This window comes from Dryobates pubescens, chromosome 2 (genome assembly GCF_014839835.1).
Source record: "Dryobates pubescens isolate bDryPub1 chromosome 2, bDryPub1.pri, whole genome shotgun sequence".
NCBI classification, from domain to species: Eukaryota; Metazoa; Chordata; class Aves; order Piciformes; family Picidae; genus Dryobates; species Dryobates pubescens.
Genome location: NC_071613.1, coordinates 35,755,440 through 35,899,618, shown reverse-complemented (window position 1 = coordinate 35,899,618; position 144,179 = coordinate 35,755,440). Strand labels below are relative to the sequence as shown.

Sequence of the window (144,179 nt, the reverse complement as noted above, 5' to 3'; positions counted from 1 at the left end):
ACTCAAGATACATGATGGATTAACACAATCTTCTTTTCACCTCATAAATGCGATTATCAGCCTCTAGAACACGCCATGCCCTACAAATACTTATTTGCATCTTCAGTGATACCACATTTTCCTTTACGAGGATACATTTGAAAGCAATTGCTTACGATGCAGCATTCTCAAGGCCTCAATCAGCAAAATAACATGCTTGACTAGAGCAGAAGCCTGAGCAATACTGTGGAAATCAGACACACACACATACAAAAAAAACCAAACCAAAAACAACAACCAACCAAAACCAACCAACCAAAAGAGACTACCTCAAATAGGATTATATTTTTCTGAAAACAATACTCTAGATATTATTGCATGGGATACAACACAAAAAAATGCTTTGTCACCAACCCAAATACTTGGTTAATAGATGTATATTCAGCCTCCAGACTGTCCTTTCCGAGCAGTGCATCTCTTTTCAACAGCTTAGATCATTAAAACAAGCTTTGACCAACAGCGTGTTAATGTGCCCATTTACAAGGAAATGCATTCGCTTAAGACCTGGTCTTGCTCTTATTTGATGCTGTTTTAGATTTCAATAAGAGCAAGAGCAGGCTACTAAAATTTTAAGCTTTACAAACGGCTTCATGATTCAAGTGACAAAAAAAGAAAGGGATTCAGCCATTACAAATTGCCTTTAGTAATTCAGCCATGTGGTTTTATCCTTTGAAGCTTGAAAGCTGCACTGTAATAGAGCGGCAAAATTTAAAATAACGGGCATCAATTGTAAAGTGATCCTAAACCAGCTTTAAATCTGAAATCTTATCGTATTTGACTTTTATATAGTGTTAAGAAAAGAACAACAACAAAAAGAAATCTATTTCCTTAAAGTTTTATTTGATGTTTGAAGCATATCTTGGTTTAAAAATTATCAGTAAAATCTGAGAATTTTCAGCAATTTCACACCAATATGAATTTCTTTTACCAGCCTTAGACAATTTATACTATACTATAGTATAATATAGGTAGATCATACTATAATCAGTGGTACAAAACAAACCTTTTCTTAGTTATCCTTTTGGAGCCAAGTGAGACTCTGCCTGAAGGAAACAGCTTTGAATGCTGCTATAGGACTGAAGTCTCAGTTCCAAGAAATTTTGATGCCTAGCTGTACTAGGGTAATTTTACCTTCTGAGTTTCATGTAACTTTGGCTCCTGTGCAATGATCACTGACCGTATTCCTGAAGGCTCTGCCAGTTTTGCATCAGTGGAGATTATACTTGTCTATAATCCCAAAGCCATAGGGTATATACATGGAAGTTTATAAAAACAATGCCAACGACTCCATAGTCTTTCTAATTTACACCAAGTCAAACACATTCAAAAATACACACATTCAAAAATACTATTGTTTAAGAAGGAGTTTAAAGTTTATGAAATTTTGTAAAATGCTTTGCCTTGAGAATTTTTTAAGGGGTGTTATTTGCTATGTATAATTATAGCAATTATGTAACTATTTGCTCTACTTATAGTTTATAAAACTCAAGATATGCACTGCCCAAATCAATACAGAAAGTAGTTTGTGGCATCTTGAAGATTTGCATTACAGTGCATTAGAGGTTTAAAAGTATATGAGTGTAAATTTTATGGAAGTAGCTACTGCAATAGTTTAAATGTTATTCATTAAGGAGCTGACGTTGTGGCAGTAATCATTACAGAAATTACTTGACACATTTAACTGAGTATTTACATTTATAAGGGCTGAATCAAAAAGGGTTGTTTTTATTTTTTAAAAACTATTCATGCTCCCTTTTTCTTTGGCCTCTTTAATGTATAACATTCCAGTACTTTTATGATCCATACTTCGAATCCTGTAGAGCATGCAGGTATTGATAAAGACTGTATTAAAATATCCAGAAGAATCATTAGCAGAGTTTAAAAATGTATGTTGGGGTTGCCAATCCCATCTGACCATGCTGTGATGTGAGTCCCATGACTCAGCAGAGAGCAGCTGTGCATGTTTGTACCATCTTGCAATGGATAAGGAAGGTACATAGCCAAAAAGCATGCAGGCCAGTCAAAATCCATTAAAAAGTGATTATATATATATATACATATATATGTATAACTTGCTTAGGTAACCTGTGTGAAAGTGGTGACACGTTGCTCTACCTGGTTAAAAAGCACCAGAGCTGCATTCTTGATTGCTCCAGCTTGGTTTTACCCCTGTGAGAAGTAAGAATGGTAGGTAGTGAAGTTCAAGACACAGGATTTCTAGTTTTGTCTTTTTGGAATTTCTAATTCAAACATGGCTTTAACACAATTAAAACATACTTATTAAATATTTTATGATCACTTGGCAAAATGGGAAATACATACCATCTGAAATGTTCAACAAACTTTTCTAGCGAACATGTTAGCTTATTTTAGAAAAATAAGAAATGCAGAATCTAGACCTACGAATCTGCACACTGAAATTGTGATTCATAAATAAAATTAGAATGAATTAAATTAATCAGAACACAATTCACAGATTAGGAAAGTGTTCCAGTATTTATGTAGTGCTTAATGCACATTAGTGAAAATTAAAGGGTGTTTTGTTTAACTTTTTAGTCTTCATTTAACTATGTGATTATCTCCTTTGTTTGCAAAAATATATACCTACAGTAAGCCAAATACTTCAAAGAGGTATGTCTTCCCATTCCTCCTTCATTCCTTAATAATGGTGGTAGAACTTACAAATCTTAATGGAAATAAACCTCTTTAATTTCTATTCACATTACATGTGATGAAATATCATCTTGTGTAAATTTCTAGTTTAGATTTACTATGTCATATACTTCTGACTATAATTTCTTTGTAATTGTTTCCAAAGAGTATTGGATTGGTGTCTGGACAGTGGTCCATCAGTGTATTCAGACATATGATTTCATTCATTAGTTACCCATACACAGTTCACAACTTAGAGAATCTGTGGTCAGATTTAGAAGAGGGGAATATAGATTGCTTGATATATATATAAAACAAACAAACAAACAAACAAAAAAACCCAAAACCCACAAACAGAAACCCACCAAAAAATCAACTTCCCCAAAGAAACTGGTGGCTAGAGTTATCATGTACCATGGTATATCTGATAAGAAAAATAGTAAAACTTACAATTTGTTCCTCACTTACCCACAGTTACAATTTCTATAGTAATTATCTGCTCTTGGAATATTTCTTAGGGGCACACAGTCCCTGACTCACTTCCAGCATGATCTGTTATGGCTGACAGACTTTAAATCACCGTTCTCCTCTTAAATGTCAGTGACAGTCAGTAAGATATCAGAAAAAAAATGGTTCATTTTACAGTTCCTGTCCAAATCTAGCTTCACACAGCTCTATTGTTAAATAAAGAGTTACGAAGGGGGATGCCTCCTGAGGGTATTTTAAGTGCCAAATACTGCCACAGTTAAGGCAGGAAAGTTCTGCCCCTATCTCTTACCCCTCTTTTTGCAGACAAGGCCTTCTCCTAGCAGAAATGTTGTCTCAGTGGTATCCCTTGAGAGGCAACATAAAACAAATTATGGTGTCCTGTTAGAGAGATGTAGCTTAAACACCATGTCACTATACTCTTTATCTTCCTCAAGGGACAATCTAAAGCAGCAAGAGATTCAACACTTTCTATGACTTAGTGGGAGAAGATTGGGAATCTTTACAGATTCCTGTCACACGTCAGAACATCTTTTCATATCTTGCCAAACCAGGTGGTAACAACATGACAATATCAGCAACAAAAAGGGCATTTGATCCTTTCACTAAAAATCACCCAGAAGGAATGGAATAAGGAACCCAGAGCAGAAACTGCAATTAATATAGAATTTTCAGGGAATTGGTAAAAAAATTCCTGCCCTATTAGATACTGTTCACAGTATGCACCCTTGCACGGTATGAATAAATGTCAAACAGTTAAAGGCTAAATCGTTGTGTGTGAGCAGAACTTGAGGGAAGAGCTATTCCAGCTTCATGATGGCAGTTAGTATTACTTTCTATGGAAATCTTGAGGCTCCATAGGAGACCCAAACTCATCCTATCCCCATTGAAAAATTATCCAAAAGTTCTTAATAACAAACACCATCCACCATCAATGGTAGATTTCTCACAGTCACCTGAAATTTTTCACTTTCAACTTCCTTTTACAGACTTTTGGATTTGTTTTCTCTTCATGAAGACATACAAATACATCTAAAGTCCATTAAAAAAAAAAATTCCTTTTGATTTGTAGTAAAACTTCAGGTCATCCTTAGAAGAAGAAAACATGATGCCTGAACTAAGCAAAGATCAAAATTAACAGAGGAATTGACTAATGAAAGTCACCTTGAAACTGGTACCACTCGGAAATTCTCAGCACAATAAAGGATTTTATTCCACTTTCTTGAGGTCACTTGGAAATCAGAGAAGTTTCTGTCCTTACACTGCATTTTCTTGCGTCTGCAGCCATTCTGATAGAATATATGGCAGGACACTGTCAACTGAACTTTTCAATCTTTCTTAAAGAAGAAACAATGCAATATATGTACGGGATGATGTTATTTAACTTTTATCACCCCAGTGACATGCCTTATAGTGTCAATCCACAAGCACTGTAATGTAGAGAAAGTAGTAAAGACTGCAAGGGGATCAGGAGCCAGGTGTGGAAGGAAACTTCTTCCCGTCAGCTCTGTTGCTGAGGCTAGCTAACATGTCACATAACCACACATTTAGCATCTGCATAGCTTTTAAGCCTCCCAACTTCCTAATACAATTACAAAATTAAAAACAAACAAACAAACAAAGCCCAACATATTCAGAAAATGTTTAGGCATGTAACTTCATAAAATGGAGCTACTAGTAAGACACTTGTCACTGTATTTATCAAAACTAACCACAAGGAAAGCAGAAAATTTAAAGTAAAATGTCATTTTAAAGTACATATATGAAAAGACTTAGCTAAAGGTTCATTGGAAAAGACAATGTACTTTTATTAGATCATCTTACATGAAGAGTCACTCTAAATTTTTTTGTTTTATAATAGTTGATCTCACGAATTATTTCACTTTACATTTTCATTATCTCTCATATCCTTAAATTGGCATGGGTAAGCATTACTGCTATATCATTCTATACATCTGTGCTGAAAATGTTTGTCTCATGACTGAGCAACTCAGATGACAGAATATGTTGTTCTTAAGCTCACAATTGTTATGCAAAGTAGCATTCTTTGCAGTTGCAAATAAATACACACTCTTCATATTGCTTTATCTTCTTAAGAAAAAAAAAAAAAACCAACCAACAAACAAAACCCTCCATATTGTGTTTAACTGGACCATGGATATCCATTAATGGGATGTGGTACAGTTTGTTATTGCTGAGGAACAACTGCTCTCTACAGCTCTGATAGAGTAATGAACGCAAGGCTTCTTTATAGAAGAGCTTTCTTTGTGGTAAACACACCCTAAAGTATTAATGAGTCATTGGACAACATCATAGCTTCTAATATGAAAATATATTTATCCATTATTCCTGATCCTTTAAACCTCACATTCCTTACATATCTGATGGCACTGAATAGAGTTACATTCTGCTAATGCCTTTATTAGCTCCTCACAATCTAATGATGTTTACTCTAACATACAAAGTTTTCCTTGAATCCTACTGTCACCTGTTCATGATCACTTCTGGTATTTGACCACTTACATGTTGAAGCACATGGATTCTGGTTTTAAAACAAGCTTCTGTCTCTTTGCACAGTAATAACAGCATAAGGCTTTCAAGTAAACTGTTTCCACATTCATCTATGTTACAAGATTATTCTGCTTTCCAGGATAATTTGAGATACTGCTTTACAATGACATTGATTGCTATATTGATCACTTTAATTCAGCCAGCTGTAGTCTCTGAACCCAAGTCTGTACAAATATTACTCACTACATTGTTTCTATAATGCAGGCTACATCACTGATTTATGAAGTTTCAGGGTTCATTTATAGAACTAACTTGAATACATCAAAAATTATTTCTCTCCACTTATATTTGATTGAGTATGCAAAGCTGTGTACTTTTTATCATTCCCTAGCTTTCTACATATTTACTTCATAAATCCTGACTATATTATCAGTACTATAGAAAGAATGCTTTATGAAATGTGTGCTAGTCCTAAAACCTCATAAAAGGAATAATTGTATTTAAAACTATACATCTTCCAAATGATAGTAAACAGTGTATTAAAAAAGTAAACTCTAAGGACCCCCAAGTATACCAATGCATAGGGTAATTTTTTGCTTGTATTATGATTACATAGCATAATAAAATATAAACTATACTTGCATGGGATAAGACAGGTTTTTTAAACAACTCTAAATATGGACTTAAGAAATATGTGGATGCATGACTACAGTTTAATTGTTAAGATATGAAAAATCCTACCTGTTTACTTTCTTCCATATCAGATTCGCTGCTAAATTCTTCTGTGTTTAAATTTTCAAAATCTGATTCTCCAACTGCAATTGGCACTGTCACAGTGAGGCCTGGGTTGTTGATGAATGACATGTAATCATTTTCATCGATCGCGTATTTTTCCACACTGCTGCCTGTGCCTAATCCACTGGTGGTTCCATTCCCGTCTTTAAGATAATTCAGATCTTTGCTTATTTCAACAGCAGTATGATTGGAAATGCAGCTGTCTTTCTTGTTGTGTAGCTCTTCAAGTGCTTTGATTTCCTCCAATTCTTTCTGCTTTCTAACGAAAGCTTTTTGAATGAACTCCTGTATCTTTTTTTTAACATAATCTATTCCCTTCTGAATCCTTGCCACAGCAATCTGGAGATTGTTCATTTCATTATCATCATCGGTAGCAGCAAGGTTGTCTGAACTAAATGAGCTCAGCAGCAAGGCTAGAAATAGGTTCAATACCTAAAAGACGAGAGAATATAGCTGTACAGTCAATACATACATATAAGAAGTGAGTATTTTATGGGATAATGCCAAATAGCACACAGTTTTGAAAAACAACATTCACTAATTTTAAATACTCATATAGCACATTAAATTATAAAAGATGTCCTTAATTATTTTTCTACTTCTGTTTACTCAGAAGATAAAACCAGACAAGATAATGCTTAATATTTCAAACTTTTGACCTTTGTTTGAAGCAACATGGCTGTTTAGACTAAAATAAAAGTTACAAAAAGTCTAGCCGTACATATTCATCAGAGGTTTCAAAGGCATTCTAAATCACTTGAAATCACTTGGAATTCAAGTAGAATGAAATAAATATGATTTGTAAAATTATATGGTTTTATGTTATGCAGATATTTTAGAAACTTATATGACTTAATGCAATAATAACCTACTTAACCTTTCTAACTACTATTTAGGAGATTATAACATAAGACTGTTTTTCTGAACTTGTCTCCTATATTCTATAAAGCTTATCAAAAAAGGATGAAATGAATACTTTAAACCTGAATTTACACTTTAATCTCCTTTATAATACTACTAAATTATTTGGATTTGGATTTTTATTTGGATTTGGATTTTTTTTTCCTTTTTCACTTGGGAAAAAAGGAAAATAAAATAAAATTCTGTTTGCTCTTATGTAGGAATTTGAAATAAAATGGGCTTCTTTCAAGAACAGATAAGTCTTAGCACCATTATTGTCTGAGAACTGTAATTTACTGCCTAAGAATTCAAGCATCATTATTGTTGTTTTAATATAAACTCCTATATAACCTGCAGCTATTTCACTTAAATTTACAAGCAATTAAACATTTCACACTGTCAGTCTCATATACCATCAAGTGTTAAAAGTTATCATGGTATGGCAAAATGGTATAAATGAACTTCTCTATTGTTAAATGGATTAATTCTGCAGATATTAACAATCCCAGAAAAAACTCTGAAGTTAAAGACACTTTGAACAAAGAAGACAATAGGAATCTGAAAAAGAGTTTCTGTGCTGAAGCTAATGGTAAAAAAAAGTGGATCAGGTTACTGATCCTAAATAATTTTAGAGAGCTCTGCACATTTCTGCTGATTTAATGTTAGGATTGCATTGTCACATAAATGACTACAACATTAAATGTTTGAGTTCTATTTTATAAAAAATATATACTAAATTAAGGGAATTTTGACAGGTAATTAAATACAAATTTTAAAGTATATCAGAATGAATTCTGATTGATTTTCAGAATGAAACAGTAGAAGAAACTTATAGTAGAAGTGTAAATGGTGCATTCCTATTATAAGTTCTCATAAATTCAAATTTATCAGTTGAAACTTTGGCATCTTAACATCACAGCTTGAATTAAAAATTTTCTATAAAAGTATAATTTTGAGTTAGAAGCTTTCAAATACAGTTAGGATTGACATCCAATTATTCTGTATTTTGGTTTTGTGTTTTACACTTAACAGGCCAGAAAGTTCAGTACTTAGATTCATGCTGTAATATTTCAAGAGTAGTTAGGAAGATACTTGGATTTAAACAGTACCTCTTAGTTAGCTGCAGCACTCCCATAACAATTTCATTTGACATTTTGATGTATTCCTAACTTCATGGAGCTACAGTGAGAGTTCTTCAGTATATGGAAATGAGTGAAAAGGGGAAGAAGGGAGTCATTGTACACTTTACCCAAAACCTAGCACATTCAGATTTAGTTTCCAATTCTAAACAGCAGGGTAACAAACATTCTCAGTGCCTAGTTGTAAGTTATGTGCATTTTGCATCAGAGTTAATGTTCGAAAATGCTCATCACATACCACTAGATTTCCAATCACCATGACCAGCATGAAAACAATAAGGCACATGGTTTGGCCTGCAACCTCCATGCAGTCCCACATTGTTTCTATCCATTCTCCACACAGCACTCGAAATACAATCAGGAAAGAGTGGAAAAAATCATGCATGTGCCAGCGTGGAAGCACACAGTCACTGGAGATCTTGCAAACACATTCCTTGTAGCTTTTCCCGAACAGCTGCATCCCAACTACAGCAAAAATGAACACAATGATGGCCAGCACCAGGGTCAGATTTCCCAAAGCTCCCACTGAGTTGCCAATAATCTTAATTAGCATATTTAGAGTTGGCCAGGATTTTGCCAACTTGAAAACTCGAAGCTGCAAAACAAAAATGCAAAGGAATAATTAGGGTTACTTATGAAATAGAAGCTAGATCCAGGTTATTTAGCAGAATGTGTCAGTGCCTGTAGATTTATTTGGTCTTCAGGAGGAGCATACTATTATTTTAATGGAAAGTAGGGAGCATGGAGTATTTGCAGCATTCAACATTTCATCTGAGTGATGAACATAAGAAAAAACCCTTAAGCTGTGTTCGTATCATGTTTTATTTTAGTATTTTTAAACATTCACTTGTAGGTGATTGCTGAACAGTTCTTCAAGACATTTCAGAAGTTTGTACTCTTTTCATCACCTTCACTACACCCTCTTTGCTGGATTGGTTCCACATTTCCTACAAGAACATAGCAGGTCTTCCAGTCCTAGTCAGAAGACAATTTTGGAAGCAGCAATCTGATGCTGATCCTGTGATGTCTGTTCAAATCATAAACACTACCTTAAAAATAGTATTCAGTAGCTAAACTATAGTATGTGAAGTTAGGTATCATTGCAGCTACTTCCTGCTCTACATATTAGGATATAACTTGGTTTTCAAGTAATGTGAAAAGAATTAGTGATACAAACTTTTAAATCATTAACTTTGTGTTGCCAGTAAACATACCTATAAGTTAGTTTGTGTACAATACTAGTCACTATTTTAAAAGACATTTGTAGTATAAGATAAATATTATTTCGATTTCAGTATCATCCTAAAGTCAGATTGTTATGACTCATTGTTATATGCAATGGAGTTACCGAATGCTTATTCTCAGTGCCTATTAAATATTGTGAGAGGAAGATCTATTTAGGGGCTTTGTGAGTAACACAAAGTGATATTCACAATATAAAAACTAAAAATGTTATGATTCTTTAGACTGGTGGCAGTATGTATGTTTTTACAGATATTCAGCTTACAGTATGATGAAGATTAAAAAAAATTCTCCAAAGCTCAGTTAGTCTGATGCTGGCAAAGGATATCAGTAGGATCAGATATCAAGAGACAAACTCTCTAAACTTGTACTTATCAAATATGGCTTGCAAATTAGGCATATATGAAAATTGTTATTTAAGTATATAAAATACTGGTAACTATTACAAGACTGGTAACTATTACAGACATCAGTACTTCTCCCCCCCCCCCCCCCCCCCCTTTTTTTTTTTGAGTTGGACAGTTGCATGCAAATATTGAATTATCAAAGTATTTACCAATCTGAACGACCGAAGAACAGATAACCCTTCAACATTTGCAAGACCAAGCTCCATTAAACTAAGGCTAACAATAATACCATCAAAAATATTCCAGCCTTCTTGGAAATAATAGTAAGGGTCCATGGCAATTATCTTTAGTACCATTTCTGCTGTGAATATCCCAGTGAATACCTAAGACAAAAAATGATTAATTAGTTGAGTTGTTATGAGAAGTTTATATACCTGAGTAAATTTTTCTAATCTAGCCTGAGTTTTCATACCTGTTACTTGTATCTGGCACTATAAAAAATGATTCATTGCTCTCTCCAGACAGCATCTAAGTATCTCTAAACATTGAAGACTGATAACTAAAAACTAATTACTAAATCAGTACAGATATAGGAGGTGAGATGTTTGACAAATCTATAAAAAGCTATTCATAAGTTAGCAACTCATCTCTGTTTCATATTTGACTGATCTGTGCTGGACCATTCATCCAGCAGATAATGTGATACGATCCAATGTTTACAATCCTCTTTCTAGACAATAGTCATACTCTCAGTAAAGTAAAAGAAGACTTGATATCAGCTTTTTTCCCTTGCTCACAGTATAAACAGAACTGTTAGAAGAATTCTCTAAGGACAGACTCGCTAAGGTCCGTCTTTTAGGTCAGAGTTGAAGAGTATGAGTGGAATAGACAGGGGAAGTTGTAGGGTTTTGCACTGAGCTTCTTGTAGGATACAAAGATTTAGGCACTGTACTGCTGTTCTTTGTGAGAGCTATTTCCTTTTGGAAAAAAAAGAACTTCATGGGGAAAACGTTCTTTGAAATATCTGAAAGTGACAAAAGTGAAATTGTCAATGCTCTTTAGTGTTTTAAAGTTCAGAATTTTACCCAACACTTTCTCACAATGACTAGTAATCAGTGGTTTGTGCAGCACGAGAAAGGAATTTTGTGCATAATGCAAACCCACTAAACCCATGAATGTTCCGAACAACACTGCAAGGATATCCTAGATATTCCAAAAGTCTACTAAACTACACTAACATACTTTGTCATTGCCTTGTGACAGTTCTTTATCCAGCTTGTTTTCAGTCCTTGCTGAATTTTCACATTATATAATTACACTCATGATTACCTTTTAATTTAAAATTAGGAGCTGGATATAATGCTGTGCAGACATTCACAGCTGTTACATTTTTAAAGGCATATACTTTTTAGAGGCTAGATAGGTAGCAATACACACTATATGATTATATTGATATATGAGAGATGTTACCAAATAGTCAGACAAAAGTAGCAGGTATTGCCATGTGTTAAAGAGAATGCAATAAAGAAGATTATTCTTGACAAAATTGTCATATTTGTCAAAACAGTTGAAAAAAAGAAATGGAAACCATTTCATTCTTCACAAAACAACCCATTCCATCCACAAACTACTTTTTCGTGAGCATAACCAAATATACAAAGGTACATTTTAACAGCAGTAAGCTCAAGTTTTCTTGCAATTATTTAGGAATACTGAATGAATTTAAGTAATATTATGCAAATGAATCATTGCATTTTAGCACTATTACTTCCTTGTCATTAAAATGCTACAGAAAAGGCAGAGTCATATTTATCATATTTCATTTCTCCTCAAGGAGACTGTGATGTCACAAATACAAAGTAAATTAACATACTTCTAATGGAAGTTACAAAATTACAGTTAATAGATTACTACAGTGATGAATAGAGAATTTAATTGAAACCAACAGGAACAGTATTAATTGTGTAGTTATAGTGCTAATTAAGGATACTGGATTGTTACGAAGGTAAAAACATGGCTTTTGCTAGTTTAGAGTAAAAAGCATGAAAATATGAGATGGGAAAAGGCAGAAAACCAGAAAGAAATAATTATAACAATGTGACAGACCAACATTTTAAAATTAAATATTCTGTAATCTGTAATGAATACAAAAGAATATGCCAGCAATTACATTTTAGTCCAGGACAAAGGAAACAATATGTAGGTAGTAAATTCAATTTTAGTTCTATTTAAACAAACAAAAAAAAAGTCACAGAAGGATGTATTACTAGTATATACAAGGAAAGTGTTTAGACTTTAAAACATATTCTGAGAAATCTAATCCTGGTCCATTTAAATATTAGCAGATTTTTCAAAACTAATCTTCTTGAATGATTAGTTCAGAACACTTGGTTGGTTTTGATTTTCAGGACTGCATGTTGTGTGAGTCAGTCGAGACCTCACCTTTGTAAACTATTGCTAATTATGTGAGCTGGCAAATAATGTATGAAGCTCCTGAAATAAGCACTTGCAAAGTTCAGTCCACTGTTTCCTGTGTATCAGAAGCAAGTGGAAAGAAACAGACAAGAACATTTAAGTGTTATGCCCCATTAAGGTATCTGGTCAGAACAGGAATTACATATAACACTCTGGAAAGGCATCACTAATAAACTAACAGATGCAAAGTGCTGTTATTAGAGAATAAACAATAATCTTCGAGTATATTAAGTGTTTTTAGTTACCCAAAGTGGCAAGTACCTACTGCTAACAAGACATAGCCTTTCTTGGTAATGTACCTTCACAGCAGTGTAACTGAAAAAAAAGTCAAATTCTAACATCAGTTTTTCACAGAAGGAAAATATTTTCTGTGATGGAATATCAGCATCACAGTAAAAAATATATAATCTACTTTAGTGTTTTCAAGAAAAAACCCAAGGTAGACCACAAGAAATCTAAAAATCCAAGGAAGACTGCACTTCCACACATAGTTATTTTGTTATAGGAGTCACAAAAGATTCATGAAAGTCAAAGACTACAGCAAAAATCACCTATATATGAAAACTACATATACAGTTTCTAAACTGATTATAAAAAACAGCATGGAATAAATTTAAAACCAATGCAATACATTTATGCATTTCATCTTTTAGAAAAGGACATTAACATTTTACACCAAGTTGTGCATAATAAACTGCTTACCAGATTCCCCACAGAAAGGACACTGCTAAACTGTTCTGTCATTGGGTAATGTTCCATGGCCATAAACAAGGTGTTTAGAACAATGCATATAGTTATAGCAAGATCAACAAATGGATCCATCACAACTAAATTGACGATGTGTTTTACTTTTAGCCATGGACTCCAGCAATCCCAGATCAGGAAAGTGTTTGCAAATCTGTACCAGCATGGTGGGCATTTCTGTCTGGATTCTTCAAGCTCTGGAAAAAAAAAAAAATTACAAAATTACAAAATCACAATTATATCTTCCAGATGTTCTTGTTTCAAATATGTAAAAATATTAAATCATTAAAACAAACAACTCACACTAATGTGGGATTTCTCTCCTATGTTTATCCATCTTAATGTTCATCATCTCATTTATTTAAACTCCTCTACAACAAGTGGACTGTGAAATTTTCTCTAAAGAGTGAATCATCTCAGACATCTATCTAAAGAGAAAACTGTGTTTTTCCCATGACAGGAGGAAGTGTCTCAAAGTTTAGTTTGTGTTAGTTCACTGGCTTACAGCAGATAACTTAATCTTGGATATAGGAAGTTAACAAGACTCCATAGTCAGTGAACTGACATATAGAATTTGTACAAGCTTGATAAAATACAAATTTTTGATGTTAAGAATGTAATATGGTACATATCTTGATTTGAGCTACTAAAAGTACAGTGAACCACTACAATATCCTAAGAGATAAATGACTGAGTGCACATACCTATCATTGCTTATTTGAATTAATATTTTTAATACACAGAATACCTGTTTTCTTATTTTTAAAAATATCATTTGAGTTTGAAAGTGTCTTGCACAGTTGGAGTGTCTATCAGTTGAGAAACAGAACCACCATGTCAACACCAACAGAACAATTCTGCTCTCAGAATCTTTACAAACTACGTTTTCTTCCATCCCACTGTCAATATTGTCATAGTTACAGAATAACAGTAACTTTTACTGAATTAATAATGGAAAAGATGAACCACAAATGTGATGGGATGTTTGAGGACATCCCAGAAGGAAGTTTGATATTTGCTTAAGTGAGAAATACCTAGAATACAAAAATACATAAGAAATAGCCACAACTGTTTTTATAAAACAGCTCACACTTGTGCTGAAGTAGGAAGATGCACTCAGAAAGATACACATTTGTGAGAACAGTTTGTGAATGCTTTTGGGAGAAAATTAAAGATAAAGACCTTATATTTCTGACTACAATTTGTTCAAGACCTGTTTGTTCATCTGAGAGCAAAGGGCTCAACAACTCACCTTAAAAAGTCCATTTCAATTCTGACAAAGTAATCTTATGAACTCTGTAAATTTTCTTAGTAATTTCTTGTCTTTTTATAATATATGTTGTATGACATCCACAGGGTTTGTCTGACTATAACAGCTGTCATACTGCACCAGCAGTCAGCAGATAGATCCTTTAAACTTATAAAATTATTTTAAAGTCATATGCATGAAGTGTGAGTATACTCAGTTTTCATTAAATATGCAAAACCATTCCAACAATGTATTCTTTTGATATAGTAAACATAGCATTTTTTTTTCTTTTTGACAGATGCACCTCAGAAAGTTTAAGAAATGCTTAAGGAAAGTAGTTCATATGCATTGGTATGGGTTGGTTACTGTTGGTTGGGTTCTTCAAAACTTTTTCATTCAAATTTCATATTGTCTATCCTTAGATCATAAATCTAAGTGAAATGACTGTTCTAGCACATCACTGATTTTAACAGAGCAATTCCCACATATCTTAATTGATTTTTCTTGTTGATGTCTTATAGGAAGCAAGTCCTTGCAGTCTTTCTTTGAGGCTCTGGCAATCCCCCAGTTGTGATTATTTTGTCTCAGTCTACACAATAGAGTAATATTTTGGAAGGTGTCATGAAAAATAAATGACTAAGCATTTAGAATGTGTAAATGATCTTAGATATGTTTCAAAGCTTTTTGTATTTGATGTTCAGAGGTTTCACATGTCCAGTTTTACATATACAAAGGCAATTATGTAATTAATTGCTTTGTACAGAGTTAGCAGAAATTCTCCAAACTGCCTGTCAGATAAAATGCATCAAATACCTTCCATTGTATTTGTAAGTATGCTGGCTATACTCATTGCTCTTTGTCTTGCAGCAGAATCTTCCAGCATTTCCATGGAAATCTGATAAGAACTCAGTCGTCTTTTTCTAATTTCTGTTTCTGTAGTGGTGCCCTGTAAAGGAAATACTGAGGAATCAAACCATACTTTTCAACAGCCAATTAATAATATTTAGTGTATAAATATTTCAGTGATAATGAAAATTGTCTTTATACAGAACACTAGACTTACATACTGAAGTTTCCTGTTTCTTTAGGACTTTGTTCTACACTAAGGAACTCAGTGGGAATTTTGTATGCTGCTACAAATAATCAACTGAGGTACACAATACCAGGGCAATGTAGGACCAAAGGTGGTCCTCATTTAAATGACTAAGTGAACAAAATGTTTGCTTAGTTCTTTTTGATAGTGATTATTATTATTCTTTCAAGAAAAAATTATGGAAGTTGAAACCTGCCATCTTAATTTTCAACATCTAGTCATGGTAAATTATTAAAGTGCAAGTACAGAAAGAAGTGAACTTTTAAGAAAGTAACTAATACAAGAAACATGAACATAATTTGAGGAATTAATTATCTCTCTGAAATTATGTACTGCATTCCTAACCTAATAGGTGTGGTTAGAAATACTTATAGGAGAAAAAGATCACATCTTATTTTATATTTCTTCTACCTAATTCTCAACCACTACAATAATCACACAGAATTTGTGATATACTCTTGCAATGAATATGCAGATCCTCTCTATTTTGTATGGTTTCTAACTATCTTCTCAAATAATAATACTCAGCTCTGCTTTGGATGTGCCACACTTGTCACTATTCTGTAGCATGTAGGTACTTTGCTTTTCTTCTGGAGGGCGGCCTAGGGATCTAAACACAGGAATAGGATGAAAAATCTTGGCTTCCGCTCTATCACTGATTCTGTGATTCATGGAAACCACTTACTCTTTTGCTCATTATTCACCCCATCTACCTATGTCGATGAGGTGAAACTATATACAAATTGTCAAATTCAAATTTATGTTTTTTTCTTTCTATGTGCAGATCTCTTGCTGAAGGCAAAGAAAATATAATACTTTACCAAGGCTCAGACGTAGGAGTTTGAGGACTTTTCCCACCTTATGTTCTGTTATTTAGATACTATTGCAAGTTATTTCTCAGAGATTTAAGAAATTATAAGGCATGCAGAGGTGAGCAGGAAGAAAATATTCCATGTCTGAACTGAACTGTAATAATTACCTCTGGTATAAGCTGACCAGTAGGTGAAGTTAGAGTTGAAGGTCCCCCAACCAAGGAAACTACCCCATTGCAATCCACAGTGCTGTGCATCTTCCCATTCATTGGAAGGGCTGGTACCATTCTAGATGACACACTCGCCTGACTAATGTTACTGTTGCGACGTTCTCCATGTCGATTTGGAACAAAGAGAGAATCTCTTCTGCTCTCATTGTCTTCAAGAGTGCTGTGCTCATCATCAGCAAAATCGTTTTCAGATCCTATATCCTTTGCACGACCTCTGAAACTGAAAATGCTTGTTTTGCTGTTGCGTCTTGGTGAGAACAGGGAGCCTCGAATGCTTAATAAAGACTGAAAAAGATTCAAACCAAAACAAACCAGAACTTCAGTTCTAATGCTGGTTTAAGTTCTTGGCTTTTCAGAAAATAACTACAGTGCTGGAGGAAAGATAGAGACATTTTTCCTTCAATAGTATTGGTAAGGCCATTAGGGGAATGTGCTCCTAGGGGACCTGAAGTAGAGGGGGAAATTCTTTTTAAGATAAAGTAGCAGAACCAAGGAAAAGTTATGTAGAACACAGAAATACATTTGGACAATTTTGAACAAAAGAGGTAGGTTCAGTTGGTATGGAATGTTCTGGAGGCAGTTCTCAACATCACTATCAACAGTTTGTAGGTGTTTATCTTTTATTCCCTCTATTAGAGGACAGAGCTAAAAATCTTTTACTTTTCTTCCCTTCTTTGTCCCCTGGATGCTTAGGGATAACTAATAGCACTCACTGACCATTGTGTTCTATTCTTTTTGCCAGAGGCAGAAGTGGTCTTAATTTTGGTATTAAATTCAGTCTAAACTGACGCAAAAAGCTCTCTACCCCCTTCACAATAGGCTCAATAGTGTGAGAACAACGCAAGCAGTACTCTAAAACTAGAAGACAGAGGCAACAGCTTGGGGAATTGCTGGAGATTCAGTGTGAACATGTAGTTCTCTGTAGACTAGTAGCAGTCAGGTGGCTATAGCAGCCTGTCCACCTACCAGGAGGCACCACTGGGCAATCAGGCAGCTCAAAGCAAACATTCATCAGGGACACAGTTACCTAAAGATATCCTCTTACAAATGAGAAAAATAAACCAGTGGTTGTTGGTAATTCATCTTTTAATTACAGTAGAAGCTGGTTAATGGAATGTTCTTCTCCCTTGTTACATATTTTATTAACATCATTCATGAATAAATAAAAAGAGTACTAATTGTGGAAAAAAGCAACCTTGCATTAGCTTTCTTCAGTTCTGCCTTTATACAAATCCTTGTACCCTGGCACATCAAAAACATGTTTTGAGACAGTTCTCAATTTTTCATTTGTTTAGCTGGCAGAAAGTGCTCATACATAATAGCAGTGGTTCTTATCCCAGCATAATTAAAGTTAAAACTACACTATAATATATCAGCCTATGTTAATACTGTGAAAACTGAACACTGAATATATACATGCATCATATATTCATATGTAGCTCTGTATATGCATACTGAGATGTATAGATTCACACACACAATGTGTGTGCTAAACTGGTGGTATTGCCTCTTACAAAGGCTGGCAGGTATTTACCATTATGAGATGTTTGGGGTAATTTTCTCTTACATCTATACCAAATTTTATTAATTTGTGCTGAAATTTTCTATGCTGGCTGTCAGCCTCAGGCTGAGTTACTTGAAGAATATCAGCCAAATGGTTTTGCTAACCCATTTATGTAAACTTGGCTGGGGAAAAAGTGCTGTTTTGCTTATGCTGAAGGATAATTTTATCTAAAAAAATCCTCTAGATGCTATAGAGCATGGCATTGAATTCTGAATTACTACCCCCTTTGTACATTTCTTTGTAAATGCATTTGGCCAACCTACAGTCCTTAAAAATCACACGATCACTGACTACCACTGCTACCCTTGTTTTTCCCCCAGAATGTTTCCATGGCTGCTATGCTTTATTTGTAGTCCAATCTTTTCAAGATGTGTTATCATGCTCTGAGGACAGCTAAATGGATCAGGCCCCTCAGGGATTTGGGAGGAGTACTGCCTGTTCTGTGGGTCCCTGCTGGACTGAGACAAAAGATATAAGCCAAAATGGCTGCAATTCTAACACATGTAGAGGCAGAGATATATGTGCCGACACGCTCCGGTAACGTAAGGTCTGAAAGAAAAGCTTGCACATGGAATATTGTGTGGAATGACAAAACCTCTACAGGGGCTGGCATGTCAGATTATGTACTATATTCTATGGAATATCAGATTATCTATTACATTCTACCTCATTAGTTCATGCTCTGCCACCCTGTTTCACCAGGGAGCTAACTGCATGGCTGACAGAGCAAACCAGCTCTTCCTTTACCAGTTCTGCTGCTGCTAATCTTTCCACTCTTCTGGCAGCTCAGTTTTATTTCACTCACATACTGGCAACCCTTGACCAAAAGCATTTTTGCAACTGCATAAAAAATTACCAAGACACTCTTTAATTGGTAAATTGTCCTCAATAAGATTATTTGCTTGAACAAGTCTCTTTGTATTTTATTTTTTTTTTTGCTTCACTTATCTTCTTCCTACAGAGTAATTAATGACATCTCAAGACTTGCTTTTTCCTCTCTATTGCTCCATGTCCTTCCTTTGGGTTGGAAGGGACCTCAAACAATCATCTAGACCGCCCCCCCTGCCAGACCAGGATCACCTACAGTAGGTCACACAGGAACACATGCAGGCAGGTCTTGAATGTTTCCAGAGAAGGAGACTCCATAGTCTCTCTGGGCAGCCTGTTCCAGTGCTCTGTCACCCTCACAGTGAAAAAGTCTTTCCTTCTGTTCACGTGGAACTTCCTATGCTCCAGCTTGCACCCATTGCCCCTTGTCCTATCGTTAGACATCACTGAGAAGAGCCTGGCTCTGTCCTCCTAGCACTTGCCCTTCATATATTTATAAGCCTTAATGAGGTCACTCCTCAGTGTCCTCCAACCTAAAGAGACCCAGCTCCCTCAGTCTTTCCTCATAAGGAAAATGTCTTCCTTAATCATCTTTGTGGCTCTATGTTAGACTCTTTCAAGCAGTTCCCTGTCCTCCTTGAACTGAGGCGCCCAGAACTGGACACAATATTCCAGATGCAGCCTCACCAGGGCAGATTTTAATTCTATATTCTGAAACAGGAATTCAAATTTTATTTTAATGTCAGCAAAAGTAAATGTCTTGCTTTCCTAAGATTCTTAGGTTTCTGTGAAAGTTTCACAGTTCTTCATGACAGGGTGAAAGCCTTCTGACAGTTCCAAAGTATGAAGAAACACGTGCAAAACATATTTTACTGTGTGTAATAAAGCTATAGAAAGTTTGTTATCTACAACTGCATGTAGACTTGAAATGGACAAAGCTATCCTTAAGTGATTTCTTTGATTTAAGGCAGTAGAGTTTTGAAGTTTGGACTAAATGATTTCCAGAGGTCCTTCCTAAATTATTTTTTTCTATGATTGCAATGAGTCTCCATTTTGAGTAATGAATTTCTAATGAAAAAGAGCAATGTGATTAAATTATTAAAAGTATAAGCCAAAAAAATTCCTATGTAGTTTACTGTGGAGCACTGGAGCTACTTTTTGCATAATCTACCCTTTAAAGAAGCTATTTAAGGAAAGCAATAGAAATGATACTGTGGAATTTCCTATGCAGGGTAATGATGATGTGGTCTGCTAAAGAACCCTCACGTTTAAATAGTTTTGAAATGGATGCAGAACAGAGAGCCTATGGTTGATTAATGCAAATATATGGGTACTAATGAAAGGGTCTTTGATTCCTTCTTCAGTCTACCAGATATATCTTCAGAAATACATTTTCAGAAATGGTTTAAGTTTAAATTATATGTTCTTTTTATCCCTTTCCCAATAGAACAGGTCAAAGCATATCAAAATATAACACTGTTAACAGTACTAGCACTGGTACTCTTCTTCCCTCACTTTTTATGTAACTTACAACATGTAAAGTTGCTGTAATGTTAGTCAAAACGAAATAAGAGTAGATGCACATGATTAAGTAAAGAACAATGCTGTACCTGGTGAGGAGATGTAAACCTTTTTTCATATGTCAGTTGACTTCCTTCAGTGGAGAAGCGGAAGCTTTTCCTTCTGATACTGTCTTCTGACTCAGACTTGGGGAACTTATCAGTATCTCCTCTGTCCTCTGCTTCAGACATTTCTTTCTGTCTTCTTTTCTTCCTCCGATTTCTTCTTTCTTTAGCACTCTTTGAGCTCAACTTTGATGCTTCTGAAGAGCTTTCCAAGAGTTCTCCTAATCCCCCTACACCGCTGAAATCTCTTGATGCAATTGATGCTGCTGCTACTGCTGCTGTTGCCTGTTAGGAAGCAAGGTATTCTTAGCAGGTTAATAATGAAATGTATAAACTTTAATCAGCTGGGTTTATTATCACTGTGGTAATACTCCTGGTTGTACATCCTTCAGTATGCAAATACACACAGACAAATTAAACTGAAGATAAACTGTTGAGTAGTATAGCTCCTCATAGCATAAGCTACTTGAAGCATAAACTGCAACAGAACAACTGCATCACTATTCCTTAAAGACTTACTGCACAAGAAATTGGTCTAAAGTAAGGTAGTCAGAAAAGTATAAAGTATAGATGTGTTTCTGTATCTTCTCTTAAGAAAAGCCCCACATCATGCTCCAATTCAGTGGACTCCTTCTGAGTCCTTACAGAGAAAACTCATCCTTATCATCCAACATAGGAGTTAATATATTATAATCCAAATAGCAGTCTGCAAGTAGTTGAATATAGCCGTTCTTTGCTGTCTTTCAAGCAAGGATAATCTCCTGCCCCTCTTTAACCCTTCTCTGGCAACTGGCGTAGTCTCTAGGCATATCTTCAATCTGTATCTCCCTCTTCTTCCTTCCTCTCTCATTTCCCACTGTAACAGCTCTCAAGGTCTTTGCTATAGATACAAAGGTACATTTATTACCTGTTGCTGCTGCAGAGAGAGACAAGAAAATGTCTGGATGTCTTCTCTGTTGGAATGGGATAGGCAAAGAACCATCCCAAAACTCAGGACCAGTATCTTTAAATACAGGGAGCAGCCTACCTGACTTGATTCATTAGGGAGATCAGTTAATTTAGTCATCAAATAAAGGAAGAATTGAGAATGTGTCCAGAACTCTTCCTAGAAAGAACTGTCTGAAAGATTCCTATGAAATTCTGGAGTGGAAAATATGTTTGGGAAGATGATAGGCTGCTGTGATCTTACAAAAAAGAGTGGTGTGATAAATGGCAAGAAACTAGGGTTATATAAGAAAGATGACTAGTAATTTATTCAGCAAAACATATTATATTCAGTGCCAAATATTTCAGGAATTATGAGACACCTCTCTACAGCAAGTAAGGATAGTTTGAAAGCTAATAGTAAGAATTAATGGCTTTCTGTGCCATAGTATACAACCCAAAATGTTGTCATACTTGTATCAGAATATCACCCTTCAAATGCTCTAACAGAAACAAAGGCAGCAGATGCTAAGTCAACACCCATCTACTTCATAATACCAATACTTAAAGTCAAACAAGTGGAGCAGTACAAAGAACACTGTGATGACTTAGGTTTGTGGATTAATAGATTCACTATCCAGGGAGTGAGGAGATGGGTCCCACACTCATTTCGGTCTCAGCAATCAATTCAGTAGCTCAGTGATCCACCTTGTAATGCATACTTTCTGCTAAAATTTTCACACACAAAAGAGATCTTGACTGTAGCACTGCTTCTCTTACAGTGAATTGAGTGGTCACTTGTTTAAAAAAATAACAACTTTCTAGGGCCTTTTCCCAACCTTCCTTGTAATCTCTGTTTCATCTGGTTCTGTTCCTCTTCCTGACTCTGGATCAGCTTCATCTTTGTCCCAGTTTTCAAACACATGAACATCTATATAAGCTTTTGATATAACATGATTTAATTCTTTAATGATTTGGAAGTGTTAAGGTTCAATGACTAAAACAGAGATATGCTAATTAGACTACACAGGTCATAAATAAAGCTTTCTTTTAAAGCAAAAGAAAGAGAGTTTCACTCTCTTTTAGCATTTTAATAGAATCATTCTAACTCTGTGAAAGTAGTTGTAAAATACCACCAAAATTATAGTTTCATAGAAGGTTATAATTTGCTAGAATTTTATAAATATGTTGTTGAAAATTACTATATGTCAGATGAAAAACAACAGAAATTCAGTCCAGAAATTAGACAGGCGTCTTACTTAGGGAGCTGAATTCCTCCATATATTTTGCTTTCAGATAAGAAAGCAAAGTATCTATTAAAATGTCTTTTTCTTATAAAAATCTTTTAAAATGTCTTTTTCTTATAAAACTTTAAATACTTTTCTTCTCTTTTCAAAGAAAACAAAGATTATTTTAAAAGAATTCTGAATACCTTTGTTATAAATATTGATAGTCTGTTCTAAGGATATATAAAATGACTGACTTCAGTGTGCTTGAATTAGGGATATATTTAAGTACCTCACTGGACAGTCCTACTCTCTACTTTTCTGCATATTGAAGAAGAGCTATTAAGTACAGCAAGCCTGGCAATTCTCACTCAGACAATAAACCAGAAGTAATGTCACTGAACTTTTTTCATGATGTTCATAATATCTGTAACATAAAAGCATCATGAACTATGACTACTTAAATGCAGATTTCTAGGACACTTAAATACTTTACTTTTGGAGCCTTTTGGTAAATTTAGTAGTATTCTTTTCTGAACCATTAGCTTCCATTTTTTGCCACTTGGTAAGTTCCTGATGTTTTTGGCTATTTCCGCTTTCATCACTTATGGGGTAAACAAGGCTCATTTTTCCCCCTGCAATTCATTGCACAAACTATACATGTTCTATTTCATGAAAAATTATTTATTATCCTTACCTTAGGAACAGGGCTGTTAAGAAAGTACAATTTCCATCATTACCTGAGCTTCTTCTTGTTGCTTCTTCAGTTGTTCCAGCATCTGTTGAAATTCTGCCTCTTTCTGTTCTGCTTCTTCCATGGTTGCTTGATTCTGTTCTTCATAGGCCATGGCAACCACAGCCAGGATCAAGTTGATCAGATAGAAAGAGCCCAGAAAAATCACCAGAACAAAAAAAATCATGTATGTCTTCCCAGCAGCACGCAGTGTCTAGGGAATAGAAAGCACATCTGTAGATTATTCCACCACTTATCTTTGTTATTGCAACTGCATTATGCTTTCAGCTCATGTACAAATAAGCTTATTTATACAACTTTTTATGTCACCAAGAGTTTACTTTTTATGTCATAAAAATATCTTACCAGCTGATAGAGGTTTTCCCAGAAGTCCTGAGTCATTAGCCGAAAAAGTGACAAAAAAGCCCAGCTAAAGGTGTCAAAACTTGTGTAACCATAGTTGGGGTTTCTACCAGCTTTCACACATATATATCCCTCTGGACACTGCCTATGTGAAAACCAAACAGGAGGTACTTAGTCTTAATTCTAATTTCTTCCAAAACATAAAATGTTGTTAAGGTCACAGACAGATTAAACAGTACAACTAGCTAAATTCAATTCTACTATTAGGGATCTCCCACATAATGCTGAGGTGTTTTTTTCAGTAAGCTTCTTCTCTGTTGCCAGTTTGGTATCTGACTTCAGCTAATAATTCTTGGCCAATAACTGGGCATATATCTACAGCAGAATTGTCCGATAATGAAAGAGTTTGGCCTAAAGAAAAAGTTTCAGTCTTAATCTATGAAGCCAGTATTGTGATTTCTTAGTATTTTATGTATTCTCTCTCTCAATTCTAAACTTTACTTTCATCCTAATTTCTTCAGTCAGTATATCTCCAAAAGAGACATTACAAGAGTACCATTAACACTGATATAATTTTCCAATCAAACAGGAAGAAAGGCTGTTAATGTGTATTTTCTTTAGCCAGAGAGTAAACTATTTTGATTTAAGCAAGTAAACACCATTTAGCAGCAAAACTCAGCAGGTTCTGTAACACTGCTAAATATGGATTTGCAACTGCTATAGATAAGTTCCATATTATTGCTTTTTCCACAGAACACAAGAGAGATTTTTGAAATGGTCTTACCCTGCATCAGAGCTATTACCACAGAGGAGGGCATCTCTTTGTCCTTCCAAAATGTAGAAATGAGCTGTGAAGAAAACATTAGAAATATATGTGAATAAAGCAAATGAACCTGGAGACACTACTAAATAAAATAAAAACAAATTGTTATAAAATCAAAGTGGCTAGCAGCTGATCACTTTCTAGTTTGTTTAGAAACCCTTTTGGTTATAATACTTTTTATTGTATGTGTTTGATCTCTGTCAGTCAGTGATTACAGGCAGTTCTATATAAGGCAGAAATATAAACCATTCAATGTTCTTGATCACAAAGGGTTACATGTTATAGCCACAAATGTATTAAAAATAGTCATATTAGACATTCTTACTTTCATCCTCAATGTAATCCTTCCAGTTAAATGTGCTCACTGTCATGTTAACAAGTGTACCATTTTCATCCATTGTGCTGTTAAAGTAGGAAATAATGTTTATTTCAAGAGTAGAATTGTCTGGAGGCCACTGCAGGCATTTATTCCTCAAGTTGCCCATGAACAGCTGCAGCCCTATTAGTGCAAATACACTCAGACAAAACACAGTCAGGATCATTACGTCCGAGAGCTTCTTCACAGACTGAATAAGGGCTCCTACAATTGTCTTCAGGCCTGCAAAGAGAATAGATGCATAGTTTATCAAAGAGTATCTTTGCCCTTCCAGCATAATTAAGATGTCATGCAGACACTCAAAAAGAAATAATTTTTTAGTTTTCAAAAAGTGAAGGTTCATGAGCAGCCTCCGAGCTTGTGAAGATGAATGAAAGAAAAAGATTCTTTTTTATGAATATGCAATGTACAAACATTCAAATACATTGAATATATGTTATTCTCAAGCAGAAAATTTTATCAATCATGCTTTCAGTTCTTATTTTTTCTCTGTATTTAATATTCTGCTAATGATTATGACAGAATAAAGGTAGAATGAGATAGAATGGCAAGGAATTTTGAGGAAAAAGTAGCATTTGCATTTGGTAAATTTTCCTGTGCAATACTCTTCTCCTTTTTGGTAGCTTTTTGTGTCATTATGTGTTTTTCTTTAAGGCTAATATCAATTTAAAATGGTAAAATAAATGAAAAAATTCAAAACGAAGAAAGCCATAGCACTAAAGCTTTTTGAATGGAAAAGAGACAACTTCTTGTAATAGAATGCAGAGAACTAAAGCAAAGTAACCCATAGATTTTGTATTTGTGTTTCATGCAAGAAACAAACTCAAAGACTGATTTTGCAAAAGAAAAGAAGCTAATGCTGAAAAGGCAAAGAATCATAATCCAGGCTCATGATTCATGCCTTTATTATTTATTTTTTTTGCCCTTTTTTTTTTTCCTGGCGACACGAGCAGCAAACAGCAAGACTTATGCTCAAAAGAAGTGAATTTGACTTCAATGGAACAGTCAGCCTCAGTGTTTAACCTGGCTCTCACCTGGAATGACTGATATTGTTTTCAAAGCTCGGAGAACTCTGAATGTTCTCAACGCTGAGACATTGCCCAGGTCCACAAACTCTGTCACATATCTGTAATAGGGGAGTTCACACACAAACACAATGACAGCACACAAATAACAGTTGGAGATACGAGGGGCCTAACACCTTACACCAACTACTTCTTACCTGGGATTACAGAAATAGTTTTCAAAGCTCTCAATACTCTGAAAGTTCGAAGAGCTGAAACATTGCCTAGGTTTACAAATTCTGTTACATACCTGTAGGATTAAATCACAGTTATTCAGAATTGAGGCAGAGCTTGTATTAATTATGTGGGTCTTCAAAACCTCTGTGGCAATATTAGCAATCATACTTTAAAATTTACCTGTCTCTTCAGTACACCTCACTTTTATAGTTATTAATTTTTATCATTTTTGCTTAAATTTAAATGAAGTAAAAATCCTTGATTTGTTTGTATTTGAACAACTAATTAAACTAATCAGCTTGTAATAGGATGGTGACATGAAGTCAAGGGTATGGCTTCCATTCTGGTAAGCAGAAATATGTAGGACATGAAATTAGTGTCCCTCAGCAGTAATCATACAAACAGCTGACACCCTGTGCTGGCTTCTGCCATATTTTACTTTGATTTATGAGCACTGAAATGTGTTATAAGGTGTCTAAACTTCACAGATTGCAGAAATTAAAAACTTTTAAATCCGTATATTTATTATAATAATACTAGCCACTAATTTCATGCCCTAAAAACTTTAAAAGTTCTTGAACCACTTACGCCATTAAAATGACACTGAAGTCAAGCCAGTTCCATGGGTCTCGCAGAAAAGTAAAACCTTCTAAGCAGAAGCCCCTTGCAAGAATTTTGATAAGTGATTCAAAGGTATAAATTCCAGTGAAAGTGTACCTGAAAAGCATTAAAGCAGGAATAGTAGATTTTTGCATACTTAATGCTTATAGACAGTGCCATTCTTTATCAAAGATGACTTACAAGAAGAAAAAGTCCATAGAAGTGAAAAGAGAAAACCATTAACTTAACTTTCCCCAGACATTTAAGAATGTAATTGTTTTTCAGTAGGTGACATTTGAACCTGACACATATATGCTCTTCATTTTCAAAAAGGTTGATTAAATCTCAGTTTTTGAGCTTACAAATAATTTCATACTCTAGTATTTACAGACACATTTCAGACTTTAATATTTATATATACACTTTCTGACATTCATAGGGCTGCTACCTTGCTTGCACTCACAAATCAGGTAGATAGGTCTAAGTGTTACAAAAATTGAGTTGGTTTGGTTTGGGTTTTTTTAATGTAGAAATCAGAGAGTTATATGAAAATCCATTCTGAACAATAACCATACTCCTATCTATAATACAGGCTTATTTCATGAATAAGCATTAAATATAAGAAAGCATGCCCAGACTGTTATTCTTGAGGATGTGGAGCTTGATTACAAATTTACCTGGTGGGGGAACAACCTTAATTTAAAAGCATAGAATAGTCAGTTATAACCAGTATAACACAGGGACTTTCTGAGACTTACATGGGCCTTTGCAGACTTCCAGACTAAAAGAAATCTGACTACAGACACTAGTCCTCTCCTTTCAGACTCTCAGAAACCCTAACAGGTATAATCACTGTTGAGCACACTGGGAACAGGTGAATAGAGTGCAGTTTCTAAATATAGCATTCAGAGGGAGGCTCTTTAATACAGTGAAATAAATAAATAGAAACCAATATTGGCTATTGGAGAACAGGAGGGAATGAAAGAAGCCACAAGCAAATAGAGATGGGTTTTTCATGAGCAGTATGACTTCACAGAAAGTAGTATATTTCCTTCAAAGGAAAACGTGCATCTATATTTTGTCAGAGAACAAACATGCATGCATAACCATGAACAAAAAAGCAAATACAGATGCAGTTTTCTTACTTCTGTCTGCTCTTTGTTACTCCTTCATAGGAAAGGCCATTTCCTCAGTAGTTTGAGTTTCTTGTAGTTTGGGCATTGCCTGTGCTTGCTGTAACTTACACTTCAGAGTTCACCACAGTGAGCCAAAATCAATGTCCCACTGTATGAAGATCATGGATACTCAAGCAATATATGGCTGGCCTCACTAACAACACGCAACAACTTTATATGCACATTTGACCTTCTGGAGCTCCTTTTCCAATTTACAGCTCAGAACAAATACCCAAAGAGAAGAGGTTGTGTTTATATATCGCAGTGGAAGTTCAGATATTCCTCAGACATAACTTCAAAGCATTACTGGCATTACTCTCAACCACTTAATTTTATCAGGAGTAAAATAGAAAGATATTTGTGATCTCATGGAATCTGACTCTTCATGACTCTGGAAGAGCCCATTCTGGCATGCAGCTTCCCATAAATGCTTCTTGTTTGGAGTCACACAAAAACAAAGATGTAAAAATAAAGAAGAAAAAAGGTTTAACTTACTCTACATTCTTTGTCCAGTCTGGAGGGTTACTCATGGTCATAAATACACAGTTGGTCAAAATAGTGCACATGATAAGCATGCTGAATAAGGTAGATTATAGTTAAGGCATGTAAGTAAGAAAAGTCTGACAGTTTTATAATACTGAAATAATTAAAAATATTAAGTGTATAGAAGTATGTACAACGGATGTGACATTATAAATAAAATCTGAAAATTAAGGTTTGCACATAATTTTATCTGTTTTGAATGGTATGACATCTGGTGTATCATGGTGCACTTACTGTAAAACAATGCATTACTTTTATAATTATGGAGGTTTGATAATTTCAATGAAACTTAAACACATCCTTAAATCTATAAAAATATGAAACAAATACCCAAATAATTACTCATTGAAGCCAGAGGGATCATTCTAAAAGATCTTAAGGCAGATGCTGGTTCTTTACACTTGAGTTGTTCTTTGGACATGATTGAAATGTATTTGAAAATATTCTCCTTTATTCTGACCTGGATCTTTTATAGGGCACCTACTCCAATGCTGAAAATACAATACAGAAAAAGTATGCCTGAAAAAGCAGTTCTTTACTCACACTCTTTTGTCCTTGCTAAGTGAGTCTAGTTTATGAATACTACTACTGGTCTTGATAAAGCATGACCTTAGATATGTTCAAGTGCAATGGTTTGTTACTAATTTGGCCTTAGCTTCAGGGTTTACTATGGGATCAGGTCTCCTTTTGTATATAAAGGCTAATATTTAAACTCTGATGGCTTTAGGAGGCTCAGTAGAAAATCTCTCAGTAAGAATGAAGATCATGCTGCAATTCACATGTGATATTGCTGCCCTTCTAGAGTGATCATCATATGTTTACTTAGCATACCACACTTACATGGACATAATTTGTACATCCATATGAACAGTATTATTTCAGAAATTAAACAGTTTTAAATGGCAACTCTGAAATCAACATTAAGAAAAAAGGATATGAATGTACCAAAATCTTGATAGCAATTTTTCTGACGGGATTAAAAGGAGTTAAAATATACAAGGCAGATGTGGCGCTGAATCGGAAAATTGCCTTTCCCTTATTCAATACTATGAAAGTCTGAAAAAGAAAAAAAGAAAAACAGAATTAAAATACAGTGCTGAATATGTAACTGTCTTTACCTCTTTCTAAAGGACTTCATTCTCTGCCTGGGAGGTTCAAGTTTCATTCTACTTTCTATGTGTGATAGGAAAATAACTGATTTCCATAAATACAGTGGATTAAGCCTTCCACAGCCATTTCCCCAGTTCCCTAAATTTCTCAGCATGTGGGCTGAATTCTGATGTTATCAAACTTGGTGAAAACTATCGGCACCAATGTCAGTTTATCAATAACAGCAAAATGCAGCTTCATAATTTTCATATATTTCAATGTTATTTCTAATGAAGTCTTTGATCAAAATCAGAGATTCAAATTAATCAAGTACATTATATTTTGTCAGCAAACACAAACAAAAACCAAAATAGCAATCCTAAATGCCAACTTGTATTTGGAACAAATACTTGACAGAATTAAATACACATATATATGGTGACAAGGACAAACACCCGTCACTAAACAAGCTACCACAATATGATTTCAGATATTTAAATGCTACCAATATCAATTATATGTATCTTCTAAAAATGTATCTGTGAAAAAAACAAAATAAATTAGTAAATTGCTATCTGACATAATTCTGAGCAGTCAGAGACAAACACATGCCAGAGTTTGGCATCCTTTCACAAGAAATCTTTTCTTCAAAAAACTCCTGTTTTATTTTTTATCAATATGCTCTTATTCCCCTATATATGAGCACCAGATTTTGGTGGTTACCTTTTAAAATTTGACCTTATAAACCCATGATTCGTGTTCATTTCATTCTGTTCCTGTTGGCAGTCATAGCCTAAGTGTTTTCATTTTTATTCCAAGTGTATTTGTGTGTGAGGTTTACTTGCATCTTTGGTGCAGTTTGAAATTTCTTCAGGACATCACTATTCTTCATTCCTTTTGCTCTTTGTTAATGTTAATGGCTCTGTTTTGTGTCACCATAATAGAGTCTTTGTTATGCCCTCAGCAGAGCAATATAGTATCACTGTTCTCCATGTTGATTTCCATTCTCTGTAAAAACTTGGCTGTGATCAGAAAAATGCTGCCCTCTCCATGGCCATTACTGCCTATCTGGCCTGCCATCTCTGGGAGAGAAAGCAACCTCTCTACAGTGGGAAAGAAAATAGGTAAAGGAGTGTTGCCAGAGCCTGCTGACATCAAGCACAACTTTGAGGACGACAGAGAAAGGAGTTGCATTCGCTGGCATTTCTCTCTGCCCTACAGTCCTTCACCCTAGCTAGAAATGCTAAAAAGATATTGCCTGTGCCAAGGTCACTGCGGCAGCAGAGCCTGAAGGCAGACTACTGTTCATGTATGATTTTCTCTGTGTTGACAAGCTGCTGATTAAGAGTAGTTTCTGCTATAAGCTGGATGAGGGATAACTAATTGTAGTTCATCATTTAAGTTGTCCATTTGTTGTTGGTTGAGCACATTAGGCTGGTATGTAACATAAATACAGATGTCAAAATATGACAAAAATGTTCTTCAGTTTACTACTTAATCTCATAGACTATCAGGTCCATCAGTAACCTGAGTTTTCACACTTCTGTTCCAAAAACACTGACTACTTTTTCTGATCATTGGAGGTTGGAGAATATCCTTCAATACTTTTCAGATTATCTGATACTTCATTTGTAGAAGACTTGTTTAGAAAACTTTATACCTGAAATTCTTTTTGCAACTTTATTCCTATGTTTTCTTGCAGCTAGTCAAGAGAAGGGCTCAGTGCACACAATGATACTGTAAACAGAATCTGCATGGAAACACTGATATAACCAAAACCATGTAAATGAAAATAACCCTGGGCAACACTCCTTCTCTGAGTTTTCATTTAAAAAAATAATAAATTTACAAATTCCATAATAATGTTAATATTTGTGTTATCTACAGCATTGTTTCTTCAACTTTGGCAGCTGTTAGGTTATGTAGTTACATATGGATTCCGCTTTGGTTTTTGTTCCTGTTACTGAAGCTGTCATTTAAAAAATAGTTCTGTGAACCAAAGGCAACCACAAATTTGGCCACAGAAGTGAGAATAGTAGTGGCATGACTGTTTTCCCAATAAACAAAGTAAGTTTCTTTACAGTTTGAGATATTTTCTATCTTCATTTTTTTTATCATTGTTCAACGTTGAGTACTTTATCTCAGTGGCACCCTGGGATGCTTTGAGCTGTCATCAGAGCAACTGTGTCCATTTCCTTCTCTGTTTCAGAGAGATGATAAATAATAATCCCAAGCCCTTGTCCATAAAACACCTTCTGCATGTATAAATTTAGGGTTAATATCCACAGCTTCATCTTCCTTCACTCTCCTTACCCACAACACTTTGCAGGTCTATCAGGAGCTGAGGGAACATCTTGATGCTGCTAAAGGAGCAGAAAAAAAGCAGATGGAGTAGGGAGGAGAATCTACTCTTACTGTCAGCTGCACTTCTTAGTAATCTGACATAAGACATTAGCTGTTCCCAGGCTGGATTATTTCAGATTTTGGAGAAGTTTAACACAATCTAATAACAGCTATGGAGAAATGCTTGTTTGTTCCTTGTCTTTCTCTTATGTCATATAATGGTAGTCTTTTTCCAGATTGCATGCATCATTGCTACAAGACTAAAATCCATATACTCTACTGTAGATATTGCCTTTTAAAAAGGTTAAGGGGTGAATATTTTATTTGAATGAATGTTTTTGTACTAATCTTTCTATATCCAAGTCTTTGGCTTGCATATCATGTGAAAATGAGGACTTTGCATGACTGTGCAAATCAGAAGGGGAAGTACAACTCTTTCAGGAGTTTACTTGGTGATACTGTGATATTTTATTCATGGAGCACAGCTATGTTATTAACGGTCCAATTGTGTTATATCCTCACACATATAATTCAGGCACATCACTTTTCTCTCACAACACGTAACTCTTTGCTGTGCTTTTTCTCTATGAAAAATCTCAAGTAGTCTTCATAACAACAAAATTGTTGTAGTCTTTTTTTTTTTTTCCCCCATTCCTTCCTCAAAACCCAGCTATTCTTTAGTGTCTGCCATAGACTTCTGGTTGACAGTTGGGAAGCAGACATCTCTCTAAGCAGACCTAGCCCAAGCACCTCAAGAAACAGTTTCTATTGTGGTAGTTTGGTAGTTTTATACGACCCAAGACTTACACAGATTCTCTATATGTTACATATATAGAGACAGATATTGTACATACATATAGAGAGATATGTTTATGTATGTTATATAGCCATAACAGAAACAATGAAATACAGTTCTTTATTTCACTAACTTGGATAAATACTACCTAGTTATCTACAACCATCTCCACTGCAAAACCATGCTTGGAACACCTCATTTGTCACATCCAGTCTTACTGCTACACTGAAATCCAGAAAATTCAGTCATGTTCTGAAGTTCAGGCAAGCTCAGGGAAGTTATATCTTCCTTACAGTGAAGTAAATAACAAGTAGAGTCAGTTGAAGTTGAAGGAGTCACAATATAGAATAGCTTAAACCAGTTCTATTAAATTAAAACATGTTTCTGTACATTTACTCTAACCATCATATTTAGTCATTAAACTTTTCTAGTGCAGAAAATTGTACTCTATTTGTGCAAAAGAGTCCTCACTCACTTTTTTATTGATATAATATGGGTCCAAGTCTTCCAAAGGTTCAGACACCATTCCTGGAGGTATGTCACCATAAATAAATGGCAGAGTCTTTCCTGCCTCCAAGTCACTGTTTGGTTTTGGACCATTTTCATCATCATCATCTGTATGTTCTTGCTTGGGCTTTTTAGCTTTTTCTTCTGCAGAACGCTTTTCAATAGCTGCGAGAGAATCTCTAGTAAAGTAGCGGAAGCTTTCAGGTCCTGGTGGTGCCAGCAGTGCCTGTGCCATGTTTTCATCCTGCAAATTTAATTACTTTTAGCCTCTTGCATAAGAATGACCTATAAAAGAAAATTAGATCATTTAGGAAAACTAGATTATTCAACAAACCAACATTTGCTCAGAAACCCTTCCCAGGCCTGAAACTGGAGCAGCATATTTCAAAGCTGAATGAAAGTTAAAAGCAACTGCTCAGAATTTATATGGATAGTTTAAAAATTATTTTTCAGCTTTATCATATTTGTCTAGAGAAAGACAGTACTCCTCCTTAGAATCACTGCTTTGCCTGCATCCTAAGACTCTCAGATCAAAATACTGACACAAGTGTTTTAACAGTGCATCTTCTCTTAACAGCAAGTATAAATACATAGTTTATGAAGCCTTCTTGAAAACTGTAAACCTATTATTTACTAATTAATACATTTTAACTCCCTTTGGGTTTTTTCATTTGGGTTTTTTTCAAGTATCAATAATCCAACTTCATGGACATAAGCACTTCTATTAAATTTATGTATGACTAATGCTGTTTAAATGACAGCAACTGAATTTTGGGAGGAAGACACATAATTCTTACTGACAGTTCACCGTGCTGACAGTTAATGTTAGATACTGAAGAAGGTTAGGCTGCATTTATTGACTGTGAGCTGTGAATCAAAACCACAGACCTTTTAAGTAAAAGGAAACAGGATATACAATCAAGACTATGTGGTAAAAAAAAAAAAAAAAAGCTGCTCCTGATTTTATTGCAAAGCAAATGTTGTAATAGTATTCCAGACTAAAAGTATTCTGAAATGTAAGTCTCTGGTTCCCTATGAATGTCTTTAGTGCCAGTGCTAGCTGCTTTTTTCTGCTCTCTGCACCAAACTCTCCTCTGTACAACAGGTCTCTTTACAAAGCCTTATGACAAATCATCTGCAAACAATATCCTTTTCTCTCTTCCAAGTCCTGCAGCAGGACCAGTTGCTTAAATGGATGCAATGTACACCATAGTGGAGAGGTTTCAACGGCTGGAGGGAAGGAATGGCAGAAGGAAGGGTGACAGAGCACTGGAACAGGGTGCCCAGAGAGGTTGTGGAGTCTCCTTCACTGGAGACATTAAAAAACATCCTGGATGCATTCCTGTATGACCTGTTCTGTGTGATCTTGCTCTGGCAGAGGGGTTGGACTGGATGATCTTTCAAGGTCCCTTCCAACTCCTAACACTGATTCTGTGATTCTGTAATCAGGTTAAGGAGAAGTATCACCAAGTAAGGAATGATAGTCATATTTGATGTCTGCTTTGCAGAATTTTATGACATAGCGCATTAATAGTTTTTACTATGAAAACCATTTTTTAAGAGGGAGTTTCAGTGCCTGAAATGACTTCTAATTGTGTTTCTGTACTTGAAGCCAAATACCCTTCCCTATGCTACCTCATGGATGTGCAACTGAATTCTGTGGCTGCCAGGATTTGAAATAAGATATTGTATTCCTTTGCATTCATTCAATTCTTAAATTTTCTTGCCTGTCTGGAGTAGTTTGTAGAAGTGACACTCATATACAAAGTGTAGTACAGTAATGACCATAGGAAATGATAGATTCTTTTTCAAATAACTCCCCAAAAATAAAATCCCATATGAAGGTAAAGGAGAATGTTAAATAATGCTTGAAAAGTCTACAGTAGAAACCTGAAATGAAATTGCATATTTCTAAACCAGTCCAATGATGTGATGGCTACATCCATACTGGAGTGGGTTCAAAGCATAGCATCAGTGTGCATGACAAGTGCTGAGATCACTGAAACAGTGTAGTCAGTAAGATTATAGCACCAAACATTTAAGTAACACAAGACCAGAACTGAGGTACCTGACCATAATTTCATAAATAAAATATACTATAATGTAGACATGGAGAAAGTTTTTCTCAAGAATACTCTGGAGAACCATGAGTTAATGCAATCTGTAGAATCACAAAGGTCATGGAGGGGCTGGAGGTACCTATGCAGTACAAATCAAAAAATTAATCAAGTCAACCAGAGTCTCCAGCAGGCAACCTTATCACACATTGCCATACTAAAACTTCTGCTACTGATTTTTAGTTTGTACAAGATGGAAGGCTTTGCTGATACCTATTTTTATTAATGTAATACCCAATTATAACGATCCTAAACTCAAAATTGCCTTTTATTTGAGAATTAAAAGCATGCACATTCTCGGGATACAGTCCACAATCCTTTGATTATTGTTTTTTCCCATCCAGGATTAATAAACTAAGATGATGTTTAAGGTTTCCCTTTGGTCTTTCTGAATTGTTGATTCCTCTTTTTACAAGTCTATGTTTCATGTTGTTGACCTAGGTGCCTTTTCTATGAAACTGTGTGTACCTTCCTAGATTCCTAAGTGGATCCATCTTCTTTATATATTTCAGTGCATTTGATTAGGCTGCTTTTCATCGATTAACAGCTAACACTTAAAAATGTTACAACAGAATACATTATCCTCACAAAAATAGGTGCATTTGCATTGCTAGAAGTACACAAATGGACCAATGAATGACTAGGGAAAGTAATATTAGCAGGCTTGGGTTTTCACTGTATTTGTCAGTCATAAAACATGCTTTAAAAAAAGTTTTCTTGATAAGTCAGAAACATTACCTCAGTCCTGCCTCCATGATTGTCTACTGCAGTTATATGTTTCCTGGATGCTGCTATTGCACAAGAAGTTTTTTTCCTATACTAAACATACCCCAAATGTTTTCATTCATATTTCAGACCTTAATAGAAGAACACACAACTATGTATTTGATTACTGTTGCTATGCATGCAGTAGTTTAATAGAACAATGAAACAAGGCACTGAGTCCTGAATGAGCTCTTAGCAATCCTCCAAGTATGTACCACTCATTTGTAAATGACAGCTTCCCTCTTCTGCCTGCACTGGTTTTAAAATTACTTGTTATCTTGTAACTAAACTTCCAGGACATGAATAATACTGAACCAAATTCAGACAATGATTTCTGTGTATCTAATCATTTCAGAATAGCATTCATTAAAACACAATCTTTAAAGAAATAGTCTCAAAAATGCATGTGGTCCAGGCCCCTCAGTACCTGATACTGCTCAGCACAAAGAATTTCAAGTATTGGAAATAAAATTTGAGCCTAGATACCTACATATCAAGGTCTACAATTCATTAGAAAAAATAATCCCCAATTTGGCTTCTGCCAAATAAATCCACTTAGTTGTATTTGAGCACCCCATTCCATAAATCCTTATCCAGTTTTTCTTCAGTCCCTACTGAAGGGACTTCTTTAAATAATAAGACTGAGCAATAAACACTATACATATGCTGTTAATTTCATGCATATTTCAGTTAATCAGATTATGCCCATGGACAACTTCTTAAATTCTACTTCTGAATATAATTATTTTCTTACACAGAAGATGACTCAGAAAGTAAGTGAAATATCTATGCTAACAATGTCAAATTTATTTTTGTATGTCTCTCAAAAAGGCAGTAGAAATGGCCTGCAGGTTTCTGTTTTTATGATATCTCAAATCAGGCAAATGGTAAAAGTGAAAACGTCAGTGTAAGAATGAGGCAGATACTATGATTATTCATATCATTAGGTTATCTTGCAGGTTATTTGCATTCTGCATGAAATTCCACGTATATTCTTCAGCATTTTCAAGGTGGAGGAATATCCAGCCTTGCAGTGTTTCTTATGGAATGTGCTGTTTTGCTTTTAGAGCACTGGCATTAGAATTGTTTTCCTGCTAAATCCTTGAAAAAGCTGACTACTGGGATTTTCATTCCATTCAAACTGAAACACTGGCATACAAACATGCATTTGATTAGGGCTGGAATAAATGCAAGGATAGCAAATGGAATCTGTAAATGACCAACTATCAATTTTCTTATGCTAATCTTTTATTCAAGAGGCTGTAATTTGGGAATAGTATCTTCCTCTGTGCTAAGCACAGCAATGATCTTACAGATGCTAAAACCTGGGTTAAAACCTACTGTAAATCTTTAATGTTAATAAGACTTACATTAGACCTTATAAAAGGTCAGACTGCCATGGTAGGAGAGAGAGAAACAGCAGGGCTAGTGGCACCACTTCAGCATCAGGTAGGGATTATTTTCTGCAGCCTTAGAAGTAACAAGTGTAGCAGTTCTGTGTGGATGTCTTCAGAAAATTAACTCAAACTACCACTGTCCTCAGGAGGTAAGCAGTGTGCAGAGACTGTATGCAGGAAGAGTCTGAACAAATGAGTCATCTTAACTCCCTCCTCCAGTACTTGGGAAGTTGTTTTGCAAAATACAGTGATCGTTTTTCTGCAAGAGAAGACAAGTTTTGTTGAAGTTCCTACACTCTGACCAAATTCTAAATGGAGTAATGCAATTGGGTAATCCTAAAACACAAAAGGATGGGTAAATACTAGTTCATGGTGAAGACCTACACTGAAATATTTTTATTGAAACTTCTCATGCCATTGTGCAGGTGCTGATTTCACAAACAAAAAACTATCCCTTATGTGCTGAAGTGCATTGAAGTAATTCTTCACACTTATAGATGACTCCTTTTTGCATAACAGACATTTGCCTTGTTTCTCCTGGCATGCTCACTCCATTCCTGGAAGTGTGCAAGGCCAGGTAGAATGTAGCATTGAACAACCTGGCCTAGTGAAAGTGTCCCTATCCATGGCAAGGGAGTTAAAAATAGATGATCTTTAAAGTCTCTCCCAACCCAAACTGTTCACTTTTTACAGCTTTAAAAATATTGGAGTAAGAAAAAGACCTCCAAAAAGAAAAAAAAAAAAAAGGCATCCCAAAACATCACTGCTGTAAATCAAAGAGATAAATGCAATGCAGTGCAGAGTTCTTCAGATATCCAAAGAGGTAATGTAGAGATGCAAAAAGAAAGGCCAAGGCCCTCTTGGAACTGAGTCTTGCCAGGGAGGTGAGACAAAAAAATTGTGTGGTTCAGTTGGTAGCACATAAGACCCTTAATGGGAAGGTTGTGAGTTCAAGCCTGCAGTGGGCAGTAGTGTCCTCCCTATTCTAGTCATGAGGCCTGTGGTGACAGGTTGGACTCCATGATCTTTGAAGTCTCTTCCAACCTTAGTGATACTGAAAACAAGAGCTTTTTCAAATTCATCAATGACAAAAGGAAGAGCAGGCAAAAGGTGGGCCCACTACAGAATGACATGGGAGATAGGATAACTGATGATGCAGAGACAGCACAGCTGCTGAATGCCTTCTTTCTCTCAGTCTTTACTCCCAAGACCAGCCCTCAGGAACCTCAGTCTCTGGAAGCAAGTAAGCAGAACTGGAGGGAAGAAGACACTCCACTGGTCAGTCAGGACCATGTTAGAGATCTCTTGTACCAACTGAAGACACACAAATCCATGGGCCCCAATGGAGTGCACCCACAAGTGCTGAGAGAGCTGGCTGATACTGTTGCTGAGCCTCTCTTCATGATTTTTGAAGTGTCATGGAGAACAGAAGAGGTGCCTGATGACTAGAAGAAAGCAAATGTCACTCCAGTCTTCAAAAAAGGCAAGAAGAACAACCCCAGTAACTACAGCCCAGTCAGCCTCACCTCCATCCCTGGAAAAATGATAGAGCAGCTCATCCTGGAGGTCATCTCTAACCACGTGGAAGAAAACAGGGTTATCAGGAGTAGTCAACATGGATTTACCAAGGAAACATCCTGCTTGACTAATCTGATAGCCTTCTATGAAACCATGACCAAATGGGTAGATGAAGGAAGAGCAGTGGATGTCATATACCTTGACATCAGTAAGGCTTTTTATACTGTCTCCCATAACATCTTCATAGAAAAGCTCAGGAAATGTTGCATAAGAGGTTAGTCTGTGAGGTGGATTGAAAACTGGCTCAACAATAGAGTTCAGAGGGCTGTCATTAGTGGCACAGAGTCAACTTCAAGGCCTATGGCCAGTGGTGTTCCCGAGGGATCAGTACTGGGTCCAGTTTTGTTCAATAATATCATTATCAATGACCTGGATGAGGCGATTGAGAGTACCCTCAGAAAGTTCACTGATGATACAAAACTGGAAGAGGGGGTGGCTAACACCGTGTCAGGCTGTGCAGCCATCCAGCAAGATCTGGACAGTCTGAAGAGCTAGGTCAGGCTGGAAAGCTGGGTGCAGGAAAAGTACATGAAATTCAACAAGGACAAGTACAGGGGCCTGCATCTGGGGAGGAATAACAACATGCACCAGTACACCTGATGCTGAAGTGGTGCCACTAGCCCTGCTGTTTCTCTCTCTCCTACCATGGCAGTCTGACCTTTTATAAGGTCTAATGTCTGGCCAACTAAGATAAGAACTAACTCCCTGTGCATAGGCCTCTGTCTGCTGTGCTAACTCCCTTTTCGTCTCTTCTTCTACCTCTTTTGGGGGAGAAGGGAGGTAGGGGGGTGAAGGGGGCACAGGGGGAAGCCCCCTCTGTGGGGGGTCTGGTTTCTGGTTGAGTTTATTTGCTGTATATTCCTGTATATACTGTAAAATACCTGTATTTGTTGTGTTACATATAATCTGTTTCCTTGTAAAATATACTCTCATTTCTCCAACTGGGTTTAGCTGTGGTCTCTTTCTCAGTGGGGGAGGGAAAGCAGAGCCTTTCCTTTCAAACCACCACAGTCTTATTAACATTAAAGATTTACAGCAGGTTTTAATCCAGGTTTTAGCATCTGTAAGATCATCACTGTGCTTAGCACAGAGATTTAGGTAGTGATAACTGGCTGAATATGAATTGGTAGTTCACTTTGGCTGAAACCTAATGGAAGAACAGTAAATACTAATTAATTAATACTAATGTGGTGTTTCAGGGATGCTATCTGCAATTTTATTTAATGTCCAGCAATGCCTTGCAATGTGAGAACATGTTAACTAAATGTTAAGAACTTCAAACTCAGCAAAAGAAAGTACTGTAAGAGTTTGGAAAACTGAGTAGAATAGAATTAAACACTCAAAACTAATTAGCTAGAGGCTGGAAAGCAATCACAGACCTTTATGAAAGATCTAGAAGACACTTCTTGGGAGGGTATCTTTAGATACTGCTTTCTCTCACCAAGATACTGCTATAGATAGTCCCCACTTATTTTGCTGCTCATGCCCATGGCTCTTTAATACTCATCTTTTTTTTCCCTCTCTATCTCACTGCTACATTTGCTTTTTAATGAATTTGTCCAACATATGCTGTACCTAGTAAACTGGAGTAATAAAAAATAGATTGGTTGTATAAAGAATTGAACCTAGATTCCTCAGATATGTACCTTCAAGTTGTAGGACCCTCAAAATAAATAGTTTCATGTATTTATTTATTTATTTATAAATATTGACCAAAACCTCCAGGAATTCTTCAAATGCAGGCCTGCCTTATCACAGGATCACAGAATGTTGGGGGTTGGAAGGGACCTCAAAAGATCACCTAGTCCAACCCCGCTGCCAGAGCAGGATCACCTATACCAGATATATATTTTCTTTAACACCATGAGCTGTCTCCCTGAAGGTGTGAAAGAAGTTCAACTGTGAACACCTGAAGTATTGGAGAAACTTGAAGAAGGCCAAATGAACACTTTTAAATATGCAATTTAAAGTGAAGAAAAGTCCTTTTCTTAGCCCACCAACCTAGTTGGAATACAGTATGCAATTCCTACTTTGCAAATACCATTCATTAAATAATTTTGTTTAAGTTGGGAAAGACCTTTAAGAACATAGTCCAGCCATTATCTAACTCTGCCAAGTCTGGTGATAAACTGTGTCACTTAACACTACATCTATGCACCTTTTAAACACTTTCAGGGATGGTGAGTCAACCACCTCCCTGGGGAGCCTATTCCAGTGTTTGATAGCCCTTTCAGTGAAAAAGTTTCTTCCAGTATCCAATTTAAACCTCCCCTGGTGCAACTCCTCTTCCTGTCACTTGTTAATAGGGAGGAGAGCAACACACACCTCACTACAACCTCCTTTTGGGAAGCTGTAAAGAGCAATAAGGTCTCCCCTCATCAGTACTGAGTACAGGTGTACACTCACTTCCCTGGTCTCACCTGTCACACCATTCCTGATTCAGACCAGGATTACGTTGGCCTTCTTGGCCACCTGGGCACCCTGCTGTTTCATATTCAGACAGCTGTCAATCAACACCACCAGCTCTTTCTCTACTGGGCAGCTTTCCACCTACTCTGCCCCAAGCCTGCAGCATTGCATAGGGTTATTGTGACCCAAGTGGAGGACCCAGCACTTGGCCTTTTTGATTGCCATACAATTTGACTTGGCCCATCAATCCAGTCTATCCAGCTTTCTCTGTAGAGCCTTCCTACCCTCAAGCTGTCTGCCAACTGGGTTTAACTCTATCCACCATCAGTCTTTGGGCCTGTCCATCCAGCCAGTTTTTCAAACAGAGGAACATCCACCCATCCAAGCCATGAGCAGTTTCTTTATGACAACGCTGTGGGAAATAGTGTCAAATGCTTAAAAAAAGTCCAGGTAAACAACATCCATAGCCTTTCCTTCATCCACTGAGTGGGCCACATGGTCACAGAAGGAAATCAGGTTCGTCAAGCACTATGTGCTCTTCATAAACCCATGGTTACTAGGCCTGATCACCTGGTTGCCCTGCACATGCTGTGCAGTGGCACTCAAAATGATCTGCTCCATGACTTTCCCTGGCACTGAGGTCAGGCTGGCACAACTGTAGTTTCCTGGATCCTGCTTTCATCCCTTTCTGTAGGTGGGCATCACATTTGCTAAACTCCAGTCAGCTGGAACCTCACAGATTAGCCAGAACTGCTGAAAAATGTCAGAAAGTGGCTTGGTGAGCACTTCCACCAGCTCCCTCAGTACTTTTGGGTGGTGGTTTGAGCCTTAAATGGGGCTTAAAAGCTCAGATGGGGGCAAGGCTGAGAATCCCCTTCCCCAACAGAGAGAGAGAAGGAAGGGAGGGGAGCAAATCCACCAAGAAATAATTTGGGTTTGGCTTGGAAATAGAGAGGCAAAGAATTTTTTTTAAACAGTATATATATATATATTTATGTAACAAAGGCAGGGTTCACAAGGGTAAGGAACAAGGATGGGTGGGAGAAAGAAAGGAAAAGAAAAAACATTATGAGATACAGAACCAGTCCTTTGGAAAGTATGGAAGCAGCAGGAAAGAGGGCAATGACCACAATTCTCCTCCCTCTTATACCCCTGCTGGACAAGGATGGGGGGGAAGTGGAACAGACCAAGTCAGTTTCCCAGGGAAGGAAAACACACCCACCCCCCACCAGGATGGGCATAGCCCACCACAATGCCATCCAGCCCCATAGACTTACATATATCTAAGTGATACAGCAGGTCACTAACCATCTCTTCTTTCATTATGAGGACTCTTCTGCTCTGCATCCCTATCTTCCAGCTCAAGGGGATGGGTATCCAGTGAACAACTGGGCCTACTGCTAAAGACTAAGGCATAGAAGATATAGAGCTTTTTCCTCATCCTTGACCACTATGTTCCCTCCTGCATCCAACAAAGGACAGAGATTCTCCTTAGTCATTCTTTTGTTGCTAATATAATTGTAGAAGCATTTCCTGTTCTCTTTAATAGCTGTAGCCAAATTAATTACCAGTTGGGCTTTGGCTCTTCTCATTTTCTGCTTGCACAGCCTCACAACTTTGTAGTCCTCTTGAACAATGTCCAGCTATCCTGGACTCACTGGCCCTTCAGGACTGGAATCCAAGGGACTATGTTGACCAGTCTCCAGAACAAGGCAAAATCTACCCATTGGAAGTCCAAGGTGGCAGTTCTGCTGAACCCTCTCTTCTCCGATAACAGAACTCTATCATTTTGTGATCACCATACCCAAGATGGCCTCCAACCATTACATCACCTACACTTCCTTCTCTGTCTCCAGTGCACCTTCCCCAGCTGGCTCTCTCACAAGCTGCATCAGGAAGTTACCCTCCACACACTCCACGGAACTCCAAGACTGCTCCCGCTCTGCTGTATTGTCTTTCAGGCAGACATCAGGGAAGTTGAAGGCCATCTTATGAAGTAAAAAATTATTTCTGGGTGCGAGGAGTAGTTAGTCTTACCTTTATTTTTCTAGAAATTCCCAATCTCAGAATTTAGGCATTGAGTCATTTGGTATTATGAAAATAAAAAGGCTGCACTTCTAGCAGAAAATGGAATTGGTAAGAAAAGTTTCTCCTTAGGAGCTGAAGCTTTATCAAAACTGTAGTTTCTTCAAGAATGAGGTTTCTTCAAGATTCTCTCATTCTTTGCTCCTGTGTCCAGAGCTTCTTAAAATTAATTATGACAGACAAATATAAGCCTACATATTCACATAAACACATTTTTCCAACCTAAAAGCAAAAAGATGTAGGAAAAGTAGGATGGAACACAACCCAACACAGACCAGAAGTACATTTAAGAATACTCTTTAAGTAATATGAGTTTCAAAAAAGCACATCCATGTATTCTTCTACCTGCATGCTTTACTTAAAAGGGGAAAATGGGTCTTGTTGAGATTACCATGTGACTAGTGCAGACTAGCAGACATGGGATAACTGTGCCCAGGCTAACAGGAGAAGGAAGGGAAAGGGAAAGGGAAAGGGAAAGGGAAAGGGAAAGGGAAAGGGAAAGGGAAAGGGAAAGGGAAAGGGAAAGGGAAAGGGAAAGGGAAAGGGAAAGGGAAAGGGAAAGGGAAAGGGAAAGGGAAAGGGAAAGGGAAAGGGATCCCTCTTTTTTAGGTGAGACACTTCTGCCAAGCAACCCTTAATAATGCTTTCCTCCAAAAATAGGGAGGATGAGCAGCCACAGTAGAAACTCTGTAGCTAAAATAATCTATGTAGGCACAGATTAGGTCAAAAAGAATGCAGAAGGTGAGAAAAGAGAATGTGAAGGCTTTGTATTAGACCACTGCTTGTTTTTAAGGATGCAAGAATTCCAAGTGCTCCTAAAGTAAATATATTCCAAAAACTAGCCTAGAATTTACCTACTACTATTGCTATTAATCTAGAATTACATTTTCCCAAAAATGTAATAAGTTGTACCACAATTAGAACTTCTGTTTAATTAATAACATTATATAAAGCAATTCGGGTGATTGCTAATAGCGAACTATGTGAGCATCCTGGTGATTTGGAGCAAGGACTGATTCAGCACATCTTAATGTGGTGAGTCACCACCAGAGGGGCTCCACTGAAGACATCTGAGAGCTGTGTCTCCAGTACTAACCTTAGGGGATCAGGACGTTCATACTGCCACCACTGATACATCCAATGCATATTTTCCACTGAATGCAGCTTGCCTTGCGGGTATGAAGGGGATTTCCCCATCTCTTTGCCTGTTGGGTGCATCTGGATTTTGCCTCTGAAGTAGCACTGTGGCTGAAATCTGATCTCATGGTCAGATACAGTACAAATAATCCCAATGAGTAAGTGCTGTTGCTTGCAAGTTTCAAAATAACATGAAAGAGATACTATAGCTTCCTAATGTCACTACGCATTCATATGGCATTTACTTTGTAAAAAGGGGGTGTAACTTCTATCCAGTTAAAATATTTGACAGTTTGCTAAATGTTAAGGAATTAATCTTTAATATGTGATGAGGAACTTATCTTTAATGTGAAAATTTTTAATAACACTAGGAGTGCAGGTAATATCAATAAATCTGTATTTTGCATGAGGCAGCAAGGCCAAGAACCCTTTTTTTCACATGTAGCCCTATCATCTAGTCTCCATCTCCTTAGTTATTATATCCTATATATGTTCATACTGGCTGTATTGCCAATGGATCAGAGATGTAGGTTTGTATCTACTAATCTACTAGTACTAATCTATGTCATGGTAGTATAGTGGTATTAATGGTATTTACAGCAAAAACTGAAGGAAGGGGGTCAACAGAGGTGTGATCCTTTTCTCTAAAATTTATAATAGGCCTAGCCCATGTCAGAGTAATTTTGTTACAGACTGTCATCTAGTAACTCATCACATACAGCTTTTAGCAATTTTTTTCTGTATAATGCAGATTTTTGCAGTTCATTTGGGGTTTTGGGGGGGACAGTTTGGTTTAGTTGGGTGTTTTATTTTTGCTTTTGTTCTAATCTCTTTTGTTCTCACCCCAAGACTAGATCTTTGCATAGGCAGGTCCAGATTAAAATAATTTTTTTAATCACCCTGATGCAGCTTCAAACAGTAAACCATAGGTAAAATCTCAGACCCAGTCAGAAGTTATTCCTGATGCCCAAACTATGAATATTCTTTCCTGTGGGACTCTTTCCTGAACTCTTATGCCTCTTATGCATCAGTGTTTATTTTAAGACTGCTTAGAATAACCTTCAAATTCTGAGACATGATACTGCTTAAAAAAAAACCAAAACAAAAAAAACCAAGCTTTGTTCTCATTCGCTTAAGCTCCCTTTCAATGTAATGATGAGCCGGAAAGTCACATTGTCCCATGGCAAAATGTGTGATTCCATCTGAAATGTGATTTAGAAAAGAAATAGGATTATTCAAAATTAGATACTCTTATGAAGACCCATGCAAGATAATATGCAGTGATGGCTTCAACTAAGTGAAATCTCACATTAGAGACAAATGCCAATCACTGGAAATTACAGGCAACCACATGGACGTTATAAGTATTAAGTCATTATAAAAATAGTATCTGAGTTTTACGTTAAAAAGAAACAGAGTTGTCCACAAAATTAATTGTAAAGATTCAGAACTATTTGTTGCCAGTTCCCCACAATGTGGATTCAACTAATTCCTAATATCTTTTGTACTCAAATTCAAATTATATGTGCTGACAAGTGAAACACTGGAACATACACCAGTATCCATTCTGGAGGTTAAAGAAATCATGATAAAAAAATTGCAGTTAGCAGTATCTAAATACATCACAGCATTGGTTGTGCTTTGGGAGGGAAAAAAAGAAAAAGAAAAAAAGAAAGAAAGCTCAGTTTGCAAAGTAATACACTTTTCTAAAATTTTCTAGGGGAACTTACAAAAATACACTTGCAACAGAAAATGCATTTTAGGTTCTTATGACCCTAATAAGAAATGACAAACTCAACTCAGAAAATTAACCAAGTCAGTAAGAACCATGGAGCTGGGACATTTACTTTCCTAGTCTTACTAAGCCCCAGAAACTAATTAATAGAAAATATGAAAGAAGACACTTTGTAAAGTGCAAGAGTAATGGATTGTATTTGGACTTTGACAGTTGTCTAGGAAACTGAAAGGAAGAAAAATTGGAACTTCTGACTGAGAGGCTTGTACATGGTTCTAGGGTAAATGTGACTGTTAGTACACAAAGAGGAAAACATGCAGAAAGTCAGCATGAAAACAGAGTGCTTTATATCTGTGGTTTAACACAGCATATGAAAAATGTACATGGGTTTCTTCAAGGCATTCTTTCAGGCATCAGAGAAATGCCTAATAAAACTTAACCTAAGTTTGGAGTGATTTCTGAATGGATTATGAAATTACAACTTTGGTCTAGTCATGACCTGTTTGTAAGGAGCAAAGCCTGTAAGTTCTACCATTTCTTTAAAAGGTGTCCATGTAGTGTTGAAATTTAAGTATATTAATGAAAACCACTAATTACAGGCCTGTAGCTTTAAGTAATATACACTACAGAATGATAGCTTGTGGTTATAGCAGCAACTAGAATTCCCTCTCCTGTTATAACACAAACCAAAGCAAATCGATGTGTAGGAAATACAGGGCAAGTAACTTAAAACTATTGTTAGTAAAAGCCACTCAGGAAGACTCCTTTAACACTCAGGTACATCTTCCTAACACAAGTTGAATTTTTTTTCTATTTCTTTTGGTCAGAACTTCTGTCTTGGGTCAGACTTCTTCATATGAACATTTTTGCTTTAATAGTAGTGACAAGCTTCTTTTCAGACATTTCATCTGAATGACAGTAAACATTAGAATTGCTCTTTATCAGTTCAAACTGACCATGGACTCTTGACCACTTTTGAGATTAACTACTTATCCTGTCACCAACTTTATTCCACTCAGACCTAAAATGACATTATACATTGCCTTTCTTACTATAAGAGCAAGTATATTTTTACCCAACATAAATTTGGAATTCATCAGTGTGTCCTATACTATATAATAATAGAATGGCACATAATAAAGGGATGAATTTTCAGGATATTTTAATCAATGTAGGCAACAATTTGGGACATGTATACCTAAATTCAGGCTACATGGGCTGAGGAAAATTCTGCTTCTGTGCCAGGACTACCACACAGTGAAAGGACATGATTTATGAGAAAATGTGGCAGTGTCTCTCAGAGAATATGGTGGCCAGGCCACATAGTGCCTCTTTTTCCGATGAATAATCAGTTTCCTTTTTCTTCCTTATTATAGTCCATCTGCATTTCTGTAGTGATTTTGAATATGAACTTTTTACTTCTTAGATACCTATATATAATCATACACAATGGCTAAGCAGAGCATGCAGCAGTTTGTGCTAGCCCCAGAATTTACACATATGTAGTTTCCTTTGCATGAAGAACTTCACACTGTTCCTAAAATAAATTATGCTGAAGGACCAGAAACTCTGCTTCCCTGTATATATACATTTAAAACAAACCAAAAAAAAGCCTAATGTCTAATAACCAATGTCTAATTTAAGCATAAAGTATCTATAAATGGACATTGCCTGCTATGTATCTCTATCCCAAAATGTTCCTGTGAAGTGGTTATACTGGGGTATAATAAAGGAGATCACAGAGCCAATAGTATTGATACTTAGCCATTTTTCACATTGGCATCTGTGATAGACTGCCAGATTTACAAGTGGCCCAGAAAACCTTGTAAAGAAATATGAGGATGTGCCTGATGCTGTACAAGTATGGGGACTCATCCAGTTCTGTTCAGTTGATCTATAAATAAGTAGTAACTTCAGCATGTGCATAACATCAGCATATGAACTACAGAGTCAATATATACATCCTCAAAATGTGACCATCTATAAGGCTATGTGACATCCAGCAAACTGACAGATGAAATCAGGAATCGAAAGAAATGGCAGGAAAACCAAGTCCAGGTAGAAAATGGGACCTGTGCACATGGAGGCTCTAAGAGTACACTTGCCTAAGTACAAGTACTCATTAAGGAGATAAATAGCAATAAAAAATTAGACAAATAGTTAATGTGAGCATAAATAACTTTTTCTTCAATGTTTTTACATGTGAAAGAGCCTCATATAAGCTTAAGAACTTCAATTAAATCTTAAACTTTTAGTTTCATTTTTTTACTGTAAAACATATTCCATGAACTGTCTTGGTAGAGTAAGTGAACAGCAGCTTTTTTGTAGGAAGACTTTACCAAGACTAGAGACCACTTTAAAGTTGAGCAACAATTTGAAATTACATTTTTGGGGTGGTTTGGGTGGTGCTTTTGAGTTGAGTTTGGGTTTTGCTTGGTTTGGTGGGTTCTGGTTTGGTTTTTTGTTTTGTTTTTATGATGGAAAGAAATACTTTTGGTATGGATAATGAACAAATGAGAGACCAGATTCTTTTGTGACCTAGAATTCAACTTGCTTACTCCTATTTAGGAATATAGTGGTAGTACGCACACACTATAGTTACTCAAGAGCATATGGTGCTCCTACTCTATATTTATATATTGCAATAATACAGTCTCTGCCTGAGCTACTCTTATCCCTAGTCTCTCTGCTTTTCCAAGGAAAATCAAGCAATAATACTATCACACAAAATACTAGTGATTTCAGCTCATAAAGAAATTTTTGATAAAAGCAGATGAACTGATTGTTAAGATACCAGCTCCAATATCAAGGTCCTATGGGAGGGCAGTCAATACCAAACTTAGAGAGAGATGCCACTGGCAATGTTCTTCAGAGCCTTTAATTAAGAGCATTGGCTATAATGAGTAAGAACAGCTTTCCAATGAAGAGGATGCAGATGGATTCTGTGGTGGTTGACACTTCAATTGATGGGCTCACTGAAGCCACAGCTCAGAGTGCGTACATTTGTTCTACAAGCAGTCTCAGCTAGTGAACATCAATTATAGTATAATATTTTAAACCTTTTATATATTCAAGTGAGGAAAAAAATTTTCCCTGTAAGTGACAGCAGTATGTATTGCTGATTAACAGCTATAAGGTAAAAAAATTGTAGACTTGTGCTGAGTGGCAAATAAACTAATTAGAGTTTAGAAACTTCTGAAAGTTTCTAACTAGAATTTTCTGATAAAAGAGTAAATGTAACTTCCTGAAACTTACATTCAGTACATTTGTCAGAGTTTAACAAATAGCTAATTTTAACAAATAAAGTACCAAATATCAGAAACTTGCATGTCTGTTCCATTAGGTTTAACTCAAGCAGAGTTCAAGATTTTTTTCCATTTGTTACCTTCTGGTGAGAACAGCGTATGGGTAAAAAGGGCCAGGATTTGCACTATAGGTCACAACTTTCTTGCCTTGTATGAAGAACACTCTCAATAGCTGCTGTTCTCTGATCCATCAGATCCATCAAAAGTTGTGGGACTCCAGTAATGTAATTGATACATAGCATACACATAACAAATTATATAGGGCCAAGAACATGAGCAGCAGAAGGAATCTGGTACCATCAGTCAGAAAGTTCCATCATACATCCCACCATCCTTTTTGCTTCTAAAATCCTTAGTCTTCTGAGACCAAATACATTTTTCCCTATGCCTAATCTTCATAAGGTTAACTAAAGATATCTGATTAAGAAAAAGAGGTGAATACACAAAATGTGTCATCAGTCGATAAAGTAAAATCCCCGTACTTTCTAAACTTTCTCTTCCCTTGATCCTTGTCTGCTCTCAGTTATCTGATAATAAAGAGAAATGACCAAACTACCACTCTGACAGAATCTGAGAGGGCACAGGGGAGTTGTTTCATGTTCTCCAGTGAAAATGTAATGTCTCTACCTCTGCTAGCGTCTAGCATTATCTAAGCAGAATTTTACAAAGCTGAGCTTAATTGGCACAGCTAAGAAAATCAGTATGGGCTCTTAACTTCTGCTCATTAGAGGGAAAAATCATAAGCTAACAGCACAAGCATAATTTCTATAAATACCAAGGCCTAATAAACAACATATCTGTTTAACAGGTGCTTTGAAGCTTCAAATCACTGCAGCAGCTCATTCTGATCTTTAACAGTCTTCCCTCCCAAAATGGAGATGTGCAAGAGAGCAAAGATTAAACTGCTAGAACCTCTTCTTCCAAAACTGTTTTCTTGACAAATCAGTTATGAAAGCACAGGCATGACATGTTTGTTTTTTCATGCTTTTAAATCATTGTTATTATTATTTATTTATTTTGAAGTTACACAAGGACACCACATGCACATTGATTTGGCACCATGAAAAATACACGTTAAAAAATTAATTCTTTCATATGGCTGCTTCACCTACAGGCCTCACTTGCTACTTAGAGTACCACCTAAGGCCAAATCCTGCTTTCTTTTTCTTACACAAATTGAGATGGTGATTTGTAAACAGTGGGATCCTTATTCTGCTGCATGTGGTTTTGGCATATTTGTTTTTTTAAATGTATACTGTTTTGCTTTGGAAATAATCTCCACATTAATACTATGATAACATATATAGTTTTAATGGGAGTATATGTCTGAAGAACTACTGAAAAAAGAATCCACATATCAAGGTAATCCTCAATAAATATTTTCCTTCTACCTTTCATACCAGATGGCTTTAGTTGTTACTGATAACAATGAATGAGACAATATGTAAATGGTCAATAACATGAAGAAATATCATAATTCTTGTGCTGATTTCTTCAGACAATGCTATAGGGAGCATATCTTAAGCCAGACAGTAACATTACAGACAAAATGTAAACTATATTGTCAGTATGGATCTCAGGTAAATTGACAGTTACGAACCCATTCTCTCATACACACAGACTCACAGTCATGCAAAAAAATGGCACATAAAGAAAATATTTCCTTATATCTCTTCAAACACTATATGTATATATATTTAAAATAGCAGTAACAAACCACATAGATTTTATGCCTGGATCATCAGAATCTGAGGTACTCAGAATCTTATGAGACCTGCTGTTTCTGAGACGGAATATCAGCAGATTTTTATTCTCAGGAAACAAGGTCACTTCTGTAAAATGCTAGGAATTAATTTAGTATACCTTCATTATAAAATGATCTAATTTTGCAAGTAAGACTACTGCATCACAACATCACATTAAGAGTAAGAGGCCAGATATCAGATTTAACGAGGTTAAAATGAAAAAAAATCACACCATCATCACAAGCAGTCAGTACAAAATGGCTTTGAATTCTCCATTCTGTCTTTGGCTCTACCTTAACAGCAAATCAGAGAGTAGAAACCGATTCCTAAATGGAAAAGAGCATATTGCTAAGATTTATTATGGGTACAATTAAATGTTTTGCCATCTTACCTGATTGAAAGAGAATGACAAATCACTGCAAAGCCCAGCATCCAAAAATGATATGATAATATTTGTCTCCTCCTGAAATAGTCCAGATTTCCATCCACAAAGCTTTACTAATTAATTACAATTTCTGTATTCTCAGTGAAAAAGAAAACACAGAGACCTTTCCAGAATCCTCTCTGATTCTGCCTCCGCTTCCTGTTCTCAGTCTCACTCTATGGTACCCAACATATATCAGAAAACAGCTTATTAGGAGAAGCGGGGCGGGAGGGGGGGGGGACGGTGAAGGGTGGGGGAGTGGAGGGGGAGAAGTGAAAAAAAAATGCAGCACCTAACGTGGCAGCTCCACCTACTGGTAAAGATAATTAATACATGCAAAGCATCAGCTTACGAGGCAATTTTTGTCCCCGTTTATTCTGACCTACACTTCAAACAGCTCTTGTGTAGTAAATTCCTCAAGGCAAGAGGTAGAACAGACCAACAAAGCCACAGTGATTGTTGAATGTCCCTTTTAAAGACTTTTCATAAAAATAATTACACTTAAACCCAGTTGTCTACATACAGTCAGCAGAGAATGTAGCTCTAAATGTGCTGTTTCCTTTAAAAAATGCAGTGGAAGAGAGGAATGTGTAAATGAGACAGCAGAGACACTGACTGCACCCCTAACTGGTGTATGCTGAACTTGCTGATTATCTTGGTTCTGTCTTATTCATTCAATACTAGCACGCATTTTTTGGCATCATGTTAATTTCTTTTATGTGCATAAAATGTACTCTGATTATGTAAAAAGCATAGCTCATATCTTTCCCCTAGCTGAGAGTCCTGGGCATGTGCAGATTTGCATTTGCTTTCTGGCTATCCTGGGAAGAATTATTAGAGCAGTGGCCCCAACATTGCCTGGTCCATGGGCAAGGGTATTGAGTGAATAATGTGCTTCAGGCAACATATTATTTTGTCCTGCTTGTCAGTTTGAAGAGCATTGTGTCTGTGGAAAGAAAAATGTAAAAATGCTGAGCAATGTGAGCAAGTGTGTGCAATATAATGGCTCATAGCCTTGGGTTAGAGATCACTATAGTTCCCAACTAATCAAGCTACCAGTTTTGTTCAGTCATGTGGGATTTAATGAACAAACCTTATTCCGTAAAACAATGGGAAAGGTGTGTAACAGACAATTAACATTTTGCTTTTGGGTAGCTCCTGTATTTTCTTTAAGTAACTCTTCAGTATTGGCGAGAGAGAGCCCCCCTTCTCTGTCCTACTGGTCACGTATCTTTCAGAAGCAAGGACTCCAGGGCAGGCAGCATATATCCAGCCTGATGGCTGCCACTGAATCGCAACTATACAAAGCAGCAGTATTGGTGAGAACTGCTTACAACTGCTGTTTCTTATCTCTAATATCATATAGCTATCCCTATTTAAGTTCTCATACTTAAACCACAGACCTTCAACATTTGTGTCAATATGTGAGTAGTCCTGTTGATTTCAGTTAAGCTTGCGGCATACTTGACAGATGTAAATACCAAATTCCTGAATTTGGCTAGTAACAGCAAACAGAAACACATTTTCAAAGGATGTATGCACTCTGTATGTACAGAATAATCTCAGTGTATTAAGTGAAAGTGATGTAACTACAACTGCATTGCTTTCCTTGTTCATTTCTGTAAAACTAGGGCACATGGGAACACTCCTGGTCACACTGTTCAAGCAAATCCCCCCCTTTCATTTCAAAGAGATTCGGGAGTCTGAACAGCTATCACAGCCTCATCCACTTGATGACTGTTTTGATATTCTTCAGTGGTCTGATTTTTAGGTACATAGGCATCTACATGAGGTACTTTTCCTACTAGTTTCTCTAACTGAGCAGCAGTGTCTTGCCACAATTTGGCAGCCCAGATGGGTTTACCTCTGTGTTGTCAGTTATTCTTCCACTGCTTTAACCAGCCCCAAAAGATGTTTGCCACTATCCACAAATCACTAGCAGTGTCTAACACTGTCTGGATGGCTTTTACTGACTTACTTCACCTTCTCCTTCAGCTGCCTCTGCAATTCATTGTGTAGGACTCCACACAGCAGCCTTCCACCTTTGATGATTTCCTATAAGACATCAAGATCTATCATAAACACAGCGTATTGCTTTTCATTATCTGGTAATTGATTACAGTGGAGCTTCTTCAGCACGTGTCGCAACCTCTCCAGGTGGCTTTCCAAAATTTTTAGCTTCTGGCCAATCCATGATCACTGCTACAATTCCTGAATGACTGGGATTTCCTATTCAAACGCTCTGTGAGTAATGCAACCCTTTTACTCCATGTAGCATTGGTGACCTGATGAGTGGAAGGAGCCTTACCTTTGAACATCCAGTGTAGGATGGGCAGTCACGATCCAGGAGGAGCTGTGCTTCAATACCAATCAATTCCGATGCAGGAATTGTGAAACAAGAAAAGTGAAAAGTAAAATCACTGAAGAGAACTAGTTCAGTTCTAATTCAAATGAGGACAGTGGCCATTTAGAAGACAACAAATAGACTTTGACAAAGTAATTTGTAACAATGCCAGCCTGGCAATTGTTTCAGTTTAGTTATTATTACAACTTTTAATGAATCATCACTGAAAGTTCATTTCAGAAATGAAACTTGAAAAGCCCTGACATTTCTAAATAATCTGTTTGTCTGGGAATACTGCCCCTGATCAGTTATGCTTTCACTAATGAGTGAGTAAGTGCAAAGCTGTTCAGTCACTTTTAACTAAACTGCTGAAACAGAAATTTTGAAGTATCTTAGTTGTAAAGAAAAAAAAAAAGAATTTTGAAGTGTTAGACATGAATTAACCCCAGCCCCTATAGGAATTCTCATATAAAGGCAAACCCTGTACACAGCTCACATGTAACTTTCCAGCAAAGCAATCATCAGCTTGTTTTAGCATTAAATATTTTGTTTGATAAATACCATTATATTTTGGACAATAATTGTCTTAAGCAGTTGTCTGGCACTTTTGTGAACACTATAAATTACACTACTCATAATCTGTCAAATTAACAAGGTACCTTGTCAGATTAATTTAAAGATACCAAAACATAACACATGCTGCAGTATTTAATCCTTTAACTGCCTACCTATATTAGCCGTTGAAAGTGATCTAAATTGCAGTATTTACCTAAGTGCAATGGATCTGACATCAGCTTCAAGGATATCTGATATAAGTGCAATTTTCCATTTATTTTTTTAATTTCTTTTTGTCTCTAGAGTAAAGAATGAAAAAAACCCCTGCTTTTAACTCATTTTGTACCACAGTTACCAAAGCATATTTACAAGCCATGGATTTGCCATAGTGGCTTTACAGATAATAATCTGCACTTTGACTTGAGAATCTCTTTATGTTTGACTCCTGCTTCCAAGTGCTAAGCAAAATTCAGGGAATACACACAAGTGCAGGGAAAGGTTTTCCACTAACACTTGAGAACAACCAGTGGTAGACTTACAAGGGCATTTTCTGCAGCTTCTTTGTATTAAAAAACTTGGAGCTTCAAATATGGAATTTCAAAACTGGGAAAGAAAATACCAAATGTGGCAACAAAGTCAAATGCCATAGAACAGAACTGCAGAACTTCCTGGTGTAAAGGGAGCCTGAGGACACACCTGAGCTCCACTTACTCACTGCATCATCAGTAGTAACATAATAATGTTTGCACAGGATCACTTAAAATTGTAAGGACTTCACAGTAACGTAAACCATTGCTTGATAAAATATCTGAACTGGTCATAGAGCTTACTGACTGAAAAAAAATTATCTGCCTTAAGGTATTAATAATAATATAATAAAGATGTGTGATCAGGAATTTGTACTGTAATGGCTGTAGCTTTCAGTAATAACACAAAATTATTTTAACATTAATGTTACTAAATAAAAGTTGGACCCCTTCTACTCTTGTGGAACCATACAAAGGCAACACCCCAAAGGCCTCAGACAATGCAATCCCAATACCTAAATCATTTCAGTAAAAATTAATTGAAAAGAAGTCTCAAATCATAAATCACCCTGACCAGCTTCCATATGTGCCTAAGTGATTCCAAAATACTTACTCTTAATTGCAACTTTCCACTCATTCAGATGAAATACAATCACAGTTATAAAATTACTGAGATGAACATCTATACAACAATCACATCTTAGAGATTCCCATTATATATACACAAACTTTGTATACATATATATAAAAAGTAGGAATCTTGTACATCTACGTTTTATTCATGAATAAATATGATGATCAAGTGGTCTAACAGTGGCCTGTGCCACAGCTTTCTAAGTTCAAGATAATTAGCAGCAGACGGTAGTAAAATAACTGGTCAATATTTTTCTTATGCCAGAAATCCTTAAACTAGAAGTGGGTCTGGCTGGCTCACTACTTGGTTGCAGAGCTTCATGGCCAACTCCTCTTGGCATAGTTGATTACTTAGTGAAACAACTGGTGAAATGTTGCATTGATTAACTAGAAAGATGTAGCCTTCCCACCATACCTGTACTAGATAATTTTGTCCTCTAGCACATAGCAGGCACTGCATCTGCTGGCGCTACAGAAGAAGTTTGGAATTTTTGGACACTAAGAGCAATATTCCTTCAATAAGACTTTTCATTTTATGTTTATTTCAGTGTAAGAGAGAAGAGTCATAGAAGACAAATACTTTATAAGGAAATACTGTGGTTTTTCTTTTTAAATGACATATAATATACCTTAAGAACTTACAGATATACAGGCCAATAGCTTAAGAGGTTTGTGAAAAGCACTAGGTATTTATGTGAGTAATAAAAGATAGACCGTGACTCAGATAATAAGGATTCAGTATTGAAGGTTTGCAAGCTTCCTATCTGACTTCCAGAACATAATGTATGTTTGTATCTCAGTTCCTCATCTATGGAATGGGGATAATAATTCCTGACTTCACAAGAGGCTATACTGTAAATTCATTTTGATAGCCAGCTGTGCCATAGAGAACAATATTGAAGAAGTATTTTAATATTCCCCATAACAGCCAAAGAGGCCAGCCAGGCATAGGAAGCTATTATTTTAAGCACTGTATATTCACAGGACACAAACCATGTTCAGAAGGATCTATTCTCTCTATATAAGACAAGACAAATAAACAAAGACAAAAATGCAAACAATTAGTTTCCGAGTGAACAAATACAATTTCAGATAGACAGATTTTTAAGAGGTGGACAAATGAATTAAATGATACCTCAGCAACAAGTGTAGTAGTGCTCTCAGAGCCAGTAACAAAATCTAATAATATTCTCCCAGGACACCTATAAACACAGAGATTGCATTCATATGTTTTCATTTCATTTATTGCTACTGAGTCATGTGGTTTAATTGGTCAGATGAAAAGTAATCATCACTTGGAGAGAGGCGAGGCTTTGTTAAGCAAACCTCAAGTTATGATTTATTTATTTGCTAGACTTTTAAAGCTGGAACGCCTAGAAGAATTGCTCAGTTTAATAACATATGCTTGCCAAGTTGATTTTCCATTAGAAAGTTTCTCTGCATTTCACAGTATGCCTAGCACTTATCTGCACTGAAAATAGTACCTTTATAATTAAACCCTGGAAATATACTACACTGAGATGACACACAAAATTTCAAACAATTGACTCTAATACATTAAAGAAAAATAGTTTTGATCTGCTTTTGGACAAGAACAATAAAGATACAGAACATGTTTGGTGCACTGAGTCATGAAGTAAGCATAAGTTAAAGCCTTAGTGATTCTGACCAAAAACATTCTAATGTCTCAGAGAGCAAGGATGGAAGTGATATGTGCTTTCAAAAATTGTTGCATACATTCCTTTCCAAATCTCTCTTCACTTTTGTTTATTAAGTGTGATTTCAGTATTAGCCTCAAGCAGCCCAGAAATGACTGGCTTTGTGTTTGAAAATACTGTGAATGTAATTCAGAACATTCCTTTCTTTGAAAGTAATTATCAAGACTAAATAGTTTTCATTACATAGAAAAATGTTCACAAACCTATTAAATCTGAAAGCTGTCTTTCTGCTTAGATGGAGGCAAGAGATTAGCAGCCTGTGCTAATACACTTAAGATGCAAAGATTTTAGACATGAAAGAATAGAATAGAATAAATCAGGTTGGAAGAGACCTTCGAGATCATCGTGTCCAACCTATCATCCAACACTATCTAATCAACTAACCATGGCACCAAGCACCCCATCAAGTCTCCTCCTAAACACCTCCAGTGATGGCAACTCCACCACCTCCCTGGGCAGCCCATTCCAATGGGCAATCACTCTCTCTATGAAGATTTTCTTCCTAACATACAGCCTAAGCCTCCCCTGGCGGAGCTTGGGACTGTGTCCTCCTGTTCTGGTTCTGATTGCCTGGGAGAAGAGACCAGCCCCCACCTGGCTACAACCTCCCTTCAGGTAGTTGTAGAGAGCAATTAGGTCTCCCCTGAGCCTCCTCTTCTCCAGGATAAACAACCCCAGCTCCCTCAGCCTCTCCTCACAGTACTTGTGCTCCAAACCCCTCACCAGCTTTGTTGCCCTCTTCATGTAGCAAATTTAAAAGATTTGTGATGCTCAGTAGACATCAGGGTAATTTCTATTAAAGTAACTCTGGAACAGGCGGAAGGAGGGGAAGCTTCATATTTAGAATAATTTTAAAGTTTAGATTCACTTAAATGAGTAATTTGCAAAGGTGGGGGTCAGACTTTAAGGGCAAGAGTGATATGTTTTACGAAATCATCAGAGCTAAATAACAAAGGCTGCCTTTTTAATTTATTTTTTTTTTTATTGTGGTTAATTTATGTCTTTTAATAAGATGACACATCAAGGTACCAGAAACCTGTTCACTCTGCAGACCTGCCTTTTGCCTTAACAATTTACAGATCCAGGTCTGGAGTTTGAGAGATTTATGGATAAAAATGGCAAAATAGAATAGTAAGGATTCAGAATATGTGAAAAAGATCTTTCTTTGAGGCATGTAAAAGACAGGCGTAGATAAGCTTCTGTTGGCCAGAATAGCTACAGGCATTTCTCCTTAGGCTTAACATCCCATGTGCTGTGGAAATTGGAGTTTGACCTTTTGCTCCATCTCTTCTGGGTAAATGTTTTTGCATGATTTAATAGAATGGTTATTTTTTATGCAGATGACACTTAGCTATGCTCTGAGAGGGAAAGGGAAATTTCTGGTATAAATGAGATATATCAGAATGGTTGAATAAACAAAAAGACTCTCCTAGCTATCTGAGTGATAAGAAATTAAAAACAAACAAACAAACAAACCAGAACCAATTAATATTTGTTTTAATTCCTATATATAGTTACTATCAATATGACTAATAAAATGATCAATAAACCATATCTGTAGGTCTTGTTGGAGAGTCGTAGTACAGTTGGAATTAGCTCTGAGAGATTTACTGGAATTTGTTCATTCTCACAATGCTCTTCTAAATTTTTCATTGAAAAACTCTGTTTTCTCACATACTAGTAACTGGGCACATGTGTGCCTCTGCCAAATGCGGTTTGTATAATAAAATGTATACTTAGAAAATTCCTGTGAATTTTTAGATGTTTTCTTGCCCTTGACTTATTGTGGCATTTTGTTGCGACATATGGGAGGTATTACCATATCTCAGTGTCATTTCCCCACAGATAAAAGAAATGAGAGAGTGTTAGATTCTGGAAGGATGAAGATTACAGAATGAAATTAAGAATAAAGATATCTTTGAGTTTAGGAAGAGAGCATAGTGTTTATAATGGAGCTGATACATGTGTTTCTTCCCAGTACTCCTTCACCTAAGTGGTTTTTCTACACCTAAATATTATGTATTTGTATAAGTAATAAAGATTCATACAATCTCCAAATCTCTTGTAATACTTTTATCTCAATGCTTTCATGCTTCAGATTTTATTAATTCAAGTGATCACATTTTTTAGATAGCATGGAAATTATTTAGTTTATGTAATAGGTTAAATTAATGCTTGAAATTTTAATGTTATGTCTTCCAATGAAATTATTGCTTTGTGAAATGTACACTCAATAAGTGACTTAAAGTAGGCTTTAGAATATCAGCTTCATCAATTTGAGCCTATAGTATAGCTGTATTCATTCATGACACATTTCCACATTGTGCTGGTTTGGCTTGGACGCAGTTAATTTTCTTCATAGTAGCTTGTACAGGGCTATGTTTTGGATTTGTACTGGAAACAGTGCTGATAACACAGGGGTGTCTTCATTATTGCTGAGCAGTGCTTGCACAGAGGCAAGACCTTTTGTGCTTCTCACACCACTCCATCAGCAAGTAGGGTGCAGGTGCACAGGAAGTTGAGAGGGAACACAACTTGGACAGCTGACTACAACTAACCAAAGGGATATTCCACACCATACACTGTCAGCCTAAGCAATAAAAAGCTGGGGAAAGAAGAAGGAATGGAGGGACATTCTGAGTGATGCTGTTTGTCTTCTCAAATACCCATCAGGTGCAATGGAGGCCTCATTTCCTGAAAATGGCTAAACATCTGCCTGCTGATGGGAAGTGCTGAATAAAATCCTTGTTTTGCTCTGTTTGTGTGCATGGCTTCTGCTTTACCTATTATATTGTCTACATCTCAACCCACACATTTTCTCACTCTTACTCTTCTGATTCTCACCCCCATCCCACTTGGGGGGAGCAAGTGAGTGAGCAGCCAGTGGGGCTGAGTTGCCGGCCGGGGTTAAACCACGCCACATATTTGTACAAAGCATATCCAGAAGTATGTAATGTCACTGCAACTCAGCGTGGGTGGCTGCGGGCATTGGGAAGTGCGAGGGCTTTCCAGAAGGCCAAGGTGCACTTCAGCACCTCGGCCAGCACCCCACCCCCGCCCGCCCCCACCCCTGCCAGTTAAGCACAGATATAGCAGTGAATGCAAATTGGGTTTGCAGTGACATTCTTTTTCAAGGTATAAACATTATTTTTTATATGTAAAATAGTATTTCAGAGCAACAGCTCCTTAAAAGTGGGTCAAATGAGAGTGTATTTTTGGTGACAACTGGATTTTTTAAAACGCTCAGTCCATGCCCACACAATAGGTATTTTGACCTATTATTGCCTATACTTGAACTATATTAGACCAGGATCCCATTGTAGAGATTGGACAAGCACAGAAATGGATCTTTTTTCCTGAAGAACTGACACTCCTAGTGTTTTTAATAACCATGATGAATGGTTTAAGCTGATACAAATGTAAGTTGCTACTGCAAGACAGTCTCTCCAGCAGCTTCCCCATGCTGACATTATGATGAGGTTTTTCTGATGATTTAAATCCTGGGTCCTAATTAAAAATTCCAAGTTTTTTGTCTAGATCTATTCCTAACTAAATCTTGCACTTTTTCCTCCCTGAAACCACGTTTTATTTTGATGACATTTTCCTGCACAGCTAAGAATTGTCAAGACAGCCCTGCATGCAGGTGGCTGTTGTTTGATGTGACAGAGCAGGTGTAATTGATAGAGAACTTAAAAGGAAATAGATATATGCAGACACACCCAGCTATATAGCATTCCAATAGGAGGCATCTTTTAGTAACAAGAGTCCATGGGGATTGTGGGTAGAGGCAATCAGTTTACATTTTAGTCTTTCATAACCAATAGTATCTAGAGTACTGAAGAGCAGTTTCAAGATGCTATAAAATAGAGAAACATAGACTCATAGAATTGTTAGGGTTGGAAGGGACCTCGAGGATCGTCTAGTTCCAACCCTCCTGCCATGGGCAGGGACACCTCACACTACATCAGGTTGCTCAGAACCACATCCAGACTGCCCTTCAAAACCTCCAGGGATGGGGCTTCTACCACCTCCCTGGGCAACCTGTTCCAGCATCTCACCACCCTCATGGTGAAGAACTTCTTCCTAACATCCAATCTGAATCTACCCATTTCTAGTTTTGTTCCATTCCCCTTAGTCCTATCATTACCTGACACCTATAAAGTCCATCCCCAGCTTTCTTATAGGCCCCCTTCAGATACTGGAGGACCACAATAAGGTCTCCTTGGAGCCTTCTTTTCTCCAGACTGAACAGTCCCAACTCTCTCAGTCTGTTCTCAGAGGAGAGGTGCTCCAGCCCTCTGATCATCCTTGTGGCCCTTCTCTGGACATGTTCCAGCACTTCCATATGCTTCTCATAATAGGGGCTCCAGAACTGAATGCAGTACTCCAGGTGAGGTCTCACCAGAGTGAAGCAGAGGGGGAGAATCACCTCCCTCGAACTGCTGGCTATGCTTCTCTTGATGCAGTCCAGGATGTGATTTGCTTTCTGGGCTGCAAGTGCACACTGGTGGCTCATGCTGAGCTTCTCATCCACCAGCACCCCCAAGTCCTTTTCTTCGGGTCTGCTCTCAAGACAGTCACTGCCCAGCCTATATTAGTGCTTGGGATTGCCCTGACCCAGATGCAGGACCTTGCATTTGGTCTTGTTGAACTTCATGTGGTTGACTTCGGCCCACCTCCCCAGCCTGTCAAGGTCCCACTGGATGGCACCCCTTCCAAAAACAAGTTATGAGGATGACTGTAAACACTATTTATTGAGCAATAATGTAATACTCCTGGCTAAATCTAATAATACATTCCTTTTGTTTTGCAAAACTTTTTTTCCCCCTTAGGCTTTTAATAGCGATATAAAGGTGATTTCTGTTTTGCAGAATCAATAATCAAAGCGGGGGAAAGCTGGCACTCTTCTACTGTTTTGCAGTGCTGTGTTCTCAATAAAGGACTACTCCTGTATTTTTAATAATTATGAACCTCGATACATAGTAAAATTAATACATGTGGCACAACCTTGAGTTTTCTGCAATTGTTATTTGTATATATTCAGATATATACAATTTTTTTATATATATAAAAGTTGTGCAGCTTACATCTCAAAACAATTAGAAAAATAATTCGCAAGCGCTTATAATTCTTGACCTACTTACTTGATTTAAAATCAAGGGCTAATAAGTGAGATAAAACTAAAATACGATGTAAAGGTTCCGGCTAAGCTCCCTTCCTTGCCAGTAGGTGGAGCCAGCACGTAATAAGCTGCCTCCTTCATTCCTCCCCCTCCTCTCTTTCCGTCCTCCTCCCCTTTTTTCCCCACAACCAATTTTCTGATCGATGCTGGGAATCAAAGAGTGAATCTTAGAACAGGATGCAGACGAAGAGACTACAGAATACTGCAGAGATTCCTTTGTTGCTTTGATGGGGTGGTTCTTTATTTCTTTCCTTTTTCCTTTCAGTGAAATTAAGAGCTTTCAAGCTTCTTTACCAAGGAACCTGAGCCTGCAGTAGAAGCAGCCTTATTATCTACAAGTGTGTGGATATTTCTTATGCCATGATTTGTAATTCTCTTTTAATCAGGTAAGACAACGTGATATTTAATTAAAATGCTTAGGGAAGAAATTCTAGTTATTTTGTACCAAGATTTTTCTCTTGTGGTGCCACACCTAGTTTTCAATTAATATTAATAGAGCAAGAAGAGAGGAAATAATAGCCATCTTTGCTGCTGCATGGATTGCTCATAGTATTTAATTAGGTCTTAACACAGTAATAGAAAATACTGTTGTTCTTTGCAATTCTCTGGTCCTGTGGGCTTTTTTGAGATTGTGTATTTGTAACCAGAATTACTTCTGAGATTGTATTTTTCATCCTAATTGTGTGATTTGTTGCTGTTGTTTTGAGGTGGTCATCCACAAGTGTTTTCCTATTTTCCTGGAGGTTATACTGGTCTTGTATCCAGAATACAAACTGGAGTGTGTTTTAAAGCATATGAATACATCCCTGAAAATACCCACTTTTAATGCGGAAATGTGCTATTGCTTCTTTATACCATCTTTGGTCAGAGGTTTTCTTTGCTGCCTAGATTCATTATTGTGTTGCTGTGAGGTACTGGAGATTTACAGGATTCTCCTCTCTCATCTTCAAACCCAGCCTCTCCCTGATGGAAGGCAGAATGGAGGACTTGTCTGTGACTAAACATGGTTTTGCACTGCTGCAAATATCATATGAAACATATGTGTTTTATGAATCGTTTCTTTATCTATGAGAATGATTTTTTATTTAAAATCTGCATTCCATATTGCATGAGAATAGGAAAAAATATTCCTCTCATGATTTTTTTAGATGCATGAAACACATTGGGAGAGACAGCAGAATGACTCAGGAGGTGGGAAGCTCATGCAGCACCCCCTGACTCTTCTTTCAAACCTTCTGGTGTTTTTCCTTACCTTCTCTTAATGGCAGCAATAATTCATTTAATCAGGAAAACAAGACAGAAATACATTAACTTGCACAGTAACAAATCAGAGAAAAGGGCTCAGTAGCCAGTATGTGAGAAAAAAAGAATGTGTGATTAGTCTAAATGCATTTTGGTTTCTATTATAAGGCAGTAAGTAGGAAAGTACTTAATCAAAATTTTCACACACCTGTGTAAAGCTAAATGGGTTTTTTAGCAGTGATTAGTGAAGCAACAGAAAATTGCCCATTGGGACTTGAATGCTAGATGCTGCCTTGGCTTTAGATGATTCCTTGGATACATGTGAAATGTTAAGAAGGTTCTCTCGCATTCTTGCTACTTATTCATGTTGCCTGCTTAGTTGTATATTTCTTTTTTTTGGTCAGTGTTTACAATACATACATATATGGGTATGGCTCAGCCATTGTGTCTTGAAGGTGTCTCTACTAGATGGTAAAGGATCACCCATTCTTGAACAGATTTAGAGAAAAAAATGAATGATCGCATCCAAACGATCCGCAATTTCCTCCAGTGACAAATGCATTAAATGATGCGATGCTCTCTTATGTCTGTAGGCCCCTGTTCCAAACAAACAGGCATGCCAATGGGACTTACATTCTTAATATAAGGCAAGTGGATGAGTACCTGGCTCTTGATTTTTAGACTGCACTGATGTTCAAGGAGAGAATAATTTTTTTCAATTACAGAAATTTTGCAGTGTTCTTAAAATGCAGTTAGTAGGCCAGATGAGCATATAACTTCAAAGAAAAGCTAATAGATGTAGTTTAAAAAATACTTTCAAAGTGCATTTAGTTGTTAAAAGCCTTAAGGGAAAATACAAAAGCTAAATTCTCACAGATTTTGAGTATGTTAATTGTGAACATCAGTCTTTGGGAAATCCAAACATTATAAACAGCCATATCATATCAAAACATGACCCAGTTACCTTTTAGTAGCATAAAAGTCAAAGGTTTCAGGAGGAGCTCAAGCAAAAGTTGACCCAAAGCGAATGATGGCCCTCCCTACCTGTTGTGAAACTTAATTTTAGGGGATATTTGAGTCATCTTGTTATTTGCATTCATCTTATTTAACCGTTCATCTGATTGAAGTATGTTCTGTACACACATAAGCATCAGATCTCTGCAGCAGATACCATCAGATCCACTCTGCAGCCAGAGTCCAGCAGCCATTATGCTGTCAGCACTGCTTGCTGAATTTCTTAATTGTAGGCCTGATGAATGGATTTGCTGGGTCACTAACTGCAGCCCTACTCTACCCTCAAGTAGCCCCCAAACTCTCATGCTAACAGGATACTAGAGTTTCATACAGCCTACCTGCTTGAATCATACGAGGCATCACAAAATGCGGCCATAATCCCTTCTTAACTATGCAGATCTTGGCTGGAGCATGGAAGTCACAAATAAGCCTTGTACTGTGTTGCTTCCATTGTTTTAAGGCCATGCACACACAACTCTTCCAGAGGACAGTGTGGATCCTTTGCTGCAACAAAGCCTAGTGCTGTACCCACACAGTGAGCAGGCAGCCTCTTGTCCATTAGAACCTTCCTGTTGGTCTCTCTTTGCCCTCAACTCCAGCTTGCTGAGCAGGCACTGGACCTCCTGAAGGCCTGCTTTCTCAAGGCTTCCTGAAGCTACTGGAAGGAATCCATTTCTTGCACCTCCTCTCCTTTCTTTTGATACCATTCTCAGAAATGCTGGATTAAATGGCATTTCTGCCAATGGTGGCCTGAATGTCCTCTTCTGTTAGTGACTTTGAAATACAAATAATGTACCTCATTTCAAACAGGTGTTAATGAGAGGAGGCTAATGATGCTGTCAATAGCTAAATAACATAAGAATAATAATTGAGAAATCTAAGGAGGAAATTAATAATTCTATAATCACTGCATGTTTGGAAAGATAGGCAGTAAAGAAGGTATGGGAACAAAATACTGAAAGAGGATGATTTAAAGAAACATTGAACAACTAACTGTGCTCAACTGTTATTCAGTTCAAATTCTGTTTGCAAGCCTGCAACTCTCTCTCTTATTTCTGCTCTTGAACCAACTACTGTTCATTTTTCTACCCTTAATGCAAATTTAGCTTAGGCAGCTTTCTCTTTCTGCCTCTATCTGGTTTGGGATCAGTAGAAAGGCTTTGCTTCTGCTCGCAGTTTCAGCATCTGATGCCACAGTAGCTATTGCTATCAGTTGCACTGAAGGGACTGCTAATGCTAGGCAGAAACACAGTCAACGCATGGCAGCTCAAAGTATTTATTGCAAGGTGCTAAGGAGCTTTTTCTGAGCATATTTAGAAATTATTTTAAAGAAGTGTTGAATGGCCAGATTTCAATAAATTTAAACAGATGCAACAAAATCCAAACTTATATTGCCTGAGCAGCCTGCATGACAAAATTTGAAGAGACTGTAGCAAAAATTCTCAAAAAAAAGGTCTGGAAATACATTTCAGTGCTGCAGTATTAAGACCATGCTCATTCAATAATTACAAACATTTTTAATCTTCCTATTAAAAACCTCAGTAACAGAGATTCATTATTCTTGCCTTTTGGTTTTTAAACTTGCAGCTCAGTGAAATACTTTGAAGAATTTCCCAAGATACACAAATATAACTTTTCTATGAAATGGTGAATTTTATGGTGTATACAAGCATTACAGCTGAAAGAAATAAGTATCACGAGGACACACAGATCTGCATTGTGGAGTTAACTTTTCATTCTAACTTTATTGAAGGAAGTATCTCACCATTTGTAGTGTAACTAAAAAAGAAATCGGGATGAGGCCAAAAGTATAAGCAAATTCAGTCTCAACAAATAACCTTTGACAAAGCTGAATGCATTAGAAACTGATTTTCATGATGGAAACTATTAAGCAAATGAACCCATGTCAACTCCATTCATACTATATAGAAAAAAAGTTCATAATTTGAAAAAAAATCAGCACTAACTTATTTTGCATGTCTTTTTATATGCAGTTTCCTTAGGGTTTTGTGTAATTGTGATCACAATTGCTTCTTGATTCTTAGTTTGGCTTTCCTCAAATGTTGGCAGAATCTGAATTTGGCCAGATGAATTGTTCTTGATCTGCTAATTCTAGCCAGTTCTCACTCATCTTTCTGGAGATCCTCACAGGTACTTGCCATTATGCAGAAGAAATGCAGATTTCCTCCATCAAGAGAGGATCATGTTCAATAAGGTAATTGTTCTGTGCAGTACACAGTTACCTTACATGGACAAACTGGCAACATAAAGCATCAGCAGACATGCATTTTAAGATTATGCATGTCCAGGTTTTGAACATACAGCAAGTGGTCTAGCGTGGACCTGTCATATGACACAAGATGCCAGATTTTTATGCCATATGGTGCTGCTTGTCTGGTCCTAAATGGAATTGTAACACACAGGTTTTGAGTACATTTAGAAGATGTCAAATAACCCACTTGAGCCAAAAAAATTGGGTAGTGTTCAACCCTGCAGTAAAAAGCATGACTGCAGTAGGTTTAGCCAGCTCTCAGTGTAGTATTTTTGTTTCACAGTTATGTGCCTTATAGAAGTGTAGAAACTCACCTGATTATTTTTGCTATTCATTTGCTCTGATAGCCTGTCATCCCATCATTTCTCAGTCACGGGTACTGGGCTAACTAGTAAATTAATGGTACAATATTTCCACATTTACTGCTGTCTTTCCTCTGTCAGCAGGGCAGATATTGCTTTACCTATATTGTTATTGTCAATCTTCAACATCAGGCAGAAGCAGTCTTCCTATCTGAATGGGTGTTCATACTTTAAAAAAATTTTTTATACCATCCTCACCATGTCTCACCATCCTCAGTTTAACTGCAAATTCCTCATCAGACCCTACTGTAGTTTTGTTTGATGATAAATGTAAATGACTCACTCTGAAATTAGAAGTCTGACTCAAGTTCTCTAAAGCAATACACTGTGTTCTAGACTCACCCATTTCTCTCAGTAGGATCACAGATATATTAGGAGCCAGATTCCACATATGCATACAAAATGGAGTCAGACGCATACAGAAGAATTTGGGTTTGTCATCTTGAGAATAGTGGCCAATGGATCAAAATCTAGATATGAATGGAGTAAGGTCAGAAAAAATGTCCTTTCCCTGGACACTGTGGTCTAATTTTGCTGTTTAAAAACAAGTTCCGTAAAGCATATGCCAACAAAAAGAATGTTTAGAGCCAAGCGTCTAAACAAACCATGCACTTATAGGGAAACTTTCTATGCAACCACAACTATTACAAAACAAGAGCTGTCCCTGGGGTATTTTATATTTGGCAGCCTATGTCTAAGTATACTTGTTCTGTTTATTAGTAAATATTTTTACCAAGGGGGATGGGGGGAAGAAATAAAAGGGCATTGGAAAATCCTACCCCATGGGCCAAAAGACAATCTTTGTTAGATCATTTTTCCCTGTTGAATGTCTCTGTTGAGGTTATTCTAACTGGGACTGTGGCATGCAAGGTCATATCACAAGAGTATAACATGTATTTGTAGAGTGTGTGAGCTCCATATGTTTTCTCTTTACTGAAAGTCCATAATGAAACCATGGAAACTGAAAGATAAGTACTGATACCAGGCAGAATGAAAAATCTTCCATCTGTAGTTGCATTAACCTGAAAGCAGACATGGGGCAAACACTGCACAATTATTTCCAGATGGAGAATTCACAAACATCCTAGTGGCAAATATATTTGGACAGGTTAGATTTTGCAGTGCAGGGGCAAGTTTCCATTTTGTAGAATGTTAAGTATCTCAAAAGTGCAGATGGTAAATGATGTCCTGTTCTCATTATACTGGAAGATTCTCCTTGTGAAGCAATGAGAACATGCTTTGAAAATACTGGGGTGCAGGAGCAAACTTTTCATTTTAATTTGGCTTCTGGAAAACACTGATAAACCAAATGAAAAGCACCCAATTTTGTCTCTTACCATTGCTACTGAGAATAAATCTTTGAAGTTATCAAGGAAATCAATTTAATTAGGAAGCAATAGACTGTGAGCATTACTAGACCACACTTAGGAGAGTCGCTTTTCAATAGAATTGTATTTTACATCTTGCAAACTGTTTTTGTAGTTTTGTTGGCTAAACATATGCATCAGTCAGAACATTTTCAAGACTTATTGTTTCAAATTACTTTTTTTAACAGTATTTTCAGAGCTAACGTTTAAAGCCTTCACAACACTTGTGACTGTAAAAAGATAGATGCGCATTTGCCAGATGTTTTTATGAATTACATGATCTGAAGCAATGCTTTGCCCTCTAAGCCAAGCTGAAGGCAGGATACTCTTTGCACAGAGAAATGTTTCTCCACCAGTATCCTTCAGGAAAAAAAAAAAAAAAAAAGAAATGTAAGCCTCAGGGTATAAAGATGATGACCTTTAATATTATATAGGACACTTTGGTGCTATTACTCATGCTGATAGCTTGCTCTGTGGAGTGTCAGAGGCTGGGAACTCAGAAGCATTCTCTGTTGCTGGGAAAGGGATTATATAGCTTTTCTCAGTATTGACCTCCCTTCCAAATTGGTTTAAGGATTCACACATTCTCAGAATAATCTGTCCTAAGTGAGAAAGATGATGGATATGATGCATAAGTTGAGTAAGCTGGTATAAATATTGTGAAAATGGGCAAATAGCTCTGAAACTGTACTAAGGAAAGGAAATATCCCTTGCGAATCTAAAGAGCGACTGATGGGGAAAGCAATTGAATATAGGGGGGAAAAGAGAAATCATAGAAGGGAGCACAAATTTAGTTCATATGAGAGAAAAAGGTAGACATAGTAAAGCAAATACTGACATGTGTATCCATGATCCTGTACAGAGATGAGCAGCGTAGTGTGAATAACTCCAGTGAGAAGATGTCCTTGAGTGGTACAGCTCCATGTTGCAGGAACTTGCTTGCAAGAACTCTTTGGGGAGCTCTTGTATTTCCTCTGATCAGAACTTGTGTTGCTAGATCTAACATAGTAGAGAAAGGAAAAACTCTCCTCTGGAGATTTTTAACATCTGCTCCCTTGCTTTATTCAGGTGTATCAACAAATGCAAATTGAATCTATTCAAAGAAAAGTTACAGTTAGGAACTTATTCTAAACTGGAGTAACTGCCAAACTCCACTCAACCAAACTCAGTTCCAAATCACTCAGGTATAATGGGCAGCCATTTTATTTTAGCCTAGGCTTTGACAGATTATCCTGAGCAATCCTTTCCCCTGTTATTATAAACTGCTACTATAATGAACAACCTTCCCTTCCTTTCTGTTTTTTTCAGTGACTGAACTTTATGGCTGTTGGTTCTCTGTGGTTTGTTTCACAAATGTTTCCCTGTCTTATGGAAAGAAGTAAAAAAAGACCCACCCCAAAAAACCCAACAGAGGCAAAAATAGGTTACTTTTGGGCAGATACATGGTGTAACTGTCCAGCTGTCCATTTCTGGCACATTCCCACGTTTAAAAGGAGAAGTAGCACAGAAGTTTTCTTAACTTTACTACCCAGGAAAGATATGTCCAAGTGTAAAATAAGGCACCCATTTTATTGCAATAAAGCTTAGCCGCCAGGTAACTTACTGAGGGATTCTCATTAACTTGGTGTATTCCAGCCAAGGCTCATATTAAATCAGGGCTGTTATAAGCTGTACTGTGCAGAATGTCAGAATAAACACTCATAATGTTCTCTTCTGATCCTGCATGTATAAATCTGTGTTGCTCCCTTAGGCCTTTCAAGTATCCTGATGGAACAGTGGTATTACCTTTCTACTCTTGTTTCACTGCGTACATCTGCCATATGCATTTTGTCCCTCAGGATAACGTGATCCACAAAGATGTTTTTATAGTTTTCAGAATATTCTCAATTAATGTCTTGATATGACAGTTAGGTTATCAGGACACTATAAAAGGCAAAGCAGAACTGGGCCTGGCAAACTGTTTAAGAGGGTTTTTTAATGGTATTTCTATTTAATTATGGGGTAATTAACTACTCAGTTTCCTTTCAGATAAAAATATCTTCTAAATTGAATAGAGAGTTGTTTAATGCTTCCTAATGTTGTATATTTGACTGAGCTTTTCATTAGCCAGAGAAACAAACATGCTGGTCAAGTCACTGGGGAGTAAGGGTCATGTTTGCTTTCTTCCTTGGCATGAGGGGGTAAGCTGTAGCTTTTGAGTTTTCTGTTGGTTCCTGTAAAATGGTCTTGGCTGTGCTCTGCACAAGCCACCAACCACATAATCCATCATGGGTTCTAATTTCATGCTGTTTGGTTTAATTTTTCCTTTTCGGTTGCCAAATTTTGACTATACATCCAGCCTTACATGCCTTGGACTGGTGACATCTTCATCTAATCATTTATTCAGCTGTAGACATGCCTGTAGTATGAAGTTTGGGACAGCTGGCAGGACTATAGTAACTATTAGAACTGTAGTAATATGTATGCTACATGCTACAACATGAATATTCTGTTCTTGCCCTACCTCTCTTAATGTGTATCAATATGCAAACCACATATATTTCATATGTCATTTTCTTTCCAAAACCACATGTGGTTCTGTTTCTCAAAGTCTAAATTGGGAATAATGATAAGAGGTGCAAAATAAGGGGCTGATATTTAGTAAGGAGCTATGGAAGTACAAGGGGGTTCTGGGACAGCTTGGAAATCAGACATGATTTGTAGCACCTGTGAAAAGTGTGATCTGAGTGAATTGTCTGAGTAGGATTTGTCTCTTCTCTATCCCTTTATAGTTAGTGGAAAGAAACAGGCACTTCTAGGGCACAACTTGCCTCATTTTACGTTGGATATCTAAAACAGGTGAGAAGAATTGCCTTTTAAGGGAGTCATTTTTCTCCAGTGAACATGAAAGGAGTCTGGATTGGCTTAGATGCAGATGCCTACAGATACAAATATCTGATGCCAGGAAATACAAATCTTGCTCTTAACAGGCATAGGTGACATTCAGCTCTCCAAGAGAGCATACAAACCTTACACAAAGAATAGGATTTTTTCACAGAATGGTGGGGGTTGAGAGGGGCCTCTGGAGATCATCTATTCCAACCTCCCTTCTAAAGGAGGTCACCCAATGCAGGTTTCTCAGGAACATATCCAGGTGGACTTTGAGTATCTCCAGACAAGGAGGTTCCACGACTACTCTGGGCAGCCTGTTCCAGCGCCCTGTTATCCCCAAAGTAAAGTTTTACTTTGTGCTTAAGTGAAACCTCCTGTGTTACAGTTTGTGCCCATTGCCCCCTGTCCTATTACTGGGCACCACTGAAAACAGTCTGGCCCCATCCTCTTGATCCTCACCCTTCAGATACTTATAAAGATTGAGAAGATCCACTCTTCAGTCTTCTCCAGGCTAGAGCTCCAGGTCCTTCAGCCTCTCCTTTTTGTCCACATAGTTATCCTTTTTTCCCCCCTTCCCATTAGTCACTTTTCCTGGTCCATGTGCAGTACCAATGAATCAATGAAGTCTCCTCCAAAACATATCTCACTGCTTTTAGGAGTTTGTTCATATTGTGTACTACAGCAAATGTTGCATTATAGTATCTATTGACAAATTGACCAAAAGTAAAGCAGATCTTAAATTCTAGCATATGCTATCATTTGAGTCATCCTCCTTTTTTCAGTAATGGGTGTTTTTCGTTAGACTGCTTGTATGCAGTTTTAAGAAAACCATATTGATACTTATGCAAGTCTTTAAGCTTTAGGTGTCTCTCCAGCAAACCTCCAGGGCTACCACAGCTATTTTGCAATACAGAGACTATTTGCAGGAAAATCCCCTCATCTAGGTGCTGAAACATTAACAGAAAAGGCATTATGTCTGGAATTGACACCTTTAAATCTCTGGGATATTCTTCCAAATACAAGCAAACTAATTTTCAAAACATTTTCAACTCTGTGCAAGTATTACAGATATTACTCCAATAGAAAAGTCCAGAATCACGAATGCTGTTCTGCAAAGTATTCTGCAGGAATTTATATTCATGCTTTGAAAATTGGCAGCTATAAAAATAGAGAGACATACATATACATAGCTTTTTATCCTGGAAATAGTTGAATTATTTGAGTGGAATACTCCCTCCAAAAATTATCCCAAGGCAAAACTGGAAAATTTTAGCCCAACTGTTTCAAGTTTGGCATAAGCAAGCAACAGAAAGGAAAGGAAAAAACCAACCAAACAAACCAGAACAGGTCTAGCATCTCACTAATGAACAGTACTGCCAGCCCCATGTGTAATTATCATGAAATGTGACAACCTGTAACTAGTAGATAGCTTGGACCCATCTGTACTCTATCCCTAAGGATATATTAACAACTGCTAACCTATGAACCATCACAATGCTAAAAAAAATATTTAGAAGTAAATATAAGGCCTGGTCTATGACTTAATTTTCAGAATCACTGAAACCACTTTGCTTCTGGCTTATTTGAAGTGGCAGTTCCCTGAAACAAACCAGCTTTTCTTGTGGTAAAGAGAATCTGGCAGAGGCTACGCATGGGGAAGGGAGCTGTGCTTTTTAGCTGTGCTTTTTGCTGTTTCTATCTGCTTTGGAGCCCTGGGCATGTTTCTAGGTGCAACTAGGAACACAAAGGGTAGGACATGAATAGCGCTGATGATGAAACAATTTGTAGCATCCTGCCCTTGGAGACTGATGGGTATCCAGGGAGTTACTGCTTCTTTCAAGCTGCATTAACTCCTGCAGGATCCCCTCAGCAGCTTGCAGCTGCAAGGAGCCTGTCAGCAGCAGTGCAGTTCCCAGGGGAAAATTCTCATGTTATCCGTGGTTATTGTTTCCCCCATGTGGGACGGCCCTCATGCGTTCCATGCCTATTGTGTTTTGCTTTTAGAAATAAGTTCTTGACAGGTACTTTGTGTTTGTTGCTAATAAAACTATCTTTGTAATTGCAGGTCTATTAGAAAATATTCCATTTAGATTCAGATTCTCTGTTTATTTTGCAAAGTTACCAATTAGATATGTACCTCCTGATGTTCTCCTACATCTATCAAACCTAAACTCGGGCTTAGTTGGCATGGGGTGAAGGCATGTACTTTTTCTTTAAAGTGTATCAACAGCCTGAAATAATGACATCTTTTAAAAGAGCAGAGATGATGTAAACACTGTCCAAGCACCCCACTCCCCCTGTCCATTTCTATGGTTCTGCAAGTCACTACTTCCTTTTTTTTTTTTTTTTTTTTTTAAATACCACCAAGCTCCCACCCCCCAAAACACACACACACAAAAACGCACAAAAAACATCCAAACAAAAAACCCCACCCCACACACCGAAAACCAACCCACCAAACACTCCCACATTAAGGGGAACTGTCTGACTGCAGACAGACAGCAAGCAGCTCGATTGCCTATCTGTATCCAATACAAGCGATAAATTTAACAGGAGAGACTAAGAATCCCCCCCCCCCCCCCCCCCCCAACACCCCGGTGCTAAAGCCTGGAATTGGCAAAATCCCTGCTCAGCTCGTGGGACAGAGGGGATCTCGTTCGCCAGCGCTCCACACTCCACCCGGGCAGGGGCTGGCCCAGGGCCTGGGCGGTTTCCCAGTGGTGAGTGGCGGATTCCGAGCTCCGAGCGAGGCCCTCCTCCTTCACATCAACCGCCTTCCCATTTCTCTCTAACGCCGCCGTTACACACCCAAAGCTCAAACTAAGTGTCTGCTCTTTGCCGCCCCTTCTGCTCTCCGTTTGATTAGTTGCCGCTAAAGCAGTCAGGAAAAGCGTTCCCTCTGGAAAAAAACAGTCTGCCTAGAGCAGGCTTGCATCGGGAGTCTCCGCAGCCCGCGGGCGGTGGCGACGCCCCCCCGCTCGCTGCGCTGTCTGCCAGGCCGCAGCGTGGATGCCGCAGCCGCCAGGCCGGTTGCTAGGCAACCTCCGTCCCACTCCGAGCCAGTAGGCTCCGCCGCCATTGCAGTGCCACGTCTCTTCACAGCCCATCAGTTCCCTGTCCGTCTCCCCGTCCAGAATTTCACTCGGTGGTGTGGTTTCGAGCGACACCGAGCTGCCCGCCCTCCTTCTCCTGTTGTAGTCCAGTCTTACGACGGGAGGTGACGAGGCCCAGGGCAAAGTTTCGGCAGCTGCACCTGAGGCGTGCGGCGGCGGACTCGGGAGGTGGCAGCCCGGGTGGGGTCAGCCTTTCTTTCACCTTCTCCTTTCCGCAACGCCCATGATACCTACGTGTTGGCTCTGCAAGGTTAAAAGGAGCAGTTGGAAGTGGATGGGGGTTGCAGTGGAAGCTGTTTGCAGCATGTTGCTGAGGTGGAGGGGTCCTTGGCCCTTTGCTGTTGAGGGCAATTTGGCCCAGCTTCGCTGTCAAAGCCTGACCTGGGCTTACATAAGCAATAAGTGAAAACCACAGCTTTGTTCATAGGTTGTGTTTGCAACAGAAGACAGTAAACAGCTGTAGAAGTGGAAATGCATGGTATTTTCCATCATCATATGTCAGTAGGTTCAACATCATGGTTTATAGTCACAAAAATGTGCTAGTTATTTGTTAGGGGACTATTAAATTTCCTATCTACCTGATGTCTTTTATTCAAAAGGATATAAATTGTATGTGGTTGTTTCTTATTGTTGTTAGGGGTTGGGTTTGTTTTTTTTTTTGGGGGGGGGAGGGTGTAGCCATGTCGTGGTTAGGATTAATGGAGTTTTCATTCTGAACATCTTTACATAACGCCCATACTGGGGTTGTTGGGGTTCTGGTTTGTCAGGAAAGAAATCACAGCATGTTTCTTAAGAGCATGAGTATTCAGCACATTCTCCAGGCATCTGGAAATATGGAGCTCATCCCATAGATATGGCAGTTCTGTTATCATTACATCTTTTAATTGTATAGTCACTCTCCCCACACTAACACACTAAAAATGGATCTATCTCCCGCCTGACACTTAATTTTACAAGTGTACTTGTGGGGATACATTTCTCACAATGGATATCAAGGCAAAGATTGATGAAAAGCCTGCCTCAGCTAGATGGTTGAAAGACCTTAATCACTTAACCAGCTTCATCAGGGATTTGGTGAATGCTCTTCTCACATTACTTTGTCTCCCACATGACTATTTGCTTTGGAGATAGTCACTATATTTTTCCTTTTGTAAAGGGAAACTTGAACTGTTGTTTTGAATCTTTCTCAGATCTGAATTGCCCTTTGTTCCTCTGGTTATGGAGCACTGAAGGAGCTCACTGGAGTCTGGCAGGAAGTTTATTTCAATGTCAACAACAACAAAAGTTAGGAACAGCATTTTCATCAAGTGAAAAACACCCAATTGTCTAATGCTTGAAAGAGGAACTTAAGGGCTTCTTACCTGAAGAAAAAAAAAAGATGGCCCTTTTTCATTCATTTGCTGACACTTGATTGAAAAATCAACAATTGTTCAGAGACCATTTCTGATAAAAGAGGGAAATGGAGCATGTAGCTGTAATCAAATGCAAGTCATTGACACTTACTGGCTAATAGTAAAGAAAATGATCAGCTGATTTTTACTCATGTATTTTTCGTATTTCCTTGGAGTACATCTTGCCATAGCCCTGAAATAAGCTTAAAAGATGGTGAGAAAATTGGTTTGAAGGAACCCCCAAACTTTCTCAGTAGGCCTCTTTGTATACTTATTTTCCCATTACATGATCCTTGCTGCGCATTTTGCATAAAGTGCTGTCCTGATGTCGTGATGTCACCTCCTAATCTTGGAAGTGGCCACTGTAACTGAATGCTAGCCCAGTTTTATCCCTAGATCTGCTAGTTTTGGTGCATTGCACCTTATTGCTTTTTTTGTCCTACTGTACTGGGTTCTACACCAGGTTACAGAATCTTAGCTAGTATTTGTTGATCATACAGTTGTTAAAGCTTTGTTCAGCTCTATCATTCCAGCATCCAAGATCCATTCATTTGTACTCTGATGCCTTAAGCTTTATGAGCTTTGCAGTTAGGAGAAGTACTAAAATTTAGAATACCTTGTATGTAGCTAGCTGGTCCTTTGCATTCTAAATGCAAGAGGACATATTAAATCTCAACTTCTTTTCTGTAGTGTGATGGATCAGCTCTTTGATCTGGCTGAAATCCAGCCACTTATTTGTAGTTTTCAGCCAGACCGGTCACCTGATCTGCGTAAACTGCAGAGGTGCAGAAATGCTCAAGCTAGCACAGTGGGAAATGGCTAGGGTACTACTGGGAGGAGAATGGGGCTGTTGCTTCTGACAGCACCATCTCAGTGAATTGCTAGTTATATATCCATTTAAAATATTGGACAGCGTGTAGGAAGCTGTATTTTTATATAGCTCTTCTAAGAGCCATTTGGAGAAATTTGTTGTATAGAAACACCTACTGTTCAGATCTCACAGTTCAGCACATAGATACTGTATGAAGAGACATCTGTCAGAGCTCTGACTACTGAACATACAATGCAGCATAGTATGAAACATATAAACCTCCAGCATGGGATAACGGAATTTTATTTGCTGCCTACTAATTTCAGCAGTAGAGTAGTGAGACCATTAATCTTATCAGAGATACTACACTAGCTGTAAACTTTCCACTTTCAGACAGGGCAATTGTATTATGCAATCTTTTATGGAGTACTGTGGGGTACTGGCACATCCAGAAGAGCTATAACCCTTTGAGACAAAATCTTTTTTTCCAGCCTTTCTTTTACCTGTGTATAGAAATAGCTGTGATGCCAGGTGCAGGTAAGAGAACAGACTCTCAAACAGGTTTTCTGAATTTGTTTGGTTTTAATTCCTTTTTGTCAGGCTAAAGAGAAAGGAAAATACTGGAAGGAAAAAGAGTTAGGAGAAACTAGGGACAAATCTCTCACCTATTCCACAGCAATGATTCCTTAGGCAGTTTCATGTCTTTCTTTGTAAAGAAATCCTTGGGTCTTTCTTGCATGTGATGTCACTTTTTTTTCTGTGCTGCACCCCACTGAATCTTTAAGAACTTCTTAGCCAGCAGTGGCTGAAATCAAAATCCCTTTCTTTTTGGCTTCTCCGGTATATGAAAAATAAGCTCTTGCTCCTTTGAGGCCAGGGAGAAACACAACAGATGGAGCAGCACACAACAGGGAGAAACCTACATTTTTTAAGACTTTAAAACAGGGAGTGCATGTTAAAAGTTTCTTGATTCTCATCCTGATCAGTTTTGCTACAAATCTCACACTTATCACTGATCTTTCCTTTTACAAAGCCTAGCCTTTCTTACAGCTCTTGAATGACTGTCTTGTGTCTACTATGTTCATTCTCTGTTTTCCTAACAAATCCCTCTTGCTGCAGTTTAACCCCACAACCTGTTTGCCTATATGCTTGATACAAAGAAAAAAAAATTCTGAAGAGAAGTTGTTCCTTGGAGGACGTTTGTGGACATACAGATTGTCATCGTGTCTTCCATCAATGTTTTCGATGTAAAACTAAGACAAAAAGAACTTAAATCCTGCAATTCTATGGACATTTTCTCATAAGTCATGTTCTTATTGCTTTGGTCTGAATTCTTTCCAGGTGGCCTTCCTTTTTTTTTTTTTTTAATATAGTACCAGAGTTGGACAACTAGAAGAGTGCAAGAGTATTTCACAAGTTCATACATCCAAGTACTTTCTTCCCCCCCCCCAAGACTGACAGTTTTCACTCATGCTTCCTTTGTGATGCAGTATTTACTTTAGATCTATCCTGTGGGTTTTTTGCCTTCATCCTATAATTTTTCAGTTATTTATTCTTGCCTTAAGTGTAAAATGTTGTATTTATATCTTTTGAAATGTATAATTTTTGTGACCTTGCCTTCTATTAGGAGAATTGAATTCTAATACTGTCATCCTGTTTACCTGTAGCTCTCTCAGTTTAATGTCATCTGCAAAGCTAGCAAACATTTTTTGGTCACCTAGATCACCATGAATAATTTAATAGTATAAAAAGTATAAAAAGTACCACGAAGGGAAGAAATGACAGGCTATTACTCTAGATGCAGCATATTTGGTTAAATGTGTAGTACTGAGAGAAGGAAAAAGCTCCCTTTCCCTTTATTATACAGGAAAAAAAATATTAAAGCATAAAGTTCAGAAGATTAAAGTTCTTACAGTAGTATCAATGTATTTTGCAAACTACAGCAAATACCACAGTAACCTACACTTTGGTCAAAGTTGCTCATCACCATTATAGTTTTTTGGACAGAATTTATCTAAAATTTAATTAATTGTTTCAGCAAAGAAAGTGGAAATATGCCAATGTAATTTGCTGCTATCACAAAGCAGGGAGGCATTGTCAAAGAATGAGCAAGCTATTATACAGAAAGGACTAGATGAGTTTGGTGGTACTGGAATGAAATTAAATTCACAACTATAAATGAAAAGTCATATTTTTAGGGGCAATTCTAACACAGTACAGGAACACACAGCTGGAGAGTAAAAGGATCACAGAACTACAGAATGATGGCACCTCGCCACTTGTACATTTTAATGCTCCTCTTTAAAATGGAACAAAGACAGTTCAATTTAACAGATTTCTGAGGAGAAGCTGGTGATCTGTTTTCCTTCTGATTGTATTAATTGGGTTTGTCTGTAGGTTAAGGGGTCCTCGATATCCAGGAAGAGTCTCAGAAGTTTCTCTTAAGCTCTGTCCTGTCACAAAATCATTCACCCTCACATAAAGTTCCTTTACATATACCACTGAACACTTCTTCAACTCTACTCCTTGTATAGACCCTGAGTGTTTCACCAAACGATTAAAAGACAAAGTTCACTTCAGGCTTTCAGATGCACCACAGTAGTGGGAAGGTGGATACCACTGACGATAAAATTGTTCATAAAATGTACCAGTGGCTGTAGATATGAAGCTAGACAGCAGTCAGAAGTCACTTATTACCCAAACTATTTGTATTCCATCTTTGTATTTTAGATAAATTTTTATCATGTTTGAGCAATATTTTTTAAACATAATTTATTTATTTTTATATAAGTTATGTTGTACTGGGTTTTCATTTGATCATTTCATCCTTCTGTTGCTACTAACTTTATCTATTACATTTTCTATAACTCTGTAGTATCTCTACATATTTCTATGGTCTCCTCTTTAGAAGTGTGTGGATTTTTTTCTCTTCTAGAGTGCAAAGATCATGTTGCATTTCCTGCTTATTCTGTCTCTCTAAAGTACTTGTTGTTTTCACCTTTCAGCCTAGTAAGAAAGTAGACCCAAGCATCTAAGGCAGTGCAATACAACATCCCACCATTTGGGGTTTTTTTGCCTTTACTTCTTGCTGTTCCTCCTAACACTCTGTGTGTAGATTGTATAGCACTGCTGGAAATCAAATTGAGATCTCACAGATTAACACAGATTCTCAGATTGCTTTGGGTTTGAGGGACCCTGAAAGGTCATCTTATCCAACCACCCTGCAGTGAACAGGGACATCTCCAACTAGATCAGACTGCCCAAAGCCACATTGACTCTGATCATGAATGTCTCCACGGATGGAGCCTCAACCATGTGTCAGGGCAGTTTGTTTCAGTATTTTACCACTCATTGTAAAGGATTGCTTCCTTATGTCCAGCTTAAATCTAGCCTGTTCCAGTTTAAAACCATTGTCCCTCATCCTATAGCTACAAACCATTCTAAACAGGCCTTCCCCAGCCTTCCTGCAGGTCCCCTTCAGCTATTGAAATGGAGCTGTAAGGTTTCCTTAGAGCCTTCTTTCCTCTGGCCTGAACAGTCCCAATTCTTTCAGCCTGTCTTCACAGGAGAGGTGCTCCAGCCCCCTGATCATCTTTGTGGCTCTCCTCTGGACCCTCTCCAGCAGGTCTATGTCTCTCTTGGTCAAGGTCTCACTAGAGCAGAGTAGAGTGGCAGAATCACCTCTCTCAACCTGCTAGCCATGTTTCTTTTCATGCAGCCCAGAATGTGAAGTGAGCATTGTTGGTTTATGTAATTATTTTGGGTAATTTCAGACCCATACAATAAGAAAAAATTACTTAATATACCATTAATGGCAAAATGGAGGTTCTTTTTTTCACATTGTGTGAATTAGCCCAGCTTTTCAGGTACTTGGTTTATCTTCATAAGCAGCTACATAAATACATACCCACACACATAAATAATCAAAATACTTTTGTGGTTAGAAGTTCCTTTACTCCCTCTGTGAATCTCTGCTGTCTCATAATCCTCTTATTTTGAGACTGCAGAGCAGCTCCAAGTGAACTACATTCCTAATTAAAGCCAACCAGAAGTTTTGATCCAAAGCTTTTTAAAAACAAACAAAAGTTACATGGAATTGTTTGCAAAATTGGTCATTGTCTGACCAATCTAATGGCCTTCTGTGATGGAGTGAGTAAATCACTGAGCAAGGGAAGAACTGTGAATGTTGTCTATGTGGACTTCTGTAAGGCCTTTGACTCAGTCTGTCACAACATCTTTCTCTCCAAATTGCAGACATGGATTTGGTGGGTGGACTGTTTGTGGATAAGGAATTGTTTGAGTGGTCATATCCAGAGGGTAGTGGTCAATGTCTTGATGTCTAGATGGAGATTGGTGATGAGCGGTGTCCCTCAGAGGTCTGCACTGGGACCAGTGCTGTTTAATATCTTCATCAGCTACACAGACAGTGGGATCAAGTGCACCCTCAGCAAGTTTGCAGGTGACACCAAACTGCGTGGAGCAGCTTACAGGCCAGAGGGATGGGATGTCATCCAGAGGGACCTGGATGCCTTGAGAAATGGGTCTATGTAAACCTCATGAGGTTCTACAAGACAAAGTAGAAGGTTCAGCACCTGGGTCAGGGCAATCCTTGTTATCAGTATGGGATGGGAGATGATGTTATTGAGAGCAGCCCTGCAGAGAAGGAATTGAGGGTACCAGTGGTACCTGAAACATGAGCTATCAATGCTTGCAGCTCTAACCATATCCTGAGCTGCAGCCAGCAGGTCTAGGGAGGTCATTCTGTCCCCCTGCTTTGCTCTGGTGAGACCCCACCTGAAGTTCAGCTCTGAAGTCCTCAGCACAAGAAGGACGTGGACCTGTTGCACCCACAAAAATGCTCAGAGGAATGAAATATCTCTGCTATGAAGAAAGGCTGAGAGAATTGGGGTTGTTCAGCCTGGAGAAGAGAAGGCTTTGGGGAGATCTGATTGTGTCCTTTCTTAAAGGGGACCTGTAAGAAAGATGGGAACAGTAATTTTAGCAGAGCCTGTTGCTATGGGACAAGGGGTACCGGTTTTAAACTAAAAGAGAGGAAATTTAGATAAGATATAAGCAAGACATTTTTTACAATGAGGGTGGTGAAACACTGGAACAGGTTGCTCAGAGTGGTAGAAACCCCATGCCTGGAAACACCCCAGGTGGGTTTGGATGGAGCTCTGGGCACCCTGATCTAGTTGAAGGTGTCCTTGCTCACTGCAGCAGGATTGGACTAGATGACCTTTCAACCCAAAGCATTCTACAGATCTCTAATGATTTGTAGAATTAGAAAATGCTATCAATGCGAAGACATTTCCATTGTGTATTTCTGATTTATATTTATATACTTCTGAATTATATTTCTCATTTGTCACACTCTTCTTAGTTGCTGAAAATTTCAGAAACACTATTTTGATCCAGTCAAACTATTCGTTCTTGCATTACACTTACCAAAGCACCAGATCATAAATATTTGTCCCTCTCTCATTGTCCTTTGTTCAAAGCCATAATGCTATTTCACCAGCTACTGTGTTCTTTCCTTCTCCAACCCCTCTCACTTTAAAGTGACCCTTTGCATTTGCTGCTTTCCACAGTTTCTTTAGTCCTCTTCACAGCTGAAAGAGATGGCAGAGGGACAGAAGTAATGACTACCTGATGGTCTGAATTAATATAGTAATGAGTTACTTGAAAATTTTGAAGGCTATAGATTTGGGTATGTGTGAGAGAAGGAGGGATGGCAGAAGGTCAATGGTGGGGAAAAAGGCTACAAAACTTTTAATAGTTCATCATGACAAAAAGTATATAAATCAGTAAGTGTGGAAAATAGCAGGAGAGTGAAAAGAAGTAGGGTGGCTTTTAGGTGAAGTGATGCACTAAGGTGGCGTTATATTGATTTGCCACATTGAGGGGCTTACAGCACTCATGTTCATCCAGTGCCCTGCTACAGCAGGTGATTTCTGTGTAGGAACCTGCTGCTGCAGTGAACACTCAGAACTGCCATCCTTCCCTCTCGCTGCCAGCTTTCCCAGATTTAGAGAGAATACATGGCAAATATATTGTATGAATCTGTTTTAGAAAAATCATGCAAGCTATAGTTTAAAATAATCCAGACTGCCCATAATCCAGTTGCAGCAACTGCTTTGGTTGTACACTGCGTGTGCAACCTCCATTTTTCTGTTTCTCTTACTTCGCTGTCCCTCCTGTATTCGTTCAGTGTCACCTTCACAGTTTTAACAGTTATGGTCTCATCAGCAGTAGCTGCTATATAGTCAAAAGAATTTTTGAGAATCCTGAGACATGACTGGTTATATAAAATCATGTATTTTAGTCCCAGTCTCTCTTTAAGCAAGTGTTCGAGCATGCAAAAATCCTTTACCATTCTGACAAGAATTTCTAGCTGTCTATTAATACCATCTAGTGGCAGTGAGAGTTATAGCAGGCTCGCACAGGAAACACCAGATTTTACTTCAATGACCAGGATCCTTCAGCAGGAAGTTAGGTGTGGTCTGTGGAAGGTTTCTTTATTTATTTATATTTAAAAAAAAAAAAAAAAAAAAAAAAAGGATAGAGAAAAAGACATGATGGAATTTTAGCTGCAGTATTCCCGGGTGTCATTCCAAACCCATGTTAGGGCAAGATTCTTCACTGGTAATGAATTTTTAATTGTTTCCTGCAACATTGAACAGGATTATGCTGTGCTGGTGTTTTTTTGGCGGTTTTTTGGTCCTTTTTTTTTTTTTTTTCCTGGTCTTTTTTTGGTTGTTGTTGTTGTTTTTTTGGTCTTTTTTTTGTGTCTTTTTTTTTTTCCTTTGCTGTCATTAACACTACGATCTAACAGGATTGTGCTTCAGGACCACTTTCATTTTCCTCATTAACCCTTCTGCTGCTACTAGTCAGTGCAGCTTCCAGCAGCAGTTTGCTTGCTACAGGCTGTCCATGACAGAATGCACCAGGTGCATTTGCTTGCAAAGGAAGAGCATGCTCATAGGGAGACCTGCAGGAGTGGATGTTTGTGTAGGTGGAAATGTCTATGTGCATACAGTTGAAAGGGAGGAGAAAGCGTCATGTTGCAATTTATTTGGCCGGCTTCAGAAATACGAATTTATTGCAGTTGTGCTGGAGAATGTGTATGTAGCAAGACAATAAAACAGGATCATGCTGATTTTATTCAAACTATTTCATAGTTTTAATTTGATAATTGTTTCTTGGGTATACTGTCTTACTCAGTTGTTATTTTTTTATTGCATTGCTGTATTTTTTATGTGCTTATTCAGGAGGAAAACTCTTGGGAAAAATTCTTTAAGGCTATGGCAGAAATCCCATTTGTGATTTCAGATCAAAGCATTTGCACTGGGAGTATTTTCCACTTGTTCTTTATAACTGAATTGTCTGGAGACACTAAAAAAAGATGATTCTGCCCCTGTTTAGTGAAAATTGTGGGAAATATATACAATTGACATGGTAGCAGACATAAAAGATCTAATTGTAGTATATAAGATTAAAGATCATTTTTGTTTAGTTTAGCAGTTTTTCCCATGCGCAGTGTGTTGCCTGGCAGGAGATCTGAATACAGGTACTTCTGCCTGAATCTTGTTTCCTGAGCTGGCAGCTCTGTGAAGGCAGCATATTTGTACCCAAAGAAAAGCAGCACCTCACATTGCTCATCCCTCTGGCCTTACATGGCAGTAGTGGATTCCAGGAGTTATTTATGGTCCTCAAGGAGAGAGCTGGAGGGAGGGTTGGTCCAAGGTGCAGCTTTCAGGATAAGAATGAGGTGAATCGTCTGAAGTCTTACTCCTCAACACTGAACCAAAACCACTTCAGAACTGTAAATTCTTCACACTGAATGTGGTAGAAAATATGTCCTACTTTATTCACTGGAATGGAATGAAGAGCATTACCTGTTACTTTTATTGCTATGCATTGTACATGACATTTTTTTGGTATGGTCTAGAAAATTGACAATCTATCGTCACAAGCACTAAGTGAATTTTAAACAAAATGTTTTAAGAACTGATATCTTCAGAACACTCTTCAGACACCAGCTGCAAAGTAAAATGCTTTGTCTTGGAATAAGAAAAAATGAAAAAAATCCATTTCACAGCAGCATTCTCTTGGAAAAGATAAATACTGAATTTAACAAGATGTCCCACAGAAAATTCTGTTACGGTATATTATTCCTTTATGTAACTATTTTTGTTGCTCTAATTTTTTTTTTCTCCTTTTTTTTTTTACACTATTATTAGTACTTTTTTATGAGAGAGGCTAAACAGTAATTAAGAGGTGCAGGATGAAAAGATGGCACAATCAGTGCTGGTACCACCAGGACCTGACAGCTTCCGGTATTTCACAAGAGAATCACTTGCAGCTATTGAGCAGCGTATCAATGAAGAAAAAGCTCAAAAATCCAAACAAGAACGCAAAGATGATGATGATGAAGATGGCCCAAAGCCAAACAGCGACTTGGAGGCAGGAAAGACACTGCCATTTATTTACGGTGACATACCTCCAGGAATGGTGTCCGAGCCTTTGGAAGACCTGGATCCATACTACATCAATAAGAAAGTGAGTGTATTGTATATATCTTTCAGACTTTAGACTGAAATACAAGGGACCTTCTCACAGACATAGTATTTCCAGTATTTTGGACCCGATCTTACGTGTAACACCCCACTTGTCAGCTTCATTGGCATAAATCTGAATTGTAAAAACAAAAGTTAGTAATGAAAATTTTGGGCATCTGGTCTGTTGGTAGTGATGCAGTTGGGTTTGATTTTTATTTATTTATTTATTTATTGTTAAAGTTTGTAAGTTTCAGGATTTACACACAGGGAAACTGAAGAAATAGCACAGGGATTATCTTTAGAATTATTTATTAATTGCTGTGTTATGTGAAAGAAGCAGATCTTTGCTATGAAACCTCAGTGGTAGCTAGACACCTTGTACCTACCTTTCTTTCACTGCCCCATGGAAAGCCCTGGTTGTTTTTTCTTGTGGTTGGGAAAGATAGGGAAGTATGTAAAGGTAATTTTGTGCTCTATAGAGGCATCATGTATCTGAGTTAGTCTGAGTGAAAGATTTTCCATATCCAGATTTATATTGTTCTATGATTGTTATTCAAAAGTAGGTATTTAACAGAGGGACATAAATACAGAAGTAGAAATTCCTCTTGGAGTGTCAACAGAATGTTACATAATGCAAAAAAATATTTTACAGAGCTGTTCATTTCAAAAAATTAAATAAACCCACATATTTTCTTTTTGTTTGAAACAACAAAAACAGTTGTTGTGGCCAAATACATAAGTGCTGAACTTTAGACTTTTGACCAGATGGCCCCGGGTTTTCTCCAGATTTTCAGTCCTTCAGAATTTGGCATCATGCATATTGCACCGTCATTATTATACCAATAAAGAAGAAATTACTGAGATTTTCAGAATGTTTCTGTCTTAATTTTTTCCTCTGGAAATTAGCTACTGAATTAAAACAAGCAAATTTTTTTTAAAACCATGAAAGCAAAAAAAACCAAAAAAGACTTCAAATGTAAGGAAGAAAATCCCCAAGAATTATTAGGTGTCAAACTTGAACTAATTTAATTCCTGCAGGAATTAGTCAATGTGTTGAAACACAGACCATGTTAAACAGAACAGCTTAATTGTTCATTGCAGAATTTTTAAAACTCCATTTATACTATGGAGAATTGTGACTTAAATTTGAAAACAAAGTTTTCAATTAAATGCCATGTTCATCTCACTTTACACAAGTGATTTACACCGTTGAAGTCAGGAAGTAAGACAAAAGGAATTTGGGTCAAAGTGCTGATCCTTTCCTTTATCCTTTCCCAGTTCTCCAGTAGTAAAAATCTAAATTCAGTACTGGAAAGCCTAAATTTAGCACTTTTATTATCATGCTTTGGAAACTAGATGATTAATTCTGTTATTACCTGTGGACACAAAATAAAATCCTGCTGAATTGCTTGAGAAATACATCACAGTTATTGTGATCTTTTCTAGTAGGAGATGCAAGACTCTATCATATTCATTTTCTTGGTGTTCTTTGCATATCTTTGAGCAGCCTTGTTTAGGTCAGGCTCCATTTAAAATTTTTTAGATGTCTTGACGAGTCAGCATCACACAAATGATACTTTGTCAGAGATTTTGTCAGAAGGAAGAACAGAAAACACATGAAAAACTCTGATTTCAGGGCATATTTTCTTGAACTCAGGAAAAACATTAATACTTTTGCAAAACAGTGATAGCATAGAGGACATTACAGGCCAATCCTTTCTCCTGTACAATAAAGGACCGAAGTATAGATTGAGAATCAGTGGGTATCTATCTGGGAATGCCAATATGTTCCATTTGGAAGCACTGAAATTTATTATTTCAGTCATGGGAAGCATTGGTTTTTCAGAATTTCAGCTGCTGTATTTGGCACACCTGCTCAGAAAGTAGAGCATAATCTTTACAAATGCTACCCTCTGATTCCAGCTGAGGCACATCACGGCTACTGGCTGTGCTTCAAGTTTGCATAGCTTATATTCCCTTTGGGCTTTTTAGGGCTGCCACAAAGCTAGCTAGATCAAGTTACTTTCAATGAGCATGAACCCAGGTGTAGAAAGGAGAGATTACAGAAAGAAATAGGAATTTCCCCAAATGCATGGACACCTAAATAATGTAAAGGCTTGCTGCATGTTAAATAAAGGCTTCATTCTTCATTTCCCAGGTTTTAAGAAAAGCATCACATTTATAAATGCTTTTTTAATGCTGGTGGTACACAAGTTATTGTTTAAACTGTAGACAATGAAAATACATAGATTTTTTAAATTTCTACTAGGTGAGGTAAATTATAAGAAAAATAGAGAGAATTGCAGGTGTGAAACTTGTTTACAAGAAATAGTTGGAAAGAGAAGCAATAGATGTCCAAGGAGCCATTCAACAACAAACAAACAAAAAAAAAAATCAAACCTCAGCATTAAAAAAATAAAAAGTAACAAATTATGAACTGATAAAATGGGTACCTCTGCTGGGTCCTGAAAAGAAATAGGAGAAGTCACTCAGGTTTCAGAGGACAGAGACCTATGTGTGGATATGGCACTTTGGGACGTACTGTAATGGTCTGAGGTTGATGGTTGGACTCGATGATCTTAGAGGTCTTTTCCAACTGAAACAATTCTATGATTCTACATTATTCTTAGAGTACAGCAAAAACTATTTAGTACTTAGTATTCTGTTGAAAAACTGATTATTTAACACCCTCAGTTTCCTTATTTTCATGAATATTACTCCTAAAATTTATATCACATGAGTGTACTATTGTCTTAGTACTTTGTGATAATTAATAGTGTCTATTCGATTCAGAGAATGTTGTGGTTTTAATGGCTATCTTTTTAAATGTTATATACCTCAGTGCATATATTATAAGGTACAAAAAGTACACTAATTCCTCAAACATGGTGTGCGTTTGTATCTTATACTCCTGTCTTTGTCATCTATTTAGAGATATCAGAATTGCTTCTAATTTCTCAATAAACTTACTCAATTCTTTTTTTGTGCAGTTACGTTTATAATGATTTGGATAGGCTCTAGTATGAACTGATCAAGGGGATTGTGATACTGAGGGAGGTATAAATAGAATGAAACTTTGACCAACTATGATTAATGATAAAATGAAAAGTATTCTGGGTTTGTGACTTGTTTCTAACTTTGTATCTTTAAAATGCTATTTTTTTTAATTCTGTGTTTTTTCTCTTTTGCAGACCTTTATAGTATTGAATAAAGGGAAGGCAATCTTCCGATTCAGTGCCACCTCTGCCCTGTACATGTTAACTCCTTTCAATCCTCTTAGAAAAATAGCTATTAAAATTTTGGTACATTCATATCCTTTTCAAGTGGTTAGTCTAAAACTGTAGTAAATGAAATGTTACTTAATATTTAATCATTCTCTGATATATATCCCATGATCTATAATGCTTTGTCCCTCCTCTCTCATCTGTTCTCTTCTGGTCTTCTGTTTTCTTATTACTTTTTTACATTTGTGTTCATTGCTGGATCTTAATATAGTAACATCAGAAGCCAGACAACCAGTCATCATGCTTTACAATTTCTTCCTGTGTCTTTCTTCTTCCCCCACCTCTTCCCCCCCCCCTTATTTTTCCTGTAATCATCACATCTTTTTTCATCTTTCTCCTCCTCCACATTTTTCATAAACTGCAGATATACTGCTCAAAATACTTTCAGTACTTCACTGACATTTTGTGTTAAAAAATCAAATCTTTGATCCTAGGTTTGTGCTTGCATGAATATTTAGTAACACTATGGATTCAAAATTCCTTTTCATATTCTGATTTAGATCACAATTGTAGAAAGGTAGGTTGATAAGACAGCTTAGGTTTCTTATTTTATTACACATTCTCAGTCCTACATGTACCTTATCTGTCTAATTTATTTCTTGATCATTATTCCATTATGCACTGGTAATACTTTTGATGTTTTAATTTCAGTCTTAAAGTAGGTAGAGATTTGCAAAACTAAATGATCTATTATTTTAATTTTTTTTCAGTGTCTTGATAGCTGACTGTAGTAAGCATCCCACTGGTCTGATACTGAATGCTGAGATGTGCAAAGAGAGCATTGACTTCAGCAAGTCTGCTTACTTAAGGAACAAATACAAATGTTTGCACACTTGCATTTGATGGAAGTCTAACATAAGCACATTGAAAGTATGCTCATTGTGTGTAGCGTTAGATATAGGCATCCTAAGATCATGTAGGACAAATTTTGAAAGGATTTTTTCCATTCTTTATATAATGGGAGTAGTTGTTATGTGTTGCATGTTGCTGTCAATGGGTAGCCTAGAAATGTTAGCATGTTATAGAACATTATTCAGTTACATGGAATAATGGAGGATCATGGGACTGAGATGGTGGTGAAGAGCTAGTGTCACTGAAGTCAGAATGCTAAAAAACATTGTTTAAAATTGTGGGAATGTATATTCTGGTTATTTCTCCACCAATGAATGGATAATGTGTATCTACAACTCTGCGAGGAACATTTCATCAGCAAGGATTTTGAAAGCCTACAAGAAAATACAAGCTTGGGAAACACTCTTCTAACACCTTAGTTTTTATGCTTGGGTTTGATTTTTTTAACACCTTCCTTTCTCTTCTTCTCTATTCTTATATGAACTGCATTGTGAGATGTTAGATTCTGAGTAAAGGGTAAGGGTTTGAAATATATTCCCTGAGCAGAAATCCTCAAGAATTTTTGAATGTAATGCCACAGTTTGACAGTTTGGAAGGGAGAGGTATTTACTGTCACTTTTTTTTTTTTTTTTTTTTTTTTTAAATTTATTTTCTGTTACTGTAGACGTGCAAAGAAAACTTCGTGAGGGGAACCTCACAATACTTGCCACTCCATTATACTCCGTGTGAACTTGCATTTTAGTTACAGAAGCTTAAGTGCTTCTCAAAATCGTTTTGTCCTTTTCCTAGTTTTAGATGATGGTGCCATCACGTGGACATTTTGTGCATCATCACTGTGGGTTTCATTTTGATGTTTTGTGTTATCTTACCTACAATTGTCATCTATTCTGAGAGTAAAAGGTTATAGATCCAGAGCAGTTCTGGTAAAATCAATGAAATGATTGTTTGGACCTTTTCTGGAATTATTTTTTAGGTTTCTTTGCTTAAGAATATTGTATACCTTCCCATCCACATTTATCTTAATAAGCCATACATAAAGCAAGCAATAAAAAAATACTTTTTCTTGCTATGTGGTAACTACTTTTCAATATATGTATTATAACGATAAGCAAAAATGTTGATACATGCAAAATGTTATGGTGATACATAAAAGAAGAAAAATGAAGAAAACGTATTTTTCACTGTATGCAAGAAGTAGATCAGGTTTGTCTGAAACATCCAAAAGAAATGCTTTTTGTGTTATTCCACTGAATTAGAAGCTAATTCTTCAAACTTTCACATTTTTATCCAAAAGAAAAAACAAGGTCTTCTTGAAATTAAGGGTTGGTAGTTTTTATGTCTTTCAGAATTTCTAATTTTTAGCATGTGATTTTTCTCTTATAGCTATAAAGAAATGACTATGAAAGCCTTAACATGTTCAGGGCTTTTCCCAAAGTTTTAGTGGAGAGATAAATAGCTCCTGATAGAGGAAATCTGCCCAAGCAGCAGGCTCTTTGATTCTCTTTTTATAAGATTTTTCTGGTTTACATTCCTTAACCTGTATCTACATTATTCAGCATGCTTATCATGTGCACTATTTTGACCAACTGTGTATTTATGACCATGAGTAACCCTCCAGACTGGACAAAGAATGTAGAGTAAGTTCAATGGATTTTCTTTGAATAATATTCAGTAATCTGAAATAAAGTGCTGTAAATTATTTTGTATTAGGATGGCATCCACTGGCAGCAGCTACCTTGTCAGTATAACCTTTCAACAGCTACTCAGATGCTATTTTCTTCTGTGTAACATTAAACATATATTTTACAACACTTGCCTCGCTACAAGTTGTTCAGTGTCCATCATGTGTTTGCAGAAATAAGTGAGGAATGTAGGAAGATAATCCAGTCTTATGACCATGCAAAAAAAAAGTGGATTATAAATATTTTCCTCCACTGTAATTGTCTGTTACATCTGTGCAAGAATGTGGGGAAACACACTCTTCCATCTCTATTGCAATAACCCTTCCCGATAAGGGTGATAGTCTAGGTGATAGTCTAAGGGGTGACTGTGTTCACCATAGTGCAGCTTTCCTTTACCAAAGACAACATAAATCTTGTATGAAAAATAAGCTGTTTAAAAAGTCTTTATGGCTAATCTTCCTATAGAAAGACAACAGGGCCAGTATGATGTCAGCTTGGTGACAATAAACGATTGGTGCCTGCTTCATAATAGTTTCAAGGCTGTAGACCACAGTGTGAAACACTGGGCTTCCTGGTGCATCGTTTTTGCAATAACATTTTATACTTCTGCTTCTTGATTCCTAACTGCTTTGGATGATACATAGCTGCTTAATCTTCAATAATAAAAAATTAAATCCTGGTCAGTACAAGCATTGTCATTTTGAGTTCAGTATGAACATGTATATGTTTAGAATATCTAGACGTAATTAGTATTTATGAATAAAGATAGCTAGCTTGAATATTTCTTCATGACAATAGATTATGCCATTTAAATATATAACAGAAGTCCTCATCTTTCGAGTAAAGTTGTGCAGACATTTATTAGTAATTGCACTGAAAAATTCACATTGGAAAATTGGTTTATGGTTGGTTCAAGTCTGAAAAGCTGTTCAAGCCTTGTAAGCTGTTCTATTTGAATTAATTTCCATTAAAGATATAAATGAAACTAAATTTCAAGATTATATCATTCAGAGATAGAAAATTGAAGTGACTCAGAATGCAAGAATTCAATAATTTTACTCTTTATATTTCAGCCATGTTTTTAGTCAGAATGAATGATGAATTTTATTTGCATTTCTAGATATTTTTGGTTATTCTTGCACAAGGTCCTACATCTGAAAACACTCATTTCATTCCACTACTATGCCTCTCTTGATGAAGGTGAAGTACTGGATGTACCTGCTTTTTAAAAGCGTCAGTGAGGACTGATAAGGGTTAGCACATTGCCAGCTCATGGTACTAATATTTCAGCATAAAACTGACACTGAAGACAGAAATTTTTAATCTAGAAGCAACTTCTGAAATCCTGTCATAATCCATCTCTGTGTTTTTTTATGACATGGATTCAAATTGGACATAAACATGCACCAATGAATTCACCAGGAATTTTGCAACCGTCTCATTTGTATAGATTATAGAATTTGAATTTAAGCTATGGGTTGCCATTTAGTCTTTTAATCACAGTTTGATTCCTCCTTCCTTGTGCTAAAAACTCTTCAGATATTTAAAGTTGGTTGTAACTTCCATCAAATTCTCATGCTACCTAAGAAGAAAATTAGCATAAAGCAACTGGAGAGCATAATATGTCAAGATAATTTCCATAAACTTTGTCTTGCATATTTTCCTCAGATACACGTTCACTGGAATTTATACCTTTGAATCCCTTATTAAAATTCTTGCAAGGGGCTTCTGTTTAGAAGATTTTACGTTTCTTCGAGACCCATGGAATTGGCTGGATTTCACTGTCATTACATTTGCGTAAGTTTTCTACCTTTTTTTTTTTTTTTTTTTTTTTAAATAGAAAGTGTTTCTGATAGCATGAAATCAGTGACTAAAAATTGCCTCGTATTTTCTCAGCCAGAACATTTGGAGCCTGGACTTCCTGCAGTTTCAATATGTTTCTTCTACCTCTTTTACACATTTTAGTATTTCTAACTAAGCATGTGCTGCAGAGGCCAACATGGTGTGCCAGCCCGTTAGGACTGTGAATGCCATCAGCCTGAACTGTTCACATCCTGTCTCCTTTCTGCATACCAGGATTAAAGGAATCCTTTTGACTTCCTGCTATAAGATGACCAAATACTATACCAAACATCAAGTCAATGTGGTTTATTTTGATGAAACTTAATTTATTATGTTCAGAAGCATATTTATAACGCAAACAAAATACAGTGAATGGTGAAGAGGTCTTTACAAAGACCCAAGCAATAGGATAAAATCTGCCTAAATTCTTAGTAACTGTGGTTTAATCCTACAGGTATGTAACAGAATTTGTAAACCTAGGCAATGTTTCAGCTCTTCGAACTTTCAGAGTATTGAGAGCTTTGAAAACTATTTCTGTAATCCCAGGTAAGAAGTAGTTGGTGTAAGGTGTTAGGCCCCTCGCATCTCCAACTGTTATTTGTGTGCTGTCATTGTGTTTGTGTGTGAACTCCCCTATTACAGATATGTGACAGAGTTTGTGGACCTGGGCAATGTCTCAGCGTTGAGAACATTCAGAGTTCTCCGAGCTTTGAAAACAATATCAGTCATTCCAGGTGAGAGCTAGGTTAAACACTGAGGCTGACTTTTGTTCTACAAAGGCTGTACTCAAGTTTCTAAAGCATAAGCCTTATTTGCTACATATTGTTAACCATATAAAAAAGCAGGAATCAAAATGTAATTTTATGTATTGATTCTTGCATTTCTTATATTAGCTGCATTTTATTAAAAGAAAATTAAAAATCAGCCTTTGAGTTTAACAAATTCTTGCATGAGATATTTACAGTAAACACCCTATGTGATTTGCATCTTATGACATCAAGCTTTACACGTTTTAAATATGAGTTAATTTCAAGCTTTTGTACTGATGCAAATTTTATCATTTATTGCAGGCACTTGATATAGCAACTTAATTCAGTTTTAAGTCATGTATAAAAAAATGTAAAGGATAGCATGGGCCATGCATGGGTTATTGTTTAAAAGATGTCTTTCTTCTCCAAACCATCACCCCTCTTTATATTGTAAGAAGATTATTATTTCATTCAAATATACACCTACAGTGTCTTTATAATGGGTTAACTATTGCAGAATACTTTTTAAAAGGTTCATATAAGAAAGGTTTGGGAAAGAAGCATCAGCAAAAGCAAATGATGCTTTTCTATGTAGGGTTGAGATATAGCATGAAAAATAAAACCCCTTGGTTTGGCATAAAGAATGTGTTCAGTATTATCTACTTTTTATTTCTGTACAGTATAAGTAAGCATAAACTTAACAGCTTTTCATTCATCTTCACAAGTAATAAGGTTTTTCATGAAAATTATTGTATCACAAATGAAAGACTCATTATTTGTCATTTTGCATGAAACCTGTATCTTGTCAGGAAAAAATCACACAATTTTTTGGTGTTTTTAGTATCTGTTTAACATCATAGTAAAAATCTTTTCTCTTTGCAGGCTTGAAGACAATTGTGGGAGCCCTAATTCAGTCTGTGAAGAAGCTCTCGGATGTAATGATCCTGACTGTGTTTTGTCTGAGTGTATTTGCACTAATAGGGCTGCAGCTGTTCATGGGCAACTTGAGGAATAAATGCCTGCAGTGGCCTCCAGACAATTCTACTTTTGAAACAACTGTTATCTCCTACTTTAATAGCTCTGTAGGTGAAAATGGTACATTTATTAATACAACAATGACAACATTTAACTGGGACGAGTACATCGAAGACAGAAGTAAGAGTTAATTATATCATCTGCATTGATTTTTCTGACCTTTTTTAAAAGAGATACAACAGCATCAGCACCTTTCCATTGCATTTTAAATGGTGTAGTCTGGCCAACAGACATAAAAGAACTCATTTGGTATAGCAAGTAAAAGAACAATCATAATGTAGCTTAACATTCTCATAATATCGTAGTGGATAGCAAGATATTGTACTGGATAGCAAGAAATTTCGGTGCTGGCTTCAAGCATCATAAAATAGCATGACAGGCCTAATATGGGATCTGAAACCATATAGCTACATTAGTGCTAGATAATGCCCTGTAACATAAATCCATATCTGAATGTCAGTTAGCACATGAATCCTGACAGCACATAAATTCAGCTGTATTCTTTTTTCTAGAACTTGGTGAGTGTCTCTGGACCACACTTCCTTGCACAGCACACAAATGCCTTTATGAGACAGCACTGACAATTTAGCACATTCTTCTTATTCTAGCAAAAGAAGAACTGGATTTTCATATCTGTAGAAAATCAAGAAATTAGCATTTTGGTCTCCTTTGTATACCATGATACAGTATTTTCACCATTTTAGGTAGCTAATGTCTCTACCGTATTAATTAAAATTCAGATAGAACAAGCCTGAACATATCTAGAGTAGATTTCTGTTCTGTCTTTCATACTGGTAAAGAGCTTCAGTTTGTCTCGTTCAGTCTCTCTATTTTAGTGTATTTATGGTTTTAACTTTGTAATTAGGCATAATGTTAGGGTTACTTAAAAGTGTCTATAAATGTAACTGGTGCCTGTATCATTCACTGCAAGTTAGGAAACCCCAGTTTAACAGCTAAATGCTTTTGTATTCAAGTCTTCTTGCCTTATAATCTTTTAATATACTTATCATCTCAGAATGCTTGTAGTATCAGAAAAATGTCATCTTGGAGAAGATTTTGGATGGTAACCTATTCTTAAAACCCTCTGAAGAAGAGATTCCTTTCCATCCCCCTTTAACTGCTTCTGGTACTATACCATACAAATTTTTTTCTAAACAGCTGACCTAAATTTTCCCAGTTTCAAACTGAATAAATTACTAATTCTTCTGTGGCCTTAGAAATAAGAAAATCATAGATTAGTTTGTATTAGTCTTTTTTATTACTTTAAAACTATTATCTTCTTTATTTCTGGTCTTTTCTAAACCAAGCAATCCTATTTTCTGTTTGCATTTTCTATATCTGTTTTCACATTTTCTTGCTTATTTTTGGGGACTCTTTCCAATCAGTCTGGGATTTCAGTTTTTCTTTTTTGTTTGTTTGAGATTTTGGGGGTTTGGGGGTTTGTTTTTTTTAATGAGATGTTCAAATTTGTAGTTACTCCTCCAATCAAGGTACAAATTAGAAGTAAATTCCTCATGTGCCATACATACAACATTCCTATGAACCCTTCTCAAAATTACGTAATTCTTGTATCAGCACTATATTCAAACTCAATTTACAGTTTGTGACAATCACTGCATCTATTGGTACAGCAGTGGCTGTGGCCAGATCCTGTCTATTTTGCATTTATGTATTTTATTTTGCCTTGTCAGCTGTAGCATTTTCCACTTGTCTCTGTTGAAATAAATCCAATTGCATTTGGACCAGCTTGTCAGTTTGTAAAGGTCATTCTAAATTTCAGTCATCTTCTCTCCTAGCTTAATGTCTTCAGAGTACTTGAGGCATTTCTTTTCCTCTTACTTCATGTCTTAAGTTAGTAATGAAACTTATGAAAACCATGTGTAGCACAGATCCCTGGAGAATCTACAGAAAGGTGCCCTTACAAACTGACATTGGGCCACTGGTGGCTGTCCTCTGAGAACCTTTTTTCAAGTATTTTGTGTTGATTCCAGCCAGAACATATTTATTTATTTGCTTCTGAAAGTGTCATGTAGAAGTTGTGTCCATGACTATTGTCCTGTTACTAGGTTGGCAGGTGACGGGAAAAGTTTTCTGTACACCACTTTTTTTATAAATGCCTGTTGATTATTTCTGCTACTATATTGTTATCATTTTGTATTGAATGTTTTATTATTTAAATGTTTTCCAAAATAGTGGTCTGAGAGTTGAGCTGACTGCGTGGTTTAACTGGACCCTGTGTTTAACAGAGTTGGAGCTGTGCCACATAAGAATGTGAATTAGGCCCACAGACAGTTTTGAAAATCCAGCTTGGAACCTATCTGTACTTTTAAACTTTTCATGCTTTTTAAGCAAAGGTTAGATCTCTCACAGGGTGTGACTGTTTGAGCACCAGAATGTCTGAAAATCCACTGCTCCTTCATCTGGTATCTATGCATACATTGCAGATGCATAAGTTATGTACATAATCTTTCAGTTACTTCCAAATAAGCAGATTTTATGATGTCTCTATTGTATACTGGTGGTGACAAGAGTAGGAACAGTCAATAGGAACTGGTTGCAATTCCCTGCTCATCTCTTTAGCATTAGGCCTCAGTTACTTCATGCCAGCTAAGCTAGTCCATGCCAGCTGGCAATGAATCTTGAGGAACCATCTGCTTCCTGGGAACAGCCAGAACATACCTAATTTTGGCAACTTTATCTTAATATGCCACCTAACCCAAAACTCTCCACTGGAGATTCCCATTTTATCATAAGAATCCTAAAGTAGGAATTGATGGCAAATAGGTTTTCTCTTTCTTTCTTAAAGCAGGGGCCAGGGCGGGGGGTGGGGTAGAGCAGGGGGAGGGGTGTGGAATAAAAAGAGAGGAGGAAAACAGAGGAAAAAAAAAAATAAAAAGGGAAAAGGAAAGGAGAGGAGAATTTTGTGTAATAATTTTTTATTGTACTGTGCAGTAAGAGCATTTTTTTTTCCCCTCAGCTGCTCAAGCCAAGATCCAGTTAGCAATTTCTTGTGCGTGTTGTGTAATGTTTTCATGCTGCAAAAATCTCAATACTTTTTAAGTAATGTTTGGATGAAATAATATGTAATGAATAACTATAAATTAATAAAACTACTGTATATCAAAATACATAAACAGAGGATGACAATTGCCTTCATCCTATGTCTTATTTTCCTGGTATTTGTTCACTCATTTGCTGACATATACAATTTAGGATTCCACCCAGTGTATCATACTCATTTGAGTAGGTTACTGAGAATTACCTGCACAACTCCCTATTTTCTAAAACAAAATGCCAACTTCATTACTCTATAGCTGTCAGAACAGTATTTTTCCATGTCTTTTTTTCAATCCTAATCATTATATAATGCAGTTAAACTGTTTCTTAGCTTTGCTTTTTTTTCTTTTAAGTGTATAAGTCTATGTCATTACTTAGTTTCTATTAGGTATAAATGCTGAGGTGAATTTTTTTTTTAAAAAACAGGTCATTTCTACTTCTTGGAAGGACAAAATGATGCTCTGTTGTGTGGCAATAGCTCAGATGCAGGGTAAGAAAATGTTCATCATTTTTCATTATGCATTAAGAAAAAAATAATTAGCTGCTTAGAACAGCTTAGGTGGTCAATGTTAGTATTAATTGTACTGTAGAACTTCAAATTACCAGTGCTTAGCAATTGAAACTATACCTAAATATAACCATCTATATGATTTGAGTTTATACAGGCACTTTCATCAGCATCTTAGGCTAATTTTGTAAGGGTAACCACACAAATGCTATGTGCATAAATGATGCTGCCAGCTTGCTGACAACTGTTTATCATCAGTCATGTTAGTTGACATTCTTCTCTTATCCAGGTGGAAATGTACTGATATGAAAATTGGTGGGGAAGGGTAGATTACTATTAGTTATGTTATTAAAGCATTGAAATTTCATTAGGACATGGAATTTAAAATTTTAAACCAATAAGATATATATTTTTGTCCTCGGTATGTAGAGTAAGATCGTACTTGTTCATAATTTCATTAGCAACTGGTACTCCTTAACAATTTTGTGATTTACTATAGCATATAATAATTTAGAGTAGTTGTTAAAAATAGCATTTCCTCTTCTTTTGTAGTCAATGTCCAGAAGGATATATATGTGTGAAAGCTGGTAGAAACCCCAACTATGGCTACACAAGTTTTGATACATTCAGTTGGGCATTCTTGTCACTGTTTCGATTGATGACTCAGGACTTTTGGGAGAATCTTTACCAGCTGGTGAGGACTTATTAAAATAAACAGCACCATCACCAATACCATTACTGCATAGTACTTGCATAGGTATTTTCATTCATGTGTCCCTAAGACATTGGGACAGAAATCATCTTTTATTTCATATATGTAAGCTGTCTAAAGTAATAGAGCCCTTGTTCGTGATTTAGGTTCCCATGTGCTACCTAAATGTGTAAGAAATAGATGCTGTTTCATGAATGAGGATAAGTGTTACTGTTTCTTTTCACAAAGGAGTAAATGAACTTAAGTTGTTAAACCTTGTTATCCAGATGTGCTATAAATAGATTCTACTTAAATTGATTTGTTGTCTAGTACAAATATGATGTCTTTGAAAAGGTTTACATCTTGTCCCTGAACTCCACATATCCTTAACCTGAAGGACAGTGATGTGTGCAGTGTAGTATTCTATATACTGCACTGTCTTTGTGGCATTGTAGTTTGAGACTAGTGAGGCAATAAGGTAAGATGCTGGTTAGAAGGCCCCACTACTGTTAAAGGTGGTAATATAGACGTATATTGGGAAAAGCAACTGCTACTACAACATTTTCAGTGATAGATGTTGTCATGCATTCAACCTACAGAATCTTATTTACCTTGACCATAGCATATACAAAACTTGGAATTTGCACATGTAGCCAGGATATCGTATCATTTGTATGTGGGAAAAGTAACTAAATAATCTTGTTCTAACACAAAGCAACCTTACAATGTAGTCATAGATTATAACACAGATGCTACAATATTATGCAACAGTATTTAAAAGTCTGCTGAAACTGTGTATTATCTTTTTTCTCTCCAGACACTGCGTGCTGCTGGGAAGACATACATGATATTTTTTGTTTTGGTCATTTTCCTGGGTTCTTTCTACCTGATTAACTTGATCCTGGCTGTGGTTGCCATGGCCTATGAAGAACAGAATCAAGCAACCATGGAAGAAGCAGAACAGAAGGAAGCAGAATTTCAGCAAATGCTGGAACAACTGAAAAAGCAACAGGAAGAAGCTCAGGTATCCCTGTAAAGTAAAATTCCTTCTTCCATTCATGATTGTGATCAGATGCTTTTATGTCCATGTATGAGAATACTTTTATTCCCCTAGTCCCAACAATGCATTGCCTTTGGTCTTATAAATTCCTTTGTTTTGCAACCAAACTTTAATATTTCCCATTACCCTGTTTCTGTTGGTTTGAGTGAACCTGTTAATTTGTGACAAAAATGAGAACCAATAAACTAAATATTTTTATTTTTTTTCAAATTGGAGACTGAAATTAACTTTTTTTGCTGAGCACTTGAAGAATTTGCCCAGAGTGCCTGTGGAATTGCCATCCATAGAGATAATCAAAAGCTGTCTGATCATGGTTCTTGGCAGCCTGCTTTAGGTGACCCTGTGTGTGCTGGGAAGTTGGACACAATGACTGCCAGAAGTTCCTTTCCAACCTCAAACATTGTGTGATTCTGTGAAATGGAAATGGAAATAGAAATGTGAGGGAGAAAGACCCTGGATTTCTACATATTTAAGTAGCAGAAGCAAATATATTGTAGGTGCTGTGAGAGAAATATTTTGCTTTAGCAACATTTGTCTTTTTCTGCTCCTTCCCCAGCTGTCACAGCAATAAGCTGTGTTCCAGTTTCAAAGGAAATTGGAGAAAAAGTTGCTGTGGTACATATCTCATGGGTACATACTGCTTTGAAATTCTATTTTAATTTTTTGATGACTCCAAAATCTATAATAAAATAATTGATAATGTCTGCTTGGCATGTGGCTATATAGAGCAGAAGCTGAACTAGGTATTTCATGTAAGCATATGATTAAAGCACCTAAATCCTAAAGGGAGTTTTTGATAGTTTGGTAAGTTGGCACCTGATTTGTTGGTGTGGTTTCAGTTTTGGTGGGTTTTTTACTACAACTTGTAAATAAAACTTAATCCAGTGCTCCACAAATGTTCAAAACTTAAACAGCAACAAATCACTAGCAGTCTGTAGTTTAACTCATATCTCTGGTTATGATTTACAAAACTGAGATAAACAGTGTTCCACCAGATCTTTAATAGACTACAGAATATCCAAAGTCCAGGAAAATGTTGCAAGAGAGTGTTGCTTCCTAATAACAGGAATTTTTCCTGTTGTTTGAGTTTTGATTGCTTACTTTTACACAGTGTTTCAGGTGGAAAATTCATTGCAACATACTACTCTAATCTAAAACAGATGCTCATTACCCTGGTTCTCTGACAGCAGAGTTTTCCCTTAGGCTGCTTTAAGTCCTGGTTTCTGGAGCAGTGGTTATTTATGCTTCCAGTGGTATTTTACAAATTGTACTACTTACGATATGCTGGATTCAGTGAAGTGAGATCATTGCTTTTATTTGTTTTTTATTTATTTAAAATGGTAATAAATTTAAAATAGTGAGCAGTGTGTGCTTGCATAAATGTAAATTGCATCTGTGCTTGTATGTATAGGCAGCAGCAGCAGCTGCAGCAGCTGACTCAAGAGATTATAGTGGAGTAGGTGGAATAGGTGGATTCTCCGAAAGTTCTTCTGAGGCATCAAAACTAAGCTCAAAGAGTGCTAAAGAGAGGAGGAATAGAAGAAAGAAAAAAAAGCAAAATGAAAAACCTGAAGGCGAGGAGAAGGATGGGGAAGAATTTCACAAATCTGAATCAGAGGACAGCATCAAAAGGAAAGGTTTCCGATTTTCCATTGAGGGGAACAGACTGACATACGAAAAGAGATTTTCTTCCCCACACCAGGTACCATGGTATTATTACCTCTTAAATGCCTTTGTTTCCTAACCATCATATAAACAAGACCCTGTAAAGTAGTTTGATCAATCTTTGCAAAAGATGCCACGGATTCTTTAATATCATAAATCAAAGCGTGATCAAGCTAATAATTGCAGCCAAAGATGCAATTTGAGAGATGTGAGTTTTACTCTGAATTTGTGTGTGAAAAGTCAAAATCATGTGTATTAATTAAAATGAATTGTATTTCAAATTTCTTAATGAAAATGGACCTATCTCCCCATCAAGATAGATACATTCAGCATGAACAATGACTTCAAATTTGGTGCACAAAGGAATTTCATTTTTTAAATTAGAAAAGTACTAAAACATGGTGTGCAAAAAAACCTAGTAGAAATGGCATGATTATTCACATTTAATTTGTCAAATTATTTGATGTGAGACCATTAATTCTGTTGTCTTAAAGAAGGTGGAAATATGTGTGACAATGTGTCCTTGCATGTGTTCCCTTACATTGAAACACCAGTGACTCAGACTGCCATCTGCATCTCCCATCCATTTTATTTCATTTAATAGTTTTGTTATGTTATCCTTTCAGCAGTTTTCAGTGCTCCTCTTCATTTGCCCACCTTTGACTCTCCCCTCAGCACAAGTCCAGGTCTTACATCCATTTTGTCTTTTTTTCTGCCCCTTTGTCTGCCTCAATATGCTTCTTCCTTTTATCCCCACCTTCTTGATTCTCCCTGGTCTTTATGACTTGGTTTCTCCCCTTTTTTAGTCACTATTATTAAAATCATTCCTTCATTTTTAATCCTCTTCTATTACTGTCTCTGGAAAGCCTGTTTCATCCCTAAATAGATCATGAGCATTCAGATTCTCTTCACGTATCACTTTCTCCAGCTCTCATTCTCAAAGAAGCTTAGACCTCTCCATCCAGTATTTTCTTATTAAGGACTGTCCTCCTTAGATCAAACTGCAGTGGGAATATAATGTTTCTAGCTTCCTACTTCTGACAAGTTAACTCTTCCTTCCATTTACTTCCTTATGTACTTCCTTTTTAAATAGAACTGTGCCCTTTTTTTAAAAATAATTTTTCTCCCCTTGGTCTGCCACCATTTTATGTTAACTGTCTAATCCCTGTAAGACTTTGTTAGTGAATTTAATTAGTTCGTGCTTCATTCTGTTCCTTATACGAATTTTCACATTTATATCCATTGACTTCAACTTCACGTTGAAGACTCATCTGATCCCTTAGGTGCATATTCTTGCTTGTGCAGCTCAGTTCATCCATCTTGTAAGAAATGAAGCATTCCTCATACAACTCACTTCTCTGACCTTTTCATCTCCAACTTCATTTACAGCTTTTTACTACGGCAATCTAGCAATCCCCACCCCTGTGATTTTCCAACCCTAGTTCCTTTTCATTCTGGGTTCTAGCCACTAAACAGAAATTCCACTTACCAGTTTTTAATAACGTTTTCCTAGACAAAACACAGGTTTTTATCACATCTTTGACATTTTCCTTGACATTTCACTTGCCTTCAATGTAACTGACCATTATGATGTTCTTGAAAACTGATTGTTTCCAACATTCATGGTTTTGTCTTCTGTATGTTCTCCTGGTTTAGTTATGCTTATAGAGGATCCTTTTACCCCTCTGATACTTTTCTGAGGGGTTTCCACAAGGCATTTTGATAGTTCCCTTCTTTCTCTCTCTCTCTCTTTTTTTCTTTTTTTTTTTTTTAATTCTATGCTGGACCCACAGATGTGAATCATTTTTAACTTGGACCACTTACCATGACCCAATTACAGCTATATTCATCAAGAATGTTGTTGCAAAGAGCACTAACCTATGTCATTGCTTTTACCTAATCTGCTAGTAAATATATCTACCAAAAGATATTTTTAATGCCATAAAACATACTGTGCCTGAAGTGCCTCCCAACCCACCTTGTCTACTTACAGTAAAAAAGTCCCTGCTTTGAGTGACCATCCCAGAATCCATAACCTTCTGTTAAATTTTCAAACTAGTTTCTTTGAGCTTTTTCTGATATGCTGTCCCTCATGCTTGGAAGAAGCTTCCATGAGTTTTCACAGAACACTTCATTGCTTTCCTCAAATCCCTCTTTAAAACTCTCTTTTACCATGCTGCCTACAGAAAGCTTGACAGGGAAGTGACTTCAGGTGAGCTAAGACCACTGTTTATCATACCCATTAATTTTGCCTCCTTGTATTCCCTCTCTTTTTGTTCTCATCTGTGGTGTTACACTTAGATGATAAGTTCTTTGCAAAGTGCCTTTTTGTTCTGCATTTTGCAGTACCTAGAACAATGGGGCTCAGGTCCATAAAGACAAGTTGCAGAAGAGAAATAGACACTGCTTTGTTATGTATCATCTGTTCATAGAAGTCTTGGGTGAACTCAGGTGCTAATGCTAATCAATCAAGTCAAGAGAATCACTGATGTCCATTAAAGTTAATTCATATATGTATAATTATATGGAAGATTAGAGCATTATTTTAAGTCTGAACCTTAAAAGATCCTGCCGTAGCAGAACATCTACTCACAAGAGTAAACTGATGAACATTAGTGAGACTGTTCATTCAAAACTACAGGCATATCTTTACATATTCAGCGTAACTAAGACTTAAAAAACAACAACAAACGAAACAAACAAACAACCCAAACCCCGTATTCTGGCCTTCTCGACTAGTATCTAAAAAAATACGATTTTTAACTAGGCAGTATTTGGGATCTACCTCTGTGTGCAGACTGAGTTGCAGGAAATTTGCCTAAATTTTTTTTTACTCAGCCTGCCAGACTAATGGCAACCTGGGGTAAATAGCGTCTGGATGTGCATACTCAGTTTATGAACAGTTGGTAATGAAACAGGCAGAATGGCAGAGGAAACAATTCTGTCAAGCAGTTTCTTTTACTCTAAACCAATTGATTTCATATATCCAAAGTAGTAAAATAACTAGTCTTTGTCTGTCACCTATGTGCTCTTTGTTTACTACCCAAAAGGGAGTGTATTGGGGTGGGTTGTAGTGGTTCATTTCTTTGTAGATTACCTTACCCTTTAAGACATATTAACACTGTGGGTTTTTTTCCTCTGTATGAAAACATACTATACTTGAAAGGATTTTTATCTGATAATAATTATTTTTATTTGCCTACAGTCTTTGCTGAGCATTCGAGGCTCCCTGTTTTCCCCAAGGCGCAATAGCAGAACAAGCCTTTTCAGCTTCAGAGGTCGAGCAAAGGATGTAGGATCAGAAAATGACTTTGCTGATGATGAGCACAGCACTTTTGAAGACAATGAGAGCAGAAGAGATTCTCTCTTTGTTCCTCATAGACATGGCGAACGGCGCAACAGTAACATTAGTCAGGCCAGTAGGTCTTCCAGGACAATACCTCCACTTCCAGCAAATGGGAAGATGCACAGCACTGTGGATTGCAATGGAGTAGTTTCTTTAGTCGGTGGGCCACCAGCTTTGTCACCTACTGGACAGCTTCTGCCAGAGGTGATGATTGATAAAGCAGCCACTGCTAGCAATGTAAGAAAGTCTGCAATAGCTCAGGCATGATGTCCTCTCCCTGTATGATCAGCTACTGTATCTACAAAATGTAGTCACTTGGGCATGATTCCCTTTCTGACAAAGCTCTGAATGCTCTTTTTATATATTCCAGTTGTAAGATAGAGCAGAAATTGAAATTGTCTAGTTCTCATGAACAAAATATGTGAAAATATATGCTAATTTACTGGGAATTAAGAGAATGGCATAGTAAACCATTGAATAAATATAGTATATGTAGTCTTACACCTGTTGATTCATTAGGTTAATTGAAGATTTAACTGGAAGGTTTTGTATTTGTATATCATACTATATTTACTTAATGGAATATATTAAATGAGTATTTAACTTCCCACTGACCATATACAAAACTTCTGATGTAACACTGATAGTACAACTGACGTGGGTTGTGATAGTATCCCTATAGGAAAGTTAATTTTTCCTAGTTTATTTTTCTTGGAGATGGCAACATAATTAAATATTTTTCTCTTATTTTGCTTGGAAATGTGTGCTAGGGGATTGAAAATGTATTCAAAATTAGAGTTATCTTAAGAAAATACTCTGTGCTTTTACTGCTAGCTGTACAGCCTGTGCATTTTTATCTTTAGAAAAAAGATTTCACTGCCTAATTAAGAAGATATTTATGGCAGAGCTCATTGACAAGCCTTTTTTTATAGTCTAGAAACAGTTTATAGTCTAAAATCTCTTTTAATGCCTCAACCCTATTTCAATGAAATACTTAAAAACATATTCCTTAAGCACAGGAGCAATCCTACTGATGTATTTGACCATTTGCTATATACAAAGTTAGCAAAACCTTGATGTAAATGGAGCATGGTACAGGAAAGCAGAGTCATTATACATAAATGACTCTGTAATAGTTTATAGAACTGTTCTTGTTAAGTGAACAATTAATAGGCTATTTTACCAGTGTTTTATTTTCAGGGCACTACTACAGAAACTGACTTAAGGAAGAGACGGTCTAGTTCTTACCATGTTCCTATGGACTACCTGACAGATCCCAGTGCACGGCAAAGAGCAATGAGCATAGCCAGCATGCTTACAAACACAATGGAAGGTATGTAACACAGAATTTTTGTATGACAACACCATAAAGTCCTGTTAAATGTATGATATGTTAAGTAATAGTGGTGTTTTAAGGGAGCTATTTCAGCCTAATAGATACAGGCAAGATGAGATTTCTATACAGAGGGAGCTTTTTTTTTTTTCAAATCTATGGAAAAGCAATCAAGCTTTCAATGTACTAATAGTTTTGAGGTGCAAGCAGTAAACTTCCAAGCTAAGTGCAAGTAGAAAGCATGCCATCTGCAGTGTAATAATCCCTTTCTATGAATTCAATATACATGCAGTTTTACAAAGGAGGTATCATGTTGGATTTTTTTCCTGTAAGGCTAAATGCAATGAATCTGAATCATGGAATTAAGCAACTACATGTAAGAAAGAGCAAAACATTATTTCTGAGGCTTAAATAATTATGCCCAAAATAGCAAATAGGAAGGTAATAATGAGATGCTTTGCACAGGTGGACCATAATACTGTCTAAATAGTTGTCTGACTTCAGGTTTGTTCTAAATATTTATCATTCCTGAGGAAACTCATAAAAAATGTATCACAGTATCACAGTATCGCCAAGGTTGGAAGAGACCTCGAGGATCATCGAGTCCAACCTGTCACCACAAACCTCATGACTAGACCATAGCACCAAGTGCCACGATGCATAGAATCATAGAATGGTTCTGGTTGGAAGGGACCTTAAATAACATCTAGTTCAACTACTCTGCCATCAGCAGGAACACCTTCCACTAGATGAAGTTGCTCAAAGCCTCATTCGACCTGGCCTTAAACACTTCCAGGGAGAGGGCATCCACAACTTTTTCTAGGCAACTTATTTCAGTGTGTCACCACACTCACAGTAAAAAATTTCTTCCTAATATACCGGAGAGAGTCCAGCACAGGGCCACTAAGATGCTGAGGGGACCGGATCATTTCTCATATGAGGAAAGGCTGAGAGAGCCTGGGCTATTTAGCTTAGGGAAGAGGAGGCTGAGGGGGGATCTTATAAATTCTTGCAAATATCTAAAAGGTGGATGTCAGGGTTAGACAGGGGCCAGACTCTATCCAGTGGTCCCCAGTGACAGGACAAGAGATAATGGGCATAAATGATGGGTTGGACGTGATGATCTTGAAGGTCTCTTCCAACCTGGTTTATTCTATGCATTCTATGTAAACTTGAATATACAAAGTTTCATCTAAACGTGAGAAGGAACTTCTTTATTTTGAGGGTGGCAGAGCACTAGAACAGATTGCCCAGAGATGTCATGGAATGTCCATCTCTGGAAACACTCAAAACCCATCTGGACGTGCTCCTGTGTCATCTTCTTTAGGTGACATTGCCTTGGCAGGAGCTCTTGGACTTGATGATGTTCAGAGGTCCCTTCCAATCCCTACCATTCTGTAATTCTGTGAATATTCTAATCTTCTAATTTAAATCTATCCTCTTTCAGTTTGGAACTATTGCCCTTTGTCCTATCAGTACACTCTCCACCTTTGTTATAAGCCCCCTTTAAGTACCAAAGGGCCACCATAAGATCTCCCCAGAGCCTTCTAGTACTCACAACCCTCTCAGCCTGTCCTCATGAGGAAGATGCTTCAGCCCCCTAATCATCTTTGTGGCCTCCTCTAGACCCACTCAAGCAGGTCCATAGATTTCCTATGCTGGGCACCCTGGAACTGAATGCAGTACTCTGAATGGAGTCTCTGAAGAGCAGAGCAGTGTGGCAGAAATCACCTTCCTAGACCTGGTGGCCATGTTTCTTTCAGTGCAGCCCAGGATAAGATTGGCTTTCAGGGTTACAAGTGCACATTACTCGCTCATAATCAAATTTTCATCCAAATCCTTCTCAGGGTTACTCTCAATCCACTCAACATCCAGCCTGTATGCCAGATTTCTAAGACATTTGTCATATTTTGCATCCTACGTAGCATTTGCCTGTGAATGGTTATTTAATCTTCAATATTTAGTATTCATTTTGCATCAAATTTAAAACATAGTGGGACAGATTATTTTTAACTTTTCTTTTGACTGACAGTACCTGAAGGAAATAATCTACATCACACTGGAACAGAGAAACATGTTTAAAATGTTGTTTTCATTTTTCTCTCTAGAACTGGAAGAATCCAGACAGAAGTGCCCACCATGCTGGTATAAATTTGCTAACACTTGCTTGATTTGGGACTGCTGTACTCCCTGGCTGAAAGTAAAACATATTGTAAATTTAATAGTGATGGACCCGTTTGTTGACCTGGCCATTACTATCTGCATTGTCCTAAACACCTTGTTCATGGCCATGGAGCACTATCCAATGACAGAACAATTCAGTGGTGTACTTTCAGTAGGAAACCTTGTAAGTCTTTCATGATATGCCATGTATGTGAAATGTAGTTTTTGAAAATTATTCTTCTGTTTAAAAGAATTATTCTTCTGTTTAAAAAAATTATTCTTCTGTTTAGATACTTAAAAGCTTGAGATAGCGGACTTTAAACTTAAGCAGTACTCATTCCCTCTTTGTTGACACCTGTGGGTTTCACCACTGTTGGTTTATGGAGCAAAGACAGTAAGATTCATTATCAATATGCATATTGATTTTTTTAAACCTACAGCTTCTGTCATGGAAGCTGGTTAAAGAAATTTATCTTGTATTTTTTCTTGGAAATCACAAGAACTTTCAGTTCTGTTCCCACACCTGTTCCTCTTCTACACTAGTGCCTCCTGAGGTCCTGGGTATTCAAGGAATTGTAACAGGGAAAAAACCCATGCTTGCTGTGTTGCAGATTTACCGTAGCTCCCCAGGAAACAGTGCTTATTCAAGTCTTCCTGAAAAAGAATAGTTCTGCTCAACTTTCATGACAATTATTTTCCTGAATCGTCGCAAGGGCAAAGATGAGATCTATGGAGACAAAACTAAGCATTACAATCAGAAGTTGTTCTGTGTGTCAGGCTTAGTAAAAAACATGTTTTTCCCATTTATCTATTTTTCCTTTGGAAATCAAATATTGTGATGCACATGTAAGCTTCAAATCTGAACTTAATTCCTAACTCCAATGTATGGCATTTTAGAGAAGCTGTTCAGATTTATCATGGACTGCTTGTTGAAGATGTAACTTACCAAAAGTTGATAGCATTAGTTTTATTTGTTTAATATTTTCCCACTCAGCTGGAGTTAGAAACTGTATCTTCCTTGCAGGTATTTACTGGAATTTTCACAGCAGAAATGTTTCTCAAGATAATAGCCATGGATCCTTACTATTATTTTCAAGAAGGCTGGAATATTTTTGATGGTTTTATTGTGAGCCTTAGTTTAATGGAACTTGGCCTTGCAAATGTAGAAGGGCTATCTGTTCTTCGATCGTTCCGATTGGTAAATATACTGAGTGAAATTTGTTTCTATATTCTATCTTTGCATTTGTGCATGTATATTGTGCATGTTTTATTTGTACATTATATATTTGGCTAAATCAGACCTTTTCAAAAGCACTTGCAAAACTGCATACCCCTTAGATGGCATGTATTGATTCTGTCAAGTTTGGTTTGCATATTATCTCAGTAATATCTGTTTCTTTTTCATGACATTGTCCACATCAATTCTGTTCTTGCAGTGAGTAGGGATTAACTTTTTTTAACAGTAGTATCTCTTAGAGTTGTTTTATCCCTAGGTAAGGGATTAAAAAATGCAAGAGCTGCCTGACCTCACTACACTTCAGTCTGGAGAAAAGAAGGCTCCGAGGTGACCTTATTGTGGCCTTCCAGTATCTGAAAGGGGCCTAGAAGAAGGCTGGGGAGGGACTTCTTAGGATATCAGGTAGTGATAGGACTAGGGGGAATGGAATGAAGCTGGAGGTGGGGAGATTCAGACTGGACGTGAGAGCAGTGAAGCCCTGGAATGGGTTGTCCAGGGAGGTGGTTGAGGCCCCATCGCTGGAGGTGTTTAAGACCAGGCTGGATGAGGCTCTGGCCAGCCTGATCCAGTGTGAGGGGCAGGGGGGTTGGAACTAGATGATCCTTGTGGTCCCTTCCAACCCTGACTGATTCTATGATTCTATGTGACTGTAAAGTAGTAAATCACTTAGTAAATAATGGATCAGTTAATGAAAGTTTGTTCACATTTTTAGACGACAGACTTTGATTACCAGTTTGTTTCAGAAGAAAGTAGCTTTAAGTTTTTTCTTTGGATAGAGATTTTTCATTAGCATGAGCCTTCTCCTTACAGTCCCCTGTGCATGTCCATCTGCTATCCAACAGCTGTTCTGATTGGTCACTACAGTATTTCTGTCCATTATTAGATTCATGATTAGGAATCTGAAAAACCTTGGTCATGCTGAAAACTAGTCTAGCATGCAAGCTGGTGTTCAAATCCTCTTCTGAAAGAACAGTGTCTCAGAAAAGACCATGTCTCAGTAAGAGACAAAGCTAGAGTTTCTCATCATCAAGCTCAACTTTTGCCTCAAATAAAGAAAAAAAATCTTAATTTAAAAAAAATAATTGAAAAGGTGGAGGTTTAAATTAATCCATTTCTGGTTCTTTATAGCATTATATTGCTTTTTCCCCTAAAGCCTGATATCTGGATTGACTTCTTCCTCAGTAACAGAGGAACTTCTCATCTATATATTTTATTTATGTTTCATGTCATAAAATAATATGTAGATTTAGTTTTCTTTTGGTATTCTCTTTCAATTGTCTGAACACTTGCTTTGTATTCCAGCTAATTTCACTTTTGTCTGTTTCAAGTTGTACTTCAACATTTTCCTTTGTCTGTTTTTCACACTACTGTATGACAAACTTTGTAAGACACATTACACTTATTTCAAATAACAGAAAAGATATAGTTAAAGTTACTTGCAAATAACTTGTTTGTCTGTCATCAACTGTAGCTTGTTTGTCTCTCTAGGAAAAATACTTATTCTATCTCTCTCCCAGTTAAGATGAAGGAGATCTGGAAATGTCTATACAAATACAATCCTGTTAAACTAAGCACATTGCATATGTGCTGGAGGTTTTTCAGTAATATTTTTTGAGCTAATGAAAGATGAAAGAGTCTTTTGTCCAACAAGTGCAACTTGTTTATAAAAATCTAAAGTCACCAAAAGAGGAAAAGTTCTGAATTGGAGATTGATAGTTGCAGTGTAATTGAAATAAGCATTGAGACAGATTTTTTTATTTCTTACAAGTTGACTCAAGTATTGTACAAAGAATTGGAAACATGATTTTTGTAACTGAAGTTTCTAAAACTTATGTGACGTGATTTAGATACAGTGTAACTGAAATATGAAATGTATAACAATAATTTCATGACAATTAGTAACATGAATAATTGTATGCTTTTCTGTTTTGCAGCTTCGAGTTTTCAAATTGGCAAAATCTTGGCCAACTCTAAATATGCTAATTAAGATTATTGGCAACTCAGTGGGAGCTTTGGGAAATCTGACCCTGGTACTGGCCATCATTGTGTTCATTTTCGCTGTGGTTGGGATGCAGCTGTTCGGGAAAAGCTACAAGGAATGTGTCTGCAAGATCTCCAGTGACTGTGAACTTCCACGCTGGCACATGCATGACTTTTTCCATTCCTTCTTGATTGTGTTTCGAGTGCTGTGTGGAGAATGGATAGAAACAATGTGGGACTGCATGGAGGTTGCAGGCCAAACCATGTGCCTTACAGTCTTCATGATGGTCATGGTGATTGGAAACCTAGTGGTACGTAATCCGTTTAAAAACTATTGAAACACATTTCCTGTTTTTCATGATTTAGAAATCAGACATCAAGATTGGAGTAGGACTTTAGAAGACCATGTAATTAATTTGCCCTTTCTCTAAACCAGGTTCAAATGTACCTTGATCATTCTTGAGAAATGTTTTTCTATGTTTTCTTTTAAATCTTCTGTAAGTTTATAATCTCTTTAGTAAGACAAATGCTGAATTGTAGTTTAAAATGGGGTTTTAAAAGAAAAACCACCACCATACAGCTTAAATCACCTTATACAGCAAATAAAATTGACTGGTCTCAATAGTGATAGGAAACACTTGATCTTCATGACAACATTTATAGTACTTAAAGGTTTACTGTTTCCACTTCAGTCTTCTCCTTCCAAACCCAAATAAGCCTAGCTGTTCAATTTTTTGTTGTAGGTAATGATTTCTAAACTACTTATCCCTTTTGTTACTGGCCTCTAAATTCCTCCAGGCAGCATTTTGGGCAGGGAGAGAAATACTGAGTAATGTGATATGATTATAGTTCCATATTTTACACTCAACATTCCTCATGGTACATCCCCAAATGACAAATTACGTTTCTGTAGCAGCACTGCTTTCCTGCTGCAGCCTGTATGTCCTTTTCTCCAATGCCTTCTGTATATGTACTTTTTTGTATTCAACATTTCCACAGTAGTACTTAAGAATTAATACCATATTGATTTTGAGTAATTTCACTAGTTTGCCATTAGGTTATGCCAATTCTGGTTTGTTCTTACTGAGTGCTAGCAGCACTTCTCTTTTGTTATCACCTACAAACACTGTAAGTATGTTTATCCACAGGCCTAAATAACAATTTTAACTGGACTAATGTGAGACTCTTGTGATACACCTTCAAAAATATTATGCAAGTTTAAACAGGAAGAATTTGCAAATATAATTTAAATATGATTTTTACTTGGTTTTAATCAGCCCATAGTCTGTCATAACTACATGTACTCCAAATTCCTCTTGCATGAAAAAGAGTTCTTAAAGCTGAGGTGTATCACATCAGTGGACTTTTTATCTCTTAGCTAGTTTTCCTACACAAAACAAAAATAGACTGATATAGTCTTGGCAAATATGTAAGTTTATTATGTTCTGATTTAGAGACACAGAAACTATGGTCTGCTGAATTGTAAAAGACTGGGATCTGCCTACATTCCCCTTGCTTGTGAACACTACAACAGATGTAGTTTGGATGAATTACTACATCATGTTGTATCCTGCCTCCTTATGTCATTCTCTGTTTTGAGGACCAAACCTGTACTACTTCCAGTGTGGGAGAAGAAAGTGAAGGAACAGCTCAGATTTTCATCTATATTAGTCAATTTAAGCTAAAATTTTTTTTGGCACATTATAATAAAATATTTGAGACAGGGATTATGGACTAGAAAGAACAGCAGGGAGGCATAGGCATGTTGTATTAAAGCGCTAGCAGGGAAATAAAAATTATGCCATATTGAACAACCCATAATGGAATTACTCGTATGAGTTAAAAAGAAGAGATCTAGTAAATTTTCTCCTTACTGTCTTTTAGGTACTTAACCTCTTTTTGGCCTTGCTGCTGAGCTCATTTAGTTCAGACAACCTTGCTGCTACAGACGATGATAATGAAATGAACAATCTCCAGATTGCTGTGGCAAGGATTCAGAAGGGAATAGATTATGTGAAGAGGAAAGTGCGTGAATTCATCCAAAAAGCTTTTGTTAGAAAGCAGAAGGTTTTAGATGAAATCAAACCTCTTGAAGACCTAAACAACAAAAAAGACAGCTGTATTTCCAACCACACAATAGTAGAAATAGGTAAAAACCTTACCTATCTTAAGGAAGGGAATGGAACTACCAGTGGCATAGGCAGCAGCGTGGAAAAATATGTTGTTGATGAAAGTGATTACATGTCATTCATAAACAACCCAAGCCTCACTGTAACAGTGCCAATTGCTGTCGGGGAATCAGATTTTGAAAATTTAAATACAGAGGAGTTCAGCAGTGAGTCAGACCTGGAAGAAAGCAAGGAGGTAAGACTATTTCTGTATCTAAAATGCTCTGATACTTTTCCTTTTTTCCCAAGGTTACTAGTGTTGAACTCAAATTTCTATTTAATTCCTGTATAACAGCATATACAGAGTTCTAATGATATTTAAGGTAAACTGATGTAAGGTTGTGGGTTTTGAATGAGATGGTAAAAGAATATTGCATTGACAGTAATAATCAAGATGCATGGGACAGTTTTTGAGAAAATTAATACTTTTAAAAATTTTTATTTTATTAAATCATTAACAAGAAAATTAACCACTTTCATATGCCTGAATACCAAAAATCTTTAAAAAGTGTGGGAGTTGTGCAGGTTTCTCTATGCTTACTTCATTAGTGTAGTTTATACACATTATGTCGGCTTTCTGGAGTGCCTCTTGTCAAATTAACAATTCATTCATTTTGTTCTAGTCAAAAAACATCTAGATACATCATAAGTACATTGGAATACTGGGCCAGCATCACTAAATGATTTTGTATCACTAATAAACCTCCATCTGATAGCAGCAGAACTACTGAAGAAGTGAAGTAATGGCCTTATGGTAAAAAAGTTACTAAACTATGTATCGCACTAGAAGATCCATTCAGACTGTCATTGTAATTTTCAAAGCTTTAAGATATTTGACTTTGTTACCTACTGTGACTGTAATAAAATGTGCCTCTGTCTGGCACAATGTGGTGTCAAATGGACAAATCTGAGCCGGCATATAGTGAGTTACAGTGGATGCCAAAGCTATTCTTGTGTTAATCCTATGCTCTGTCCTGCACAACTGTACATGGTGGAGGCATACCACTTCCAGTGATTCTTACCCTGAGATTCCTTTTTGTACCGATGACATCACGCATATAGTCCTAATTTCTTGTTTCTTCACAGAAAGATTTATATTGTACTGCTAAATTTTTTTCAGATTGTTTGTATTGCTATTTCTCTTACTCTTCTAAACTATGACTTGGGTGTAGAGCAAAGTAGAAGTTTTGTAGCTTAGCCCTTACATGTTCTGCACAACAAAGAGGGTGATTATTTGAAAGTTTCTTGGTCTGAATGTATACATTTGGTTATTTCTATTCCGGTTTTGTACCACATAGGACCAGTGCATATTTCTGTCCTTCTTCTATTATCCCACTGGTGACTGTTTCAAAACTTACTGCTGCCAAAGGAGTGGCAAATTCTACTTCTAATCTGGTAGAAACCCACTTTCAGCTTTTTCTCTGCTTAGCAACTAGTGATAGCTAGAGGATGTACTGAATGTTTGGGAATAAAGTGCCTTCATTTAAAGTTCAGTGCTAGCAAACAGAATACTTTGGATTTCTTCATCCCGAAATATTTATTGCTATCTCAATGGAGTAATAAATACTCGTCTGTCATTCTATATTGTCTGTAAAGTGCATATAGTATTTTTAGCAGTTTCAAGGGTTCTGTCAACCTAAATGTGCCATTTTTCAAAGATGCTGTTATTCTGCAGATGTAACTGGCAGTGATGCTTCAGATGGTACTATTGTTTGAATGGCACTAAAAGAAAATCTTTTGATATAGATACAGTCTGAGATGCTGAACTGTGACGTTCCAGTTCAACTAAAAGTATGCATTCAGGAAACCTTATTTCTTACTTTATGTTCCCACCTGTATCACATTAATTCTGATAACATTACTGATTCTGATACTACCACTACTCATGGCAGTAGTAAAATATGTTTTAAAATGTCCTAGATAGTTTTTCCTGGGCTTGTTCTTTTTTTTAAAATTATGAAATCATGTGCATATTACCTGAAGCTTTATCAAAATAGATTATAGATCTGATAATTTTTAATTGGCAACTCCACTGTAAAACATAATTTGGAAGTGTAGTGGGATTTTACTAATTTAAATTATGTAAACCATTAAAATGACTGAGAAGTAATTTAAATGTTTTCATTAGTGATTATTAGATTAATTAGCTACTGAAGTCTGGTTTTAAAAATGTAATCACAGGACTGTTCTGTACTCCATTGTGTCCAGTTCTGGGCCCCTCAATTTAAGAAGGACATTGAGAATCTTGAATGAGTCCAGAGAAGGGCAACAAGGCTGGTGAGAGGCCTCAATCACAAGCCCTACAAGGAGAGGCTGAAGGAGCTGGGATTGTTTAGCCTGGAGAAGAGGAGGCTCAGGGGAGACATTGCTTTCTACAACTATCTGGAGGGAGGTTGTAGCCAGGAGGGGGTTGGTCTCTTCTCCCAGGCAACCAGCACCAGAACAAGAAGGCACAGTCTCAAACTGTGCCAGGGGAAGTTTAGGCTTGAGGTGAGGAGAAAGTTCTTCACAGAGAGAGTTGTTAGCTGTTGGAATGTGCTGCCCAGAGAGGTGGTGGAGTTGCCATCCCTGGAGGTGTTCAAGAGGGGATTGGACATGGCACTTGAAGCCATGGTTTAGTAGTCATGAGGTGGTGGGTGACAGGTTGGACTTGATGATCTTTGATCTTGGTTCTGTGGTTTCCTATACTGAAGCTGCAATGCTTGTGCAGAAAATTTCTGATCCACTGAAAAATGTACATGACTTTTGGTAGTACCTAATAATTAGGATATCTGTTCTGAGAACAAAATCTTTCCCCACTACAAAATCTGTTTATAATTTTTTTTAACAGTCAATAAGCAGTGGCTTAAATGTAGAAACTACCTTAAATGAAGGGTTGAAACCTGAATTTCCCGCATGAATTCCCTGATCACCAACATTTTGCTTCTTTGTCGCCCACTCAGTCTTTAACTGTTTACTGCACAAAAGCATTATGTCAGTAGAAGAGATGTACCATGCTCAAACCTATGGGCTGGTGGATGGCAGGACTGAGAATGATCACAGTGACAATAATGCATCTGTTTCTTCATTATGTAATAGGATGGTATGACTGCTGACTATCTTCATTAGCCAAATCTTTGCTTTTCCCAAAGGAAGGACCCCAACTGGGTTATTCTACAAGGTGACAAAAGTATTGGTTTGAATTCCCATAAGGGAAAATTTTACAGCACGTTATCCCACATTTGAGATGTGAGCTCCGGTAATTAAGCTTCCACCATAAAAGAAAGGCTTTCTCCTCCAGTTGCAATCTTTAAAAGAAACCCATGTCCTCACTGCATTCTTTGAGCACTTAATCCTGTAGATATGTGTGTTAATCATGCTTCAGGAGCTGCAAACTGATCAGGTGATAAAGTAAAGAAATGCCTATTCAGTCAGGAATGAACTAGTGCCAAGCAGTTTTGACTGGTGAAGCCTGAAAGTCTTCTGAGCATATTCGGGACCAAAATTTCTTACTTTTGCAGAAGTTGATGGTCAAAAACTGAAGGGAAATGTTTACAAATTTCAGGTGTCTTCAAGAGAGACATAGCAGTTAAGCAAAGACATTGTGAACATATGTTTTATGTAAGTGCCTAAATTTCAAAAGTGCTTTAATCACAAAAATGCATTTTTAAATCCTAATCCCAGTTCCTGTTTTTCACTAGATAATTCTGATCCACTATGGCTTTTGATATAGAGGAGCTTTTTAGTCACAGGACCAACACTCTTGTCATGAAAATTCTCCATAACAAAAGAAAGTATCTTTCTAAATTAAAAAGTGACTAAAAATGGCTTTTTCTTCAAGGCTTCCTCTTCTTGTCATACTGTAATATGCATTGCATTTCTGCCCTCTCATGTTTTCCCATTTATATGATTCTGCTGTTATCAACTGTTGATTTGCCAGTCACTCCACTGCTTATACCACAAATTTAAAGAACTAAAATTAGAAACTGCCACCAAACCACATTCAGTTAGCATGATCCCAATTGAAAGGCAAATTAGGCATCCTCCTGGAGAAGCTGGCTGCTCCTGGCTTGGATGGGTGGATGCTTTGCTGGGTAAAAAAGTAGCTAGATGGCTGGGCCCCAAGAATGGTGGTGAATGGAGTTAAATCTAGTTGGTAGCTGGTGGAGAACACTAGTGGTGTTCTCCAGGGCTCAGTACTGGGGCCACTTCTCTTTAATATCTTTGCCAGTGATCTATTCAAGTGGATTGAGTGCACTCTCTAGGTGTTTGCAGATGACACTAAGATAGAAAGGAGGCTGGGTCAATGGGCTGAGGCCAAGTGCTGGGTCCTACACCTGGGCCACAGCAACCCTATGCAATGCTGCAGGCTTGGGGAAGAGTGACTGGAAAGCTGCCTCATAGAGAATGACTTTGGGATATTGATTGACAGCCATCTGAATATGAGCCAGTAGTGTTCTCAGGTGGCCAAGAAAGCCTCGTTTGTTTCAGAAATTGTGTAACCAGTAGGACATGGGAATTGATTGTGCCTCTGTGCATTGGTAAGGCCAAACTTGAGTACTGTGTTCAGTTTTGAGGCACTCACTACAAGAAATATATTGAGGTGCTGCAGTTGGTCCAGAGAAGAGGAAGAAAGCTGATGAAAGATCTGGAGAACAGGGCAGCTGAGGGAATGGAGATTGTTTAGTCTGGAGTTAAGAGAGGGAGACCTCATTGTTCTCTACAACTATCTGAAAAGAGGTTGTGGTGAGGTGGGTGTTGGTCTCTTCTCCCTATTAACAAGTGAAAGGAGGAGAGGAAATGGCCTCCAGTTGTCCCAGGAGAGGTTTAGGTTGGAGATTAGAAGAAACTTCTTTAATGAAAGGGTTATCAAATGCTGGGACAGACTCCCAATGAGAGATGGTTTAATCAACATCCCTGGATGCATTTAAAAAGCACATAGATGAAGTCCTAAGGGACATGGTTTAACATCAGACTTGGTAGAGCTGGGTAATGGTTGGATTCCATGATCTTAAAGGTCTTTTCTAACGGAAACAATTTTATGACCCATGTGCTATGAGAACACTCTGCACTAGACAGCCAGGTGCAAATGAGTGTGTATCTTTGCACTTTTGGTTTTTCTTATCTATACATATTTTCACTGTGGTATAGCACAATAAGCTGAATTTCTACAGAGTAAATATAATTTATTAGCGAGTTTTAACTAAGTATATTGATGTTTGGTGAATTTCCAATATTTTGATGGAAATGTTAACTAGACTGTGCCTTTCCAGAAACCACACATACAATAGTGCATACTAGCAGGTGTGCATTTTCAAGGTATTTGTTTGAAAACTGTCTGAAACCTAAAATAGAATTAATGATGAGAGCATTGTGTCCATGAGAATGGTAGTAGAGGAATACAATGTAATAAGGGAATTAATGAACAAACCCTCAATAACATTTCCCATGGCCAAATATGGGGCCTCTGTGCTGAGTTTGTTCTCCTATATGTAAAGGTCTGTGAACCTCCACTTCGTTATTACTGTCCAGCATAGAAATTATTTTTCCTTTTTATATCCTTAAGTACTGTGGGAATGGTTTATATAGAAAATTATGTAGTGCATGTATAGCTGTGTAATAATTAGAATTTTATGCTAAATGTAACTTCTAGACTAGTAATTAACACCAAGACCTACCAAGTTACAAGATACATTTTAATGTCTTGAAAAATACAGGATCTCCTAGTGCTGTTGCAGACACCTTGATAATGTGTATTTTACTTTAGCAGTATTCAGTGCAAACAAGCAGAGGTGCTGTGTTCTGAACTTCATTTCCTACCATTCTTACTTCTCACAGGAGTAGAGCCAAGCTGGATCTGTCAAGCAGGCAGCTCTGGTGCCTTTTAGCGAGGCAGAGCATCGTGTCACCAATTTTACACAGGTTACCTAAGCAAGTTATACATCTATATGTATATATTCTATAATCACTTTTTAATGGATATTGACTGCCCTGCATGCTTTTCGGCTATGATCCTATCCTATTCATTGCAATAAAGTACAAACATGCACAGCTGCTCTCTGCTGGGTCACGGGACTCGCATCACAGCATGGTCAGGCAAGATTGGCAGCTCCAATATTTCTGTGGTTCAGATGCTATACTTTCTGTGATATTTTAATAGTATTTTGCAGTGCATGCTCTGTACCTTTCCTAATCTTGATGGTAAAGTTTTCGGGATTCTGGTTTTGAAGGGTTTTCTTTCCTTTCAAAGGAAGTTGGAATATGTAGCACACAAGCTATGTTTCTCATAAGAAGCTTACATAAGTCCATCTATGAATTGTGTTGATAATGAAAAGCTGCTAGCTGTTTTGGACAACTTCCATAATATTGAATTTTAGCTTACAGTGGAGGTAACTTGCAAAGTCATGATAGTCACATTTGTATTTTTCATGGTTTTTTTTCTTAGAAATGCTTTTCTTCGGTACTTGTATAAACATTTCATTATTTTGGAGATTAACATGCAGTACTCAAAGCACCATTAAGCATGAAATTAATTTCCATAGTCAAAGCATGTGACTATCATTTAGTTAAAGAAGCTCATAAAAAACTGGTATTTGGTTGGTCAAACATTCAGAGAACAGTTCTGCTCTTACTTACACCCACACTTACAAGTGTAGAGGTGCAAAGAGAAAACTGATAGCAAGATCTGGCCCAATTTAATCTTACCATAGCTCTTTAATTTATACTCACAAATTGATTACCTCCCCAAACATCTAAAATTATCTTCCCTGAGAAACTTCAACTTATTATTATCTTACTAGTAATAATGTTCAGTGCTCTACTAAATGAGCTACTGATTATGGACCAAGTGTTGCCCAGCTTCAATATGATTTACATCTCTCTTATTAAACATTGCCATAATATTTACAGCATCCTAGTTACAGGATGCTGCTTTCTGTTTGGCAAATCAGTGGAGTTAAAATACACTCAATGCATAGTTTTTTGTCTTATATATTTTTTTTACATATGTATTTATCTTTTATAATTTATGTGATAAGTCATTTTTATTTTAAAATATTTATTCTTCAAAATCCTTTGATAGACTGAAGAGTTTAAGCTTTGGATTGTTTGTGAATTAGTCACATTGTATTGACATATTGTGATTCATAGTGGGTGCTATTAAGTTGTTCATACTAGAGTTAATTGACATTCACTTAATCTGTACAAACAGCAGTCCCTTGCTCTGTTTGAGAAATATCCTTTTACTATTGCTTGTGTGAATTAAAAATGTTTAAGTAGCTTTCAGTGGGAGTACTTTCTCAAACATTTCCACTACAACTTATGATGCTTTGGCTTCCATCTAACATTCTTGCAAATATTGTCATTTATGAAATGCTCATAAATCAAAGAAGGTCAAAGGTATTATGAATAGCAATAAAGTACAGTGGGTTATAATTTAGAAATCCTGCTTCTTGCAATATTTGCAGAGAGTAATCTTCAAGAATTGTTTTGGTTTGATTTACAATTTACTGGGATTTTTTGGGTTGATAGAGCTAGTGTATAAGCACAAGAAAAAGTGGCAACCAGATTCCACTTAATTGCACCAGTGGAAGTACAATGATACTTACCGATTAATTGATTTTATAGGTGATGTAGCTGTTCTGAAAAGAACTGGATAAGTTTGGATATTATATTGCTATTCATATCACAGCACATCTCATTGTCATACTCACATCCACACAGAACTAAGAAAATAAAACCAATATAATGTCCATTATTCGACATTTTCACGGGCATTTGGGAGGAAACTAAAACCAAACCCAAAATGGTCATTTCTCTTGGTGCCATCTTCCTCCGTATATTTGTTCAGCCCTTTGCTCCTTCAATCCCTTAAATTACTATTTCAACAGCTGTTGGTGACATCCTAGCCAATCATGAAATTTCAAGTGTTGTCAAAAATGTTAAGAGCTGTTTAGCTACTCTCAGATAATCATCTTCAGAGCAAAGAAAGCAATGTTAGAAGCTCATAGTGGCCCAGCTGTAAGTGAAGCAGAATTGTATGAATCTATGAGATGTTGTCAAGGTTCAGAAAGTAATGGCTTAAAAAACTTCCTGACCTAATCTTGGCTGCTGCTTTTTGCAATGCTGCTCTGACAGGCAAGCTGCTTTCCACTTTCAGTTTCTATCTTGAAAGCTAAACTAAAATCTATATCTCATTCTGTTCTGTATTGCTGACTAAAGCATGACTGGCAAAGCTGTTGATACATGTGATGTGAAAGATACATATATCTCTATGATAATCAGCACACTGCTACTTTAGATCCGTGTGAGTACTTTCTTCCCTTTACTATCTTCTGTGAAAAGAAGATGGAGAATATACATGCTGAGGTTTTGGGAAGTTGAGTTATCAGAGACTAATTTCCTTAGCATACTATTCCAAAAAAATCTAGCATTATAACACTCAAAAAGCATCTAATACTTATCCCTGATAAATCCCTTATTATCTGGGTAACTGAATGCTTTTGAAACCTAGAAGCATAGTGTAAAAAAAGGCTTTTAAGCAACATAATATTATGTCAAAGATAATGTTTGGGTTTGATGATTATCATGTTTCTACATGTTCATTTTTTTCAAAAGGCTGGGTACATGTTAAGCATATAGCATTGCCTAAATCCAATTTTTGTAATGTTGGTGAGCAGAGAAGAATTTATCAGGTACAAAGGTAACTTTGAGATATGCTTAAGAAAAGAACTGGATCATATGCTACATAACTAACATATCATGGTTTGCTATTAGAGGTAGCCCAGCTATCCAGCTGGATTCCATATGTGTGACCACTGGCATGCCACAAAATATGGTAGAAAACATCTTCCTATGTATTAAAGGAGAGGGACAAAAGATAATCAGTAATAATATGGTCCATTCCCAGGTGATCTTGTGTTGAATACAAAGATGGCTTCATTGCTTTATACTAGAGCAGAAGTTTGCTGTAGAAATATGCAATTATTGCTGAAAAACTTTCCTAGCATACTTGAAATGAATTGTTTTGGTAGAATGTTAAGATGTTGCATCATAAAACTGTAGTAGCTGTTTGTAATGCATTCTAACTTTTATAAATATTTTACAGAATGCCATACAATAAAATCAATAGTAAAAATAAAGAAACAAAAAAAGGAGTAATTCTTTCTGGAAACTCTTTTTGTTTTTTTCTTCCCCAAATGATGCTGAATTATTACAGATTGAATTTATTGGATAATTTTTATAATATGCTTCTCCATATACTGATCAAGTTTGGGCTAAATTTAGGTATAATAGAACAGCATGCTAAGGAAATACTCTGTTACATCAACAACAGAAGAGTAACTGAATTCTCAGTGGGATAAGGCATTTAATTGTGTTTCAAGTATCAGCTGCTGTTAATGCAATTTAGGAATTTTCTGTTTAGCTGAACTCCAGTGATTATTATTACAGCTCTTTAAAAGCATACCAGATATTCAATGAGAAGACACTCATAAGATACAACTCATCACACAGATTAACCCCCATAAAGATTGCTTTCTGATGTTCCTGATAATTGACAGTTCTACTTATCATTTTCAGCCTTTTCTATCTGATGTTTTTGCTCTCTCCTTACAGTGGATATCTCTAATCTTCCATACTGAGTTAACTGTTAGTCTTACTCAATGTCCATAATAGGAATTCATTACCCCTTCTTAAAATTAACATGTGCTGATTAACTGCATAATATCTGAGTTACTGAACTCTTCATTTTCCTGTAAAAGAATGGGCAGTAGGTCTTTCAAAGTTATGGTTTAACCAGTTCATAATTTTTGTTTGCTCTGCTACTACTACAGCATTCTGCTAGAAATGCTGTCCAGATCGGAATGATGCAAGCAACATTTTAAGAAAACTGTACATAATGCAAAGTCCTATCTCAGTTTAAAAATTATTTACTCTATTGTATTGTGAAATGTTAATTTTAAAAACTATATTTTTTTTTAATGTACTTTGTTTTTATGGTATGTCTGGCTTTTCCTCAAACTTCCACTGTGGACTGACTTCCACTGATGTTTAAATGCTGTGGTCCTTACTTAAAGACCATTGTATTTATCCCATACTTCTCCCTTTTCTCCATTTCAGAGGCAGTATTCCACAATGGCCAAACTGCCATGCATTAGCTATATTCCAAGTATGTTGTAATGGGAGATGTTTAAATAATAATCCGCAGAAAAGTGTGCATCAATACATTGGACATAACCTCATAGATGCTAAACATGAGGCATGAATATGTAAGCTGGGATTTTAAGAAACGTAAAGAAAATGAGTGTGCCAATATCACTAACTTTATGTGCCCAATACATCCTGCAATAAACGTGTCCATTTGTTTGAGCTTCCTCTAAAATGTGGGCTATAGTGTACACAGTACACAAAAATCAAAGCTAAGACTTTGTCTAAATCACAAGAGAATATTTTGTCAGTGTGATTTGATAAAATCAGAACAGGGGAGAAAGGAATTAATCTTTTTGTTTGAAGAACATACTTAATATTGTCTGCAATGTAAAATTTCATTAAAGTTTTATGGTACTTTATTCACATACTAACACTGTTTACTTTTTCTTTTAAAAAAATGTATAGAATGTGGAGCTTCTCAAATATATTTTAAAGGAATAATGCCTCTAACTTAAGTTTTAAGTGTCAACAAAGATACATTTTTAATGTTACCATGGACCATGTCTAATATTTTTCCCTATAGACTGTATTCTAAATCTGCTTACATCATTCCCTTTGTAAAATTAGCTACTTATCAATGCAGCCATTTTACTGATGTTATACTCCACATAGTGATAACATTAGAAGAGTCATAGAATGCCATTATCAAACTGCTTTTTACTTACTATGGTACTCATATTTGTCTGTTGCCAACAGAATAGGATGGTATGAAAGAATAATTGTGACAATTTGAACTATATTATCAGCATGATTCATTGGTGCAATAAAGTTTTACGACGGTATTTTTTAAAAGCCTTTGTTTTCACTTTAGTCTAAAAAAAATATTTATTTTTTTTCCTGGCTTTTACAGTGACTGGACATATATGTGTACTGTATCAAAGTAATAAGTAGTTTCAAAATGCACAAGAGATTCAGAAAATGCATTGGCAAGTGAGAATGCAAAATATCAGCTACCGCTCTTAAACTAATGTGCTGCTCTTTTGGAAATAAAAAGAATTAAACTATCCTATACAACTCATAATATGTGTTTTCATGTCAATGATAATGAAAAGTTTGAATATAAACTTTTTATATTTTACAGACTTGATAGAATAACATCTATTTGAGACATGAAAATACATCTGTGCAGCTTGCTGTTGGTTTGGTCATGATGTTGGAAAATTATTTATATTAACATATGCTATCAGAAGTGTAATGTAAAATGCAGCCACATGATTGGGATAATTAAACAGTACAAATTGTGTAAAAGCACAACTGAAATTTCATTTCAGTTTCATTTCTCATGTGTGGCTCAGAATGGCAGTCAAATAATTTCAGCAATCCCTTGTATGAAAATATTGAAATATTTTCAATAGGGAAAGTGCACATGATGTAGTTTCTAATCTTGTGACCTCACCTGTGGTAGAGCAATTTGGCATTGTAGATTGTAGAAAAGAAATTATTTTCATGTCAGAGCATGGAATACATGCTAAGTATTTTGGTATGCATTTCAAACATGAACTTTCGTGCAAAATTAACAAAAAAAAAAAAAAAAAAGAAAAATATAACTATGTGGGGTTTCATTCACAGAAATTGAATGCATCCAGTTCATCAGAAGGCAGTACAGTTGATATTGGACTACCTCAAGAAGGGGAACAGCCAGAAGCAGAACCTGAAGAGTCTCTTGAGCCAGAGGCTTGTTTTACAGAAGGTAGGAGAAGCACAATATATTCAAGGTGAATTGATGTAATTCTGTTGATTTGGGATGGATTCTGTTTTTTATTCAAAATCTAAAAGCAGCTTTATGTTTATATTTGTATTTTCTTTTTGAATTAGCAACTCTTTCAGTGGTACTGTCATAAATGTACTGCTGTCAGACTCTCTCTCTCTTTGGAAGGTATTACAGCAGTTACCAAGCTTTAACTTCAAATAAGTGGGGGAAAAAAAATCCTCAAATAGGAGGTTACAGTAGCCTAGAAATAAGCCAAATTACTTCTGTTGTGATTCCTAATAAATGTTTACTTTATTCTGACTTCTTAAAATTTATTATCACACTTAGGCTGTGTACGAAGATTCAAATGCTGTCAAGTCAGTGTAGAAGATGGGAAAGGGAAAATCTGGTGGAATCTTAGGAAAACCTGCTATAAGATTGTTGAACACAACTGGTTTGAGACCTTCATTGTCTTCATGATTCTTCTCAGCAGCGGTGCTCTGGTAAATTCAGTGTGGAACTATTGTGTTTATTTTAAGCAGCAAGCATTTAGAATTACAGTTAATTGTATAGCTGCAGGTAACCTACCAGAATTTAATTTATAAATGTTCTAATGTCAACATATATCAAAATGTATTTGGTATATGTTGTCAGAGTTTGCTCACAGGCTATGGAATAAATCATTTGGCAAGTTCAAAACATAGTGGTAATGGAAATAAATCAGTTGTATCAGACTGGTGTCTACATGACTTCGTTATTGATAGTAATAGCTTTGTCTTATACACATTTACAATAAACTACAGCTGAGCCAGGAGCTTACCCACAGCAACTTGAATTATCAAACTGAGATGTGAGGTGCCAATGTAATTCCATCAGGTGTTTTACCAGATTGATGTTACATCAGGTACACTGAGTAAGTACTGAAATAAGTACGGGGTCAAAATACAGTGTACTTGCTACACTTGGTTCAGTGCACAGTGATTCATTGTCAGTGCAGAAGTTTTATTTTGAAAATATTTTTTTAATCTCTGCTCAGGATTGCTTGAGGGGTTAGTGTGTATAGTTTGTTTTCAGTTATTCATTCCTCAAAAATTCTGTATCACAGCATCATTTTTTAATCCCTCATAAAATGTCGATATAAATGTGTAGGTCCTGCAAAGGAAATCCATGTGTCAATAAACCATTGCTATCCATGGAAACAAATTAAAATGCTGTTTGGAGGCTGCTAGTACAGTAAGTTTTGTGGATCACTGTTCAGCTCAACTGAAAGGTGAATACTGTGTTCAGACCCAGCTTTATGAAAAGACTACAGTATGGCCTGAAAGCAGAAGCTGTGCTTGAGGGACAGATATATACCTTATCATGACCTATCTTTCCAATTCAAATTCTGTCATAGCTACTATATACCACACTGCAAATTGTGAGGACATTTAATTATATCCCCAAAAATATTTTTCACAGGCATTTGAAGATATATACATAGAGCAACGTAAAACTATCAAGACCATGCTGGAATATGCTGACAAAGTATTTACGTATATCTTCATTCTGGAAATGCTTTTAAAATGGGTGGCTTATGGCTTTCAAACTTATTTCACTAATGCGTGGTGCTGGCTGGACTTCCTGATTGTTGATGTATGTATTCCTTTTCATGTCCTTTATGATTGGCTCAAAAAATAAGAATGTTATGTTTTCAGGATAAACTTTCTGTTTTATTCAATAGAAACTCTATTTTAAAACTGTCGCTGTGGTATGTTTATAGTTCTGTTCAGAAAAGAAAAAATATTTAGATACACCTATTACTCTAAAAAATGTTTTATATATGAAGTTGTAATGCTTTATTGAAATGATGAATTACAGTGTTGGTTTTTTCATGGTATAGAAAGGATGCTTTTCATCCTCTGCAGTTTTTACTTTATATGGAATTTAATTATTTCAAAGCAATTTCTTCAGAGGTTTCTAACATTCTGATTAATTACTCTAAGTGTCCTGTCACTTACTCTCTGTAATTTGAAAGGAAAATACTGCTAGAAGCTCTCAATTCCATTGTACTATTCAGTACCCTTGCACTTTTCACTGCATCACATGGGTGACCCTAAAGAGGTGCTTGAAGAACTGTAGATGAGCTCCCCTAGAAGGAGTTCTCAAATGATTTTCAAAAGGCTGCACCACCAAGGAGCAGATACACATTTTCTGAGGGAAACCTAGTGAGAAGTGCATTGTAATTTCAAGTCTACATGCTCAACAATGTATGCACCAGTACTGAGTAATGTAAATGGAAGTCTACAGATATTTAACCATAAAGCAGAGATTCGTTTCCCTTCCATCTTCAATAGCCTGACTACATCTGTCTGTGCTGATAGGGCATCTCTCAATTCTCATATGTAATTCCCATGAAATGCAAGGTAAGAAAGTGTCTTGAATCTCTTAGTCACTGAATTCTCCAGAAATTGCTATATATCTCCCTAAAACTACAATGATATGATAGACCATGAGGTCTTGACTATACAAATCTTATAAAACATTGTTATTTTTGAATCCATACCAGCATTGCAGATCCTAAGATTAAACATGATTACATACACACTTCGTATTCCATAATTGAGTCTGCACCCTTCTTAAAACTGATTAATTGGCTCAATCACCAGACGTGTAAATTACCATGGCCATTAGAGCTTTATAGAGACACCATGGACAATACTTTACAATGCCATTATATGTTTACTGTATTTATCAACAAATATTTAATTCTTATTTGATAATCTGTGGTTTAGTCACTTCTGTGAACTTTTCATGGCAACCTTAACCTGGTGAATTTTTTTTCATGGAAGAAATAAATCTCCTAAGCAAATTTTTTAATCTTTAATCAAAGGATTGAGATAATGAAGCAAAAACATTAATTTGGAAATGAAAGAATGGAAGAGAAGGGTATTAAATGGAAGGAAACAGAAGATATGTTGTTTGTGGTTGCTTTTCTTTACTAGGGCCACTCCTTCCCAATAGTTTGCTATAAATACATTTCTAAGGATTGTTGATGAAAGATAATTCTATTATTTATTTTACAGCTGTTCTAGTTTATTTATTCATCTGCCTGCAGACCAGACCAGCATTATGCACTCCAGAACTGATGAAGTGGTTAAAGGAGTCGCAGGGAATGTAATGAAGTGTGGACATCCCTAACAGTGAAGCTTCTGCCATTGTCTAACAAACAGTTGGTTATCAGTCTTGATTAGTCTGGTTAAATCTGAGCAGCACTGGTAGCTCTGGCTATTGAATGAGATTTTTGTGGACACTAGAAAGTTACATTTGACCAAAGGCCAGGTCTGGATGTGTTTTTTAAGACCTTTCATGTTCTCATCAAGTTATGAAGATAACATGGGAAGTCCTGACCTAAACTGGCCATTCCAATTTACCCAGCTTCCAGGAGCTTTGGTTTTGCATGTGACTTCATTTTTCCTTAAAAACCACCAAGGGGTGACTGGTTTATGTGACTATAGAAAGCATTTTTATACCATTCTACCAACATGATTTCATCAACAGGTACCTAGAATATATTCTTATTCTACTTTGTCTGACTTTAAAGATCTTTCTTCATTATAGAGGGATTCCTGGAGAAAGAGGTCCAGCCTTGAATCTTCTTGAGAAGTTCAGGGCACATATCACTCCTACCATATGTATTGAAAGGATAAACAAGATGAATGAGCCATATTGCATTTCTGTTTTTGTGTAGGTCTCTTTGGTTAGCTTAACAGCTAATGCCTTGGGCTACTCAGAACTTGGTGCGATTAAATCCCTTAGGACACTAAGAGCTTTGAGACCTCTGAGAGCCTTGTCGCGATTTGAAGGGATGAGGGTAAGACAAAACAAAAGAATCTGAAATAATGCATGCATACACAGCAACAATGCATGCAGAATAATCAACAATGAATCCATGCAGAAATGCTACACTATCATCCTATATATTTTACATTTATCACTAACATATAAGCAAAAGGCTTCATCTGCTTATATGAATTCATGTGTTACTGTACAAGTTTTTACACTTTTTTAGGCTCTTTGGCCTTTCATCCTACTTCATGTTTTCCTAGAGGGCCAAAGGATTTCTCAGCTGCATGGATCTATGCAACACTACTACGAAACTGAATTTATCCTATGCAAATAAATCCTCCTACTGTCAGAACAGTTTTAAAAATACACCTTACTTCCACATAAAACTGTGTGCACATATACACACACATATATGCACATTGCATAAAAGTTTAGACTATCAGGCTTGGTCCAGGAAATATCTTTTGATTTACTATTCTGTAAATATTAGTTGGGAATTTCTGTTGCAATCTGGTTTTTTAATTAATTCCTATGTCAATAAATAAATTGGCAGTGTTAAATACTTTCTCTCAGATTAAAACTATTGCATTCTATTTAAGTATATCAAAGATGGAGCTGGATTTATAATTTCAGTAGTAGTCGCTTACTACCTTCCATATTGAAGGTAGTATCAGAAAAACTTTTGCTGACAGATTCACATATATCTGAGAAGTTATTGGCCCCTGTTGTTTGTTATCACGCTATCAGTTACCATAGCTGAGGCACTGAGATACCCAGTTGGGTGCTTTCAGTCTACTCCAGTGTGTCTTCTTTAGTGCACTGAAATGGATGAAGACCTTATGTATTCTGCTATGGCACGAAAGGTCTAGAAGTATTTCTCTTTGGGGTTGTAGTCAACAACTAGAGACAGTAAATATTTCTAGCTCTGGCCACAGGAAGATGTCTGACAAACTTTATGTCAGAACAGAATTCTTGGGTGCAATTATACTGAAAGCTTGAGGGCAAATATTATTCAGTTCATTAACTATCCCTTTATACATCTCAACAGTTATTCCTCATAGATGATATTATTGCATTTAAGAAATCTAGGTATATTTGAAAGTAGACCAATTAATGTAACTTTAAGTATCATCAGTGTATATACAATCAGTGTATTTGAAAAATATTCCCAAATTAGTAAAAAAAAGGTGTTGCCATTTGTTATTTCAGTCAAACTTCTGCCTAACATTATTGAGTTCATGGATTTCTAATTTAATCTAATTCAGAATTACTATTAAACTATTCAAATTTTTAGGTCAAACTACTCCTTGTTGCCTTCCACAGCCATGTCATTGACAAAGCAGAGAGTACAGGTCTGTCAACATAAGGCAGTGCTGTTGAAACAGTCACAAGAGATTTATCCATTAGTCGGAAAATCCTCTGCCTGGCTGATAGATAAAATGCTATATAATTTTTGCTTATTGAGTTATAATGGAGTTTTTTTGTTATACTTTTGACTTTACCATTCTGTGCTTTTATAGAGTTATAGTGTAATTTGCATTGAAAGGTATCTCATTTGGTCCAGTTGCTAAGTTTGATATAACAACAATTTCATTGAAATCCTATAGGAGCTTAAGTATTGCCCAAAGCACACATCACTCCAGAGGTATTGTTTTGGCAGGAGTGGAGCCCTGAAATTAAAACATTTTTTAATAATTTTAATTTTACAAATATTTTTTTTCTCTGTAACCTGTCAATTGTGATATAAAAGTAATGGCAAAATATTCTACAGGCTTGAGCTACACGTTTGTATTTTAAATAGAAACAAATACCGTAGTGTGCTAGAGGATCTGTTGGATTAACTACATATAAACTAAATGAGTTCTAAATAATGTAATATCTAATGTCCTATATTTTTACAACAAACTCTTCATTAGGTTCTAAGAATCTGATTCAGTACTTTTGGCAAAATTGGCAGTAGTACTCTATGATTATTAAGTTTTATATTACACTTACAAATAGATTTTTAAAAAGAATTAACTAATTTGGAAGTTCCATCATTAAATAAACCATTCTCATTCACAATGGACCTACTTTCTCCATAATTTTATTTTCTTTACTGTTTCATTTTTATTCCAACATGTTTTTAATCATAATTCATTATCATACATGAACTATCATCATACATGAACTCATTTTCATTTCGGAATTAAGTCTTTTCTTTCATCAGGTCTTACCTGCCACTTGTGACTTGCCTGAACACTATCAACTTTTCTGTGTTCATATACTCAGCAGGTTTCCTGGTTTGAACATGTCTGCTTTCCTGATTTTATATATAACCATCCAAATGAACATGCATACATCCCTGAGTTTTCTTTTATTTACAAGAAGATTTAAAATTACTTGTAATAGGAAAGCTGTATTGTGTTTGATGCAGTCAGCCATTAGAAATATTATGGATGTGATTTTGCAGATGTATATGAAGTAAATATTCCAAAAAGCATTAGTAAATGCTGATTTTTTCCTGTTTTGTTTTCAGTTTGTTTTACCTGTTTGTTCATAAAAGATACTATTTGGTGTTTGTATGTCAGTAATGTAGAGTCTTCCACCTAGATGTGTTCCTGTGTGACCTACTTTAGGTGATCCTTCTCTGGCAGGAGGGTTGAACCCAGTGATCTTTCAAGGTCCCTTCCAACTGCTAACATGCTGTGATTCTGTGATAACATGTCAGCTATGTTGACATTTTCTCTTTGCTCTATACTACTTTTCTTACAGCTCAAAAAGTGTAACACAGATATTAGAATTAAGACAGAGTGTTACATTTAAGAAAGGCTGGTGAAGCATTTGTAAGATACTGGTGTGTCACACTGTATTCTTATGCTGTGTCTGTTTTTATTTGTACTCTAGGTAGTTGTGAATGCCCTCTTGGGAGCGATTCCATCCATTATGAATGTGCTTCTGGTTTGCCTTATATTCTGGCTGATCTTCAGTATCATGGGAGTAAATCTGTTTGCTGGAAAATTTTACTACTGTGTTAACACTACAACTGATGAGAGGTTCGATATTAGCCAAATCAACAACTACAGTCAGTGTGAGGAGCTTATAAAAAACAATGAAACTGCCCGATGGAAGAATGTGAAGGTTAACTTTGATAATGTAGGCCTTGGTTATCTTTCTCTGCTTCAAGTAGTAAGTCACCACTGCTTGATTTTTATTTCTCTTTCTATACCTGTTGTTTAATTGTAGCAGTAGAAAGTAATTTTTCATTGTTTCTTTAATTTAGAAACCTTGTCCTTCACTTCTTGGTTTGAAATTATAAAGTGTGGGATAAATTCACGACTCTACAGAAGTAATACAAAGAGTAGAGTGTATGCTGACTATGAGAAAAAACAACCATAATACAAACTTTGTTTACCTTAGCTGCACTGAATTTATATCAAGTACATTGCCCATTGGAATGGGCTGCCTGGGGAGGTGGTGGAGTCGCCATCACTGGAGGTTTTCAGGAGAAGACTTGATGGGGTGCTTGGTGCCATGGGTTAGTTGTTTGGGTGGTGTTGGATTGGTTGATGGGTTGGACGCGATGATCTTGAAGGTCTCTTCCAACCTGGTTTATTCTATGTATGAACAGGAACATCTACTTTGCTCACACAAAAAATTACTTTTATGGCAGATATTACTCATAACTGATAAAAGTTCTTAATAGAAACTGTGTCCTCTATGGTCAAATAATGGAATTTGCTTGTGATTCTTATATATATAAATAAAACACACAATAGAAGGCAAGAGTTCCCTATTAACATTTCACAGTGCTTGTGTTCATGATGAGTATTAAAGATGCTCTTAAGCAATGTTTTTTGACAAGCCATTTTCCTGGAAAAGCATGAGATAAACACAAGTGTTCTGTTTATAGGCTACATTTAAAGGATGGATGGATATCATGTATGCAGCTGTGGATTCTCGTAATGTAAGTATAGTCTCTTGACTCCATTTGTTTTGGCTCTATCAGTTCCAAGATTTAAAAATTTAATTTTAACATCTTTCAGAAATATACACTAAAAATTAGAGAACAAGGAGTTACTACAGTTTTTCAGTTAAAGAAAATGGAAACCACAGGAAAAATACAGATGACAAAGAAAGCAGAAGAGTGGTCCTATGTTCTCTATGGTGCAGCTAGACCAAAATTCCTCAGTTCCAAGGCAGACTTAGCTTTTGCCATGAAATACCTTTTCCTCCTCTCATTATGTGCATTGGGGCATTATTTACACTTGGAAACACATGTAGACACATATCTTTAGAGATTATTTTATATAGCATGTCTTTTTTTTTAAAGTTGAGATTTTCACTGTGCTCATCAAGCCACTTGTCTCCTTTCTTGAGTGCACCATTCCTATTCCTAAACTCCGCCTGTGGGTTTTCTTACCCTTTTGCCTTTCCCTTGGTGCAAGTTGTCCTCTAGTTCTAAGGAGACAATTAACAAATAAACTATACTAGTAAAGCTCCAGCTTTTTCAATGTGACACTCGCAGCAGGAGGTCCATTGTAGTACTGTAAACATGCAAAGCCATACCGAGAAATTATGGCTACTCTAAGCATGGCTTGGATGCCTCTATTCCATAATCCAGGGCAGTTTCATAAGTGCCTATAGCAATGAAAGCTCCATAAACCCAAATCAGGGGCCTCCTGTGAGATACACCAAAAGGTTTACAGCTTTATGAGCTGGTGTTGTGATTTAGACTCAACCAACAAATTGAGTACCAAGCAGCCATTTGCTGCCTCCTCCCTCTCCCTTCCCACCCCAGTGGGACTATGAAGGAGAATCAGGAGGAAACAGCAAAATCACATGGGTTGAGATAAGGAGAGTTTAATAAATCACCACAAAGATCAAAGACACAACAGTAGAAGAAATATTACTAATGAAGTAATATGTAAAAAAACAGATGCCTATCCTGAGCTTAAAAACCCAAGTGCCAACTGCTGGCCAACCCTCTGCTAGTATAGTTGGTATGACATCAGTATGGTATCAAATATCCCATTGGCTGGTTCAGATGGCTATCCTGGGAGTGGCCCCTCCAGCTTCTTGTGAAAATTAGCTCTATCCTAGCCAACCTCAGGACAAATGGCGTTTCTGGTTATCTATAGACAGATGGTAGTATACTAGTTTAAAACAATTGTGTCTTCAGCATTTATTCTATACTCATATAGACCAGTGATGTTCTTTGCCAATAGTGTAACTTCATAGATTGAAGACCAGTGGGATAGATATATGGAAACTTGAACATAAGAAGCAAAGATGAGAGTGACTAAGCCCTAAATTCTGTCCAGCAGATAATTGATTCTGTGCTCACAGTTCAATGGAGGCTTAGTTTCTATGCCTTTTTTTTGCAGGTTTTGGATCAGCCTAAGTATGAAGATAACCTGTACATGTATCTTTACTTTGTCATCTTTATCATTTTTGGATCATTCTTTACCTTAAACCTTTTCATTGGTGTCATCATAGACAATTTCAACCAGCAGAAAAAAAAGATAAGTACTTCATCATTATTCTGAAAAGAAAGCTAAAAAATGCTTATTTTTGGTCCACACACAATAACCTTACTCATAACTTATTATTTTTTCATTTTACAATAAATACATTAAATTAATAAATCTTATCATGTGGCTTGATGGGAGCTTGATGAACAAGTAAAAACACATCTGTCCATGGTGAGTGAAATACCAATGTAATCTTTGCAAAGATGTGGAGTTGGGGCTGGAGACTATAACAGACTCAAAAAAAGGCTAACCACTGAAACAGCTAAATGTAGAAGTAAAACTCTTAGCTAAAATGCCTTCAAATCTTGATATTGGTGTTTCAGCTTCAGGACTAAATTGAAGTACCTGGAAACACAAAGAGTTAATTGGAGTGGTGGAAATGCTGTTGGATTCATGTCCTGAAATTACATGAGATGAAGAGAAATAGGCTTTTTTCCCCCTACTCATTCCACATAGTGGTTCCAGCATCTTCTGCTTCAAGTCTTGCCCCAGTGAAAGGAGAAGAGGAGGTTGTGGAATATTACTATCTGCATACCTTCCAATTGTCCTTTGATATCATAGATGTCAGTTCTGAAATTTTGCCAAAATTTACTCTAGAGGAAAAACTAGAGAAGTGGATTGAAATATTTTATTAGTTTGTGCCTCTGAAATAACTGATGGAATTAAGTAGAACAAAGAAAAAATATCTCTTCCTCCATCTTTCCCCTCCCCAGTAAAAGCAGAGGTCTACCACAAACAATGCAAGAGCCTCCCAAAAAAAAACCCAACCAACCAAAAAACCCTAAACATAATCTTGCTAAAAGGGGATTTTTATATCTGCCCTAACCTTTTCAACAGATGAGAATGTGAATTAGAGTGATTATTACTGTTTGATACTTTTATTTGTAAGTAAACAATAGAGGTACATGATTGTAACCAGATTTGTCTCTTTGGTTTACTTCGGAGGTCAAGACATCTTTATGACAGAAGAACAGAAGAAATACTACAATGCAATGAAAAAACTGGGATCAAAGAAACCACAAAAGCCTATACCTCGACCAGCAGTAAGAATAAAACTGGTTTCTGTTACTTTTTCAATTAAAAACCTGTATTGTTTCAGTTATGCCTTAGGCTGAATCAAGTTGTAATCTGAATCAAGTGATATCACTGAATCAAGTGATATAAGAAAAGCCTTATTAATATGAAATCCATTTTTTTCCTCTTTTGTAGTCTGAATATGGAAGACTCTTCCCTTTCCTTTTTATCTCCTCATTTTCCCTCTACTGACGACCATGACATCTTACGTGGCATTTTCAAAAAACACTGATTTGACAAGAACAATTAAATGTGACAATGTATTTGTCAAAATATGCCAAATCCTTACAGCACAGGGCTTTTCATCCATCAAAGACTCTGAAACTGCACTGAAATGGACACTAGTTAATGTATCATTGCCTGAAAAAGGAGTCCTTTTGCCCCTCACACCACTGCTGCACAATCCATACAATGAGCAGGGCTACCCTAGCACTACAGAGCAGGGTTTGGCTGGGATAGAAAGCAATTCCAGCTCTGCAGATCTGCTTTGGATTGTGGAACCTGCTTGGTGGCAGGTACACCCATCAGTAAGTTCTCTATAGGTGAAAAATCAAAGACATTTTTTAAAAGTTATATTACTGGCATGAAGTTGAAGCTTGAGAACTTTACGTTTTCTGGCAAATGAAGTGCTATTAACTCTCAGCCTGTTCACATCCCCCTCCTGCTTAATTATTTTTCAAATTTTGACAAGCCAAGCATTCGGTTAGAAGTCCATGTTACAACAGGTTCCAGTGAATCAGTTTGGGGTGGCAAAGTCTCTCTTGCAACTTCAGAAGAATGCATATGTTTAAATAATCTTTTTAATGCTTATAAACACACTAGTTGTGTTTCTGTTTAATTTGTATTTACGTGTGCAAACTGGAAAATTTATACATATGGAGGACTTCATGGCAGACATGATATCCTGTTCATGCTACATTTAAATATTTTGTAGTTATTTAAAAAAAAAAATTGATGCAATGCTTATTGTAATTAATCTTATTTTCTCCTCCTCAGAACAAATTCCAAGGCATGGTCTTTGATTTTGTAACAAAACAAGCATTTGATATCAGTATCATGATACTTATCTGCCTTAATATGGTCACAATGATGGTAGAAACAGATGATCAGAGTGAAGACATGGAAAACATTCTATATTGGATTAACCTTGTGTTTATTGTACTTTTCACTGGAGAATGTGTCCTGAAATTGATTTCGCTTCGCCATTACTACTTCACTATAGGCTGGAATATTTTTGATTTTGTGGTTGTGATTCTCTCCATAGTAGGTAAGAACAATTCATTTTTATGAAATGGCAATCCAAAATCTGTGTGGGACTGTTGTTAGGCTGGCATGCAAGCACCACAGACAGCAAGGTAAAACCCTCAGCTTTTTTTATTTTCATCCTGATAGTTTTTTTCTCTAAGTTAGAGTGAGCAGCCAATCAGAGCTAAAGCAGATGTAATTATAAATACATGGCTCCGCTAATCTTTGCTTTTCCTGGAGCAGAAAACTTGAAAGAACTTGAGTAAAAATTACATCATTTTAACTCCTCAGAACTCTTTAATATGCAAATTGGGTTTGCCATTTTTTTAATGGAAACAAAATGTAGTTATTTTTCTGCTTTGAGGCACATAATATAATGGTCAATTCTCCTACTCTTCAGTGACTTCTAAGAAGCCTTTTTATTAACAGTTTGCTTAGATTTGGAATTGCTGTGTCATTAATAGTAATCTTGTGGTCACATTATTTCATGTGTGATAAAAAAGCTGCAGTTCTCTTCAAACATACATGTTTTCTTTGAATACCATAACTTGACTGCATGGCAATTTAATATTGTATAAATGCAACCTGTCTTCTGGTTAACTGAGATTATTTTTGTTACAGTTAAACAGAAAACTAGTCTTCTGGTCTTGAGATTTGGTAGTCTACATATGCTAGTTATCACTCTGTCCTGATGTTGTGTATATGTATGTCTGTTTACATACAAGGCTATACAACTCATATTTAGAAATGTCAGTGATGCAGTTATTCATTATCCTACAAATTATCTCAGAATTTCTGTTGGGATTTATGGGTTTCCAAAGCACACCAAACTGTAAAGGTTTCATTAATATATCTGAATGGCCACTTTCTAAAATCTGTTCAAATATCCTGCTCTCTTAAAGTTCTGCAGTGTTTGTGAGATAAATCTTTAGCAGTGATTTTTAAATGTGGTAATATCATTTACTAATTTTACTTGTTTTTCAACAGGTATGTTCTTAGCTGAGATGATTGAGAAATACTTTGTGTCCCCCACACTATTCAGAGTCATCCGACTTGCCAGAATAGGTCGAATCCTGCGCCTCATTAAAGGCGCTAAGGGCATCCGCACTCTGCTTTTTGCCTTGATGATGTCTCTTCCTGCTTTGTTCAACATTGGGCTGCTGCTGTTCCTGGTCATGTTTATCTATGCGATTTTTGGCATGTCCAATTTTGCCTATGTTAAGAGGGAAGTTGGGATTGATGACATGTTCAACTTTGAAACTTTTGGCAACAGCATGATCTGCCTGTTCCAAATCACCACATCTGCTGGCTGGGATGGTTTGCTAGCCCCAATTCTTAACAGTGGGGAGCCAGACTGCGACCCCCATAAAGATCATCCGGGGAGCTCCGTGAAGGGCGACTGCGGCAACCCTTCCGTTGGGATTTTCTTCTTTGTCAGCTACATTATCATATCATTTCTGGTAGTGGTGAACATGTACATTGCTGTGATTTTGGAGAACTTCAGTGTTGCTACTGAAGAAAGTGCTGAGCCCTTGAGTGAGGATGACTTTGAGATGTTCTATGAAGTCTGGGAGAAGTTTGATCCCGATGCAACACAATTCATAGAGTTCAGTAAGTTGTCAGACTTTGCAGCTTCTTTAGATCCTCCTCTCCTTATAGCAAAACCAAATAAAGTCCAGCTTATTGCAATGGATCTGCCCATGGTAAGCGGTGACAGAATTCACTGCCTTGACATCTTGTTTGCTTTCACAAAGCGTGTTCTGGGGGAAAGTGGGGAGATGGATGCCCTCAGAATACAGATGGAAGATCGGTTCATGGCAGCCAATCCTTCCAAAGTCTCCTATGAACCAATTACAACCACATTGAAACGAAAACAGGAGGAGGTATCTGCTGTCATTATTCAGCGTGCTTACAGACGTCACCTTTTAAGGCAAAAAGTTAAAAAAGTCTCATGTATATTTAATCAGGATAAAGGTAAAGATGAGGATGATCTGCCCATGAAAGAAGATATAATTATGGATAAATTAAATGAGAACTCTACTCCAGAAAAAACAGATATGACCCCATCCACAACCTCCCCACCTTCTTATGACAGTGTAACAAAGCCAGACAAGGATAAATATGAAAAAGACAAATCCGAAAAAGAAGATAAAGGTAAAGACAGCAGGGAAGGTAAAAAGTAACACATAATTCAGTTTGTAAGAAACTGTTTACAGCCTGAGAAAGTATGTATTTGTGTCAACAGGACTCCTGTAGGAGGTATATGCCAAACTGACAGTTTTTACATATATAAATATATATATATATATAATTAAATATATATATAAAAGGTCAGTGCCTATATCAAGACAGTGACCCCTCGTCATCAAATTGCAACTCTGTAAAACAGGGTAACATCTTGACAGGAGGTTGTTGTTTTTATTACCAGCTGACACTGCTGAAGAGAATATAAAATGGCCAATCAGACTGTAGAGACCAGTTTAAAAAAAAAAAAAAAAAAGGTGCAAACCTATGAATCTGTGTTTAACATGAAACACACAGTACAAAAAATATATCCACTGTTTGCATTTCAACAGCCACATTTGCCATATTTTTACAAAAATCAGTGTTGGTGAAACTTATCATTTTTTAATTCACAGGTTGTTTACTATTATATGTGACTATTTTTGTAAATGGGTTTTATGTTGGGGAAGGGGGTATGAGAACCAGGTGTTCTACTCTCGGATTCTCTATAATGTACAGACAGAAATGATTTGCATGAAGGCATGCTGCACTTGTAGTTCATGCATGGGAAAACATGACGTCGCACAAAGCAGCAGAGTCTGACTACTTCCATGTTTCAGGGTGGCTCTATATTTTGAGGTGCTTAACAACAGTATTCATTTAGTATCTCATCCAGACAAATCTTAATGTGCCTGTAAAGTCCCACAGAGTCTACAATAATAGATGTTTTATTTTTTCATAAGTCATTTAACTGCAGTTGAATGAACTCTGCATAAAAAATGTACTGAGGGACAGAGAGTCCGTTTTTAACTGTTCTTCTGTAGAAAACAGCTTACCTGAACTTAGGAAATTAAATTTACCAAAATTCCACAAAACTAGGATTATGAAGTTGTTCTGCTTCACCCTGCAGTATCATTTAGCCATCTTTTGCTCTCAGCAAGGTTAACATTGTATGTGTGGATTACAAAATACCATCTATTGTAAATAGTTATTTTATTCTGTGGTGCATGTTTGAGCAAACAAATAATGACCTGTGCACAATATTTATTGCATCAAATATGTACCACAATAAGTGTAGTTTGCAAGCTTTCAACAGCCGATATGAAGTATTCTGTACCATTATAGATAGTTTGAAAGCTATCACTGATGCATGTTTATCTTGCCTTTGCTGCTGTAATTTTACTCTTTCCACTGTTGCAAGTCTAATATGGGAAGCCATATCTCAGTGGTTAAGTGAAACAAATTGTTCAACTGATCATCATTCTTTCATGACATCAAGCAATAGTTTGCAGCTACTTAACAGCTTCTTGCTTTGCATTATAAAATTTTAAGTGACAACTGTATGGTGTATAGTCAGACTGTACAGACTATGTTGCAAACTGCTTAATCTGTTGAAAAATACATGGATAGAATTTTCTAAGAAAATATAAATATTGTAAAAAATACCATTTTATTTTATTTTTCAGCGTTTTGTACATAAGAAATGAGAATTATCTTCAGGTTGATGTCAGTGTCACTTTTATTATTTTCTATCCATAGCACTTTTTAATTCAAGAACTTCACAAAATAAGAAACAAAGGAAAGAATGGGGTAGTTTTAGGTTTCTGCTTTTTTATTAGTACTGTATTTTTGCACACATTTTAATGTGTAATAAGTTTGAAACTGAGTCCAAAATGCACTTGCTTCCAAATAGACATAACTTGTAATTGAAATGTGGTGGGGAAGATTTGTTTAAAATTCTAGCACTGCCTGCATCAGAAGTCTCAAGGTAGTCTTTTTATTCATGAGATCTTTACCAGTGTTTGTTTACATAGACTATTCTTATTCTTGTTGATTCATGCTGCACTAGAACTGTTCTAAATATAATATGGGATCCACAATGGTTTTTTTTCCACAGGAATTAAATAGAAAACTTGTATAATTGATCACATCAGGACATTTTTGTTTCTTACACAAAGCAAAAATTTGATGTTGACTCCTCCTTTTACAAAGATATTGACTTGTGTGTCAGTGAACTGCATGCAGGAAAATGCTATTACCATAAAGAACAGTAAACCACATTACAGTTGAGCCAAAAGAATAAAGACTTCATTTTTTATTGTATTTAATTGTTCTGTCTTTGTTTTCATCATAAAAAGCTCTTGAAAATAAAACATGAATATGTAAAATGTTAGAGAGTAATGATTAAAACTCATAATAACAGATTTGCACAAGAAAAAAATTGAAGCTATATTCTTTCAGAAAGATCTTTAATAAGATTTGCACTTACACTGTTCAGGTTATTAATCCTATTTAAAACTTATATAGTAGAATAATGTTTACATGTATGTGATGCTTAAACCTCTTTTTCATGTCAGCTATTCTGAGACAACTAGGAAAACAGATGTTACAGAAACTACCTAGCTATTAAGGCTGCAAACCAGTATGGGTAATTTCAGCAACATTTTACAATGTAATTGAAGATTTGTAAGAAAAAGTTTGGTTTGTACATAATTAGTAAAATATTTATAATTTATTATTTTGCTGTAAGACATGAGGGGTACAAGTCAGCAGAAATATTCCTGGAAGTTTTGGTAAAGCATCAAATTCTTTTTTGTTTTGTTTTGTTTGTTTGTTGTTTTTTTTTTTTTTACTCTAAGGGTGCAGAATGCAACTATAGTGTGAAAAATACTACCATTTTAAACTTCCATAGTGCATTAAGAGACAGTGTTTCTCGCTGGCAGAGAGGCATCCCTATCAAGTGATGCATAATTGCCCATGGAAGGGCTAATACCAGAATGTAGAAGTTAAGTGTAGGACAAGCATTACTAGAATTAAAAAAAAATTAATTTGGAGGAAAATAAAAATATTCCTTGTGTCAGTCTTGTCAATCACATCAACTCAATCATATACATGATGTGCAAATTATCCAATCTATCTACACTGTACAGAATCCCTCATGAGATGCTTGGAAATATGATAGAAAACAGCCTGGTATAAAAGTATTTCTTTTTCCTTCTAGCAGGACTTCCTATACTTTGAGATACAAAGCAGTTTCACACAAAAAATGAAGGACAAGAAATTGTCATTACGCTTTCTTTTTGACTATGACATACAACTGTCTTCTCAGTGCATGAGATTTCATTTACATTGTAGCAAAGTCATCTGTAATCCACTAAATCATGCTAAAATTGGCTATGAATAAAATAGCATTTATGCTACTGAAAGCAGAGCGACATTTTTAGGAAACAATCACATTTGAGCTCTATATCTAAAATTTTCTCTGATGGAAATGTGAAGTAATGCCTTGAAAGTAGGATACACTGAACAAATCTCTAGAGACATTAAAGGTCAGGCTTGATGGGGCTCTGAGCAACCTGTCTAGTTGGGGATGCCCCTGCTTACTGCAAGGGGGTGGGACTACGTGACCTCTAGAGGTCCCTTCCAACCCTGTGCATTCTATGATAAATTAAAAGCAAAGGAAAACAAGCACAAACTCTCCAATAATCATCACAGATGTGCAGACACAGAGCTTTGCAGATTATCAGGAAAATCAAATGAGCTCAATCACATGATGTGACAAGCACTGGGTGTGGACCCAGAAGAAATATCCCAACAGATCAGTGGGATGGTGCGCTGCATTTCTTAGCTCTGCAG

At 36.7% G+C, this 144,179-nt stretch overlaps 2 protein-coding genes across 2 annotated transcripts in view; one reads left to right on the top strand and one right to left on the bottom strand.

Annotated features, from left to right (window-relative positions):
• Positions 1 to 52,351, bottom strand: part of LOC104309145 (sodium channel protein type 2 subunit alpha) — a 77,086-nt gene extending 24,735 nt beyond the window's left edge. The window contains exons 1-17 of the mRNA XM_054175016.1: positions 52,135 to 52,351; positions 33,439 to 33,755; positions 29,674 to 29,791; positions 28,688 to 28,778; positions 27,006 to 27,134; positions 26,211 to 26,302; positions 25,126 to 25,398; positions 24,762 to 24,825; positions 23,981 to 24,122; positions 23,622 to 23,828; positions 20,717 to 21,016; positions 16,652 to 16,999; positions 15,393 to 15,525; positions 13,289 to 13,527; positions 10,321 to 10,494; positions 8,761 to 9,117; positions 6,430 to 6,915 (exon numbers count right to left, since the gene is read on the bottom strand). Of these exons, the coding sequence (XP_054030991.1) occupies positions 6,430 to 6,915; positions 8,761 to 9,117; positions 10,321 to 10,494; positions 13,289 to 13,527; positions 15,393 to 15,525; positions 16,652 to 16,999; positions 20,717 to 21,016; positions 23,622 to 23,828; positions 23,981 to 24,122; positions 24,762 to 24,825; positions 25,126 to 25,398; positions 26,211 to 26,302; positions 27,006 to 27,134; positions 28,688 to 28,778; positions 29,674 to 29,791; positions 33,439 to 33,705 (3,420 nt within the window). The 5' untranslated portion in view covers positions 33,706 to 33,755; positions 52,135 to 52,351. The remainder of the gene's footprint in view (positions 1 to 6,429; positions 6,916 to 8,760; positions 9,118 to 10,320; positions 10,495 to 13,288; positions 13,528 to 15,392; positions 15,526 to 16,651; positions 17,000 to 20,716; positions 21,017 to 23,621; positions 23,829 to 23,980; positions 24,123 to 24,761; positions 24,826 to 25,125; positions 25,399 to 26,210; positions 26,303 to 27,005; positions 27,135 to 28,687; positions 28,779 to 29,673; positions 29,792 to 33,438; positions 33,756 to 52,134) is intronic.
• Positions 52,352 to 63,226: 10,875 nt separating this feature from the next.
• SCN2A (sodium voltage-gated channel alpha subunit 2) lies at positions 63,227 to 143,162 on the top strand. The gene is made up of 28 exons (XM_054175004.1): positions 63,227 to 63,512; positions 67,453 to 67,597; positions 85,813 to 86,131; positions 89,322 to 89,442; positions 91,816 to 91,903; positions 93,617 to 93,745; positions 94,433 to 94,524; positions 95,422 to 95,694; positions 99,058 to 99,121; positions 99,692 to 99,833; positions 100,648 to 100,854; positions 102,302 to 102,592; positions 105,761 to 106,138; positions 107,102 to 107,234; positions 109,343 to 109,581; positions 110,422 to 110,595; positions 112,569 to 112,925; positions 114,499 to 114,978; positions 126,540 to 126,660; positions 127,009 to 127,163; positions 128,122 to 128,295; positions 130,391 to 130,513; positions 133,375 to 133,656; positions 134,381 to 134,434; positions 135,855 to 135,992; positions 136,940 to 137,044; positions 138,072 to 138,342; positions 139,308 to 143,162. Exons 3-28 carry the CDS (start codon positions 85,865 to 85,867, stop codon positions 140,501 to 140,503), a joined length of 6,054 nt encoding a protein of 2,017 aa, XP_054030979.1. The 5' UTR covers positions 63,227 to 63,512; positions 67,453 to 67,597; positions 85,813 to 85,864; the 3' UTR covers positions 140,504 to 143,162.
• The last annotated feature ends 1,017 nt before the right edge of the window (positions 143,163 to 144,179 follow it).

Coding starts and splice junctions, on each gene's coding strand:
- SCN2A (XM_054175004.1), top strand. CDS start 85,865: ATGGCACAATCAGTGCTGGTACCACCAGGACCTGACAGCTTCCGGTAT. Junction 95,695..99,057: donor CGAGTACATCGAAGACAGAA/GTAAGAGTTAAT, acceptor TTTAAAAAACAG/GTCATTTCTACTTCTTGGAA. Junction 99,122..99,691: donor GGCAATAGCTCAGATGCAGG/GTAAGAAAATGT, acceptor CTTCTTTTGTAG/TCAATGTCCAGAAGGATATA.